Source organism: Camelus ferus, chromosome 34, assembly GCF_009834535.1.
Source record: "Camelus ferus isolate YT-003-E chromosome 34, BCGSAC_Cfer_1.0, whole genome shotgun sequence".
In the NCBI taxonomy this organism is placed as follows: Eukaryota; Metazoa; Chordata; class Mammalia; order Artiodactyla; family Camelidae; genus Camelus; species Camelus ferus.
In genome coordinates, this window is record NC_045729.1 from 4843462 (window position 1) to 4987348 (window position 143887).

Sequence of the window (143887 nt, forward strand, 5' to 3'; positions counted from 1 at the left end):
TCAATTTCTGGTGTCCAGCACAATGCTTCAGTCATACATGAACATACATATACTCATTTTCATTTTCTTTTTCACCATAAGTTATCACAAGATATTGAGTATAGTTCCCTGTGCTATACAGTACAAACTTGTTGTTTATTGAATTTTGCGAGAATCCTGAATTTTGAAGCAAGAGACACTCTGCCAGAGCTCAGTAGGTGTTCTGTGTGATTCGGTGGGTTTGTAGATGTGATTCTTGGTGTATTTGTGGGAGAGGGTGAGCTGTGAGTCTTTCTACTCTGCCATCTTGGCTCAACCTCCCTATTTACTTTTGATCTATATGTGTCTTTGTATTTAATGTGGGCTTCTTACAGGCAATTATATTGTTGGGTCTTGTTTTTTGATCCACTATGACAGATCCTTGAACAGAAACTTTTATGTGTGTTTCTGATTAAATTCATATGTATATAACATTTAATATTGTGCCTATCCACTTAAAATCAAATTTATTGTTTTATAAGTTGTATATTAGTATTCACATATGCAAGTATACAATTCGATAGCTTTAAATAGATGTATACATCATGTAACAACCTCCTCATCCAAGATGTAAACTATTTCCATCTTCTCAGAAAATTCCCTTGTCCTTCCTCACAATCTCCTCTTCCCTCCTCATGACTCCCCTACAATCACTGATGTGATTTTTATCACCATAGATTAATTTTGCCAGTTGAGATTTATTCATGTTGTTGTGTACATCAGTGTGTTCCTTTCTATTAAGATTCCATTTTATGAATACACCCCAATATATTTACTCTTTTTACTGTTAGCTGGTAATTTGGGTTGTTTTCCAAGCTTTACAAATAAAGCTGCGATGATTATTTCAATACAAGTCTTTTTATAGACATATGCCTTGTTTCTCTAGAGTTAATACCTAGGAGTGGAATTTCTGGGTAGTTTGATTAGATTATGTTTAAATAAAAATCTGCCAAACTGTTTTCCAAGTTGCTGTACCATTTTGCACTCCCACCGCCAAGATTTCCCGTTGTTCCACATTCTCACCAATAGTTGGAATCTTTTAATTTTAGCCATTCTAATGAATATGAGATATTACTGTGGTATTAATTTTCATTTCCCCAATGATTAATGATAACTATCTTTTCATATATTTATTGGCCATTTATAGATCTTTTTAAAAAAAGTATTGTATGTTTCAGGTGTACAACATTATAGTTAAACATCTGTACACACTGCAGAGTGATCGCCACCACAAGTCTAGTTACCACATCACCATCCATTGACCCTCTTCACCCATTTTGCCCACCCTTCAACCCCCCATCCCCTTTGGTAACCACCAATTTGTTTCCTGTATCTATGAGTTTCCTTTTGTTTGTTGGTTGGTTTTGTTTAGTTTTTTTTTTATTCCATATGTGAGTGAAATCGTATGATATTTGTCTTTCTCCATCTGACTTATTTCACTTAGCCTAATACACTCAAGGTCCATTCATGTTGTCACAAATGACAGGATTTCAGCCTTTTGATGGCTGAGTAGCATTCCACTGTACATACATATACCAATCTTCTTTATCCTTTCATCCATTGGTGGACGCTTAAGTAGTTCCCGTATCTTAACTGTTATAAATAATGCTGCAGTGGATATAAGGGTGCATACATCTTTTCAAATTAGTGTTTCTGTGTTCTTCAGATAAATACACAGAGGTGGAATAGCTGGGTCATATGGAAGTTCTATTCTTAATTTTTTGAGGGATCTGCACACTATTTTCCATAGTGGCTACACAAGTTTACAATCCCACCAACAGTATACCAGGGTTCCCTTTCCTCCACATCCTTTCCAACATTTGTTATTCTCTGTCTTTTTAATAATAACCATTCTAACAGGTGTGAGGTGATATCTCACTGTGGTTTTGATTTGCATTTGCCTGATGACTAGTGATGTGGAATACCTTTTCTTGTGCCTGTTGGCCATCTGTATGTTGTCTTTGGAAAAGTGTCTATTCAGCTCCTCTGCTCACTTTTTAATAAGGTTGTTTGGTTTTTTTGTAGTTTAGCTGTGTGAGTTCTTTATATATTTTGGATATTATTACCTCTTTGGATATATGATTTGCAAATGTCTTCTCCCACTCAGTGGGTTGCCTTTTTGTTCTGATGGTTTCCTTCACTATGCAGAAGGTTTTTAGTTTGGTGTAATCCCATTATTTTTGCTTTTTTATTCATTGACTTTGGGATGAGATCCACAAAATATTGCTAAAACCAATGTTATGAGGTTACCGCTTCTGTTTTGGGGTAAGAATTTTATGATTTCAGGTCTTACTTTCAAGTCTTTAATCAATTTTTATTTAATTTTTGTGTATGGTGTAAGATAGTGGTCTAGTTTCATTCTTTACCCATGGTTGTCTAGAGTTTCCAGCACCATTTATTGAAGAGATTGTCCTTTCTCCAGTGTATTGTTCTTTGCTCCTTTGTAGTAGATTAATTGTCCATATACATATGGGTTTATTTCTGGGCTCTCAGTTCTGTTCCATTGATGTATGTGTCTGTTTTTGTGCTAGTACCATATTGTTGCGATTACTATAGCTTTGTGGTATAATTTGAAATCAAGGCGTATGATACCTCAAGATTTGTTCTTTCTTAAGATTATTTTGGCTGTTTGGGGTCTTTTGTGGTACCATACAAGTTTTAGAATTATTTGTTCTAGTTCTATGAAAAATACTGTTGGAATTTTGAGAAGGAGTTCATTGAATCTGTAGGTTGCTTTGGATAGTATGCCATTTTAACAATATTAATTCTTCCAATCCATGAACATTGACTATCTTTGCAATTTTTTTGTATATTCCATTTCTTTCATCAGTGTCTTGAAGTTTTCAGTGTACAAGCCTTTCACCTCCTTGGTGAAATTGTAGGTGGGATTCTTTCTGAAGGTACATTATTAATGTCTAGAAACAACACAGATCTTTATATATTGGTTTTGTACCCTGTGACTTTCCTGAATTCATTTACTTCTGATTGTGGATCATGGCAGCTGGGGTGTGAGTTGGGGTGTGGGTTTTTCCCTTGGCATGATCATATCTCTGTGTCTCTGTTTCTCCTAGCCACTTCACTGATGTCCTTTTACCCTTTGTTGTTTTCATTCAGTTTTCAGGACTTTTTCAGAGGGAAAAAGTCTAGATTTGTGTTCATAGGAGGAGCTGAGTTCAGGAGCTTCCTACGCTGACATCTGTAGCTCTCTCTTACAGATCTTCTTTTGTGATCTCTCTGGTCATGTTTCAGTCATATTTATTTGTGCTACTTCTTACTATTGAGTTGCAAGAGCTTTTAATATATTCTGATTTAAGTTATTTTCCAGATACATGTATTGAAAATATTTTTCTCAGTTTGAAAAGCAGAAGGTTTTAACTTTATAAAGTCTAATTTATTGTATTTTTTATTTTACAGATAGTAAAATTAACATTTGGTATGAAATTAGGAAAAAGTGTCCATTTGTTTTTAATGCTCTAAATAATCAAAGGTTTACCTTGTTGTATAGGATAATGGGCAAAGGACAAGGCAAGCAAGCAGAGTTTTCTTTCAAAAGCTTAACTACAAAGCAATTTATCTTAATCCAAGAAGTCTGAAGTTTGATAAAAGGATCCAAGGTACTAATTAATCATTTTCCAAAACAAAAGACAGCAAAATAATATTCATGTGCTTTATATGTGTTACCATGCATGTACACATGCAACATGGGTGTTGCACAGTCTTGAGAAGGACTCCCTTGCTTTCTTATTTAGCTTTTAATCCCCTGCCTATTGACTCCCTCAAAGGAAGGAATTTAAAATCTCTGCTGCTCCTGGAGTCTGTTCCCTTGTGACGGATTATAAAGTAACTACAGGTTTTGTTTATATTTATTTGAAAATACAATTGAATGACAGTTCTGAAAATAATGTAGAAATGAGTAGAAAAGTCGTCTTCTATCTCTTTTATTTGAGACAAAAGCATGGTACTGCATAGACAAATTAAGGACAGAATGTAAGGGATGCCACAAGTTCCGTTGGCTGTACACATCATCAATTTGCTGCAGAAGTTGAAAATTCCCCATTAGTAAGTGGACAGGACACTTCCCTTGGGTTTGAATTCAGCTTTCTTTGACTTTCAGCAAATAAATGACTTTTTATTTTATTTATTTTATTTTTTATTTATTTTAAAATATTTTTTCTTTTTATTTATTTACTTGGAGGGGGAGGTAATTAGGATTTATTTATTCATTCATTCATTTAAATGGACGTACTAGGGATTGAACCCAGGACCTCATGCATGGTAGGCAAGTGCTTTACCACTGAGCTGTACCCTCCCCCTAAATGACCGTTTCTGAGACTCTGTTTTTCCCTTTTTAAAATAGAGATGCTGCTCTTCATGGTGGTTATAATCATTAAATGATATAACTCATGTGGAACTGTCTAAGACAAGGCCCTGTGCTGTCTAGCAGAGAGGACTCTCAGTAGAGTATGTTTAATCTGAATGAGTCGCATATTCAAGGTTGCTGTTTAAACCAGGATCCTATTAAGCTACCACAGGCCATTAGCACCTTATTTCAAGGTAGCTTTGCAGACCTGCCTGTTTCCTAGCAATGACCCTACGGCAATGCACTACCAGACAGTAACTTTTTAAAATATATTTTTCAATTAAAAAATTTATTTATTATTCAGGAAATAATACACCTAATAATCTACTGGAGATCTCCTGATTGTTCCAGAGAGAGCAATGTATTATCAAATCTGCTAATTTTCTTTTTTTAAACAACTTTATTGTGGTATATTTCCTGTACGGTAAACTACACATACTTCAAATGTAGAATTTGATGAATTTTGATAGATGTATACCCCAATGAAACCACTACTACAATCAAGATAGCTAACATTTCCATCACTCCCCGAGGTGCAGTTTTCAAATTCCCAATTTATCCCTTCCCACCCTTTTTACCCCCTGGTAACCATAAGTTTGTTCTCCATGTCTGTGAGTCTGTTTCTGTCTTGTAGATAAGTTCACCTGTGCCCTTTATTTTAGATTCCACGTATAAGTGATATCATACGGCATTTTCCTTTCTCTTTCTGGCTTGCTTCACTTAGAATGATGATCTGCAGGTCCATCCAATGTTGCTACAAATGGCATTATTTTATTATAGTATTCCATTGTATATATATATACCACATCTTCAGCCAATCATCTGGGTTTTTTTTTTAACATTTTTTATTAATTTATAATCATTTTGCAATGTTGTGTCAAATTCCAGTGTAGAGCACAATTTTTCAGTTATACATGAACATATATATATTCATTGTCACATTTTTTTCTCTGTGAGCTACCATAAGTTCTTGTATATATTTCCCTGTGCTATACAGTATAATCTTGTTTATCTATTCTACAATTTTGAAATCCCAGTCTATCTCTTCCCACTCCCCACCCCCTTGGCAACCACAAGTTTGTATTCTATGTCTGTGAGTCTATTTCTGTTTTGTATTTATGCTTTTTTTTTAGATTCCACATATGAGCGATCTCATATGGTATTTTTCTTTCTCTTTCTGGCTTACTTCACTTAGAATGACATTCTCCAGGAGCATCCATATTGCTGCAAATGGTGTTATGTTGTCAGTTTTTATGGCTGAGTAGTATTCCATTGTATAAATATACCACATCTTCTTTATCCATTCATATGTTGATGGACATTTAGGCTGTTTCCATGTCTTGGCTATTGTAAATAATGCTGCTGTGAACATTGGGGTGCAGGTGTCATCCTAGCCAATCATCTGTTGATGGACATTTGGGTTGTTTCCATGTGTTGGATGATTCTTTTTTTTTTTAATTATTGAAGTAGAGTCAGTTACAATGTGTAAATTTCTGATGTACAGCACTGTGTCCCAGTCATGCATGTACATACAAATATTTGTTTTTATATTCTTTTTCATTAAAGGTTATTACAAAATATTGAGTATAGTTCCCTGTGCTGTACAGAAGAAACAGTCACCTTTGAGCAGAGAAAAAGTCATAGCCAAGACTGAGGAAGAAAATATCGAAGACATAAGGTATTACCCAGAGTGGTTTTCATCTCTTGTGTGGGGTTTCACCTTTTGACTGAGGTTTCACACTAGGGCAGCCAGAGTGGATTATGTTGGCCCGGTGCCCTGGGAGGGAGGAAAGGAAGCCATGAGAGGCAAATTATATAGAAAGAAGCAGAATGCAAGATCACCAGGCCAGTGTTTTCTTATTTCACATTTAGCCCTTATCTTACATAATTTACTGTTCCAACAGATTTTCTTCAGATCACAATGGACCTAGCATTCTGTTGGATACTATAGATAATTCAAAAGCCAGTGCCATGTTCTCCAAAAAGGAAGCCATACAGATACAAAATAGTGATTCAGGGCCAAAACCATTGGTACAGACTGTGATGGTTAATTTTCTATGTCAACTTGGCTAGACCATGGAATACCCATATATATTTGACCAAACATTATTCTGGGTGTTTCTATGAGGGTGTTTTGGATGAGATTAACATTTCAGTGGGTGGTTTGAGTAAAGCAGATTGCCCTTCCTGATGTGAATGGACCTTGTCCAACCCATTGAAGGCCTGAATAAAACAAAAAGACTGACCCTCCCCCAGATAAGAAAGAATTCTTCCGGCCTGAGGACCTTCAAATAGGAACGTCAACTTTTCTCCTATCTTCTGACTCTAGCTGAAATGCTGGCTCTTCCTGGATCTGCAATCGTCTGGCTGTCAAACTGGAACTAAACCCACGGCTCTCCTGGGTGTCCAGCTTACTGACTCATCCTGCCCTTCTTTGGACTTGCCAGCCTTTATAATCGCATAAACCAGTTTCTTATATAAGATGCATGCTATTCATACATCCTATTGGCTCTGTTTCTTTGGAGAACCCTAGCTTAAGACAGACCACAAACGTCTTAGGAATTCTAAATGAGGTGCTAGCTGCCAACGGAGGCTTTTTCAAAACAAGCGTTGGAGATGTGGCAGTGCGATAGGTCCATCCACATGGAACCCCTTTCAGGACTCAGAAGTACGGGCTGCTGAAGGGGAAGGCATTCCATCTGCAGAACACAAAGGGACAGGGGTTCCCTGGGTCTTTAGGCCTTGAATAAGTCGCAGTTCTAGTGTTACCCCATGGCAGACAAAAAGGCCTTCTTTGCTCTAATGAATTAATTTCTGTAAAAGGAGTTGGGTAAGCTTGGTATCTATTGTTATGCTCCATTCTGAGCTCTCTAGATATTATGTAGTTTCTTAAACTTAAAAAATAACAGAGTATAATATTGTCCCATTATAAGATAAATATTTACTTACGCTAAGGTCTTTCTCCATGGCCATGGTATAAGCGCACGGGCTTGGGGCAGCTGGAGGTAAGCCAGAGAGGGGATAAATAGGTTAGACATGATTTCAGCAGCAAAGGCTTAGCTGAATTCAGAATTGCATCTCTCCCATGACACTGGCCTAGTGCTCTTAAACAACATTTATGAGTTTGTCTTCTTAAGACCAATTTATTTTCCAAGAAGCTCATCCATCTCTCAAACCAACTGATTTTTGATAACTACTTGCCATCAGTTTCCTAAATATATTAAAAATTTTAAGTTGGACATGGCTTAGACAGAGCCTGGACCCCCTGTTTTGCAGGGATGGCTGGTAAATAGCAAGGGAACCATGGTCATCAGCTCCTTAAATGCCCGTCTAGAAGTATCAAGGTAGGGCTTGTAGTGGAGTCATCAGGGGATGAGAACATAGGCCTGTGTCATAGCTGCCTTGTGCCAGGGGCCATCTGTGATTCACCTTCCACCAGCAATGATCTCCTTACTACCAGACAGCAGCCAGAATTTCTGCCTGTGTTCTAGGACCACTTCTAGACTGGCTTCTCCAGAAGGAGATACTGAGACAGAGTTTGGGGTCAAGATATGTATTAAGGATGGACACTTCCAAAGGAAGGATGGAGTAGCAGGATTAGGTAGAGAGGGTTGGATGTGGCAAGGAGTCCGAGAGCGAGGGTTGCTCATTGATCATCCCACAAGGTGGGAAGAAATGGCTGGGACTTTTTTGTTTTTGCTTTCTTCAGTCACAGCTGTGGGCCACTCTTATAAGGATGTGAGGTCAGGCAAGGGAACTCTCTGCAGCTGAGGTAGACCCTGAAGGAGCTGGTCACATTGCCCATAACTGGGCAGAAAGTCATTCCTTCAAGGGGAATATGGACAATTTCCAAGTCTATCACAAAGCCCGAGCCAAGGCAGATACCACAGGGAGTTTTAGATGATAGATAGATAGATAATAGATAGATAGATAGGTAGGAAGGTAGGTAGATAGATAGATAGATGATATAGAGATACATGTATTCACACACATACACAGAGGAGAGAGGGTGAAGAAGGAAGAAGGGGAAGAATTATGAAACAGCATTAACACTTTCTATAAATTAAGAAGGCAAATTAATTTGTGAAGATCAAGAATGATGTGGCTGGAGATTCGAAGAAGATGGAGTACTTGGAAATACTGACTGGGAGGAATGTTTTAAGTCTTCTGACAGAATTTTAAAATTGCCCCGCATATCAGGTGAAGTTTATAGTGTAAATTTGCAAGAGACAAATCCCATAAGACTTTCAGTCTTTATTCCATGGTCTCAGATTGTCAAGGGCAGGTCCAGAGAGTACAGTGGATGCAGATTAGGGGTTTGGGGTTGGTGTGATGGCAAAATGCCACACGGGTAGGGGGTCTAGGATGATGGGGGCAATGTTATAATAGTTGACTATGGAGCCGCCCAAGCTGAATGAAGCATCAAAAAAAGTTAGACAGGCTTCCATGTGCTGGTGTTGGAGAAAGAATGATAAGTAGTTGGAGCTAATAGAGGATTTTTACTTCTTATGACTGAATGGAAGGAAGACCAGATGAGGACGTTGCAGTAGAAAGATGAAATGACCAATTTGAGATCTTGGTTGGGAAATCTCCTACGAAGAGACTCAGGGTATAGCTACGCAGGTAGGAAGCTGGTACAGACTGGAGATGAAGGCCTGTAAAGTCATATAAGGCAGGTGAATGTGAGGTCCATGATTTGTCATCATCCTTGTCATTCAGAAGTTTTTAGTGAAGGCTGGAATAATCAGAATTGAATTTTAGGTGCTACACAAAGCAAGGTAATAAATGCTGTGTCTGGCCGCTAGGAATTTATCTTCTGAAACCCCTGAAAGGAGGTGAAAACCAATTTCCTCATTCCTGGAGAAAAGTCCTCACAAGCTTTTTCCAAATTGAGAGGAACCAGAAGAATGTTTTGGTGGCAAGTATTAGGTCTAAGATGCTAAAATATGTTGAAATCTACTTGGGTGGACTGAGGGTCAGAATACATTTTTAAAAAACAGACATTGAATGGCTTCTTCTTTCACTTTCTGCCACACTGTCTGCTGGGCGAGGAAAATGACTCATTAATACATTTAGCGCCAGAGGCCTGACTCATTCAGAAATCTCTCAACCACCACCTCACCCAGTCTTACTAGACTTCAGCTGATGATATTCTCCAGCTTGGGCTGTCAGAATCATGCCTCACACGTGGGTAATGGGTTTTATAGCTTGTCCCAGAAGTAGGCTAGTAGGATGAATTCCCATTTCAGTGATGTGGGAGCTAAGTGAATCACCTTAGGCTAGACACTGAAGAGAGGCTGAAACTGTACTTCTGTTTCTCACCACCAGAATTAGCAAAGTGTCCGCGGTGAAACACTGACTTCTAGAGCAGATGCTCCAGGTGATGGTTTGAGGTCTAAACCCAACGACCATCCAGAAGTAACTGCTACCACATTTGAAGAAGTGATAGCACATCTCCTAACTGAGCAAGTTGAAGGCAGGGGCAATTTCTCATCCGACTTTATATTTCCTGTGCCTCACCCAGAGTTTGGTAATCAGTATTAAAAAAAAAAAATAAATACGTTGAATGAATGAATGAAATATCTTGAATGTCAATTTTGTGATTCCTGTCTCTCATGAGAGGAATAGAGTATGTGCTTTATATACATTTTGTGGTTCTCAGCAGTGACTTGTCCTCAAACGCAAGTATCAGAGATAAAGGGATTCATTGCATTACAGAATTTTCAGTCTCCTTGGTCTCACCCTTTTGATCAGTGTTTGATGCTAATATACAAGTAGTTCCTGAGGCAGCGATACAAAAGGAACACAATGTGACTCCAAACAGACCTCCAGCTTTTGGGGCTTGGGGTCTCCAAAGTCCTACATTTTTGTGTTTAGCATCTGAACCTTGGAAGCTTCAATTACATCTTCTGTGCTCTTGAGGTAGAGAATGTCGGTGAGACTCAGGAAGCTTCAGTTACATCTTCTGTGCCCTTGAGTCGGTGAGACTCAGAGATGTCAAATCCAATCTATAAATATTTATTGACGCATGTATAAGAAAGTCATTTGGGGGAGATTAAAAAATGGAAGATACAGGCTTTGTCTCAAGGTATTTGCAATCTACCTGGGGAGAAAAGATATAAAAAGTGTGAAAAAGGTGACACTAAAAGGGATAAGTAGCAACTCAAGATAATGAACATTTGTCACAAGTCAACCCGTGACTAAGCATTCATCTCTCCTTCTTGCTTCTTACCAGAAGCTCAGCACTATTTAAGTGTCCACGCCTCCCGGGCACCAGGGGAAGAGGACCAGGTCTAGGTCCTAATTAGTAAAGGAAATCGACACATGACATTCCCTGTGCTACTCTTATAGGTCTAGCACTAGGCGTGTGACCAATGCCAGCTCCAGATGACTGAGGGAAACTGATAGCCACTGCTTGGGGAGAGGGTCCCCACTCTCTGCCACTAGATGTGAGCAAGGAGTGTAGCCTTAGCTGCTTTTGGAAGCCATCTCATGACCACAGAGAAACCAGACATGGGATGGCAGGAGGGAGAAAATCTGGATCTCCAATGCTGCATTTGAGTCTATGAATCAACCTGGGAGTGTCTCCTAACTCAAGGCTTCCTGCTACATGAGATAATAAATTTTCTTATTGCTTAAGCTGGCTTGGTGGGGGGTTTGTTTCCAAAAGGATCTCAAGGAGACAATGACCAATTGCCAGCTGTGTGGGCAGATAATAATTACTGTGAGAGTTCAGAGTGGGGAGAGTTCACATCAGGCCAGAGTGGTCAGGACAGCATTCAGAGAAACAGAGCCTTTAAAAATGAATAGAATTTGTACAGAAGGAGAGGCCAGAGAAAGATATTCCAGGCAAAAATCGGGAGATGAAAAGAACTGGAGGAACAATGAAGGAATAGAGGGTGCAAAGTGAGAAAGGAAGGGTCAGATCGGATTTTAGAAGACCTTGAAGATCAAGTTAAAGTACTCTGATATTTAGGTACCAAGGCTGTCATAAAGATTTTTGAACAAGCAAATTATCTGTCCCTGCCTAAGCATTTGAAGCCAGGTCCACCCACTGCAACATAATACTCCTGCTGGCCCATAAAAACAGTTTCCAACATTAATGGGTGTTTTAAGCAAATGGTCCACCCCACACCACTGCCCCTTCACCTTGACTTGCCTACACTTTGGTCTCGTGTCTCTGGCTCCACACTCGGGGCTCTGAGATTCTGCCTCTCATTCCCTGTCTTTGGCTTCTGCAGATTTGTCTCTCATCCTACTTACCCCACCCTTTAGTCCTATTTCTTCTCACTTGTGAACTCTGGGGTGATGTGCCTTCTGTGTTCTTGTGGGATGTTTACATCCTTACCAGCCAATCTCCATCCCAGGTACTCAGGAGAAAAAAAGAGGGAGGAATATTCAAGTAGAAATGGTAGTGCAGAAGTGAGCCAAACATGGTTGTGCCGTGGTTGGAACCAAGGTTGTTTTAAGGGCAGTCACATAAGGAGTTAATATATACGCTATACAAAGAGTTCTCAGAAGTTGACAAGAAAAACACCAACGACCCAGTAGAAAAATAAGTAAATGGCTAGCTAACATGAATTTGAGTTCCTTAAAATTATGGGAATGCAAATTAAAGGAAAAAATGCAATATTACTTTACTAATCCCTATTACTTTGGCAAAAGTGAAAAAGCTCTCTTGTTGGGCACGTGGGGAGAAGGGCACCAACGCATTACTGGAGGTGGCGTGAAGACTTTGCAGCGTTATTTGGTGAGAGCCAAATGGCAGCGTCTCTGAAAATTAAGCATACACATAGCCTTCAATCCAGCAATCCGCTCCTGTTTTAATCTCATCGAAATAAAAACAGCAAGACAAAAGACATAATAGCACATACATATTGCCACACCATTTGTATGAGGGGAAAATCTGGGGAAAAAGAGAATAGGTATTGAAGAGGGACTGAGTGAATCATAGAATGGTGGGCAGCCTTCATGGTCAACGTGTGCTCTCCCAGTGGACCTGGATGGAATCACATGAGGAGTAATAATGGCTCAGGTTTATCGAGTGCTTACTGAATGCTGGGCACAGTTCTAAATGCTTCACCAGTTTGAATTCATTGATCCACATAATAATCCTATGAGCTAGGCATTATTATAGAGAAGTTGAGTAACTTGTCCAAAGATGCACAGCTGGAAAGTGGCAGAGCTGAGATTTGAACCCTTAGGGGTGCAGAGCTGCTGAAATGACTGTAGCAGGGATAAGAGGAGGGGAAATGCAATTTTAAAAAGGAAAAGAAGTGCATCAGACTTGACTTTTGAACAAATATCAGGCATGACATAATAGCATTTATACGTTATAAAACCACATAGTCGTGTGTATAAAGAAACTTGACTTTCTTAAAATGAAAAGTCATGGAATCTTAGGGCTGGAAGGGAATAAAAAAAGTCACGTAACACAGTCACCCATCTGAGGCTTGAAGTACTTCCATGATACCTGTGCTCAGTAGTTGGCAAACATACCAGGATGAGAAACTTAATATATTCATCAGATAGCCCTTATTTTATGTGAATCTCTGATTTTTATCAATTAGTCCTCGTCCTGTCACTTTGTCGTCAAACAGAATAAGCCTGTTTTCTCTGTCACAAGAGAGCCCATCAAATGTTAAGCAAGACATCATATTGCCTCTAAATATTCCCTTTTTTGAGTGCTTAGTTTCTTCGCTGAGCCTTCACCATAGTTTTGAGTTTCCATTAAATTGGTCATTGCTTTAGGAATACAATCTGGTTTGTCTGTATCTCTTTTCATGGTACTCACAGTGGGGCACATTACCATAGGCATGGCTGGTGCACATGGTGACCATTTAAGATTCCGACCCCATATTGATGCAAACTGAGATCGTGTTTTTGTGATGACCAAACCACGTTGTTGGTTCTAAATGAGTTTACTGTCAGCTAAAACCACTGTCTTCGTCACTGCAAAGCTCTCTCACACACGCTTTACTTCTCAGAAGCAAGTGACATGGTGGAATGATCTTTGTAGAGAGACTGACCTGGCTTGAATCTTGGTTCTCTCATATCCTATGAGACTTCAAGAAAGTCAATTACCTTATCAAACCTCAGTTTCCTCAACAGTAAGGTTAGTATAAGAAGTCCACTACAGAGCTACTTAAGGACTAGCAAGAAGGTGTATCGATGCTACTCCATATAAACACACAATTAAAAAATAGCTTTTTCTCTTTTTACCAATTTATTGCCATTGATAGATTTAGCTCCCTGTGACGACACCTGGAGGCCATTTGGGATTGGGATTCCTTTATGCTAACACTTCACCCCTGCTTCCTGTCAGTTGGCACCAGATACATCTTCTGATTAATCTTCATCATTTGGGTAAGGTCAGCAACGATTTAGTTTTCCATCTGATTATCCTTTTTGCTGGTATTCCTTTGGCTATTTTGCAGAGAAAGAAAGTAGCTTTTTCCTTGAAGTCAGAACCTTTACGTATTGCCAATATTATTTTATATTTTTTCACCATTCTACAAAAATCACCAATATTGAATTCAGTGATCTCGTGAACCAGGAGCATTGGGCTCATTTAGAGAAGTTGAGTGAACCAGCTCCACTTTCTCTCGAAATTCCCATCAATTTCGCTTTGGCCAAGACATCCTTCCTTGTTAAAGTAGAATCTTCCCTGTCTCTCCCTCCACTTGCTGATTGATGATTCTGTCAGCAGAGTAAGACAAGAATTTGTCAGATGCTCTACTTTTAGCCAAATGAGACTCCCTGAAGGTGCCCTCCTGGTTAGAGCAGGCTTCTAAGCTGTGTTGAGATCTGGGTCAGGAAAGTCTCCTCTCTGCCAGCTGGCCCCATGTATGTGCTCCTTCTTAAAACCACCCAGATGCCTGTCTGGTGTTCTCATCCTCAAATCTACACATTGCTACACTTCCACACAGGTGCACAGCTTCCTGACATGCAGCTAAGCGGCTTCTTCTCCTACAGGGTTAGATTTTTTTTAAATCGTTCGAGCCTAGAGAAGTTTCACTATTCATCGTCCCCTTTCGTGTCCCCTCCTCCCTCCTTAGCTTAAATTCCATCATTAAAATAACTCACAAGCATCTCAGATGTCTTCCTCTTTTTTTTTTTTTCCCCTTCATCGTACTCACTTGGTTAAACTCTGGTCCTGAGTTCACCCTATACTGTGCCGACATCCTTAAGTCTTAACATTGCTGAGAAAGAAAAAAATAATCACAGAACCAAGCTGAGTAGTCTCACTTTAAATTAATGACCACAAACCTCAGATGGGCACACAGCACTGCCTGGCACCGCCACATCATTTCTCTAGTAGTAGATTTGTCATTCTCCTGGTTTTCATACACCCCTTCACTCCTCAAATACCCAACATCCACTCCTCCTCTCGCCCGCTGACCTTCTACGTACGAATGCCCTTTTTGTTAATTTGTATTTGTTACAGCCTCTGCCTTGAATATTCCTCCCCGTGGCCGCTTAACTTCATGGTTTACTCCTTCATTTTATTCGTGTCTTTGTTCAGGTCTTCCCTAAACAACTTGGCTTGAAACTTTCCAGGTAGGGTTTTCCGTCAGGACCATTGCAAAAGTGGTTCCCTCTGCTTGGACCATTCTGTCTCCATTTCTTCACATTGTGGATCCAGCTCATAATTCAGGACTTTATTCGAATAGCATGCCCTCAGAGATGTCTACGCCGACCACCTCCCCATCAAGGTTGCCTGCCCACCTCACTACAGCTCCACTGGCAGTCTCTCCGTCTTACCACTTTTTTTTTTTCATAGTACAAATCACTGTATGAAATGTTTGTATTAGTTGAATGACCATCCTGTTTACATTTAGTCTTTCTCCCTCCCATGTTTTAGTTAAGCTCCATCACTGAAGGGCTCTTGTCTCCTTCATTCAGTGCTTTATCCTCAGCACCCCAATAAAAAAGGCATTCAATTCACATTTTTTTGACTAGATGATTAAGTCAATAAGAAACTCCACCTGATCCTTGAATCCCAGTCCACCCATCTTTATTAATATGTATGGAAATGAATCCCAAAGATGTATTTGTGGTCCAGCCATAGGCCTTCTAAAAAGCTGCCCTCCACTCATCACCTCCTAAGCATATGCACTAGTCAGTCTGAATAACCCTTGGCAACCTGGAGAGAATCCAGCCTACTTCTTGACCCCAGTCACTGCAACCCCCTCTGGGATCAAATTCACCAACTGTTTCTGCCTCTCTACCTCCTGCCTCTTGCCCTATTCTGCACCTAAGATGTACCTTGCTTTGAAGTTTCCTCAGGCCTTGGTGACAGCAGACAAGCCACCTGCATCATCAGCTCCAGCCCCACCCCTGTGAATTCCCCATGCTCTGTCCACTGATACAGAAGGCTCTCCCCATCACACCTGTGACTTCGCCATGCCTCTTCCCTATCTCGTCTTTCGTGTTTCTACCTGCCACCCTCCATGGTAACTGTTTTTCGGGGTTTATCTGACTGTTTTTCTCCTTTCCCCACTATATTGAGTTAAAAAGATTCTGGTTCTGTCAGTTTAGCCTCTAGGCAGACACATTTTTTTCTGTGCCTGTGAAATGTGAACCACCCATGGACAAGAACCCAGGATTCCAGTATCTTAAGCCAATGGGCCCCAAATCCAAATCCAGCTCATCAACACTCTCTGGACAGGGAATCATTGATCTTTTAGCTCTTTCCCTTTCATCTCAAATCCATACTCTTAGCAGAATTAACTGATAAAAACAGCACCTGTGTCCCAAGTAATTTTTTGTTGTTGTTCAAGAGTTGGTATTCTCTAAAGACTCTTTCCTGAGAGCTTCTGATTTTCTCTGTGTTCAGACTCAAATACTGCTTCTCTGTTTTCTCTTGGCAGCAGCCAGGTATCCTGTGGACAGGTCTGGGCTTTGAGCATCTCTTTACAATCATTTCTGTAACACGGGCCAACAATTTCTGTCTCCATACTTTCATATATCTCAGAGATCTTTCTATAAGGCATTCGAGAACTATTCATGCTTTAAGACGTAGTTCCTTATAGAGCTGAAATCCCAGAGCAGGAGATCTGCAGGAGAGGGAGAATGAGCAGGTGAACACACACACACACACACACAAACACACACACAGGAAATTGCACCCAGTTCCTAGGCAAGAATTATGATGCCCAGGGATGATCTGAAAAGTTTTAAAACATCCAAATGAAAATGGAAGTATCAATGAGGTCAGCTCATACTCGTCTGCCTTTTATCGCATGCCATAAACTTTGCAGAATAATCTGCCTCTGAATCAAACATTTTTTTGGAACGACCGTCACATTTAAGTTATAGATAAAATCTTAAACAGTAATAATTACTGGAAGAATAGAACATCCAGCTCTTTTCCAAATTGATTAGTCAGTTTATTTTCTGTTAGTCAGTTTTTCATGAAATTATGTATGCAGCTAATGTTTCACTCTATAAAGCTATAGCATAAAGTGTTTGAAGAAACAAGTAGTTTAAAGTATCCTCCACCAAAAGAACAGACTCCAGCAGCATCTTGGGGTTTAAAACCAGACCTAGATTCAAATGTCAGGGCCATCAGTTATTAGTCTGTAGCACTCAGCTCTCTGGACTTTCCTACACTCATATGTAAAAATGGAAGTGAAGACTCCTTTCTGTTGTTCTAAGGACCTACTGACATAATCTATAAGAAAATACACCAGCGCAGTACTTGACACATGATTACTCAATAAATGTTTGTTTATTCTTCTTCTTACCAGATGCCAGCCCAAACTCTGAGGTTTTAGACCCTATACAAATATTAAACACTCATAGCTGTGTCCCTTAAAAAAGGAGGAAGAAATAGCTTTGTTCCACCTCCCTAAGAGGTCAGTGGCTAGAATATTCCTTCTGTACCTACTCAATTGCATTTAGAAAAGAAAAAGAAATCTCGAGCTTTGCTGCCAATGGATGTTCAATGTTAAAATGCAGGGAGTGTCGCGGTATCAATGTTTCAGCCCAGTGGGAATTTCAGTTCAGACTTCAAACCAGAAAAACCTTAACCCTATCCAAAAAAGTGTGTACATAGAAGAGGAGCAATGGAAGAAGATGAATCAAAACTCGATGAGAACAAAATAATCAGGTACCCTGGCTTTGTCTGTTTAGAGATGAAGGCCTGGACTTTCATGTCAAATCTCACCCGGTGTCCTCAAATTCTCTGTAGACAATTTTGCTTAAATTAATGTAGAGTAAAATGTAAAACTATGGTTTCTCGTTTTAAATTATGGGCTCAGTCATTCTCAGCAAAACCTTTGGTAGAAACCTCAGGAAGAACAAAAGCGTGGCCACGGCCAGTGTGTCTCCAGTCTCCCCTCCTGTCCCCACGGCCGACCTCACGCCCCGTCACTCATTCCCACTGACCTTGGATGTGGTCTCAGAATGGCAGCCAAGGCTGTGGAGTCCAGAGCAAGTGAAGGCAGGTGAGCAGCGCTGGTGACAAGTCTCCTGTCACTCTAGGTGTGTGGCTTGCCCCACTGGTCATGGGTGGAGTTGCCTTCACAAAGGTGAGGTGAACACGCTTTATCAGATGATCCCAATCTGTATTTGCTACTGATTGGCCCCAAAGAACTTGCTTCTTTGCTTTTACTCATTTGGCTTGGACCTTTGACCTTAACTCCTTGGAGATCTCTGCCTTTGGTCCTGCTCTCCTGAATGCCAGACCTGCCCCTGCACGGCGCACAGCTCCACGTCCTCCCTGGCCCCAGACCTCTCTCCAGATGCTCACTTTGGTGCTGCTTTTGCTCACTGAACATGGGTCTCGGGACGTCCCCGGCAACCCACTCCTTTTTGCTACTCCCACCGAGCAGAGCCTGCTGTGGCCTTCGTGGGCAGCCCCTCTCCGCTGTCCTCACCTGGTCTGATCAACCCCATTCTGGGAAGCTGCTCTGTGGGGCCCAGCCTGGCCTGCCCTGGCCTGGTCCAGCCTTGGCACTGGAGGTGGGGGTTGGGGGGTGGTTCACAACCCACATCGTTCCTCAAGGGACAGCCTGTACCTGAGTCAGCCCACGCCAAAGAGGCGGCCTCCTCTTCCTTTTCTGGATTTGTGGTTTACTCGTTATTCCTCAAGCCTACCACGGTTGCCTTGGCAGCAACACACCCTGGGGCCTGCTGGGAAAATTCCACACTCCGATTTGGCACCTGCTCCTGGTGGCAGACAGGCCTGAGCTGCTGGGGAGGAACACAGGCATGATGAATTAGATATTGAACCGATCGGGGCAACAGTGGAGGCCCTTTCCATGGAAGTGGCCTGCAAAGCAGCCTTAGGGAAATGGCTTCTTTGCTTTCTTCTGTTAGCAATAAATCCCTGTGCCCCAGGACGGCCCCAGCTTGGCAAGTTGACACCCAGATGATTTCTGATGGCCTACGTGCCGACCGCAAGGCAAGCTCGAGCACTGCCAACTCAGCCCCCACAGAGAATCCCTTCTCTGGGGATGAGAGGTGCTGGTCCAAACCCCAGCGAGCTGGAATGTGTCCACCCCTACCCCTTGCAAGCAGCCACAGGGAGCAGCGGTCAGCCGAAGCAGAGGGGCAGAGGGGTGGCCCGCCTGTGCGGGAAATGTTAAGTCTCCTCGCTGAAATCTGAGACCGTGAAGGGAAATTTGGCCACGGAAGAGCTGTGGTTCCAAAACTGATAAAAATGTTCCAGAATCTTGCTCTGTCATATGCTTGATTGCACCGGTCCTCAGGATGACAAATGAGCCTCCATCTTCACTGGAGCTGGGGGAAGGATCATAGACCGTTCTTTGACTTCTGTTTTATTCCGTCCATTCCAGATAGCTACTTCCCAAAGGAGGAGTGGAGAAGAAGAGACATAAATAACACCCCATGGACTGTCTCATTTGCTCTGGAAAATCCCCTAAAAGGTTAACGTTGCGTCTCATGCTTCTGGGCATGTGTGGGTCACATGCTGGGAGCTGAGAAGCAGCTCCAGACTCCTGCTGCGGTAATGCCCATCCAGGCGGATGGGGAAGGATCCCAGGCAGCACATATAAGCTTTGGTAAACCAGTGTTGACTTCGGGGCTTTGTCCCCGACTAGGAATCACATGAGGAGAGAATTCTCAATTTCCTTCCCTGGAGAAGGTTGGAGCAAGACAGGGAAGGGCAGGGCGATTATAATGCTTTCTAAATGTCAGGAAGCGAGAAAACCCCTCAGACAATGTGGAGATGGAAGTGACTGCCCCCAGAGGATGCCGGAAGCCTCCGGATTCCCAAGGGAAAGGGGCACCTCAATTCCTGCTTGGCACATGGCAAGTTTCCAGTGCAAAGTATACTGACCAAGGCATTTTGTGGCAAGGAGAAAGGAGAGAAGGAAATAGATCAAATCCCACTGGAGACTGTCTTGTGGGAAAAAGCCAAATAGCTGAGTTACTCTATTTCCCTGTTGTCAGGAGCCTGAGCCTTGCACAGCTTCATAGGCAGTAAGATGCCAGAGGACCTGGCCAGAGTTGCTTTTCTGTTGGGGGAGAAAGTGGTTAGGTCCTGCTAGAAAGTGTGGGATTCCTCTGGTGAGGATGTCAGCAGAGAAGGTATAGCACGCATCCCAAAAGAGTCAGAGGTGTAGGATGCCTGTGGAAGTGAGGCGGGGAATGCAGCTGGAGCAGTTTGAAGGCAAATATGGCTGTAAATGCAGCTGCCCTAATGGAGAAACGGACCACAGCCTCTGAGGGCAAGAAAAACAAGAAGATGCGATGAGTCTGGCACTGGGATGGCCTGTGCTGTGAGAGCCCACACCGCCCCCTTCCCCTGCCACCTCCCAGCGCCATTTGGTTCTCATGCACCAGCAGAGGCTCTTGGATCCATATGAAATCTGCTCCCACTGGTGCTGGAGGTGGGCTGTGCGCCCAGATGCCCTATGAATCACCTGCAGCAGGAGGAGATCATCACTCTCCCATCTGCTGTCCCTGCTCTCAGCCTCCTAATAGAGCTGGCAGCTGGGCCTGGGCCCGGGACCTCAGCCTTCTCCTGCCCTCCTGCCCCACCCACTGGAAGTGGCGGGCTTCCCATTGCTAACCTTGCTGCTCTCTGGCTGTGCAGGGTTGGACCACTGTAACTGCCCAAGGCCCCTGGCAAATGCGATTGTGTGTGAATGACGTTAGAATGGTTCTCTCGGAGTCAGGAAGTAAACAGTCTGTCTGGGGACTCCAGGAGCAGCCCCTCTGGGATCAGGAGCGCCACATCTGCAGTCCTGGGGCAGGTGGCGAGGATGCAGCCCAGGCATGGCCATCTGAATGAGCCTGTTTTTGTCCTTCTGTTTGTTGGTTTGCTTTAGGCCATTTGGGAGGGGCAGGCCGAGGCAAATTCCTGTTGTGCTTTTGCATCTATTAACATTCTTCAACCTGACCACATTTATTTAGGGAGGCAGGGACCTCCAGGGGGTCTTCTGGCCTGGTCTCCCGCTTCAGGGAGGGCTATGCCATGAAATCAAGATAGAAGAGGAATGATTTTTAGCAGCAAAAATTTGTCCTCCTCCCACCTCCAGCATCTGCCAGATGCCCTGAAAATTTCGCAGATGAAAGTTTCTCTCCTACCAATAATATGTACTCAAACTAAATACAATTTACAGTGAAGGCTTGAATTGATTTCTTAAAAAAAAAAGTTATTGATTGCTTAGTATATACCAGTCACCAATGAAACTGAGGCTTAGAGAGATTTATTAAGTTCCCTGTAGACGTAGCTAACACAAAGGAGGATCAGGGTTGGAACCCACATCTTCTCAACTCCCAGTCCAGTGCTCTTACCAAAACACCATAAGGAAGGGAAGGAAATAAAAGTCTCATCTTGAACATCTTAATTATGGAATTTCTTTTAAATAATATCGTTTCAAAGAAATGTATTTCTGACTTTGCAAAAAAATATCTTTGCCAGTAAAATTCACGAAAGAGATGCAGCGTATGTAATCAGTGCTCCTAAAACTTAAGCAAGCAACAGCTTCACAAACGAGGGAGCCTGGTCCTTCTGGTACTGTGCTTAGTTAAATCCTTTCTCCTGGCCCGTGGAATCTTAATGAGTATGAAGTCAGATGAGTGGGATCCCACGTAAGGGAGCTCGCGGCCTCTCCTATGGGGAGGTAGGCTCACTCTGTGGCCACGTGATCCGCTGACACGCTTTCTCCCAGAGTCAGGAAGCACTTGCAATTTCCCTGGCTGCAGCTTTTGAGAGATGAGATCAATGGCTCTTTCCCGACTGGTCCTTCTCAGCACGCCTCCTGCCTCAGAGCTGGCAAATGTGGGGAAGGAGGGCTGGTACTCCCCCGTCCCTCACCCGTGACTGTCACAGCTAATCTGGCCCGGCTCTCCTTCCCACTGACCTTTGGGGCAACTCAGAACCCTTCTCAACACAGCACTCAAGACAGCAGCTGTCTACAGAGAGAAGTGACACGTGAACTGACACCCAATGGCCGGCATGGGCTTCCCAGCACCTGTTGACTCAGAGCGGTACCGGAAGCTGCCACTGTTGTCTTCAGTTTGCTCTTTGCTCTCATTTGAGTGTGGGCGGGTCACACACTTACTGAGGGTACACTGAGATGTGTCGATGAAATGTCGTTTCATCCTGTTCAGGAGCTGCTTGCTGGACTACGGGGAAGGGTTCCATACTTTAGACCAGTGCAGCTCAGACTTGCATGTGCATACGTACGAGTGAACCTTCTTGGGATCTGCTTAAAATTCAGATTCTGGTTCATGAAGTCTGGAGAGGGTCCTGAGTTCTACATTTCTAATGAACTCACAGCTGAAGCTCTTGATTTAGGGTCCACAATTTGAATAGTAAGACTTTTAGACACTACAGTAAGCTTAGACCGGTGTTAAAATTGTTATGTCAATTTCTGGTGTACAGCACAGTGCTTCAGTCATATAGGAACGTACATATATTCTTTTTTCATAACCTTCACCATAGGTTACTATAAGATATTGAATATAGTTCCCTGTGCTATGCAGTATAAACTTGTTGTTTATCTATTTTATGTATATTAGTTAGTATCTGCAAATCTAGAACTCCCAGTTTAGCCCTTCCCACCCCCTTCCCCTGCTGGTAATGGTAAGTTTGTTTTCTATGTCTGTGAGTCTGTTTCTGTTTTGTGAATAAGTCCATTTGTCTTTTTATTTTTATTTTTTTTAGATTCCACATATGAGTGATATCATACGGTATTTTTCTTTCTCTTTCTGGCTTACTTCACTTAGAATGACAATCTCCAGGTCCATCCATGTTGCTGCAAATGACATTATTTTATTTATTTTTTATGCCTGAGTAGTATTCCATTGTATAAATATGCCACAACTTCTTTATCCAGTCATCTGTCAGTGGACATTTAGGTTGTTTCCATGTCTTGGGTATTGTAAGTAGTGCCGCTATGAACATTAGGCTGCAGGTGTCTTTTTGAATTAAGGTTCCCTCTGGATATTTGCCCAGAAGTGGGATTGCTGGGTCATAGGGTAAGTCTTAAATAGGGTCCCTGTATAACTCTTCAGTCTGTCTTATGTTAAATGCTTAGTCCTTCAGAGTTCTGCCTCCTCCCCTGGCTTCTCTCAGGGAGAGGGTCTGGGTATATGAGGGAGAGGTATGTCTTCAGTGACCTTATGGTGGGATGGGAAGATGGTATCTTAGGATCCACATGGAATCCTTTGGATCATCCCAGTCTCTATTATGAAGTGGCTGATCTCAGGACTCTGCAGATTGGTGACCACCAAGGTTTAACTAATCTCTTCTCTGGACCAGGTTGTGTTCAAGTTCTCAGAAACCAGTCTGATAAACTGGTCTTGTGAAGATATTGTGAATGGCAGAGACTTCCTGTGCTGGCTTGGAGAATCTATGAGCATCTAGAGAATTGTAAGCAAGCTAGCAGACTAAAGGTTGGGATGCAGGGTTTTCAATGCCTCTCAAATCACAGGTGGCTACTTAGGGATAAGACCACATGAAAATGCTCAATATCTCCAAGCCTTGGTTTCTTTTTTGGTAAATCATACCCATACCGTAGGGTTTCTGCCCGACACAAACTGTACTTTGCAGTGTCTTCCCACAGCTGCAAGGAAGCATAGTGAATCTGTTTCTGGTTTCGCCTCAATTCAAGTGAAACTTGAATTCTTCTGAGGTAAGGGGACAGATGTTACCATCGAGCATGCCTGAGGATCCTAAATCTCGAATTTTGAGAGTTGCAGAGCTAGGGCGAAACTTGACGGTAAATGACTTTCTACTAAGGTATAGTCATCCACACATCCATCTGTGTGGCCAGAAACATTTGTTAAGCAATTGAATGTGACACGCCCAGAGCAATGCACTAGATGTGAGCCAACCTCTTGAGGTAACTGAAGGTGTGAAGTTCGAGGCCATAATTCAAAGACACAAATTCCCAGTTGCCTTAATTTAAAAAAGGAATGGAGCGTAATTTCATTCCCACATAAGACCTGCTTCAAAACGGTCTTGACTTCAGTCTTACAGAAAGCCACTCTAAGTAACACTCTGAAGAGTCCCTGACATTTTCTCTGGATGCTACAAACCAGAGGCTCTGAGAATGCTCCACAGATTGCTGATGAGAGCGCCCCATTTACTTGCAAATTCACTTGACTATCAAAAGTGAAGTGAGGACAGGAGCCAAAGTCTTGTAAATAGAAAGGGGTCATTATTGCATGGATGGAACCCAGTGGCTCAAACCTTTCTACCAAACTAATGAATTCTCCCTGATCCGTTTCTAGCTTGTTTCACATTTTGGAAAGAAGGAGCAGACAGATTGGATGACTTGCCCAAGGCCACAGAATGTGCCACCACTGGGGTTTGGAATAAGACATATCGTTCCTGGCTCTCAGGACCTTCCCCTGACAGCCCTACCTCTTTCTGGCTTCAGGGATACTGGGGTTGCTATGAAGACAAAAAAAAAAAAAAAACAACCAAAAAACGAATTTGAAAGAGTCATGCAGCTGAATTATTTTTATAGCCCTATTGTATGTGACATCTGCCCCTTGTGAATTTGCTCAGAGATGAAGAAAGCTAAGGATTTCATTATTCAGACAGCAAAGAAGGCCTGGTCGCCAGTCCTGGAATTGGCGGGAGGGGTGCCAGTCCTCAAGTCTTTGAAAAGGGAATGCTGAGGGGCCTCGCCTGCAGCCCTGTCTTGGCTTGAGCCAACCGGGTCGAAGGCAGGCGACTTAGCCCTCTGTTCCAGAGCAGGAAATTAACTCGTGGTGTCAACAGTCCCAGTATTAGAGGTGTGGGCGACACACTGTGAACGAGCAAGTGTGCCTCACCCCTGGTACCCCTGCCTCTCCCAAAATGCCGACCCAGATCAAAATGAAAATGAGTTGTCTTGCCAGCACCTTCATAACCCACTCAAACGGGAAGGCAGTCCGAAGCCTCACATCCCTCAGCTGGCTGTTGCTGTCTCCCCGCCCTTGGGATCCAAGGCGCCTGGGTGGATTCTGTCCCAGTCGATACTTGGCTGGATCCGGGACGGAAGGACTGTCCCGCAGATGCCACGCTGCTCTTCATCCCGCTGCGTGTCGCTCAGGGTTTGGAGCTCCCACTGTGAGCCCAGCCTGAGGGATGGCCGCTCCCTGGCACCTCGGTGAACCATGCTGGACATCCCAGTGCCTGTCAAGTGCCCACTGGCCCCTGTGCATCCGGCCTGTGACTCCCCTGGCTGATGTCAGCCTCTGCAGCTGCATGGCTTCCCTTCACCCACGCCTTCATCTCAGCATTCTCCTCCTCCCCATCAGTATAAGCTTTGGCAAGTTTAGAACAGTGCCCACTCCCACTGCGGCAAGGTGGGCATGGAGCGAGGGGTGGGACTGAGCGGCAGGAATTGTAAGAGGAGGCCAGGGGTGGGCAGAGTGTGTTGAATAGGTTCCCCTCCCAGGGCTGCAGAGCAGCTGCCTGGAGAAATGGCCTTGGTTCCCCGGCAAACATAACATGCACAGAATCGCCCTTAGATCTGGCACCCAGGCCCCTGCCCTGTGCCCTGGGCTCCAGAGGTCCCTGCTCTGCCGCTTACCTGGCTGAGTAAGAGCCCATAGGTCTGAGGGGACACGCTCAGCCTGCACACACACTGTCCCTTCTGACCACTCTCCAGGGCCCCGGAATTTCTTCCAACAGCCTAGGCCCATCTTCAGGACCTGCCGGTGAGGGGGGGGGGGGCTGCTTTCCCCCGGGTTCATCTCTGCCTAGTGGGCGATGGGTGCCGTGTGTGGAGGTGGGTGATGGAGGGTGGGGGCTGTACACGAGTGGGCTGGGGTCTGCACACAGGTGCCTGAGGCCCCTCCCGATGCGGCTCTCGTCCCTCTGTGTGTCTTCCTGCCCCAGGACCTGTGCAGGCCAGGGTGTAAGAAACCGCCAAATATTCCCTTCTGGAATAATTTTCTACTCCCCGTGTGCTAGGTCGGCTCGTTAGTCTTCGTGGGTTCTACCAGCTGCATGCTAATGGCATCTTAATTTATATTTTTCCTCTGCTGAACTCTAGAATATCTGCTCGATACGTCAGATGACTCAAACTTAACGTGGTTAAAACAGATTTCTCTACTTCTTTCCCCGGATTATTGTGCTCCTGTATCCAGTCTTTTTCATCTTGGTAAATGGTGTCACTGTTCCCCAAACTGCTCCAACCTGGGAGCATCCTTATGGGACCTCTCACCACGTCCCCCACATCAGATCCATCAGCACATTCTGTTGGTTCGACCTCAGATCTCTTTCTTCTTTCCCTTTCTGCTGCCACCCCTTTGGCTCAAGCCACCGTCACCTCTTGTCTATTACTGAAGTAACTTCCTGACTGGTTTCTGTGCTCCCAGTCTTGTGACAAGAGCGCTCTGCTGATCACGCCTGTCCCACCTGACCCCTGTGTCAGGTGGAAAGGGCTTCTCACGCCCTGCAGATGTGGCCCTTGCCTGCCCCTCCATCCTGGTCTCATGCGTCCCTCCTTCTCTTTCACTGTCCACTCAGGCTGGTCCCTCAGTCCCTGCAGCACCCTGGGCTCTCCCACACCGTGTGGGACCGGCAGCATCTCCTGAGGTCTCAGCTTAAACGTCACCTCCTCAGAGAGCCGTCGCTGAGCAATCCAGCTAAGGGCGGTGCCGATACCCCGCCCCCTTATTGATTCTTCTTCTCGGCCTCTTATTTGTTCCGGGCATATAACTTATTATATTGAAAACTATTATTTTAAGTGATATGTTTTCTAATCTGTCTATCCTGCTAGACTCTAAGCGCTTTAAAGGCAGGGCCATGTCTGTCTAGTTCATAATTCGGTCCCCTGTGACCCAGGCAGGGCAGGTACAGAGTCAGCGCTGAGGGGACATGTGTCGTACATATGGTGAAGGTGGGGCCAGGATGGGCGGGTGTGGCAGACCCGTAGTAAGGACAGTGTCTTCTAGGTCCCTCAGGGACTCAGGCCGAGTCATTTTTCCACACTCCAAAGGTCAACCGCTGATGGCTAAAGTTCCCTTTTCTCCTGATCACTCATGCTGGTTTCTAGATCCTCTGTACGTATTCTCAAGGGCCCCCTCTTAATCTGTTTCTATAGAAAGAGTTTAAGGCCCTGGCTAAAGCTTAAGCTGAGAAATTCCACTGGGCCTCAGCTATCGAGAAAAGTCGGTCCCCACCCCGAGAGTGACAGGTCACAGCTTTGCTCATGGGGCAGCCCCGTCCTCAGAGAGCCTGGCGGGGCTGCTCGAGCATGGAGGTCACAGAAAGCTTCTGTGTTCGGGGTGGGTTTTCTTCGCTTTGTTGTCTTGTGTGCTCGGTGGCTTGCTCCTAACTGGCGGCCAATCACCACACTGCCAGATGATGTGAAAGATTTACCGGAATTTCGTTTTCAAATAAACCACAGGCTTGGATGAGCTAATGTTGTTCCACATAAAAAAGCCACAAAACTGGACAAATTAGGGTTGTTTCAAGAAAAGAAACTTGTCCAAGCCATCCGCTCTGCTCTTCTTGGAGGGTTCTGATAGCTGCCTTAAGACACGGGGGGCTGGGGTCATTCCCGTGTGAGGCCACCACACCAAAGGAGGGCTGAGTGGCACGCCCCGCCTTCTAACGCTGACTCTGCAGAATAACTTGGCAGTGCCGTGGAGAATTGCATTCTCCCATGGAGCTGGATTGTTTCTGTCAAGTTCATCTCAGTTACACCAAGAGCTCAAGAATGGCGACGGCCTCCCCAGCCTGACGGCCATGGTTCACAGACCGGCTGTGAGCTTTCCTGGACAGCAGGGCACCTCGTGGCTGCTCAGCAGGGTCGTGCTCAGATGATTTCTACACCACATCTGCAGGGGGTGTCCCAGGTATCTCCCCCCACCCCACCAGCAGCAATGGCAAGACAGCCTGGTGGATGATGCTTCTAAAATCAGAAGCCTAGATTCCAACCCCAGAGGCACTGCTTACAGCAGTGGGGCCATGGGCAGCTTGCAAGCCTCTTCTGGACACTGTTTTCTGATCCTTTAGAGAACAATAATAATATTAAAACAACAGGGTCCTGTGAAGCATCAAATTGAGCTAAAAGTCCTCTGTGCCGTGCCTGACACTTAGTGAGAGCCCCCCCAAGTGTGGGAGCTGCATGGGGGGGTGATGATGGTGTCAGTTATGTGGCCGCCCCCCCATCCTACTGCACTCAGCGCAAGTCTCAGAGGACATGCGTCATCTGCTTCCTGTGGTCAAAATACCTTGAAGGAGATCAAGCCAAGAAAGCAATCAATAGAACTCAACCGAAAGAGCCCTTCTTAAAGAATCTGGAAAATCGCCTTGTCTGTTAACCTCTCTTTTCTCGACCAAAACATCAGGTCCCTTATGACCTTCATGTTAAGTTAGAATTCTCCGAATCTGCCCCCTCTTGGAAATTTTATATCATAAATATACGTAGAAATACTCTAAAGAGGTGTCTGTGATCTGGGGCTTGGGACTCCAGTATTTCATGACATGGGATAAGGAAATCTGGAGCTTGTTTGAGCAGGGATTGAGGTTCATGAACTTGATCATAACAATCAAAATAGCTACCATGTATTGAGTACTTTCCAAGCTAGAACACTTTATATCCTTTACTCTATTGAACCCTCACTATAAATTTACCATATTTTCCCATTTTATAGATGAAAAGGCTAAAGAACAATTGTACTGGTTTATAAAAGCCAGCCCTGCTTGACCATAAGGCTTGCTTGGGCCGCCCTACCTCGCTAACACGTTCTGGGGTGGAAGTCACTGGAGATGAACAGTGTAATCATGATAATAATGGTAACAATAATAGATACAAACCACTGTGTACAGAATAAACATCAGGACCCTATTGTGTAGCACAGGAAGTGGTATTCAATAACTCAGAATAACCCATAATGGAAAAGAATATGTATGTACAACTGAATCACTATGCTATACAGCACAAACTAACACATTGTAAATCAACTATGCATATTTAAAAACCAAAGAGGGGAGGGTATAGCCCAGTGGTAGAGTGCATGCCTAGCATGCATGAGGTCCTGAGTTCAATCCCCAGTACCTCCATTAAAAAAATAAAATAAACCTAATTAAACTACTACCTCCCCCCCAAATGCAGAGTAAACCATTTGAAATGCCTTGTAAGTGTTGCCTCAGACCCACCACCACCCTATGAGGGGCAGGCTCTGGTGGTCTCCATTTCACAGATGAGGGAACCCAGCAGACGAGCCAATGGCGCGTTAAAGCCACTAAGCTGGTGGTCGGTAGCAGAGCTGGGATGCAAACCCAGGCAGGTTGACCCTGACCTCTGGGCCACACGCCTTCTCACAGGCAAGGGCTCGCAGACTCCTGAAGCTTTGTGCGCTGAGAAAACATTCCCTGCTTCATTCATCAAGCAAGACACCCTGAAATTCTTGCGGGGCCCCAGCAGCGTGAGGTAGACCCACCGACTCTAAGAGAGCCCTGTATAAGCACACAGATTCGGGCTGTGACTTGCAACAAAGCCTGGGGCTTCTTGCTGGGCGTGCTGAAAGAACATCTCAGGGGATGGGGAGCGGGACTTCTGAGAAGTCATTTTCCGATGGGAAAAGTTCACAAAAGTTTGACTGGATTTCTTAGAAACATGAAGACAGACAAATAATTTCTGGCTCATTTTCCTACAGGGCTTAATTTTGTTTCCTCGGGGCTTTGTTTGATTTAATTCAGAATGTGATAAACAATAGAATAACTTAATTTCTTTTTTTTTTCTTTCTTTCTGGCTGAAACCGAAGCCTTTAACTTCTCCGTTGATATCCACAGGGCCCTCTTCCTACAGCTGAGCTTTGTTGCATTTCTTAGGGGTAAAATAAGGTTTGGAGAAGGCTCTGTCTTCCCTCTGACAGCACTGGACTCCGGCTGGGGTCTGGAAGAGGCTGCAATGCGCTTCAGATAGAAAAGTCCCTGTCAGGTCAGCCACAGGCCTAAATAAACAGTGACTCTCCTCACAGGGTGCCCAGCCGAGCTTCAAATGCCCCCCGAAGCCCCCTTTAGCAGCTCCCCATGTGAGCCTGGGGGGCCCGCGTTTCAGGGCCCTCTGCGATGTTTTCCCTTCCAGGGCCAGCCCCGCCGGCCACTGACTCACCGCTTCTCTGCTTTTTACTAGAAGTTCCGGATGAAGCAATGCAAGGCAGAAATTCACTGTTGCTACTCCCTAAATCTGACCATGACTCATTATTCAGCAAACACCAAATGGTTCCACATCCTCCTCCCGGGAAGGAGGCATGGGCCCCATTACATAAGCAGCAGCCCACAGCTGCTCTTGGGTGATTGAAAGTGAAGCCCTTCTGACTGGAAGCCTGGCTGCGGGGGACGTGACTCTTTCCTCACCCCGCGATACCAATCTTTATGAGGGGAGACACCCTCTCCGGGAGAGGGCCCCCAAAGCCAGGGTGTGTGCTGCAGGGGTTTTGTTTTTTTGCACAGTAGGCCCTGATGTTTGGAATAGCCTGTATTTTCTGCCTCGTTAAAACCCGGCCCTTCCGCAGCGTCTCTGATCTTATCTCTGGACAAGCTGGAGCTGTGCTTTTGTGAGGCAGGATCTGCCCGGCACACGGAGCAGAGGAGGAATCGTGGCGAGGGGAGTGTGGGGTTTCCGTGCCCAGGGACCCACCCAAGAAGGACCACCCAAGAACCATCATCTTAGGGAGAGGATTCTCGAGGGCGGTTTGCGCGTAATAAACTCAGCACCTTGATCACAGGAAATTAATGAGTTGAATGGCGAAGCTCTGAGTGCGGGGGACAGTTGTTTTTCTGGTTCAGGGAGAGGAGAAGTGACTTTAAACTGCTCTTCGAAAGACACAGAGGGGTAAGGCGAGAGCTTCTCTGGGCTCAGGAATCCTGTCTTCCTTCCCAGCCTGCGTTACCAATGACTTTTGAGGAGCGGTAGGAAGCAAAATCAATTCCGAACATCCATTTCTGGAACCTGCTTCACACAGGGAAGGCCTGCCTGCAAACACCACAGGACCCACCAGCCGATGAAGGGAAGGCTGTCTTTTGGATCCCCGAGGGGCTGGGGATGTGTGTATACCTGGCTTCTTGGGTGAGACCACAGTTCTGCTAAACTGGGCCTCGCTGTCTGCTTGCGCTGAGCTGGGAAGGGCCTGCAGGGGAGGAATGGTGGGTGAGGGAAGACAGCGGCCTGCAGCCTGGCAATGCTGCCGTCCTCGAGAGACATGTTCCAGGAAACATCCCCCAGCACAGAGAGAAGTGAGATTCTGGAGGAGACTGGCCCAAGGAGCTCAGAGAGGCCAGGAAAGCTGGAGCATTTGGAAAGAGACAGAGAGCGAATGGCACTGTGGGGTTATCTAAGTGTGGTGTGCGGCCACGAGTAGGGGGCTGCCTCCAGGTTCCTTGCCTTCCCGGAAGTCACAGACGTGGTGTGATAGGCTCAGCTGTGTGTCCCTCACCCCACCGCCCACCTCCAAAGTCACGCTGCAGTCCTAACCCCATCAGGATCACAGAATGTGACTATACTTTAGACGGGGCCTTTAAAGGGATAATAAAGTTAAACTGAAGTCGTAAGGCGGGCCCTACTCCAGTCTGACTGGTCTCCTTTAAGAAGAGAAGATCAGGGCACAGGCATGGGCAGAAGGGAGACCAGGTGAAGACACAGGAAGACATGGCCACTCTCAAGCCGAGGAGAAATGCCTTGAAGACGTTTACCCTGTCAACACCCTCACCTCGGACTTCCAGCCTCCAGAACAGCAAGATGCTGAATTCCGTGGTTCCAGCCTCCGGCCTGTGGAGCTTTACTGTGGCGGCCCTGGCGGGCTGACACACACGGTGACCCTGCAGTCCCCCTACGTTTGGACACCTGGGATTTTCTCTGCCGCTCCAAGCCTGTCCGTTTTACAGGAAGTTCTCGGAAGACAAGCTAAGGTAGGGGAGAGGACTTCCTCCCCTTCATTACAGTCCTGAGTATGAGTGGAGCTGTGGAGATGGGGTTCCTGAGCAATTTGAGAAAAACTACAAAGGCTCATAAGCCCCAGTGTGGAGAAATGGAGGAGTCTCCCCCAGGAAGGAAGTGTGCTTCCTGGGCCTTCTTCTCTAGGATGTTCAGCACTGTCTGAACAGGGCGTGCTCAACCCAGGGGGCGTGCTCCACGGGCCCCACTTTGCACCCCCCTGTTCCCAGGGCCCGGCCAGGCCCTCAGCAGCCCCTTCTCAGTTAAGAAACTGCCCAAGGGATGGTTTATCCATATACCTTGAGTCTATCAGGGGAAACTCATCTTGGGCTTTGGCTGCGAGGGTCTTAGTGGACCACCAGGAAGGAAGCCTGCCTGACACTCGGTGTTAGCTGGTTGGCTGTTAGCTCTGCTGAAGCTTGGTTCTGTGTTCCCTCTCTTGGGAGGCAGAGGTCGGGCACCGACAGTAACAGGATAATATGTCGGAAGTATTAATGCCTGGGTCCTCCACCCTTACCACCACCGCCATCTCAGTGACGCCAGTTTAAGTCTTTTCTAGCCTTCCCTAAATCTGATATTTTAACTAAATAGTCTGGTTTTGCCTTCTTCCTTCCTTCCCTTATTCCTTTTTTAAAAAGGATTTTTAAAAAAAAATTTAATTAAATGCTTGTTGGCTCCCAGCAAAGCTAACCTCAACAGTTCGTGCCCCTGGAGCAGCCAGGAAAGGCTGCATTGTAGCTGCCTTTCGAAGCTGCACAGATCCCTTCCTCCTACCCGCCGCCTACGTGAGGATGAGGACAATAGGGCACTGTGGGCCAGCGTTCAGGACAGTCCTCAGAGCCACTTCCCCTAATGCGGCTCTTCCCGCAGGGCTGGCAGGTGTGGGTGGGGCCCGAGAGAAGCTTCAGGCCTCATCATTTTATCTCAGATCAGATTTAGAGAAGCATTAAGAGGAGGACCAGTGTCTCTGCATGGGCTGCCATTCAGAGATGAAGCTTATTTTTGAGGAAAAATTCAACCCCGAACCCACAGGTAATAGCTAAATCCTGCCAGAAATGCCTCATAGACTTGCAGCTTCCAGCACAGCCCTGAGAACGCAGCCGTCTCCCACGCACGGACGGCGGGCCTGGCCCTCTGCCGAGGACTTCAGTTGCAAAGCTGGAAACTCCCTGACTTAAAACAATGTCTGGGTGTTTTCTGCTTCACAGGAGCTCTGAAGGAGGGTGAAAAGTTGAATACATTTGTTGTCTAATTTAACTTCTCCTATCCTGCGTAACTACATGCTTCATCTGCCTTCACCGTCACGCCTGTTATAAATGTACCTGCCATAAAAGGCAGGCGGTAAACAGACTTAGTGAGCTCCACGAAAGGATTGCTTCGTGTTTGTTGTCCCGGGTGTAATAGCGGCTTGGGTATTGTATACAAGCCCCCTCCAGAAAAATACTATGTAATCCCTGCTCTCTAGGAGTTGATAAACCAAGGAGTCCAGGTGGAAGGCTAATTAACCCTTCAGATACATATTTCTTTTTTTTTAATTGAAGTATAGTCAATTACAACGTGTCAGTTTCTGGTGTACAGCACAGTGTCCCAGTCATGCATATACATACATATATCCATTTTTATATTTTTTCCATTAAAGGTTATTGCAAGATATTGAACATAGTTCCCTCTACTATACAGAAGAAATTTTTAAAAATATATCTATTGTTATATATAGTGGCTAACATTTGTAAATCTCACACTCCCAAATTTATCCCCTCCCACCCCCTTTCCCCGGTAACCATAAGATTGTTTACTAAGTCTGTGAGTCTGTTTCTGTTTTGTAGATGATTTCATAGTGTCTTTTTTTTTTTTTTTAGCTTCCACATATGAGTGATATCATAAGGTATTTTTCTTTCTCTTTTTGGCTTATTGCACTTAGAATGACGATCTCTGGGTCCATCCATGTTGCTGCAAATAGCATTATTTTGTTCTTTTGTATGGCTGAGTAGTATTCCATTGTATAAATATACCACAACTTCTTTATCCAGTCATCAGATACATATTTCTAATACCCATTTCCTTTTCCTTCTCCTCCTCCTCCTTCTTCTTCTTTCCCCTATCCTTTCACTCCCCCACCACCCCACGCTTCATCCATTCTGTGCCCTTTCCTTCTCCAGGTCCTCCTTTACTGGGCTAGAGGTTAAGAGAACAACAGTTCTTTCATTGCTCTCAGGGCCAAGGGTAAAAGGAAGTGACTTGGAGTTGTCTTCCCTTCTCAGCCCAACTCCTCTTTGCTGAAATTAGCTTTGAGGAGGAGTGGAATAGGAAGGGAAAAGAAGTAGATGTGGGAACACCTCATTGGAAAGTATTTGCTGGCAGGGAAGAATACAGGTGAATACGTAAATGGCAAATCACAGAATTCCAGAGAAGGAAGAGGACTTTGACTGCTGAAAAACATATTCCCTCCCTTTACGGGTAAGGAAAATGAGAAGGTTGGTGACCCAGCTAAGGAAAGAAGGTCACCATCAAAGGGTCTAAGACTCAGGCCTTCTTATTTCTAAATCAATGCTCCTCCCATAGGCAGGTTTCTTCCCAGACGCCAAACACACACACGTGATTGGGAAGGTGATCTGTGGGCCTAATCCTACCCAAACTTCACCTCTGCCTGCAAGTTCTCTCTCATCCCATTGCATTAAGGGAAGCTGCCCTGGGATGCCACTTTAAGCTCTTAGCTGTCAGTTATGTCTCCGTGTCAATGAGTAATGTGAGAATGGTGGTTTGGAGAGAACACGGAGTTAGGACCACGCGTCCCGACTTGCCTCCCGTGATCTGGGTAGAAAACTCTAGATCAGTGCTATGCAATGGAGTTATAACATGAGCCATGAAGGAGAGCCACTTGTGTAATTTTGAATTTTCTAGGAGTCATATTAAAAAAAATGAAATGAAACAGGTGAGATTCATTTTAGTAAAAATCTTATGGGACCTAGTCTATCTAAACTACCATTTTAGAGTACCATCAATTTAAAAAAAATGTATCAATGAGATACTTAATATCCTTTTGTTTTGGTACCAAGTCTTTGACATTTTGTGTGTGTTTTGCACTTATAGCTGACTTCAGTTTATTTTTTTAAATTTTTTATTGATTTATAATCATTTTAAAATGTTGTGTCAAATTCCAGTGTTCAGCACAATTTTTCAGTCATACATGGACATATACACACTCATTGTCACATTTTTTTTCTCTGTGAGCTACCATAAGATTTTGTGTATATTTCCCTGTGCTATACAGTATAATCTTGTTTATTCTACAATTATGAAATCCCAGTCTATCCCTTCCCACCCTCCACCCCCCTGGCAACCACAAGTCTGTATTCTATGTCTACGAGTCTATTTCTGTCCTGTATTTACGCTTTGTTTTTGTGTATGTGTTTGTTTGTTTTTGTTTTTGTTTTTAAGATTCCACATATGAGCAATCTCATATGGTATTTTTCTTTCTCTTTCTGGCTTACTTCACTTAGAATGACATTCTCCAGGAGCATCCATGTTGCTGCAAATGGCGTTTAGCCGACTTCAGTTTAGACGAGCCATTTCAAATGCTCCATGGCCGTGTGTTCCTAGTGGCTACCATGTTGGACAGAGCAGATCTGGACCTGTCTTCTCATCTGTGAAATGAGAGGTTAAGACCCTTGGGGATTTCCAAACTTCTCTCCTTCGAGTCCTAGGAATTTTTTAGAGGTGCCTCAAAAAGTGAGAGAAAGAAAGAGTGTGTGTGATGGATTTGGGAGGGCTGGCAATGTCTCTCTTTGGATCATCTACTTCCACTTCATGTCAAATACTTCCAGCATTAACTGTTTTAAATTTTGGACTTTGGTATGAGGTTTTGTTGGGAGTAAAGTTTCCACAGCTAAAGGAAGATGCTAAAAGCCCTTGAAGAGCAAAACCTGTGTTACACTGAGGATCCCAGCCTAGCTTCTGGAGGAATGGAAAAGGAGCAAATAATCACCTGCCAGGAAGGAAAAGGGCCAGGTGACCAGCAGGGGAGTGGCCCCACACTCCAACTGGTGTAAAAGATATGTGACCCATGAAATGTCTGTGGCCTGTGAACCGGTGTGTCAGGCACAGACTGACTCCCTCCTACCTGCTCAGGTTAATGGATAACAGTTTGAGTTATCGGCTGGGGGTTTGTCTGGTAGGGCTGTCCTGGGCCCCTAGCCTTTTCCCGAAGCCAGGGAGTCTGGAGTCTGGGCTGATTGATACACAAAGGTCACAGAGGACAGGCTTTCTGTGGAACCCAGAACCTTGGCTCTCTTGCTTTCCAAGCATCCCAGCTTGAGGACACTCTGCCCCTGGGGGCTGCCTTATGTGGCTCCAAGGATTTTTCCTGCTCTCCTCATTTGAAACTGTAATATATAAAAAAAAAACATATATAGCAGCAAAACAGCTGCAGGATTCAAACGTCTATATCAGCAAAGGATGCAGTGTTTGAGGACATCATTAGCTCCAGCTTCAAGCCCAGCAGCCAGCACACCCACTCACTTCCCAGGGCCGAGCCAGTCTGAGATGGAGCGCACGGCCACAGTCCTTTGAAACCCAACTGCTCAGGAAGTTCACACGTTTCTGTTACATTATTATTCTTCATTTAATGAGTTATTAAGTAGCCCCACTGAATTCATTTAGACATACGGTCCCCACCCTTCCGGAACTTCTTAAATATTACGGGAAAATGAGTATGTCCTTCTCATCAGTTGGGTAAAAATTCCCAGAATCTTAGGCAAGCTAGAGATGAAAAAAAAAATATATATATATATATAGCGGTCTGTGACATGTTTATATTACCAAGGAAACAATTAAAAACATAGTCTGAAAAGGCTACTTCCTGAAAAATTTTTAAATAGAACTACCATATGATCTGGCCATCCCGCTTCTGAGTGTTTATCCAAAGAAAATGAAAATACTAATTCAAAAAGATATCCACACCCCATGTTCACTGCAGCATTATTTTCAATAGCCAAGATGTGGAAACCACATAAGTGTCCACTGATAGTTGAATAGATTAAAAAATGTGAGACGCACACACACACACACACACACACACACACACACACACACACACACACACACAGTGGAACATTATTCAGCCATAGAAAAGAAAGAAATTCTGCCATTTGTGACAACATGGATGATGGACCTTGAGATATTATACTAAATGTAATAGGTCAGACAAAGAAAGATAGATACTGCATGATCTCCCTTATATGTGGTATCTTAAAAAAAAAAAATCATAGGTTCAAAGAATGGTTTGGTGGTTGCCAGAGGTGGGTTGTGGGAGGTGAGCAAAATGAATGTGGTCAAAAGATATAAACTTCCAGTTGTGAAATAAGTAAGTCCTGGGGATGTGAGGGGCAGCCTGGTGACCATGGTCAATAACACTGTGTGGTATATTTGGAAGCTGCTCAGAGAGTAGATCCTAGAGGTTCTCATGACAAGAAAGCAATTTTTTAACTTTGTGTGGTGATGGATGTTAACTAGACACATTGTAATCATCATTTTGCAATAGATGCATATATTGAATCATGTCACACACCTGAAACTAACGTTGTATGTCAATTACAGCTCAAGTTTTTAGAAAGTGAGACCTAGTGAGATCCAGCCCTTTAAAAAAGAACACTTGTAATAAAGATGTTTCTAAAGAAAATGTTAAAACGTAGCCTGAACATTCCTCACTTTGCAGCTCTTCTCCATCAACGTGCCTCTCTTCAGTGATACCGAATTGAGTGGAAACAGACATCCTCTAGACATTTCTTCAGGTACAAGGGAAGATACCACCTAGGCATCTAGCAACGTACAAACGGTAAGAGTAGCCATTCATGTGCCAGATACATACTGGGTTGCATGTGTATTCTGACAGGCTGCTTCATTTAATTTTACGACAGCCATCAGTAGCCCATGATTTATGAAAGGAAGACTGTCTCAGTGAGAATCAGACACTCCCCCTATATCACAGAGTCTGGGTGTGGCACAGCGGGGATTCTATGTCAGGCTTACAGGGTATGCCAGAGCCTTGTGTCTTGTGGACAGCATTTTTTTGCCACCTGATAAGCGACCCAAACTGCATTTTTTAAAAAGACAAGTCCATAGAAATGTATTGGCCATAATTGTACAGAAGAAAACAACTAAGTGTGTTCCGGCTCAGTGTTTATTAATTTGGGACGGGATATTAAGTAAATGACATGTACTTAAGGAGGCCCCCACAATTGTTAAGTGTTATTATTGGCCTGGAACAACTCCTCACCTCCTGTAGGAGGCCCCCTTTCTTTCTTTCTAAGAACAAATATCTTTCCTTACCCCACTCCTCGATTCCTGCCAAAAGGGTTTGGACTTCTGTCATGTTTCTGGGGGAAAAAATGGGGCAAGTGGGTTGATGAACTATTTTTCTAACACGTGGATTCAATTCTGTTAAATCTTGAAATGCTTTCAAATGAATTACAATCAGTTCTACAGTAACAACTTAGTTTTCTTGAAAAACATAAAATAAAATGAAGTGAAATTTAGATTTCCCAGGGAAAAGAGAGTAAAATCAACATGACCTGAGGGATCTCACTCCCAGGGGTCTGACAGCTCAGACGCCATCTGATACAAATGTGTTACACCAGAAAGCCAGCTGAACAGCATTTGGGCTTCCAAGTATCTGCCTTTTAACGAAGTCCTCTTGAAAATCAAACTTTTCTAGATCCAAATAATGGGATGGTAATGATGGACTGACCTGTGGTTGAGCTAACATTTTGGATGATGGTCCTCATTTTCTTAGATGTCCGTTTCACAGCTTTGTTCTCCTCAGAACTCCAATACTCCTTCTCATCTTCTCTTTCAGCTCCTGACTTTTTTTCTTATTTCACTGAGAAAAGAAGCAATCAGAAGAGAGTGTCCACAAATGTCAGCCACATCTCCCCACCTAATGGCATCTATCACCATATATCCCGCCTTCCCTCCATTTACTAAGGATGAATTGTCTCTGTTTCTGTCAAGTCCAAGCCCTGTACTGTATCATTCTCTCTCATCAGCTCACTAACATCATTTAATCTCCTCTCTCTTATATTAGCTTTCATCCCTTTTCTCCTGGACCATTTCCATCAGCATACAAATAAGCTGTAAATTCCACTCATCTTTAAAAGAAAACAACAAGCAAAAAGCAAAAACAAACAAACAAAACCCTCTCTTGACCTTATCTCTTTTCTGACTGTCTCCATATTTCTCTATTCCTTTTTATAGAAAATGCCTCAAGAGAGTTCTCTTTACTCATTGTTGTCTATCCTGTTCCTCCTGTTTTCTTTTGACCCCAACTTTCATCTCTACCACTCAGTGAAATAGCTCTTTTCAAAGTGAACAGGAAATAAATGCTCAGCTCTCTCCTACTGGACCCATCTGTAGCATTTGACACAGCTGGACGTCCTCTCCTCCTTCGGTTTCTTCACTTGGCTTCCAGGATGCCAAGCTCTTTGGCCTCTCCTCTGCCTTTGATAGTTTATCCTTACGCCCTCAATAATACCAAATGGCCCCAAGCTTGTTCCTTGGTCCTCTTCTCTTCGGAATCTCTACTCTCCTAGAGATCTCATCCAGCTTCATGGTTGTAAATACCATGTTTACCCTGAGTGTGTATCTCCAGAGCAGATCAAGTCTCCTTAACTCCAATCTTGCATAACCAGCCACCCGCTTGGCATCTTCACACAGTTATTTGAGTCTTCTCAACCGTAATGTATCAACTTGAACCTGCTCTTCACATAGTCTTCCCTTTCTCAGTAAGTGACAGCTTATTCTCCCAGCATCTCAGAGCCAAACCCTTGAAGGCAAGAAAAGGAGGATGAAAACAGTACCTATCTCATAGGCATATTGCAAAGATTAAATGAGTCAATATTTGCCAAGAACTTGGAACAGTGCCTGGCATGTGATTACTGCTACATAAACTTCTGTTAAACAATTAAAACAAATCATCATCTCTGCCTCTTCTCTTTTTCTCACACCTGCTATCAAATCATCAGCTGATCATGCTGGTTCTTCCTTAGGAGTATGTTTGAAATGTGGTCTGGTCCCACCTCTCCCATTGCTCACACCCTGTCTAAGCCACATCACCCCTTGCCTGGATTATTGCAATAGTGTCCTAACTGGTCTCCCAGCTGCTGCCTCTGCCCTACTAGAGTCAATCTCAACACAGCCACCAGAATAATCCCTTTAAAACAGAAGTCAGACATGCCACTTCTTTGCTCAAAATCCTTCAGTGGTTCCTGTTTCACTCAGGGTAAAATCAAAGGCCTTAAAGATGCCCTGCAAGGACCATCATGCCCTACAAGCCACACCACCTCTGCCTCTCTGAACTCATCTCCACCATGCATGCCCTTCCACCCTGTTCTACACCCACGCACGTGCCCTTCCTGCTCTTACATGAATATGCCAAGAGTCCTCCTGCTTACAGTCCTTTGTTTACTGGGTTTTCTCTCTGCCTGGGTTGCTTTTCAGCTGCATGACCCCTTCCCTCGTTTTCTTCAGATGCACTAAATGTCATCTTGTCGGAAAAGCATTGACCGTCCAATCCCCATGCGATGGTGACCGCCGCCTCTACCACCCCCATTTTCCCCTTTCCTGCCTTTCAAGGCTTTCCAAAGCCCTTACAGACCAGACATCAGCAATTGTTTGTTTAGTGATTATCTCTCCCTCAACTGCACGTCCAATGTGGGCAGGAACTTTGTTTTGTATACTGCTGCTCCAATACCTAGAACAGTGGGTGTGGCATAGAGCAGTTGCTCAATAAATGTTGGTTGAAGAATGAATGAATGAAAGGTTCATTACTAGTGCAGCTTCCCATTTGTCCCTTATAAGACTGGCTTCTGTGTGCACACAGCCCCAGGAACCCGTATTTTGGAAAAATTCTAAAACATGAGAAACTTCATGTGCAACTTCTGCTGAGGAAAAGAAAGAAATTTATTCTATGAATGTGAGTTAAAGTTGTCTGATCGTATCTGATAAGCGCCCTCTCCAGCTTGCGACTGCCCCGCTAACCAATGGCCTCTTTACATTATGTTCTCCCTCTAAGTACTCTGAGGTCTTTTGATTGGCAATGAAACTACAAGTGCCAAAAGTACCACCTAGTGGATGAAGGGCATGGCGTGGGCAAGGGCTCAGAGAGGAGAAATGGGTACAAAAAGCTGCTCTGAGGGAAACAGAGTAGATAAAACAGAGTAAGTTGTAGTAAGAACTTGTAGCCAGGCTACAGGGTGTATATAGTTCCTGGAACATGGTTAATTTTTTGAAGCTCGATTGTATAAACTACTAAAAATTGACTAAGCAACCTTAATGAGCTGTGCGCTGGAGAGAACGTAATAAAGATACACTTCTTACTTATAGTAGCTTCCACTGATAAGAAACCTTAGGCATTTAAAAAAAATTTGTATAATAGCTACACTGAGGGATAATTTGTATGTAATAAAAATACAGAATTAAATAATTGCAGTAAATTTAGAGGATTGAGAACACATCACAACATCCACAGGCCAGAGGAATTCCTTTCTAGTCTTTGTGTGTTGAGAGTCTTTAATCATGAATGAATATGACGTTTTGTCAAATGCCTTTTCTGTATCTATTGAGATGATCATGTGATGTTTGCCCTTCACATTTTAGGTTGATTTTTAGATCTTGAACCAACTTTGCACTCTTGGGATGAGTCCTGCCGTGTTTTCATTTTATATGTTGCTGAATTCAATTTGCTAAAATGGTCTTAATTATTGTTGTGTCTCTGTCTATAAAGGTTATTGGTCTGTAGTTCTTCTCTTGCAATGTCTTTGTTTGACTTTGATATCATGGTAATGCTGGCTTTATAAAATAAGTGTGGAAGTGTTCCCTCTTTTACTTTCTGGATGACTTTGTGAAGGATTGCTATTACTTCTGTAAATATTAGATAGAATTCACCAGTGAAACTTTCTAGGCCTGAGCTTGTCTTTGTGGCAAGATTTTAAATCACTAAATCAACTTCTTTATTTGTTATAGACCTATTTCAATTTTCTATTTCTTCCTGAGTCAGTTTTGGTAACTTGTGACTTTCTGGGAATTTGTCCATTTCCCCTAATTTGTTGAGGTTATTGACATACAGTTACTCATAAAATTCTCCTTTAATACTTTTAATTTCTGTAGAGTTGGTAGTGACGTCCTCCATTTCATTCCTGATTTTCTAATCTGTGTCTTCTTTCTTTATTTCGGGCAGTCTAGCTAAAGGTCTGTCAATTTTCCTGAATATTTTTTTTAAAAACCCCAACTTTTGGTTCCATTGACCCTCTCTGTTGCTTTTCTGTTTTCTGTTTAATTGATTTCTGCTCTAAGATTTATTGTTTACATTCTTCTATTAACTTCTGTTTGCTTTTCTTTTTCTAGTTTCTTAAAGTGAAAGCTTTGGTAATTGATTTGAAGCCTTTCTTCTTTTCTGCTATAAGTGTTTAAAATGATAAATTTCCCTCTAAGCACTACCTTAGCTACATCTCTTAAATCTAATATGTTATTTTTATTTTTTAATATTTTAATTAAATATATTAATATCCTTATATATTTATATTTTTAATTTTTTATTTGTTAAAATGTCTTCTAATTTTCATTATGATTTCTTCTTTGAACCATGAGTTACTTAGAAATATGTTGTTTAATTTCCCAGTATTTGGGAATTTTCCAGATTTTTTTCTGTTGTTGATTTCTAATTATGTTGTGATTGGAGAATATTCTCTGTATGATCTTAAAATTCTTTTAAACTTACTGAGACTTGTTTTAGGTCCCAGCATATGGCTGATCCTGATCTAACCATATGTGCTTGAAAAAACATGCATTCTGCAGCTGTTGGGTAGAATGTCTCTGTATGTCAGTTGGGTTGAATTGATTGATAGTGTTGTCAAGTCTTCTATATTCTTGCTGATTTTTTTCACCTAGTATTTCTATCAATTCTTGAGAATAAGGTATTGAAATCTCCAACTATAACTGAGTTGTCTGATCTCTTTCAGTTCTGTAAGATTTTATTTCATGAAATTTCGGGCTCTATTGTTAAGTGCATTTACATTCACAAGTATTATATCTTCCTATGTAACGACATAGAAGTCTGGCTGTTTTCCGTTTTTAAGATTACATTGTTATAACTTCCTAGCTATTGCTTCAACTCCTCAGAAGTTGAATAGGGTAAATAATATCTATCATGTTCAATTGCTGTAACAATTAATAGGAAAAATGGAAAAAAATTAGCACAGTGATAGGCTAATAGTAGATATTCAATAAATGTGAAGTCCCTTCTCATTTCCCCTTCTCTTTATGTTATGGGATCTGGGTACAAAGTTGGTTTTGAAAACAAAGAGCAACTTCTGGTGTCATTTTTGTTTCTAGTAAATATTGTTGTACTCCATAGGAAAGTGGCATAAAGGGCATCAGGCAAACTGCTAGCTGTGAGCATGGCTTTATTTTTTATCACTATAAGCTGTTGGAAGGCAAGCAGTATATCACTTCACTAGTTTCTGCACACTATGGCTCTCAATAAATATGAAACCAATCCACCATACTTTCTTGGACAACTCATAAATTTTTAAATCTTGCTAGGGATATCTCTCTTTAGGTGATAAGACTAAGAAACAGAATGGGGAGTGTTTTCAATACAACTTAAGAACATCAAAAATTAAAATTAATTAGCAAGTTACCCTTATTGTGGAAGGAAGTGTTTCTAATGGGAAAAAATAAAGGTTTGGGGGGAGTGAGGGCTTCTGGATGCTGGCAATGCGTTTTCTTTTTTTCTGTGTTTGTTATCTGTACAATCATTTTATTATTATTGGTTAAACTGAACATTTACATTTTATGTGCTTTTTATTATGTGTTTTATACTCCAGAACTTAAAAGCTAAAAATAAATAATTTGCTTCAAATGGGTTAATTAAGTGCTGAGAGGGAGATTAGCTGCAGTCCTTGGCTAATAATGATTATAGCTCCCATTTAGTAAGAGTTAGTATTAACAGGTACCATGAACAGAGCTTTGTACTCACATGCTTATTTTAATCTTCCATGTACAGAATTATCAGCCATGTACTATTATCATCATTCTGAAGATGAGGACACTGGGTCTCTGAAAATTCATCACTTGCCTGTACACTCACGAAGAGGAAATGGGAGAGGTAGGATTAAAATTCAAGAGTGTCTGATTTCAACACTGGGCCTCTTTCTTATGGGATTGAAATTTTTTGGAGGCTGTCTAGAATTCTACCTACTGTAGTTAGGAATCAGATCATATGATCCAAAGCTGATGGCAAGGCTGGGGTAGGGTACAGCTCACGTGGTGGAGCACATGCACAAGGTCCTGGGTTCAATCCCCAGTATCTCCTCTAAAAATAAACAGATAAACCCAATTACCTTCTCCTAAAAAAACCCAAAGTTGATGGTCAAGAGATAGATATTTAACCATTATTATTTAAAATGAAGATTAAATGAATAAAAGTTAAGACATATAATAATGCATAACTGTAGAATGGCAAAAAAAAAAGAAATTAATAATATAACTAGCAAATGTTGGGAAGAAGGAGATAAAGAGAGCTAAATTCATAGTTCTAAGCTCTGACTGCAGCAGAATCACCAGAATATCTTCAGAGATAAGTGATGCTGAGGTCCCATTCAAGACCAATTAAATCAGAATGTCTAGGCGTGGGGATTAGTTATAGACACAGTTTTAAAGCTTCTCAGGCGATTGTAATGTGCAACCAGGTACAAAACCGCTGAGCTAAGTCTTTATCTTTCTTTCTTAATGGAGAGTTAGTAGGGTTTTCTGCTTTTCCTTAAGGTTGATAAAAGAAAATAATAGAGGTAATAACCATGTTTATCAGAGTCACGGAGACAGTTATCAGAAGCAATGAAGTCAGAAAGGGTTAATGCGGCTGCCTCTGAAGAGAGGGTAAGGGCCATGAAGACTGGGGAAGCAGAATTAGCTTGAGTTTATAGTGTTTTCACCAAGTGAAGCATCGATGCTTTCTGTATGGTTAGTACTAAAACTTTACCAGCCAATATGACCTGGATATTATCCATTTGAAAGAAGTCGTGTGTGTGAAACAGTGAAATAAGTCCTGTGCATTACTCCTCTGATGTAGAAATCAGATCACTTTCAATGCTAGTCATTTAAAAAAAACAAAAAACTCCCGCCCCCTCACGGCTACTTTTACTCCTTTTAAGATGTCACTGGGTATTTACTCAGAATGGCTTTTTGTGTTGGTTTCCTACGGCTGCTGTAGCAAATTACCATCAACTGGGTAGCTTAAAACACTTGAGATTTGTCCTCTCACAATTTGGGAGTTCAAGTCCCAGGTGCTCCCGGCAGAGGCTCCGGGGAAGAACGCGTCTGCTTAGAGTGGGTGTCGGCAGTCCTTAGCTTGTGGCCACATCCCTCCAACCCCTGCTCAGTGCTCACACTGTCGTCTCCTCTGTGCCAAACCTCCCTCTCCTCTTGCTAATATGAATACATGTGATTATGTCTAGAGCCCACCAGGATAATCCAGGATAATCTCCCCATCTCAAGATCCTTAACTCAAACACATCTGCAAAGTCCTTTTTTTTTTTTTTTGCCATTTAAGGTAACATTCATAGGATCCAGAGATTAGGACATGGATATCTATGAGGGGACAATGTCAAGTCTCCCAAACTTCTGTTCTTCAGATGTTCAGTCATTGAGCTAATTTCCAATGTCTATTCAAATGAGGGAACTATCTCTGAGGGACCAAAAATAAAATTTAAAAATCTAATTTACTTAGGGCTCAGGAATCACTGTGAAAGTAAAATATATGATGGCAGAAAGTGTCCACATTTTTCAGAGTTAAGTATTTTGCTTAATTATTTGCTTTTCCTACTATTTTATGTACACTTTTCCTATTATTTAAGATTTGAACTTTTTTTGCTCTTTTCAAATATTGTCTTTCTTTATGTCATTGAATTGGCAGAGAATAAATATGATAAACTGAATAAAAATATACCTAGAAGTAATTCATGTTTTCATTTATTCCTTATTAATAGCTACTCTGCTAAGTTCATCATGGTTTTCTTCAAACATTAAATTTATTTTTTAAAAAGGTATGTGTTTGACTTTGGTACACATTTGCTTTAGACAACAAGAAATTCGGTGGTATGCAGTGTCTGTTTACTCATAGTCTGAAAAATGCCTCTAATCACCAGGTGTTTAAAACTCCATCCTTTTACAAGAATAGTATTATGTGATTTTAATCATATTAGAAATAATCACATTTCATAATAAAAAAAATCTCCCTGTTCTGTCAGGTTTTCCTTTCTTTTCCTTAAAATTCTTGAAAGAAAGGAAGGAAGGATGGAAGGGAGAAAGGAGGAAAGAAAAGAAGGGAGGAAAGAAAAAAAAGTGACATAGAGAAAGAATATTTGAAGGAGTTTCACAGGTCAATATCCCAAAACATTTACTTGTTCAAGTCCTTTCATCGACTGGGTCTTCCAGGTTGGTGCCAATGTCCTGGAACAAAGAGAAACCATTGTGGTTTAAAAAGTGAGTAAAACTGTCTTGTCTGGATCTAAGAGGGAGGCCCAGTACTTGGTGCAAATATGGATAAATCACATCACTTGTAAATTACTGGTTATTGGTTTCTTAAACCAAGTCGTGCCTTCTCTTAATGGACAAGCAAGCCCTGGGGACTTAGTGAGAAAGCCATCTAGCTTTCTCTTCCCTGTTGTGTCCCTGTTCTAGCCATAACAAAATATCTTAAGAGTTGTCTTTGAAAGATTAACATCCCCCGCGACTGGTGTGTGGATGGTGCTGTTCCATTTCAGGTATTAATTTTATAAAAGGGCTTCAAGGAAATCTTTGCCTTATTTTCCAACCTAGCCTTTCCTCTTGCATTTCTGAGAAAGTGTTTAGCCTTCTAAATAGCTAATCTAAAGTAACATCCAATTATAAAAACATAAAACATCTGCATAACTCAAACTCAATGTCTACCCTAACTAGGCATCTTCCCTACGTGTGTGAACATATGTGTACATGATATGTGGGAATGGGAAACAGAAGAGTAAACCTCCTGTCGCTGCACTGCTTACAAACACTCCAGTAGCTCCCAAACTCTTTTCCCTGGGCTACAAGCCCCTCTGGGATCTGGTTCCGACTTTCCTCCCCATTCCCATCGGTAGCAGCCTTCCCCTCCAACAGTCTAATCAGGCTTCCTTCATCTTCTTTCTCTCTCTCTCTGATTGCCCAGCCTCTTTTCCGGGCATAAGTCCTTGCTGTTCCTTCTGCCCTGAATGCTTTTCCCCCCAGGTCATTGCCTGGCTCATTCCTCCTCATTACTGAGGTCCCAGATCAAATTGCATGTCCTGAAAGAGGTCTTCCCTTTTTATCTCAGTGCTATCCTGCCCCTTCACCGTCTCCTGTAAGACTCTGTTCTTCACTGTACTTACTGCCATCTAAAATATTCTATTTATTTGCTTATATTTTCATTGTCTGTTTCTCCCACATGAATGTAAGCTTTGTTGATCTCTATACATCCAGCTCTGAGAATGATAACTGACACAAAGTATGTATTCAACAGACATACTGAATTGGAGTATTGAATCTTTTACATTTTCCTTTTCCTCTTGCCCCTGTTTTTTATCCCGTGACCAAGAGGCACAGGTGTTTTGGAGAAGCTCAGAGCATTCAAAGACCTATGGATCCAGTTATAATAAAAGGTACCGCAGAAGATCAGGGAAGGGCTTGGAGTGCTAAGATCTTGAATACTTGGGGATTTGGTGATGAGAGCTCATGTCTGCCTTTCTACCCACCACATTCCCATCCCTCCACCCCAATCTCAGCTAGCCTAACGCAGCCAAGAAACGTCTTCCTGATCATCTCTTCCCCAAAAGACACTTGGGGTATGGAATACTCAAAGAATTGAATGATCCAGGTGCTATTTGCCATTCCTAGGAGGTGAGCTCTGGGGCAGCATGAATAAGCAAGCTGGAAAGATGGCACACACTCCTACAGCCACGTGACAAGCTCCCTGCCCTGTTCCCAGCCCGCAGGGGGCTGCTTTGCTGAGTCACTCTGGGTGGGGGGAAGGCTGGGCACAGGAGCCAGCTGTGGAGACAGCCTCCTTCTGGAGCTGTGTTTTTCTTGTCTCAGAGGAGGAGAGCTGAAATGGAAACTTCTAGCTAAATAAAATTGGGAGGTGGGAAGCAGGGCTTGTGGTGGTCCTGTCTTTCTGCCCCAGGCTGAATTAGTTTCATTATTGCTCAGTTTGAGTTAGGTTAAAAGCAGACAGATTGTCTATTCAGCCTTTTTTCCCCCTCCTTTCAGAAGGTATCCCAAAGCCTAGAAATTGATATAATTTAAAGTTAATGAAAAGAAAGTTCAGCAGCTGCACCGTATTTCATTCCATTCTTTCCTTCTCCTGGGTCAGGCCTCTCCCAGCTCCCAGCCTTCTGTTGTGTTGCCAAGGGTACCGCACGGAGCGGGGGAGCCAGGCTTCCCCGTGGCCAATTTCACATTAGTCACTTACTCGTCAGGAGATAAGTGGGAGCTGGGTCCTTTTTTCTTTTCAAACTGAGCAGGTGAAGAATGTTTCTAACTGTTTTGGCGGCATTGACCAATGATGGTGCTTGTTTTAGCTACCGACTCCAAAGTCTAATGTTTTTCTAGCTTTAAATTGCGTATTTGATGTCTCTGTCAAATGCAGTGGGGTGGGATAACCCTGATTGCTTTGGAAGGAGTTTTCACAATTCGCCAGCTTCTCTTGTCATTGCATGCATTGTGCGTTTGCATGGGTGGTTGTACACAAGACAGATGGAAAATCAGACGCAGTAGAAGGTTCTGCAGCACAGTTTTGTTACCATCGTGGGGGATTCCTGGATCACTGTTCTTCCTAGCATAAAATGGCCCTCAGAATCTGCTGGTGTCAGTCCAATGAATGCCACTGGAAATATTCTTCACATGCCCTCCATACTTTCTTTGTGTTATGTGATACTTCCTGAGGGGCTCACCACAACCCCACTAAAGGCAAAAGAACCGACCCAATACTGGAAAGATTGATGATTTGATGAAGGAGAGACATGTCTCATTAATTGCACACCAAACATTTTCAGGCATCTAGAACGGTGGCTATGAGATCCTGACGCTCTGTAGAAGCACCAGCATGTAGCTGCCCAGAGGACAAGTCCAGCTGAGAAAGTGACATCACGGAAGGCACTGAAAGTGACCGGGAAGAAACAGCCAATGCTTACGGGCAAGGAGCATTCGGAGCAGTCTAAAACCAACCCCATGTCTGAAGACTTGAGGTTGGTGGGGCTGTCGTTCCCTGTGTCAGATCTGGTGCCACACTGAGAAAACTGGGTGCGTATTAGTTACAGAGAGCCTTGGTATATAAACCGGAGACCAGCCTTTAATCTAAAAGTTTGAAGCGGTTCTGAACTTTCTTACTTTCCAGGTTGTTTTTTTAAAATAGATGGGAGTTTTGGACAGTAGTTTAAAGGAGAGAAAACACAAATAATAGGTATATGGGGAAATAGTTACACGAAAACTATTAAAATACCAGAAAAAAATAATAAGACTTGGTGCTGATGAAGTTGCAAAAATATGGCTCACTGGTATTGCTGGGGGCAGCACATATGTGTATCATATTGTTTCTTCCCCAAACCATTGTCAGTATGTATCAGGGACTTTAAAAATATGGTTTTCAGGGGCTTGGGGAGAGGGAGGGAGGGAGGGAGGAATGAATAGATGGAGCACAAGGGATTTTTAGGGCAATGAAATTATTCTGTGTGACACTATAGTGGTGGCTACATGTCATCATGCGTTTGTCAAAGCCCATAGAATGTACAACATCAAGAATGAACCCTAATGTAAACTATGGACTTTGGTTGATAATTTTGTGCCCATGTTGGTTCATCGATTGTACCAAACATGCCACACTGATGAGGGCTGTTGCGGGTAGGGGAGTATATATGTGTGGGTGGGGAGGGCCATGTGAGAACTCTGTATTTTCTGCTCTATTCTGTTGTGAACCTGAAACTGCTTTAAAAGAATAAAGTCTATTAAAAAATAAAAAATAAAAAAATTGCAATTTAAAAAAAATTGATACTTTGACCCAGAAATCCCATTTCTAGAAATACATCCTAAGAATTTAACTTGCAAGTGTGAAAACAATACCTCATACAAAGATGTTCTTGGCACTGTTATTTATAATAATGGGGAAATTCTGAATGTCCAACAATAAGAAACGGTTAAGGAAACTGTTGTATGCCCCTTGGGGAGAACATCCTGTGAGTTTAAAATGACAGCCATGGAGCACGTCTCAACACAGCGAGCAGCTGATGGTCTAATGCTGGGTAAAAATAAAGCAGAACAACAACAACAAAATTTAAAGTCTTCCAGAAAGTTCTCTAAGAAAGCACGTCTTAGAAACTGCTCTCGATTTTGAATGTTAATTGTAGGCAAGTATGCCTTGATGGTTAAAGCTGGGTTTATGGTTAGGAGAAAGGGTTCCTCCTTGTCCAGTCAAGCCATAACCATTGTTTTCCTTGAGCACTGGATCAAGAATAATAAAACAGTTCCCCTCCTCTCCCATCTTTGGCAGATATTTTCAGCTTCAAAGATGGGCTGAGAAACAGGGTTGATAATAGGTAACGATAATGATAAGCATAGACTGAGCCCTTAGGATGTTCCAGGTGGTGTTTCCAGCACATTACATGAGATACGAACTCATGTAATCTTCACAACGACCCTGTGAGGTAGGTGCTCTTAATACTCCCAGTTTATGGAGGAAGGAACTTAGGTACAGGGTCGTTAAGGAATCTGCACAAGTGTCTATAGCTGGAAAATGGTTGCAAAACCTAGACTTGGACCCTTAGCAATCTGACTGGCTCTGGATTCTGTGTTTTTAACCAAGGCAGATGGAAGCTCCCTTGAGGATCACATAACACCACCGAGTGCACATCCTCAGAGGGACTGCTCTGGTCTGCCCCTCCATGTCCCCAGTCCCACCTAGAGCTACTCCTCTTCAAGGTGGCTCTTGGGTCCCCCTGAATCACCCTTCCCTTTCCTCTGCCCACCTGTGGTCACTGAGGTTGGGAGCAGATGAGTAATTTTTATTTTATTTTATTTTTATTATTTTATTTTCTTCTAAAGAATGTGTAGAAGAAATAATATATAATAAATAATAAACATATAATATATCCTGGGATATATTAGCAAAATGAACGTGGGGTTTTCACCCTGTCCCAGAAAAAGCAAGACCTTGTTTAGCCTCCTTGAGAATATTGATTGACGGTTTCCAATTTGTTGGAGTCAAGAGTGTGGGTAATTGCAGGTCCCAAGCAAACAGTAAAATATTTCAGTTCATATGGCAAAGAGTAAAGAAAAAAAGGAAAGAAGAAATGCCAAATATTTGTGCTAAAAAGAAACAAAGAGAGTGAGAGATTGAGCAGAGTAACTGGGAGCAAGTCATTTACTCTTGCTCGGCATCAATCTGCTCTTCTCTAAAAGGTTTCCTTCCAGCTCCAAAGCAAAGATTTTAAGATAGGAAGTCAATGCTAAGGAGAAACATTTGGGAGTAAACTAAAGAAACTGTAGAACATTTTCTTTTCGCTTTTCACATTTTTTCCTTATTGCAATCAAACAAATGTAATACATAACTTATACTGGAAATAGCGAGACTCCTTATGTAGAACTTGAGAGCACACAAACATTTCTCCTTTTTGATTTCTGTTCAAGGCCCTGATGGCACTTGGAGAAAAATGCACAGACGTAGAGTGTGGATGAGAGTATTAATCTGAGGGTCAAAGAAGAGAAATACTACTTTTAAAAAACATTTTAAAATCTGATAATTTCATTTAAAAAAAAAACCCACCTGAAGCTTAATTCCTTTTGCAAAAAGGCACACGAACCTTCAGTAAATCCTAGGTTTCCATAGAACACAGTGTACAAAATCCTTGGGCTTCTCTTTAAGCCCCTCATGTGTTTACTCACTCTGACCTTCCAACTCTCCTTAATCCAGAGCTGCTTTTGTGTTGTAGGAGGAAAGAGTACAGAACTCTGCAGGCAGGTATCCTACCCCCACCCCCAGCCCTCACCACCGCGGTGAGGAAAGCAGGAAGGAAAGCAGTGGAAGAGAGTAAACTCGGCTTGGGGTCCAGGGCGGTATTGGCTACGTGGCTTTCTACTCCTGTCGAAGTAATGAGTGTGGCTTGGAGTGTCTGCTGGTGGTCAGACCAGTCCCCATTACATTTCTTCTAAAGGCAGAGGAGGTGCCTCCCCCAACAGGAGAGTTTGCTCATGTCTGTATTTAATGTCGATTTTTAATTCACAGGCATGCTGTGAATCTAAATCTCATCTATCTTAGCTCTTCAGAGGACCCAAGGTGACAGTTTATAGGACTCTGCATTTAGGTTTGGACCCAGGAGGCTTGCGTTTTAAGCCTGCTTCTGGCACTAGCCCACGGGGCCTCTGGAGCAGGCAATGTGGCCTGGTAAGAACACATTAGAAAAGGTCTTCTGCGGATTTTTACCTCCTGGATTCTAGGACTGATGTTGGCTATCTAGACATGGATCCATAAAACTCAAAGATCCTACTTTGCTGTGAGCCATCTTATTGGCCGAGGTCCTGTTTCTGCATGAACCCGAGTCACTGGTGGTGGGCTGGGCGCAGAGCGGATGGATGGGTAGGGAGAAAACAATCCTGCCAGGCAAACTGGAAGAAAGAAGTCACATGTATCTGTGCAAACACCTAATTTACTAAACCCACCAGAGTCTCCATCCAGAGATGGTGGATTGCCTTTTCCAGTGTGTACTGCCTGTTTTTGGAGGCTGTGATTTTTCATACTCCCTGAAAGGCTACATGATGTATTTCTTATAACCTGGAGTCACCTGTCCCTACGGGAGTAGGGGAGTGGCCCACGGGGTGGCTCTGGGTTCTAAAAGTCTTACTCTGACCCTGGTATGTCATCCCCCAGGTCAGTAAGCCTCAGGCCTCCCAGGGGCCAGGACTTTAAAGCCTTGATCCAGTTTGCCCACGGAGTCGAGGTCATGGTTGGGGAATAAACACGAAAACATCATCTGAATTGCATCTCTGATGTTTGCAAGGGGCAGGGGGATTACTGTTTTGTACTTAGGCTCCAGAAGATGGAAACTACTAATGTGTGTGTTTCTGCGCCATGCTTTGCTATAGAAACTACAGGTGCTACCACTGTTTGCCTGGTTTCCTGTTGCATCCCTGATTTCAGCTTGTTATAGTTTATACTCATCATCGCCATCATCATCATCATCTTCAAACAGTTACATAGCATTGCCCACAGGCACTGCTCTAAATCTATTACAGATAATCATTTATTCATTTGTTCACTCTTCACAAAAACCCTATTATTCCTTCAAATAAAGAAATGGAGGCAGAGAGGTGCAGAGAGGTAAATGGCCTGCCCAGGGCCACACTCTGGAACTCAAATCCAGGCAGGCTAGCTCTAGAACCATGTTCTTAATGACCATAACATTTGTCCTCTCAGATACATATGAACACTGAATTCAAAGGGTCCTTAAAATAACATTCTGGGATTCCCCAAGCCTAGTTAAACAGGTCAGTGCTTTTCCATGCCTGTACTTAAAATATGTAGTCTATTCTTAAGGTTTTTTTTCCATTAAATTTTATTTTTATTGTTACCTTGAAGTAATAATTTGATATTTCAAATCTACGCCTATCTACTGTCCCTTAATTTCCCTACTTTTGATTCTGTCTCCAAAATTCCCTGAGGCAGGAGTATTTTTAAAGATAGAAGAGGTCACAAGACAAAAAGGGACAGTGACACCATTAGAAGTCTGTTGGTTTGGTAAAGTCCCATGATTTCCAGTGGGAAGAATTTTTTTTCTTGCAACTTTTGGGTAGGATTTGAATGAAACCATTCTAGAAAAAGAGCTGTGTACTATTTTATTAGTAATCTTCAGATAAGATTATTAAATATTCTGGAGGGCTAGGGGTTCTACAGTTTCCCTTGATAATCTCTTCCATATCTTACACATTCATAGTTAGGAATTTCATTCTGATATGTATTGTAAATCCCTCTTATGTAGCAAGTTAGCATTCAAAAGGAAGATGGATTTGTAATGAGCTATATTGAGCTATATTGAGCTGCCTTTGAGTCATTCTTGCAGTAAAAGTAGTTCCCATCCATTTCTGGATGCAGGTTGTATTCAGATAAAATGGAAACTACCCAATTTTCTCACCCGAGGTAGACTTGAACTCCACTTTGTCTCCTGGAAATAAGAAATGATAAGAAACAAATTTACTGTATTATTTCAAGGTTGATGGGATTTTCAAATTACATGCCCTAAAATTTTTCCCTGTAATATAGGTGTGTAGCTCTCACTTCTCATGGGAGTTTGGGTTTGAAATCCTGGTAGAAGTCATGCTTCTTAAGCCAGAATGGAAGCCCCCTTCTACTCTCAGCTTTTTCTAACTCAGTGAGCCGAATATGATGAGACTCAAAGCCACCTTTGCACACAAGACTGAGCAGAGCAAAATTTCTCACGTGCTTAGTTTGATGTCTGCTGTCCACAGATCCACGCATTGAACTCTGTGGACTGGTGCCTGGTACAGAGGCATTGAGGACATGGCAGGGGCCGCTGAGTGCAGGGAGGTGGCCCCTCACCTCATCTCTCCAGCCTTCACAAGACAGTTGGAGACGGCTGCACTCCATCAAGTTCAGGAGGGACCCTTTCTGAAAGCTTTGCTGAGGGCTCACATGTTACCGAGCAGGGACAGAAATGTGCCTCCACCTGAAACTGATCACATAGCTGGTCCCAGGTGAGAAAATGTCAGCCGCAGGAAGAAATGAGTAAGCGCTTTGAGGGTTCCCTGAAAGACGGTGAGGTCCACGGGGGAGAGAGAGCAGGCCAGAGCGGGCTGTCCCTCTCTGTCTCTCCTGCTCCTCTCCCCAGGGCTGCTGTGGCAGCAGAACCAGATGGAAATGTCACCTAATGCAGAGTTTTATCTGTCCTGGTCTACACCTCTGCCTTATCCAGTGAGAGCTCCTTGGCTACACCATGCAGAGGTTCTTTTTATTTTTAGTTGAATCTTAAGAGGCATATATTTTTTCTAGAGGTGCCAGCTTAAAGTAATTACTAGAATTCCCAACAAGGCTAATCAGAGATTCACAGAAAATAAAGATGGAGGAGAAGACCTCACCCAGTGGGTTTCTGTCATTCTGCTCAGAAGGCTCTTGCAGTCCAGGGCAGTTACCACGGTTCTTGGCATTGCAGACTATGAATAGGAAATAACATTAACAAATCCCTGCCCGGTGAGATAAGAGAAACTGATTTCATTGCCTAGGTCTCTCTCCTCTGGTGACCAGACACCTTCCATTTTTATCAGCCGTTTATCAAAATCCGATTAGTAAAAGAATCACCAGATCAGAATTGTTTATGCCTGTCTCTCCATCTTGAATTACAAATGACTTTCTCGTTGAGCAAAATACTGTGACCTATAGATGAACCAGGCTTTGTATTTCCTGCACCTTGTCCTGAAATGACGATTCCCCGAAGACCACAGTCGTTAAGTCTCGGTGTTGATCATTGATCTATGATAGGTAGGTGAGGCTCGCTCCACGAGGGCTGTAGGTACGTGGGGAGTAGATTTTATCTTCGCGATAAGTCGTAAGTCACTAATGGGTTATTCTGAGCTCTCCCAAGTGGAAGACAATGGAGCATTTAGTAGGTTGTGCGGTTACGTAAGACATCTCTTTCCAAACAAAGAGGAGGCAGGACACCCAGCCAAGGGCTGCGCGCAGGAGGCTGTGTGGTCTGGTGGTTCCAGGGAGGGACGCGGGGCCAGGGCTTCCTGGGTTCAGCTACCAGCCGAGACTCTGACTCAGGGGGAGCGGAGCCAAGTCTCTTGGCTCGAGGCAGAGAGACTGTAAAACCCAAGAGAGAAAACCGCAGGTCTGTGCTCAAGGACTCTGGGGGGAAAGCACATTTTGGAAATTAAAAAAAAAAAAAATCACCCTATTCAGTTACAATTTGGGCGTTTTTCAACAAGAAATGAGCATTTTTTTCCCTGCTTTTTGCCTGACACGTCCTCTCCCGGCAGCCGTGTGAAGCCACGCCAGGCTCCGAGGGTGTTCTGTGTGGGATGAGCAGAGGAGCCCGGGGGTCCGAGCAAAGTCGGTCAACCTCGGTTAGTTGTCACAAGAGATGCTCAGGGAGCCAGGCACTGGGGGCCCCCGGTTCTGCATGGACTGTCCCCTCTGCTCCCTCCCTCTGCCCTCCACAGTAAAAAGCCCCCCGAGACGGCGGGCGGCGGAGGCGCTGCCCGCAGACGGCTGCACACCGCCCCGCGAGGACGCTGAGCGCGCGTTCGCTCGGCTGGAACCGGCTGCCCGGTGCCTCCGCAGACGGCCGGAGCCGGGCCCGGGGGAAATGCTCTCCAAGGCCCGCCGGCTCTGAAACTGCTTCCTCCCCCCAGAGACGGGGGTGGCTGCCTACACGGTTGGGCTTGAAGGCCAGCGGGGCATGTCTCCCCTCCTTGGCATCCTGCCTCATTTCTCTGGACCTGAGAAGTTTCCTGATATTTAGGAATATCCTATGAAAATGAAAGCCATGTTTATAGGGATCTCTGCGTTTCAGGCCTTCACCCCCAGCGCTGGAGCTGACAACCCCTTAGCGGAGTCTCGTAGACATGGGCCAGGGAGGAAGGAGGGGCAGGTTTTGCTGTGGAATGAGGTGTGGGGGGAGCAGTCTCTTCTCTGGTAGACAGTCCAGGAAGGAGGTGGCCTTCTTGGTCATTGGACCCAGAGCTGCCTGAGACAACTTTAAACTCTGGCCACGGGGGTTGTGAGGGAGGTACCAGGATGGTCGCTCTTACTCCAACCCAAGCTTGGCCAAATGGAATCCAGGTGTTCACTTGTGGGCCCCTCGTCCAGCCCCAAATACACTCAGGACATCCCTCCTCCCTCCATTTGTCCAAAGACACGTTCCCAGCCACTTAAATAGCCAAGCTCCCTGTCCCATGTTCTAAAGTTCTCTGCATTAAAATAAATAAGCTTGCTCTCGCTCTCTTTTCAACTGTAGAACCATCCTTTGGTCATTTTTGTTGCAATCTAGAAAGAAATTTAATAAAAAATTGGAAGTCTACTTTTGGCCATAAAGCTATCTGAGGGAACACTGCCTATTTTTGTAAGAATATGTGAATTCTATCCTGAGTGAAAGAGAAGGAAAAGTAATCGACTAGGGAGGCTAGTGACAACTTTAATCCCATAATTTTTCAGACTCTGGGTCCTCTGCTTCTGATGATTCGCTCTGGCTGGCACACCACCTTCATACCCTCCTGGGTAACCACTCTACTACACACTTGCTTAGGAGGACCAGTTGGGGGTGAGTCTCATGAGATTACAGTCAATTTCTCTGATCACAAGTGCCACTGGTTCCTGTGATCCTTGAGAGTCATCCTCTGGCTGACTACCATCACACCTGGTTGGAAAAATAACACATGGAGTTTCTGGGGAGAAGGGTTTGGATAGAAAGTCAAATAGTAAACAGAGCATCTCACCCAGAGAGGTGTACCCAAAGTGTCCACGTTCAGAAACCCCAAACTGCCTGCTAGTGTCTCATTGTTCAGCCCCTCCTCAGATACCATCCAAGCCTCCTCCACAATTCTTGTGGCAGCATCCTGGGGACCCCTGCCTCCTTCTCCAGCAGACTTCCATGCAGAAGGGGAGGAACCAGCACAGGTCCCACAAATGAATCTCCAGGACTCCTCATCCCCTGCCCAGTTAGAGGATCCTGTTAAACAAAAGGCTTCATATCTCAGTTGAAATCTTGTATTTGGATTATTGCCCCCAAGAACAACAGATGGGTATATATCCCACATCCCTTTGATTAAAGGATCTTTCTGATGACCTTTCCAAATAAAGAAGACATCTGAGAAGGATCCGTGCTTTGGAAGGGATCAATAACAGAGAAATATTTGTTGGAAAGAAATGGATGAATGAATTATTATCTTCAAGATGGTATCACCACACATTAATTTTATTTTCATTCGCTTACAATCTGAATTAGCCCTTTATAAAGACTAATTTATAAAAGATGAATCTGTAAAATGAAAAAATAACATAGCAATGTGTCATGAACTATAAAGATAGACTCTATCAAGGAGAAAAAGTAGATTTCTGGCTGAATATTTCTAATAATTAAATTTGCCACAAATTTAAAAGTTCATATGAATGTTTCCCATCCAGCCTGGAGAATGCAGCCCCAGCTGGTGTTTTCTGACTGTATTCTAAATCTTTTTAGGATTCTAAATGAGAATCAGTGACCCACAGAGTCGAGCTTGTTAAAGGTGTTTGATAATTGTTTTTTAAATAAATGGGGGACTGTGCATTACAACCTAACATGTACCAAAGCTCCATAAAGTTTCACTTTTAAAAGTTAGCATTAAACGTGCTTCTGTTACATTAAATTCAAAGAGATATGAAAATCAGGAGAAATGTCTCAGCTTCTAGTTCTGCCTGAGAGAAGGTGGCCACATTCAAGATACGTAAACCAACAAATAGGACGCCAGCCAACACATGGTTCCATGCACATCAGTAAGGGTTGGTGCGCTCTTATTTTAAAAGCAGTTCTGTTTGAAGTCCATTTGATAATGTTTCTGGTTTATAAAAAGGATGTCTTAGAAGGGGATAGAAAATCAGAGCCACTTTTCTAGCTGGATGTGGGGACAGGAGCCTGCAGCAATGAGAAGGCTCTGCAGAACTCAGTGAAGAGAGGAAGAGACTGAGTGTTCACTGAGCCCCCTCCTCCAGGAGCCACTTTGCTAAGTGCTGTTTCACTTAACCTTTCCCATGATGCTATGAGGCAAGAATGTTTCTCTCCTCTTTACAAATGAGGAAACTAGAGACTAAATGGTGTGTCCCAAGTCACTCAGCCAGGAAGCGGCTGTCAGATTTCCAACCGTAGGACCTGCAGCCTTAACACCAAGGGCAGGAAGTCCAGCTCGACATGTGTGTCCTAAATCATTAACCCTTTCCTTTGGCTTTCTACAAGCTTTTCTAACTAAATTATAGAAGAGGAACCACTGCATTTTATAGTATGATCAACTATTTAAGTTGCCACAGACTTGGTAAGAAGGAACCCTTGTTTTCAGATTTGAAATGGAATAGGCTGGCTGCTCTTCTATATAATTAAATGTTGAATATGACTGAGCATGTAACACTTAATACGTAGCCCATTCTCCAGGCCAAATGTTACTTGACATTAATAGATATAAATGAGGATCAGCATCCCAAGTATCTTCTGCAAAATTTTTTTTTACCAGCTCAGGCTCCCTTTGCCTGGGTAGCATTTGCAACCGTGCCTTCCACGATGGGTGCAGTGTACCAAGATAGTGACAGTTCCTGGACCAAAGGAGTCAAAGTGCATACTAGACCTCGTCTACTCCAAAACCAGATTTTTGAAGTAAACACTCAGCTGAGCGATTGTATGTAGACCACTTCATGTGCAATGTGTCATCACTCTAAAACACATCAACACACGGTGTTTTCAGAGATTATGAAAATTTTATTAACAAAGAAATTCTGCATCATCCGCATTCCCCTGAAAAACAACCACCTCAGACGGGTAGAAAACACTTTTTTTATTCACTATACCCTCAAAGCCAGCAGAATGAAACCACAACACCAAAGCATAGACCAATATTTTGGATCGGGATGATCGTTTGAGATAATTAAATACTAGAAAATTAGATCGTTTGAGATAATAAAATACTAGAAAATTAGATAATAAAATCAGTCAAGGTATTCATTTCCCAGGCTGAGGCTTTATCCAAACAAATGATTCCACTGTGAGTCAATATACGTGGCCATCAGCTCTTTGTAACACTACCCTGAATATACACGGCATACATCTAAACTCATGATGGATCTCCTTGAGAACAGTAAGACCTGAGGGCCAGCATGATTTACAGAAATGTACGGCTACAGAGCAATAGTTCAGCGACAATCACTAGAACATGTAAAAGGTGTGCTTCATGATAGGATGTGATTGGTTTCTCAGGGCAACTTTTTAGTTCATTTCTGATTATCATTAAGTGATCTACTGCTGTCCCTCATAATCTCCCTTGGATACTCTCCATCCCAACCTTTACTGAAAAAAAAAAATCTGTAAACGCATTCCAGATACGCTGCGTATGCAAGATACGAAGTACGAGAATATTAACAGATTCTGATGTCCTGGACACAAATAGAAAACACACATATATTGGGTCCTCGCTGTCCGAACGCACTGACGTCTGCAGCCGGAAAGCCCTCAGAAGAGATCCTACGGAGGTTTAACTCAAGGAGGGAAAAGAGTTAGGCCTGTTACTTGACTACGGTTTCCAGGGCCTGGTGTAGCTCTATTTTTAGGAATGGCTCCAAGGAGCTGCCTACACAAATTTGGATGGAGCGAGGCAGGCACAGATGGTGGTCACGTGAGGGCGCAGACGGATCGGGTGGGCTCCCTTACACAGTCTGCACATTTAGGCTGCTGTGTTCCTCCTATTTCAAGTGCTGCCAAGTCCCGGCTGTTATCCTCCTTTTTTTTTCCCAAAGTCTTGATTCATTTAATTCTCCTGAAGGTGGTGGGAGAGGAGGATGATTGCGCAAACCTTCCTGTTTTATGGTTTAGATGAGACAGTCACCATCTTGGCGCCTTGTCAGATTTCAAATGTAACATTTTGCTAAAGTGTAAAGCTGTGTATCTGTTCCTTTTCTGTTGCTGTCACTGTAACTTCAATATTTGCAAAACACAACCCCAAAATACTTCAGATCCAGCCCAAAGCAGTTTGTTATTCAAGCGACACAATTCTCACACGTATCAATACACAGTGAGTTTGCAGCACGGAAACCTTGACTTCTTTTCCTTTTTGATTTTATTTTTTGTTCCTTCTTTCACTTACGATTTTTTTCTTTCTTTAGGGATTTAAGAATTATTCGATCACACAATAGCAAAATCCCCGCTATATATGCATTATATATATATATATATATATATATATATATATATATATATATATATCTCCTGATTATTATCAAGCTTATCACCACACCAGCTCTTAATGGCTGCATTATTTAGAAAAAGGAAGCATGTAAGCTAGAGTTATTCTGCCATTTGAGCTACCCTGTGAATCGCCTGTGAAGCATAGAGCACCTTAATGTTGTGTGGAATTTAATATTCTGATACAAAAAAATTGTAGCGTTTGCTATAAAAAGTTAAGGTATTCAAGGTGTGCTTGCAGGAGCGCCTGATTCATAGTAATTAGCATTAAAGCTCTAGTTTCTCACTCTTTAAAGAGCCAGAAGATTCTCACTCTTTTTTTTTTTTTGGTAGGAAACTGTCAAAATCAAGATGGATTCAATTATTGAGATTTTTTAAATTTTATTTTATTTTTATGTATTTATTTTTAAAAACTTTTGGTGGGGGGAGGTAATTTGATTTATTTTTATTTATTTATTTATTTTAATGGAGGGACTGGGGATTGAACCCAGGACCTAGTGCATGCTAAGCACACACTCTACCACTGAGTTATACCCTCCCCCCGAGATTTTTTCTTTTAACAGAGACCAAAGTATTTTTTCAGGAGTCTTGGTGTTGAGTTGATGTAATTTGTGTGTGATCAAATCTCTGCTCCAGAATCTGATCCACTAAGTCCCCGAATGTGCATTCTTGGCCTGAGCTAGTGTATAGGAAGGCCATATTTAAAGCAAGCCAATACATAAAAAGGTTTTAACATCTGTTAATCAAGTGTTTTATCTGGAGGGCATAAAAAAATTTACAATCCTCCAACTAACTTATTTAACATTTCCCTTTTTATCTGGATATTTATATTGTGTAATAATTGACACTATCATCACAACTGATGGAATTATTCATCTATCTTAAGGCAAACAAGGAAAGGATTTTCTTTTAGAGTAGAGTTTAATGATTAGTAAACATATGTCAATATGCAATGTGGAGAAGCAAATTAAGCTCAATTATTGTCTTGAATTTCTGCTCTCAGCAGAGCATACTGATAAAAGTTTTTAGTAACATTTATGCTACATGAATTTGCATTCTGAGCTCCTTCCTTAAAAGACTGATATTGTTCCAAATTTAATGATAACAATAATTAGAAAAAAGTCTTCCCATCACAGGGTACTTGTGCTGTTTTAAGTCACAGTGACTGAAAAAACCAAACAAAAAACTACCCTCCAAGTCAATGGTCAAATGTTCAAATGAGGACTTCAAAACACTGGTTTAAGTCTCTAGTTGACTGTGCATACAAATAAGTAATAGAATTCCATATCAGATACAGTTTCATGAATGGGACACATCAACACTAACCAATCTTCCTCCAAAGTACTTAGCTGCCAAGAGAGATACTTCACAACATATCACAAAAGTGCCATTTGTATAAACATTTCCCATGATGAATGCTCTTGGTTTTGTTTAAGTGAGTATTTTTAACCTGAGCTATTAATAAAAAAAAAATTTTTTTTTCTCCCTTGTAAAGCTTGGCTTTCAGAAGAAAGGATCTTTAAGCCTCCTCTCTTGTGAGAGTAATTTCTACTAATACCCCCGGTGCTATGGAAATGCAGCCAGGGCTCATTAAATAGACTTCTGAGCATAATTATAATTAACAATTAGCTAGAAATTAGTTTTAACGACTTGTTTTAGATGACAGAATAGAAGCATAATGTAATTATTTTTAAACCTTCTACATCATTAGAAGTACAACGACTACCAACTTTCAATTATTGAGAGGCAGACAATCATCCAAAGCATTTAGTAAGTTACAGATTCAAAGCAAGGGTGTGGAGAAGAGGCCGCGCCCCAGTCCAGGTGTTTATAATTATTTAGCCTTTTGCAAAGTCTCTTTCTTTTCTACTCTGCTCTTTTAAGCTGTTTCATGCCCTGAAATCATCCTACCAGGGGAAAAAAGAGAGTCATCCTGGCAGTTCAGCTCTTCCCCTGCCCCCTGTCTTTCTCAGAGTTGTAGGGACGATCATGGCGGGAGGTGGGAGGCCTGGAGGAAGATGCTACAAAATTCAGCAAGTGGGCCTGAAACTGTCCAAGTCAAACTGGACTAACAGGGAAGAAGATTATATAAATGATAGATAAAATGAGTATTAGGAATCCACTCCAGACTCTAACAATAGATCTACATCATTCTTTTCCTGTTCTGTGTTCTTTTAATACTCCCAAGTCAACTTGGAGCTAAAGAATTTTTTAAAAATACTATGGAAACTTAAGGAACTGTTCTTTCATTTCCTGAAAAATATAAAAATATTCATTTAGAACAGTGATTATTTTTCATTGTCAAAAGCTAATTTTTTTCTTCCTTTCTTATCTCTTTTTTTTCTTAAAAAAAAAAAATCTCAGCTAGTCAGTGTGCTCTTCTCTCTCCCACCTTTGAGCAAGAATGTTAGACCTTTTGCTGCTGACTTTCAGAGGGTGTCGGGGAACATATCCTGACACCCACGTAAAAGACCTGGTATCTGTGTTTCCACATCACAAAGCAGGCTAACAAGCACACAAGGCCGCAGACCAAGTTCATAATCATCTGGATGAGCAAGAACAGTTTGAAAGTGCCGGTGATGCTGGCACAGTCGGTCACATCCCGGTACACGAAGGTCCTGCTGAGGGGCTCGGAGGAGGGCAGTTTGCACTGGCAGGAGTCGAGCGCGGTCCCGCAGGTAAACTGTGTGAGCTGTGCATAGTGGTGGGCGGCAAACGCCACAGCCAGCACGCAGACCACCAGGCCAAAGGCGCTCAGCACAAAGTAGAGCAGCTGCAAGAGAGCAAAGAAAACCATTCCGGTTACAGAGAGCACTGCATGACTCTTGACAGAGCTAATGAAGGGAAGCTGTTCCCTCTCAGGAAGTTCCCCAAGGGAGGGGCTGTCTCTCCTCTAAAACCTGGTACCCAAGACGGGGAAATGGCTTGTTAAGCATTGTGAGTGAGGAGCGAGCTCTGATCGTAGTCTCATTTGTCGTACAGATGTCGGGTGTTTTCGTGAATCAAGCCAACAATATTAGCTTGATTTGAGGATGTTCGTGTATGGATATAGCAGGAAGCTTAGATGCATCCCAAACATGAGCGCCATCCCTGAAAGCCATGCTGGGCTTGTTTTGACCTTAACCACTGCTGGTGTAAAGACTGAACCAAGGTTGGGGAGGTCGGGTATAGCTCAGTGGTAGAGCGCATGGTTAGCTTGCACAAGGTCTTGGGTTCAATCCTCAGTACTTCCACTGGGGAAAAAAAAAGACTGAAATGAGACTCGGAAGCAAAGGACAAGTTTCTTCAATGTAAACACTGTGTTGCTCAAAATTGGCAATGATTGGTCAACTAGCAATATGGGTTAATAAAAAAAGACTATGTTCGATGCAGTGGTTGCCGAAGTGTGTCCAGGAATGCCAGGATCGCCAGCGAGAGGTAGCTGGGAGAACAAAAAAATTTATGGCTCCGGAAGGCAGGCATCTTGATGCCAGATTCATCACCTGCAAATCTCATCCCAGGTTCCCCTATAACCATGTAGTTCTAGAGAATAAAAATAAACTGCAAATGGTCCCTCAACCACCAAGATTCTGAACACTGTTGGCCTATGTGTTAGCCTCAGAATGGAAAAGTCTGGTTAAAGTTCTAACTCTGCTACTAGGGAACCATGGAATCCCTGAACAGCTCAGACATTTATCCTACATCTGAGACATTTTGATCAAAAATTGTGAGTGCGTGTTGACATGGCCACAATTTAAACCATTTTACAGATTTTAAGAAATTGTCCTGCGATTGGACTTCTCTGCTGGAAACCTTTCTCTTAATGGTCCAGCCTTCTGAGGGCCAGATGAGGAACGCAGTCCCCAGCTGCTGGGGCTAGTGTCCCGGGCCCAGTTCTTAGTGCCAGATTTACATTCCCACAGTCCAGAGTTGCTGGTAGAGCAGTTCTGGTGAACGTGAACTCCTCCAAGGAAGATAAGTCCCTTCCAGGTTCAGGTTAAAGTTGCTCTGAAAAGATTACGCCCTCCCACCACCTCCAACTAAAAGCAACTCAAAATAAAAACATAAATACAAGATTATAAAATATGTGTGTCTAAGTCCTCCAGATGAGTGATCTTCTGCACAGGGACAATTTCAAGTGTTTTCAAGTTTTCAATACTTAAAAATTTAGTTTTGCTTTCTTGAGTGGGGTGTGTGTGTGTGCGTGTTGGTGCGCTGAGCAAGTGTCTGGTTTGCTTGGAAGCTTAACTGAGGGCACCACAGGGACAGAGAGGAACTGGTTAAAGCCGTTTTGTCCTAACAGGGCTGCACAAGCAGGGGATGCATGGATTCTTTGGACCTTCTCATCAAAGATATCTTAAACACACATACTCCTTTTCACTTTAAAATCATTTGAAGGATTGTCACATATAGCCCACGTTTCTCCATCTGTGAAACAGTCTATTGAAACATCTTCTATCTCAAGGACATAACAAGGGTAACTTACAGCCAACATATTTTGTCTCTCTTGGAGGAAGGGAACCAGAAAAACACAAAGTGACCCCATTTTAAAATTTAAAATGGAAACATTTGATTTGTGACATTGAATGCATCACCTGCCAGTCCCCAAAATTTTCAGTGGCCATATTTTCTGCAAAAAAAAAAAAAAAAAAAATGTAGTTCTGAGGCTAAAAAGTATGGATTTATTCTGTGGGGCTATTAGAGCAGAATGTTTGAAATATTCTGGGTTGTTTTAAAATATTCAGGCCTGATGAGTGATTTTAAGCTCTTAATGCCAAGGGCCAAATTAAGTTGTGTGGGGTGCGTTGTGCGTGTCTGCCCACTGCAGCTGCATTTCCATTGTGAGTGGCAAGGAACTGGGAACTATTTGCTTCTGATAACATAGATATATCAGTGACTCTACCAGCAGGGAAGGCCCAAATTAAAGGGATAATTTCCCACCTGAGAGTCCTCTGCTTCGTAGAATGGCCCCAGTTGGAGTTTTCTCTACACATTTTACTGCCATCAATGGATGAGACTGACAAAGTCTTGTCATAACCCTCCTACCTCCAACACACACACACACACACATACACACACACACACACACACACACACACACACACACACACACACACACACACACACCCCTCCTTAGACAGAGAATTTCTATAACATTCACTGTGGCACTGTCTTGAAACAATGACAATGATCCTTCATTCTCAATCTGTAAATAATTCAAACAGTTGCAAAAAATATTCTCTTATAATCATCACAACAATCCATTTGCTGAAATGTGAGTTGTGTCTGTTTTTAAAAGATAACCTTTTGGCTCAGAAGATTTGCCTAAGACATTTAATAAGTGCACAGCCGTGCGTGGGGTGATGGTAACAGGCACCAGCTGGAGAGTCAGGCCACCTGAGTTGGGATCCTGGTTCTTTCCTCCTTAACTACAAACCTTGGGCAAATTAATCAGTCCCATGCGTACCTCTGTTTTTTCACCTGGCACCTACGTCACAGGATTATTAGAAGGATCAAAAGAGCTGTTACACGTAAAAGGCTTAGAACGGTGGCTGGTAAACAGTAGCACTATTTAAGTGTTGTGAAATAGATAAATTAGGAGAGGTGGACAGAGCTGCCAGGTCTCTGGACTGTTGTCAGGACACCAACTCTGCTTTGTCTTGTTCCATCTCATGTGGGAGGAAGAGTGCACACTTGACTTGTAGAAAGGACGTCAATGTTTACGCAAACAGAGATTGCCCCGTTTGCATCGAGCATCTTAAATGCGCTAGAAGCCTCGAGAGCACCAAGAAGAGCCATGCCCCTCCGCTCCTTTAAATCTGAACACATGTTCGTCGGTGCATGTCTCCCACGTCGGGATTCTGCTTCTCCCACGGCTTGAAAGCATCAGGCCAAGTAAACAAGAGTGAGCCGCAGAATCGAGTTTCTTATCCGTTTCAAGACGTGAATGTAACTTGATCCGCCAAAGCCTGCGGGCTACGTCTGACGCGCTGGAGAATTTTTTTTTTTCCTTTTAACTCATCTGACAGCAGCAAGATTCTGGGTTAGAATCTGTAATTTAAAATCAAGTGGCTTGTTTTACCTACACGGCACTAAGTAAACTGTCAATGGAAGTGTTTACGATGACCTTGGGAAAGCGAGCAAATAGACCCCGAGAGCTGCGGGGCTTGGGACGCGTGCGTCTCGCCCGTGTCAGCCCAGCCCCAGCGGCCGGCGGAGGCGCGGCGCCCCCGGCGCTTATGTAACCGCGGCGCCCAGGCGCGCCCCGCGCTCGCGCCTCTAATTGGTACCCGGCTGCCGCTTCCAACGCGGGGTGACTCCGGGAGGAAGGAGGCTCGGCCTCGATTTAATTACCTCCCTGGTGTCAGGCAGGGTAAGGCCCCCCTGCTGCCCGCTGCAGGAGGAGGCGGTGGCGGCAGCCCCGGGGGGCCTCCGGGAGCGGGCACCGGGCAGTTGCGCCTTCCGAGCCCTCGGGGCGGGGAGGTGGGGGGATGTGTCCCGGAGTGTTTCCGCAAGCACATGAACCGGACACGTTTCTGCAAATCACCAAGGTGAGCCCCGAGAGAACAGGGCCACGAGAATAGGAAGGAGGCCCGATCTGTGGCCAAATGGCACGCGGAGCCCAGGAGCAGAGCCCAGGGAGAAAGATGGACAGCCCCGGGGCTTACAGGGCCTGCCAAAGGGCTGGACAAGGCTGCGCTAGCTTGGGAAGAAAAGACAAGCCCCCACGGCTATTGTCTGAGAGAAAATGGAACTCGTGTGTGTGTGTGTGTGTGTGTGTGTGTGTGTGTGTGTGTGTGTCCGCGCACGCTAGCGCAGGCTGCAGTGAGACACTGTCATCACCCCCGGATTGCTGGTCCTGGCTCTCCGGGCGTTCAGCAGAAGGAAATAAATTCTCCAACAAGGCTTGGGCCAGAGTATCAACACATGAGCACTAAAATGCGATTATGTTGGTGAGAAACACCACATGAAGATGCATTGCATTCCCTCCTTCCTACCCTAAATGATGTGAGAAGCACAAGGGAAGTCCGCTGTGACCTGTTGTGCCGTTGGAAACCCTGGAGATTGACTGAAGCTCATTTTCCACCTGAAGATAATACAGCGGGCACCTTAGAGAGCTGGCAGGAAGCATCACTAAAGGTCACATCCAGGGGAAGAGAAAGTGCCTCTATATTTGTCAATGTCTGTCACAGGTGGGGAAAAAAGACAGCTAATGAGATCTTCCTGGTGGGGAATTCTCACCCTGACTGACATTGGCAGTGACTTTTTATTTTATTTTTTAATTTTTTTTTTCTGGCCTTGCTCCTGATTTTAAGTGCAGACATTGAGATGGCTGTGGAGGCCTCTGTGAAGATAATGCTGTTGCCTCTGGTGTTTCCTGGGATCATGGCGGGGGCGGGGGGGGGGGGGCGAGGGCGAGGAGGGTGATAAGGACATTTCACATAAACTGATGAACCGACTCCAGAGCTCTTTTTACCTGGTGAATGAAGTTCCCGTAATAAAACAGGACAATTCTTACTAGGATTTCTGCCTTTTAAAAAAATCATCACTAAGCCTTCCTGTTGAGTCAACCCTCTACAAAAACAAAAAACCAAAAAAAAAGTAAACATGGACTGATGTCTGCTCCATCTGGCCTTCTTTTAAGGAACACCCTCAGACAGAAAAAGTGCAATTTCCAAGTAGGGGCATATTCACCAAAATTCTAACTCTATCAATTTTTTTTAAAATGTCGTCCATTAACTTTTTAAATTAGAAAAGTTACATCTAACTATTGGAGAACATCTCAAAACTGAAGGAAAAAGCTAGAAAATGTAGCTATAATCCCACTATTCACAGATAATTTTTTTTCTATGCACATAAGAGCCATTTTTTAAAAAAATTTCTGTAGGATCAGACCAAACATTTTGTGTAGGCAGGGTTTTTAGCTAGTTAAAATAATTTGAATTTTTTTCACTAATTATTCTTTTACAACATGATTTAAATACATATATATGGATCAGCACCTTGCTTTTTTATATCAGCTGTTTTTATGTCAATATACTAGAATATACTAACATCTTATTTTCTGCATCTTTGTAATTTCCAAATGATACAGTTAACTTACTCTTATGCTTTATGCTTTCTTGTTTTAGTGAACAAAGGCATATCCAGTTTTTAATGTGTTTTCTTGCAGAAGAAAAGTAAACAATGTGAGTAGACAAAAAAAAAACCAACAACAACAACAACAAAAAAAAACAAACCAACACTACAGAAAGCTTTTTGTTCTCTGCTACAGGAGTTGAAAGAAAATGTAGGAATTTGATTTCTGCTAGTTCTGATTGCTGAGTGGGGTGTTTATCTCCCTAAACTCAGAAAGGGTGTGTCTATGTCTCCCTTCAGAGCACATTCTACTGGGCAGTGAAAATGCTGTGTACTTGAATTGGCTCCAACCAAACACACTGTCTCTAACAGTAAAAAAGACATTCACAGGAAAGACACACACTTGCTAAACCATGCTTATCCTGACCTCCCTCCTTTGCCCTCAGACTCTTGGCACGGATCATTTGGATGCACCCAATGTACTTTTTCTGTTTCAGTGATCCCACCTACAAGGGGAAATACACTTAGACTGCTTCACTATTAAAACATTCTAAACAAAATTCCAAGATAGGGAAGTGGGCACTGATATAGACACCGTTTCCCTGGCCAAGTGTTCTGTTGAACTGATGAATTTTCAATATTCCTTTTAAGGGCATTGGAGGACAGACATCATATGCTCCATGCCAACCCAGTTCATGGAAATGAAGACTGTTAAAAAACAGAAATCAGCATTACCTTTGGGATCTGGATGAATGCCCTCCTCAAACCTTTTTTTTTTTTTTTTGGCCTGCCTACAAATGCAATTTCTAGAATAATCAGATCTACCACTCCTTAAAAAGCTCTCCTTTATTTTGTACTTGTGTTTCTCTCTATGCGTCGATAGAAGAGAAAGAAAAATGACAACTTACTTTCATGGCAAACTGGATACATGTCCGTTCGTCAACTTGATACGAGACACAAAGCATAAACAAACCCAGATAGGCCACTAGGCAGACCTGCAATGGAGAACAGGGACGAAGAGATGTTATCAGGGCAAGTTGTGCATTCTAATGACATCAATCTCTCTGTCTTTCACCAGTAACATCCTTCTTATCGGGGTGTTCATTTCATTTGCTTATCTTTATGTGCTATTTTTTCTCAGCTTGTGGAATAGAGTTTTAAAAATAGGCAAATCAATTTATTTCAGTGTAGCCAGCATTTATTAAGTCCTTTTGACGTGCCAGGTGCTATACGAGGTCCTTCAGTGCATACAATGCTGAACAGAATTTCCTCAACCTCCGTAAGTGCAGTCCAGTCCAGGCCAAGATAAGTGCCCACACTGTTCTAAGGCAGGGCATTAATGTCAAATGCTATTCAGAGAAGTGGAAAAAAATAACATGGAGTTGGGCGATTAAAAAAGCCTTCACTAAAGAGGTGGATTTGAAATGGTCCTTGAAAGAGATGATGGTAATAATGATGACTAACTGTTACTGAGTGCTTACTTTGTCCTGGGGCTTTTCTAAGGGCTTTGTATGGATTTCCTCGTGTTATCAGCACAAAATGCTATGAAGTAGGTGCAGTTATGATCCTCATAAATGAGGAAACGGAAGCACGAAGCTAGTAAGTGATGGGACCAGCACTGAACCAGGTAGCTTGGGGGAATCAGCACGGAGGCAGGAGGGCACAAATTGTGGGGAAAGAATAACAAACACGTACCCCACAGTTGAAATAACAAAATATGGAGCCAGAAAGGTAGGCTGAAGATCTGGGGATGTGGTACTGGTTTAGGAAGTAGTGGGGGCTCCCTTGAAAATTTTTGAGCAGGGGAATGGCATGATTCAAGACATGTTTCAGGAAAATGAGCAGCGGTGGCGGGTGGGTTGCCAGTGAGAACATCAGAATCTTATTTGGCTGAGCTAAACAAGGTTAATCTCTCAGGTAGGCCAGAGCTCAGATGGTGGCAGGCAAAATCCGAGAAGGAGGTGAGAGGAAATGTGTAGTAAAAGTTAAATCTCTACACCTTGGCTCTTGCATGATGGACAGGAGGCCACTGGAGTGGGAAAAACAGGAAGCCATCTATCTCCAAGTTCTTGGGTATCAGTGATGGAAAGAGAAGGGGTACACCTGGCTGAAAGAATTCTAGGGGGCGTGGCAACTTTGAGAGAAACCATAATTGATTCGGTTTTCTTTTTAGTGCACAGAAGTTTCTTAAACTGTGATTTAGTGTTTCTAATCAAAGCATATCTATTCACACTCTCAACTTTGGAAACCTTAAAATGTTGCTCAGTCCTACTTTAGGATGGAAAACATAAGCTACAGAATTGCATTCTTAGATCAGCACAATTTTCCTCAAGACAGATGGTGGGAGAGTAACTGAGAATCACCCAGTAAGTCATTAGATGGCTGATTTCATGATATTCACAACTCCTACCCTCCCGGCCGTGAAGCCAAAAGCCAAAGCCTTCTTTGAGTACAGGCTGTTTGCAGGGTTTTCCACCATTAGGACTGGCTGATGGTTTAACAGCACAGGTGACATTCCCAGTGGAGACACAGCGTTAAACTATGTGAGCACAGCGTGGGCTGGAGAAGTCTGGGTGGAAAACCAGGCAGCTAGGACCCAGAGAGGCAGCTTTTCAGCAGAGGACCGGCAGATGTGGAGGTCATGATACTGAAATTGTGTAGCCCTCAGCGTGGCCATATTTCCAAGTCAGAGATGAAGTTCTTTTTCAAAGCCCTTAAAAAATATTTCTAATTGAGGTGTAAGGTTGATACGGTCTGTTTTTTCCCATTAAGAATCTCCAGAACTGAAACAATGGAAGACATACTTTCTTCTTTTGTGTATTGGCAACAAACCAGATGGGGGCTTCTAAGCCTGTTTCTGTGGGGACTGTGAGATCCCTAAGCGCGTGCCTGGGCCCCCTTGTTAGCATCTGTCTGCAGGTGCACGGGGTCAGGCCCTCTCGCCCACATAGCTGTCTTTGTCCCTAGAGGCTGCTGGGAGGTTGTAATTGCCAAGACTTCCCTCCTTGTCTTTATGAGAGACACATTCCAGCAATCAGGCTTAACTGAGCAGCAGCTTAAAAATCTGACTCTGCCTTCCTTGGACAAATTGTTCTACTTCAATCGTATCTATTTCTTTGTAGCCTTAATTTAGCCTGAGTTCCAGCAAGAAGTTGCACAGGAACACATGCCCTCATTCTAGAGCACTTCACTTAGTCCATCAACAGAACTTCTTTTGAGGCCGGACTCTTTTTACAGCCCTGGCAATTGAGAGGTGGAAAAACCATCTCAGCCTTCAGGGAGCTCTCAGTCCCGTGGGGAAAGAGAGGAGAGTGAAGTCACAATACCAGATAAGGACTAGGACCAGGTCCGCTGCTAACCGGAAAGCAACTTGGGGAACCTTCCTGGAGGAAGATGGATTTTGAAAGGTAAGCAGAAATTAAGTAGACGGACGTGAGGAAGAGTAGAGAGACTCTTAGTACGTATAAAAGCTGGAGAAATGCAGGGTAAACATTTGAGGACTCCCACAGCTCTGGTGCAGAGGATGGGAGATGAGAAAGGAAAAGATGAACTCGCATTGATGGAGAGGAAGTAGGTCACAAAGGACTTTTATTTCACTCTCGGACATTGGAAGCAGGGGAACGGTGTGATCAACTTTGCTTTTTAGAATGGCCTTTCTGGCTGTGAAGAATAGACTGGGAAGGGAAGACCAGCTCAGAGGCTATTCTCCATCTGTGGAGAAGTGATGAGTAGTACCTGAGTTCAGGTAGCAGTCGAGATAGAGAGGAGGTGTGTTTGAGCGATGTGACGGATGCAGAATCCAAAGTCTCTGAGAACTGATCAGCTGTGAGGACTGAAGGAGGGGGAGGGGTCTGCAAGGTGCTCGGATACCTGGCTTGAGCTGCCAGGTGGATGGAGTTCACGTTTAATAAGACACAAAATACAAGAGGAAAAGCAGAATGGGGATGGAAACTGATGATGCCCCCATGAACTCAAAGCTCACCTGCATGAGCATAGAACTCAGGAAAGGGGTCTGAGCTGAAGATAAGCCCTTGTTAGTCATATGTGAAGCAATCCAAACCATTAGAAACACGGGATCACCCAGAGACAGTCCAGGAAAAACAGAAAAGGGCCAAGGAAACCCAGTTCTGAGGAATCTTTGAATATTTTGAACCGAAAGTATATTAAATACACTTCTTTTAACTCTGGTTGTACATTATGATACATCTAAATATTATGAAACCAATCTGATCTTTCCTTTGGATTTTTGAAAGTTTCATTTCTGGGTCCTAGTGCAGGATATTTGCTATAAAGCTTGGATCAATCCAACATATTTCAATTTTTTGGCCTTCTCATAGGACTCAATAGCTTCTGGGGAGGGTGCGGTGAGGGGGGTCTTCACTTTCTTACTTACAGCTTTGCATATTAGAACAATACTTCTTTATCAGAGAGTTCATTGGTGTTTCAAAATGTAAGCACCTTATAGAAGAGGAGTATTTATTGAATACATAAAACTGATGACTTAATGGCCACGAGGAGGAAACCAGATTTCTCATGCCAGACTAAGGGTCTTATTTCCGGAGTGCGCACGATGAGGGTGCGGCAGCAAGACGGGATGTTCTGGCTTCCGAGGGCAGGGAAAGGGGAGCTCTTGTTAATGAGAAGTGATCCTTGCCAGGCCTCTCTGGAACAACATTCCTGGATTCCGGGCCAGGGCTTCCATTAGGTATGGTGAGGTGAAGCCCACGGAACAGGAAAAAGGTAGTTATATAAGATTTTCAAGAAAGCACTCATTGGACCAGATACCCAGGCCTGGGGCAGACAGGTGGTGGCACTGAGCACAAAAGCAGACGATAACTGGGGGGTCCTGGGAAAACTTGCACTAAAAGGGCAGCTAACCTTTAAGAGCTTGTTATGATTAAGTTCACATCTGGATGGATAATTACGGTGATAGGAAAAGCCTGAAATTATATTTTGAATGAAGAAAAAAAGAAAAAAAAAGCCCACCATCATTGTGAACCTATTTTTTTGGATGCATATTTCTACAATCTGTTTAGCATACAGAGGAAAGAGAAGTCCTGAATTCCACATCCTGTCGCTGCTAGTCTTTGCTCAGAGTGAAGACCGCAGTCTCTCCTGTGAGTTAGAACGTTAAGCGGAGTTGGAATGTTCTCTGAATGTTAAATCCATTTCTAGATGTACGTGTCCTGGGTCTTGTCACACGTTGTCTTTGTGTTACTCGGCCTGCTGTATCTCCAGCAGTACCTTTTGAGGGTTGGCGTTAGAAAGAAAAAGTGACTGCTGGACCCGGGTCTTGGAGGTTTACCTCCGTATCATTTTTTCCTTTTCATTTTTTGGCACAGCTGGGAGGTATCACCCTGAAAGAATTTACTTCCCTCCGTGCCGTATTTCTATGCTGGTCTTGTGACATTCACACAACCTCCAGTTTATTTGTTTTCTTCTTTTTGTTGTTGACGGAGCTGCTTGACAGGGCTGGCTGGGGAATTCAACCTTCCACTGTCAAATGCCTTTCAAGATTTCTCTCCTCCTCCCATCCCCCGCCCTGCTTTCATCTGTGAACCTGCAATGTGACTCTATTTCTGTAAGTTGATCAGCTTGCTCCTTTGGATTTCAAGAGCTTTAATTCGGTCAGTACAGTCACAGGATGAACTCCTCTCACATTTGCTCAGCCAACTGATCAACCAAGAGATGAGGCAGAAATGTACACATTCCTCTGGATACTTCTTAAGAGAATTTCTATGGATTTTCACCTATTTCATAGAATTTAAGGTCGAGTATTAGAAATCATTTTCAACTAATGATAGATATATTGCAATCTGTCAAATGAATGCAGTCTCCCTCAGGAGAATTGCTGATTAATACCTCATGTACCAGAGATCTCAATAACATACAAAAGAACATTTCATGAGAATCTATTAAAGGATGTTTATTGGATCAAGATTTCAGAAGGATGGGATAGAATACTTTAGCGTAACGGAAGCACTTTTCCTCGATTCTCACTGCCTGTGGTAAGACAAAGTCTAGGCCGGCAGCTCCGAGTTACTCGGAGGTCTTGGTGAAAACGCCCCTGTCCCCAGAATTTCAGATCCAGTAGGTCTGGGGGTGGAGATCAAGGATTTGCTTTTCTAAGAAACGAGAGCAGACTTTGGGACCCACTAGTCTAAGTGAAAAACATAGTTTTCTAATTGCTGATGCCTGGTATGGGGTTTATCTGAATGGTTAGGGGCTAGAAGTGATACACTGACTAGTGGAGTTCCCTATGGAAGAAATGTTTATTCTAAGTAATAATGAGATGGACCAACAACAAGAGTTTCTCCGTAAATAAATTGTCATGACTAGTAGAGGAGTTCCTCAACAAAATTCCTTAAAATCGGAGGGGAAAACCCTTTGTCATCATCACTACTTAAATAGGACCTCATTCTAGAGCCCGTGGCCTCGATGTGTGTGGTTGATGATTTGGGAGCATCCCTAAGTTATCCATTAATGTGATGTGGCTCTCTGCTACCGTTGACAAGCATTGCCCACTCCACTCCACGCCAAAGCAAAGCAATTATCCAAAATTGGACCGTTTGTGCAGTGATGTGCTGGGAAATGTTTAACCACCAGCTGCAGGGTGGAGCACTTGCTAACGTCCGTGGTGTAAATATTTCTACCAGTGCTGATTTCAAACCGCCATTGTGAAGTCACTGAGCCCAGAGCTGGGAAGAGATGTGCGCAATCAGCTTTCAGGAGCCCATCAGAGGTACCCTGCACAACCCCCACCCCTCCTGCACTGTCCGCCTCCTCGGAGTTCCATCTCTTACTTTGCAAACATCTGGTTATCCAGTAGGATTAGTTTGCAATGCAAGAGTAAAGTTTGGCACGTTACTCTTTATGAGTTGTTTGGAATCCCAGAAACCATCCTACAGAATCAGTATAAAGGTACAGGAGAGAGAACCAGGGAGAAATCCTAGTACTCATTTCCCAGTTTGTGAAATGGAGTAAGAATTGAGACAATGTAATCTTTGAGATCTTGCTATTCACAGCCACCCCAGTGTAGGTACCACTCCCCAGCTGAGTTTAGCTCAGAGCCTTTATCGAGGTAGGCACGGGGAGTCTGAAGAATAAGAGGTGGTCTTTGTGCTTTAGAAATTTACAACTTGACCCCCACTTTGCAGAGAAACTGAGGCACATGAAAATTAATTACCACGGTTAATGCCATTTGACCAGTCTCGGCCAGGTGTAAAAACAGCAGCCTATGGCAGCTTATTCAAAGCCCTGTTTCCTGATCACTCATCAAAACCTGTCCCGCTTTCTATAATATAAGGACCCTTGGATCAACTGTGATTTGTTTTCCTGCTGTGTCTTATATTTTAAAGACAACAAAATGTTTACTATTCATCAGATATAACTTATATATGGTAGAATGATAAAGTTTATCCCCTCCCCACATCTATTATTATTATTCATTATTATTTTAAATTGCATTTTAGGGTAAAAGCAAGATAAAAGAACTAAAAAATACTCTAGTCAGATGAGGTAAGAAAGGTAAAAATAACCCTCAAAACACACGACACATTCAAGTAACAATTCTTTCAACAAGTGGTAACTGCTTCTTTAGTCTTGTTAAAACCAAGTCTAGAACTCTAAGTATAATTAAAAAGACATCTGCTTAGGGGAAAACCTATGAGCTTTCCAGTCTGGATCTTGGCTCTGTTACTTTACTAGTTAAATGATCTTGGACAAAGTTATTTAATTCTTCTTAGCCTCAGCTTCCTTATTTGTGAAATGGAAGCAATAATGCCTTCTTTTGATCATTAATTTAAGGATTAATGATAGTGTAAGTAAGATGCTTAGGATAACGTCTTAACAAATAGCTGGAGAATAACTGGTGATGGTTACTCCCATAATTATTATTGCATTTAGAGTCACTCATACGTGTATCAGAGTAGGTCAAAGTCAGAGTATATTTCAGGGCTCATAAATGTATTACCAACTTAACCAGGTTTGGAACTGATAACACATGTACTGTCTTGTTTACAAATATCACATAGTCTCCTTTTTTATTGGCACCAATGGCTATTTGGTGTGATCTTTATATTTATGTAAGAAAGCTAATTATCAAGTCTAGGTGGTTTGACACTTTAATGCTAATATTGATCATCTGCTGTATGTGCCAGACTTTAAACTAGGCACCCTGTGTAAATTATCCTCTTTGGTCTTCATAGAAGTCCTTGAGGTAGTCACTGTTATTAGCCCATTTTACGGATGATGAAACTAAAGCTCAGAAAGGTTTTATGCTCAAGGTCACAAAGCAAATATAGAGCTCATAGCTGTACCTGTCAGAGTACAGAGCCTGGCTCTTAACCAGGACACGTCCTGTCTGCCTCTCTGGAAGAATTTTAACAGCCCTTAAGTGAAGTGAGAACTGCAGAAATTTGAAGAACATTCTATTATCTGCTCCTCTCCTGTGTGGGATGGCAGGAAGCCCTGCTCCAGAGGCATCGTGTGAAGATCAGTCTTTGAGATCCAGACACTGTCCAAGGTAGGGGAAGGGGACACAGCCTTTGAGACTGCATCTCATCATGTGTGAAATAGAGAAAATAAAAATAATACTTCCTTTATACTTTGTTTTAAGGATCATAATTAATGTGCCTGGAATTACAGTAAATATTAATTTTTTCCATTTAATAGGACCTCAATTGTGCCAGTACAACTCACTCTGAAATTTGAGCTGAAATGAAATATATATATCTATGTATCTATATGTCACATCTTAGAAATAATCTCATTCAGTTCATTTAGCAAGTTTTCATTGTGTATCTACCATATGCCAGATATTCTTTGAGGTTCTGGAGATACTGCAGTGAACAGAAGAGACAAAAACTGCTACCATGATAGAGCCAGTGCCTTAAAGTGGAGAGGCAGACCATACACGAATAAGTAAGCAGAAATACAATGTGCCAGTTGTTGAGAAGAGCTATGGAGAAAAGAGCTTTTTTTCTCACACATATGACATATAGTAGTTAGCAAAATACAATGTATCCTTAAAGTGATATGCTCTCCCTAAAAAATGAATTGGTAAAGCCCAGCAACCTCTTAAAAAGAGATGGTAGACTCAAGGTGGTTGCTTGCTGAGTCTGTTACTCCAACAACATGGATTCACTATAAATTACCTAAGACCTCACAGGTTCTATAAACGGGAACACACACATGCCCCCAGAGAAGGGGCAACAGCGGATAACTATGTAAAGTTTTACAGCAAAACCGGCTGCATCCAGAGGACAGAGACTGGGGCGGTGTTTCTTAGCTCTGGATCTGACAGCCCTGGGATCAAATCCCACCTCCACCACTTCCTAGCTTTTGACCTTGGACAAGTTAACCTCTTTGAGCCTCAGTTTCATCACCTGTGGGATAACCACAGTGCCGACCTCATGCATTGCCGTGGGGATTACATAAGACAGTGAACGTAAAAGACTGATTATAGTACCAGCACATGGGAAGCGGTCAGTGTGTATCTGTCCAATAAATAAATAAACCCATTCACTGAGTGATCTGGGCTACTTTTGCTTTGGGAGCAAGGACCCACTTTTCAAAAATCTTTCTAATGTTGACATAAATAGTTTGCAGACACATAAGAGTTATGAAACTTTTTTTCTGCTTCTTTTCCTTTCTGCTACAAACCTATTTATTATCCGCTGTTTGGGAAATGCCAGTCTTGGTAACTACGCTGCGTATGTTTCTCTGATTACACCAGTATAGTTTTGCAAAGATAAGCATTTAATTTCTGAAGGAAAAAAACAGCCGTTCAGCTAAAAATATTTCTGTCCATAACAGATCCAAAATTAATATTACTTTTTTTTAAAAGGTGAAATTGTTTCAGCCAAACTTAGTGCTCAGATATTAATAGGAAATGCCAAAAATGGTACAGGCATGTAAATGAAAAGATTCAAAATCAACCAGACTTTATGGCAGAATTGAACATCAAGATGAGGGAATAACACATTTAAGGTCAATTAATCTACAATAAAGGAGGCAAGAATATACAATGGAGAAAAGACAGCCTCTTCAATAAGTGGTGCTGGGAAAACTGGGCAGCTACTTGTGAATGAAAGTTAGCACATTCTCTAACACCATCACATACAAAACAAACTCAAAATGGATTAAAGATCTACATGTAAGACCAGATACTATAAAAATCCTAGAGGAAAGCATAGAACACTGTTTGACATAAATCGTAGCAATATTTTTTGGATCTGTCTCCTAAGGCAAAGGAAATAATAGCAAAAATAAACAAATGGTACCAAATTAAACTTAAAAGCTTTTGCACAGCAAAGGAAACCAGTGACAAAACAAAGACAACTTAACTTGCTGAATGGGTGAAAATATTTGCAAGTGATATGACCAATAAGGGGTTGATATCCAAAATATACAAAGAGCTCATACAAGTTAACATCAAAAACACCAAACAACCATATCAAAAACTAGGCAGAAGACCTGAAGAGACATTTTTCCAGAGAGGAAATGGTGGATGGGCAACAGGCACATGAAAAGATGTTCAACATCTCTAGTCATAAGGGAAATGCAAACCAAACCCACAGTGAGATATCACCTCTCACCTGCCAGAATGGCTGTCACCAAAAAGAACACACTTAACAAGTGTCGGCAAGGATGTGGAGAAAAGGGAACCCTCCTACACTGTCTGTGGGAATGTAAATTGGTGCAGTCACTATGGAAAACAGTATGGAGGTTTCTCAAAAAACTACCATATGACCCAGCAATTTCACTCCTGAGTATCTATCTGAAAAAAATTAAAACACTAATTCAAAAAGATGCATGCACTCCAATGTTCACTGCAGCATTATTTACCACTGTTAAGATACGGAAGCGAACAAAGTGTCCATCAGCAAATGAATGGACACATGTATGGATGGACTTGGAGGGTATTATGCTAAGTGAAATAAGTCAGCCAGAGAAAGACAAATACTATATGATAATTGCTTCTGTGTGGAATCTAAAAAATACAACAAACTACTGAATGTAACAAAAAAGCAGCAGACACAGATAGAGAAAACAAACTATTGGTTATCAGTGGGGAGGGGCAGTAGAGGGGTACGGGATTAAGAAGTACAAACCATTACGTATAAAATAAGCTACAAGGATATATTGTAAGGGATCTAGCCTTTTTATTATATTATATTTTATTACAATTTTATAATAACTATAAATGGAGTATAATCTTTAAAAATTATGACTCACTATATTGTACACCAACTATACTTCAATAAAAAAATTCCAACCAGAAAAAAAAAAAAAAGATGAGGGGGTAAGCGGTGACAATCTGTCTCCAAACACTACAAATATACTGCACACGCATTAAAACCTAGAACACTAATTATAACTTTGAAGAAATGTTTGGTTTTTATTAAACTAAGCTCAGAATAGCAGCTTCTCTTCCACCACAAATAAAACTATAGCTAGCAACAACTTTTTATAGCAAGTAAGTTTTGCCAAGGAAGGTTTAATTTGGGCCCATCATATATTAGGAAGTTGCCTTTCCTTTCCCCGTAGGAATCTCCAACCCCAGAGCTTCATTGTTTTACACTTTTTATTTTTATTTTTCCATTGGAGTAAAAGTTGCCAGTGAAGAGCTGTGGTGCAGAATACTTGTTCATCTAAGGATTAAGTTCTGCTGGCCCAGGAAGAGTTTGGGTTACAACACACATCCCCATCTGTGCATGTCTACGTATTTCTTGGAGGCAATGAATTGTAATCTTCAGTTTGCGAGTAAGGTTATTTTTAAAAGAAGCTGGTAGAGAGCCAGGTCAAAATTTCCCAGCAAAAAGGTAATTCTAGACGATGAATTCTAGCACAGAAAATTATTTCTCTGCAGAGTCTAAAGAGAAAAGACACTTGCTTAACCACACCTAAGTTTAGCTCATCTATAACATCCACTCAATCTTTTTTCCCCCTTTATTATTATAATTATCCTTTTGCCTGAGGAGTTGGTGCCTGACAGATTTATCTCTGAATGACTGTAACTGTAGGGACTTTTCAGGGATGAGTATGCAGTCATTCCGATTAAACCAAATTATTTATATGCTAATTAATTAAACTGAAAAACAAAAGCAGGCCAAGTGTCACCTAAAACGTTCCTAACTCCAGATCTCTTTGGAAAAGAAATTGTAGAAATAAAATTTCTAAGAATTGATGAGGCCATTCTTCAGGAAATTATTGCTCATGCCTTTGCCAACAATGAGAGTGGATTCACCTGCTGTTTTGTGATAAGAAGTCTGATTGGTTGGTCAGGAAGTACGGGGTGTTAAGAAGCCCTTACGTATCAAACTGAAGTCCTTCGTGTAGTTAAGATACATCCTTTCTAATTCCAAGTGGTGGTTTTTAGCATGACTTGAAACTATCCAACAACCCTAATTTTATATCCATATATATCTTTATATTGATATTAATATAGCTATATATCTTCATATATAATTTATCTTTATATAGAGATTATATATGTATAATTCATGATATACAGACAGATTTTATATATATATATAGAGAGAGAGACTTAAAACAATTTTGAACCCATGTTGTATAGTAATTTTCACTGCTATGTAGTTTAGCCAGATCTGTTGTACAAACACAGAAAGAGGCGGAAGGAAAACGGGCTTGTTAAGTGACTGCCCTGTTTCTCAGCACACATTGTGCATTGCAGATGTTCGTTTATATCTCTCATGTTACTTTATAAGATATTAGAAAACCATCCCGATGGAACTGATGAAAAAAGAGTTGGAACTTGTGAGCAGCAGCTGGATGAAGGGAGCACGAATCCCCCAAATCCTATGGATATAGTGTACTTTCCTTGATGTTCCTGCCAAAGTGAGGCTGGAAAGCTAAGGAAATCAGCAGGAGATGTGCCAGCACAAAGCTGCTACAATTCCTAAGTTTCAACAACCTTGCTTGAAAATGATGGCAAATAGCTCATTTTTTTTAAACCAGTGAATCTCACAAGTGAGTGTTTCATCAAATCGCTTACAGAAAACTGAGACAAAAATCTGACAACTACCCTAGTGCATGACTTATCATGCAGACATTCAAGTAGAATCCCTTTTGTCTGGGTCTTATTTTAATATTACAACACAGATTTGTGTATCTATGTTAAGATTCCTATTTTACAGGAACTGTTGGGAATTTTGCAATTACAGACTCAGAAGATTGAATCAGGACAAACAACAGAATGGTGGACAATAAAATTGGTTGTGGATAAAAACTGAGCTTAACAGTCACAGGACAAGAATTGTGCCTTTGACCCAAAATGTCCTTTTCCTTCTTTGTCATCCTGGCGTATATAGTACTCTTCCTTCAACCACTCTGAATCCAGTAATGTTCATTCTTCAAACCCTGATCAAAGTTCTTCTCTATCCAGAAAAGTTATCCTTTTTGCATTACCCACTTTGTATACATGAGCTTGTTTATTCCCCCAAACAACTCAATATGTTAAAAAAGAATTACCTCGTTTTACAGAAAAGTGTGACTTGAGAGGTTAAGACTCTTGCAAGTTGATTGAAAGATTTTTTTAAAAGCATCAAGAGGTCTCATTTTTGCATAGCATTAAGGACTAAATTATATGAAACCCTTCTTCCAATAAAATACTTCCAATTGTTCTGAGCTTCTACAGGCTAAGAGATGGAACTAAGACCAAAAGAATTAACCCACTAGCACTGAAATCCATCAAGAAAATTGTTCTGTCATCAAGGTGATGGAGTAGGGGTAAAGATTTTGAGGGCTTTTCTACTCCTTACACAGTCCTGGAATCTATGAAGGTAAGAAAGTAGAAAGTAACATAAAAGTGATCTTAGGAAAAAAAATCCTATTTTTTCAATAAATTGTAAGAGGGAGAGAGAGGGAGAAAGGGAGGGAGAGAGAATAGAAAGGAGAGAGAAAAGGTTAATCTTTGAGTAAAAGAGATGTAAGACATACAGGAGCCACCTGCAGTACGCGGATCTTCTTGGGATCCTGATTTTGCAAACTGTGAGGAAATACTCATGAGTGAATCATGAATATTTGAACCCTGATTTGATCCTATTAAGAAACTGTTAACTTGTTAGGTGTGATTGCTATTTTGATTATTTTTCAGTCTTCCCCTTTTGACTTATACAGGGAGATATTTATGGATGAAATGACAGAATTTACTTCAAAATAACTCAGTGTGTGGTGTGTGGGTGTGGAGGGAGTACAGGAATATACCAGTGAAGCAGCATTGATCATCACTTAATAATTACTGAAGCTAGATGACAAAAACATGGTCATTCATTATACTATTTCATCCACTTTTCAGTATGCTTGATACTGTCCCTAATAAATAGGTAAAGAGAAAAAAAAGGTGGCTCTTGGATCATGATCAAGGGGACACTTGGCAAGACAAACTGTCTGGAAGGGTTACCCCCTCAAATGGCCCACACTGAATTATCACATATAAAGCCTCGAAAAAAATCAACTCACAAACTAATTATAGCAAACATATGAAGAACTGAGTCACTAGCGAAGGCCAGCAATTGCACGCATCTATGCGTGTGTGCGTGTACACACACATCCTCCCTCTCTCATGTGAATTTCAAATAGCAGCACTAACATGTAGCGCCTATAAAAAAATTCAATATATAACTATACTATTTGTTCACAAAATGATTTTATATTATGTATGTGATTTGTAACTATTTTTACATAACCATCTACTGTGAATATATCTGAATAAATAAATAAACATTAAAAAGTACATTCTAAATAAACAGATGTGAAAGAAGGAATAGGAAACACAAAGAAAGAACAGGGCACTTTAAAAAAAATACAAGGAATATATTTTAAAAAACCCATCAATAACAACAAAATAGGAATTCTAGAAATGAAAAATAAAAGCATTGGAATTAAAAACTCAATGGACAAGTAACAGGCAGATTAAACCCAACTGAAAAGGAGAATAGTGAACTAGAAGATAGGGCTGAGGAAATTACCCAAAATACAGCACAGAGAGATACACGGAGATGAAACATAACAGAGAGGCTGAGAAATAAGGAAGATAAAACAAGAATGTCCAAACATTCATCTGATAGTAGTTCCAGGAGATGGGACTAAAGAGTTGAGGGAGACAATATTTGGAAAGAATAAATAATGGCTGAATTTTTTTCAGAATTGATGAAAGACACAAAAATGTTAGATTCAGGGAACATAATAAGTCCCCAGTAAGATAAATGATAAGAGAATCCACATATAGGCATATTGTAGCTACACCACAGAGCACCGAAAACAAAGAGAAAGTCAGAAAGGCAACCAGAGGAAAGGAGCATGGTATCTATAAAGGAACAAAAATGAGGTATCTACCAAACTGCTCAACAGCAATAACTAAAGTCAGAACACAATGCAATGAGAGATATATTTTAATGGGAGAAGACAGCTATTAACCTCAACTAGAGAAATAGTTTATAACCATTAACTTGTATGTAGTTATTAAGCAGACTAAAGATGTTAAATGAAAATGGGAAGAAAACAAGGAGAAATAAACTCACATGATGTTGGGAAAGCTGAACACACATCACAGTAACCTTCAGATCAAGCTGAAAAACATTAGTAAGAATGTAGAAAATTAAACAGCACAATTTAAAAGCTTGTTTTTCTCAGTTGAATACGGAACCCCAAACTTCAAAAAGAAAGAATCCACTTTTTTTTTTCCCAGCAGAAATGGAATGTTTATAAAAAACAGCCACACACTAGGGCACAAAGTAAGTCTCATATAATAGCAAAGAATTGATAGTGTGAAAAGCATGTGAACTAAGCACAAAAGCAACTAAGCTGAAATCAATAATTAAAAGACAATCAGAAAAGGCATTGGAGAAGACCCAAATAAATGGTGAACTAGTCTCTGCTCGCATAGAAAGTAAAAACTGAATGAAAATACCAAAAATATTTTTCTTGGAACTCAAGAAAGCAGTTCTAAAATAAATATGGAAGAAAATATGGCTAAGACTCAGCAAGATGATTTTGAAGAAGAAGAAGATGCGGGTGGGGAGGAGGAGGGTGGGCTGCTTACGCTGTCATCTTGACAATGAGACACATCGCGGTGCTGTTTTAATTTGGACAACGTGGTATCAGCACAGTGATAGACAAAGAAAACAACGGAATTGAAGAGAATCACAGACGCAATCCTCAAGTCTAATATGGAAACTTGATAGATGAGATAAATGGAAATAGCAGATCAGTGTGAAACGGGCTGATTATTTATGTGCTTGGTCAATTAACATTCTAAAAATAAAATATGGACACTACGTCATGTCCCTATGCAAAAAGACCACGTAAAGATACAAACACAAAAGCAAACTCGCAACATTTTCAGACAACAATACAGAAAAATATCTCTTTGACCTTGGAATTGGGAGAAATTTCTTTAAAGTATATCAAAGCACATACCATAAAAAGATTAATATATGCAAATACATTAAAATCAAATCTTTTTCACAACGAAGCCACCATAAACAAAAGTAAAAGACTTGGTATGAACAAGGAGAAGACATCTGCAGTACCTAAAACCACAAAGCTTAAGTGACAAAGATAACAAATCTTATAAATCGATAAAGAAGAGAGAAACAATCCATAGAAAGTATTTGTTGAATAAATAAAGGATAGAAAACGAAATAAAGTGGTCAATAAACATATCTGTTCAGCTCCAGTAGTAATCAGAAAAACATGAAATAAAATAAGGTGTCACTGCACACAAAGAAGATAGGAGAAAATTAAAACTGTCTGCTATTCAGCTATAAAGAAAGAATGAAATTTTCCCATTAGCAGCAACATGCATGGACTTGGAGGGCATTATGCTAAATGAAATAAGTCAGACAGAGAAAGGCAAATACTCTATGATATCACTTACATATGGAATCTAAAAAATACAACAAACTAGTGAATATAACAAAAAAGAAGTAGACTCACAGATACAGAGAACAAAGTAGTGGTGACCAGCTGAGGGGATGCAAGACGGGCTGGAGGCGTGGGAAGTACCAACGACTGGCTATAAGACAAGCTTGAGGATGGACTGCACAACACGGGGAATACAGCCAATATTTTGCAATAACTATAAATGCAAAGTAACCTTTCAAACTGTATACACAATTTTTTTTAATTAAAAAAATTTTTTTAATTAAACTTGTCTGACAGTAACAAAAGTTGGCAAGCATGTAGACTGATGGGAACTCTGACTTACTGGGAGTATAAATTAGTACAACTTTGGGTTTGTGGCACCGATGCCTCTATCTTAAGGCCCAATCATTCAATTCCTAAGAACATTCCTTAAGAAACTTTGAAATACATGCATAGAGAGCCATGGAACAGAATGTCCATTGTATCACTGTAATTGCAAGGAAAAAATAAATCTTTTGAAAACAACCTAAATTTCCATCAACAAGAGAATAAATAAGTAAATTGTTGTGTATTTCTATCGTGAAATATAGTACAGCAAAAATGAATGAATGGTATCCAGGAATTATTATAAATAAATCTCAAAACCAATACTGGACAAAAATGATATTATGCTACCGTTTGCATAAAATTTAATACATAGAAAACAATATCAATTATTGGATATATCCATATTAAAAAGTATGAAAACAAGACTAAGCATGAAAAACACCGAATTCAGGAGAGCAGGTACCTCTGGAGAAGGAGGGTGAGGCAGGAGAGTGTGATTAAGAAAGGAAACAGGCAACTTCAATGTATTGCAGTGTTTTCTTTCTTTAAAAAAAAACAAACAGTTATGACACTATATTAAAACTTGATGAACCTGGGTATACGTAGAAAATTGTTTTATTATTCTGTGTGTGCTATTATATACTTAGAAATTTTCATAATGAAGATCATAGGATTGTATAAAATTTTCCATATTTGTTGAAACCCACACAAAAATAAAAATCATAACCAAATTTTTTGGAAAACAGTACAGCCAGGATTCTACCCACACTGTTTGCTCCAAAGCGGGAGCCCCTCCTCCTACAATTTCAGGCCCCCTCTCCTGGCCTTTATTGACCCTCCCCAGACGGAGTTAATCACACCTTCCCCTGTGCCACGTTCCTGAGGGCGCCACATTAGCCCCTGGTTTTTCAAACAGCACTGTGGTTGGTTGAATGTGCGTGTCCTCTCCCAGACACAGCCCCTGTGGGCCATGCACTGGGCACATGGACAGACAAAGGGGGAACGGCCAGATGAGAAAGGTTTCTGTGTTACCAGTAAGTCCCTCTCTCTTCCATAGGCTTCTGTTCTGTTGCTTCCCAACCCCCTGACTCACCCTTGCGGTGACTTAGCAGAAACTAATCACCAATAGATTCTCTAAATACCTACTTTTGCAAAATAATCCATTTGCAAGGAATATAAGAGAAACAAAATTGCGTCCTAGCCTTTCTCAAGAATCCACACAAAGTGGCTACGTGTTTGTGGGAAAAATAAATAAACTATGGTTCATTTGCTTCACTCTGGGATTTTTCAAGTCCTCAGAAGCGAAAGGCATCCTGTAAATGTGGATTTAGCCTACTCCGGAGGTGTGGGTATAGGCCGGATTTTATCGTCCAGGCATAATCAAGCAGGTCCTCAAAATAGGTCCCACTTTATAAATGACTGCGTGGATAATCCTACATGACTACCCCTGGGTCCATATATCTGAAACAGTCCAATAAATAAAAAAAATTGATGAAATGAGACAGCATATAAAATTATACAGTAAAATATAAATTCAATTATAGAACATTGTAACAGGAGCATAAATGAGAGAACCATCCTGTTCAATCTTGAAAAATATTATCAAGTGGCTTTTCTAATTAAGAGCATTTTTTAACCAATAAATAAATAAAACCATTAAAACAGGATATAATGGGACTTAAGTAATATATGGTAACATTACTTCTTTGAAAAGGGTTTTGTCCTTTCCATCATGAGGAGGTCAGTGTCCCCAGACAGCCTGCAGCCTCTCCCGCGCTTCTCCTCTTCCCTTCCATGGCAACATGGGTTAGCCAGACACTGAGCTTTTTGTGATGTGTGTGTGAGGATGCGGAAGAGGGGAGCGAGGCTTCAGGGAGGTCTCCAGGTGGAAAAATCTGTGACGCACTAGATTCGAGGGCTGAATGAGAATTATTTATTGAGGGCTCTCTAACACAATAGTTACGGCCACCCTGTGTTCAGATTTTTAATTATATTGGGTCTCGGAGCCCTTAACTGAGATCGAAACCCATTCAGAGGCATCCCAAACTACTTGTTCATGAAAAGATTAAGCGACAAAGCTAACCTGTGTGGGCTCGATCCTTCTGTTTCAGGATCGCAGCAGAATTCAGAGTAGCCGAGCATGAGAGACAGGCATAAACTTACTGAGCGTGTAAGCTGTACCTGAAAACGGTCAGATTCTGTCTTCCATCCCTACGCAGTCATGGATAAGGTATTTTGCGTTGATTGTACAGCGCTCACCTAGTGGAGACCTAGTCCGCCCTCTCCTGCCTGGGCTGCTGCCCCCCTTCCCCGGAGGCAGGGACGGTGTCCTGTGCTCTTCTCCCTAACTGAGCGGCACCCTCCTCCCCCCAACAGAAATGATGATGGCTCAAATGCTGTTCCCTTAGCTTAGAAAAGGCCTCCTTCAGAGCTTTCCTGGCACAGCTAAATGGCACAGCTAATGGCCTGATATGTGTGCCACACCTGCTACTTGAGAAGGAAGCTGGTAAGTGGTATTTTTTCCCCTGGTAATAAAGTGAAAATTCTCTCCCTAGTCAGGGTCTAGTTAACACATTAGCAATTCCCCCTCTTTTCTTGTCACCTGTCATTATCTTCCACACGAGAGAGAGGCCGTGATAACAACCTATCTCAAAGCAGTGAATGCAGAATCAGACGCTTTGAAAATAACAGTGGAGTTGGATGCCCCTAAGCTTCCTGGAGGTCTCTCCCAGCCCCCTGGCGCTCCGAGCCAGCAGGGGAGCTGCTCATCTCTGCAACAGAAGCCGGCCCAACAGAATCTCTTCAGCAGAACGTAAGGATGCTTATCTGTGAAACCATTTGCTTTCTAAAGTCCAGTGATTGACCGGCCTTTTGCCAGAGTGCAGGAAACACAGCCCTGAAGCACACCCCTGGCTGCATTAGGCACAGGATGTGGCTCTCACAATCTCAGATCTGAGAGCATCAACTTTAAATATGCTCAAAAGTCAAACCAGAGATATTACAGGCAGCCTCTGGAACCACAGCCATGCCTTTTTTTGTTGTCGTTCCTCATTTTGGACTGGGACTGGACCAAGCGTTGAAAGGCGGCATACTGGACAGTTTTAGGCAGTCTTCTCTTGTCTTTCCCTCTGGGATGGTTTGGGTTTGTGCAGTACTCGTTAAAGTAAAGCAGAGCCCAGTTCAGGATTTTTAAGCTGGGAGAACAGAATCGGATGAGAAGCCCTTGATGGCGAACCAAAGAGGGGGTGGGGGATCTCCACCAGGAGCTGCACCCTCCTGCTGGAGGCTGTGACAGCCTGAGGCCCCAGGTGGGACCACGACCAGGGTTTTAATCTGAACCACTCCACAGAACAAAGAGTGTTAATCTAATTTTCAGAATCATCACCCAAAATAAAAACATCAGCTGCATATTATAAAAAAGACCTGAGAGGTGGCTTCCCTTGAGTTCTAGGAAGACCAAGCCTGAGATCACTGCCCCCAGAGGCCAGAGGGCTCATCGAATTGCTGAAAACCTGAGCATCCCTCACTGGCACAGCTTAGCCACCCACCCTCCCCTCCGTGCCTGGAAGCCAAGGTGTCATTTAGTTAGATCTTGACAGCGACTCACTCCAGGAGCAGTAAAGAAAGGCGGAGATTTACTAAACGGTAGGTGCTAAGCCTTAAAGAGCTAAGACAACAAATGAAATGCCTAAGCTACCCTTAGAATATTCACTTAGAATATTCACTGACGGAATCTACTTTATTTTTACTGAAATCTGACAAGAGAGGCCATCTGCAAATGTATGGGAAACAGCCTCCTCCATACGTTTCACCACCAACAGCAACGGGAGCCACGCCACCCCGCTGGGCTGCCAAGGGTCGCTTTACTGGCTCAGAACCCTCATCAGAAATGTTCAGACGCCTCGCTATTCCATGAAAGCCAGAGGGCCACAAGCTGAGAAACATACTCAAGAATCACCACGGTGGTTGTACAAATTGATACCCCTCACTTGAAGGGGCTATGGAGTGAATACTGTAACCCTCCCGCCCCACCCCGCCCTGGAAATTCATATGTTTAAGCCTTAATCCTCAATGTGGCTGTATTTGGAGACAGAGCTTTTAGGAGGTTAAATGAGGTTATAAGGGTGAAGATTTCCTCTTCGAAGAAGAGGAAGAGAGAGATTTCTTCCTCTCTCCGTGCACATGCACCAGGGAAGCACCACAGTAGCACACAGAGAGAAAGCACCCGTCTGCAGGCCAGGAAGGGAGCCCTCCCCAGAACCCCACCATGCTGGAGCAGACTAAGACAGAAAGAAAAATGTATCTTGGTTATTGCCTTAGGTGTAAGTGTACACATAGGATTTTTAAAATCAACAGGTTGATCGAGTGAGCTGCCTTGCTGAGGCATCTGACAGTTACTCCTGGCAAGTTTTATCCCAGTGCACTGAGATCTGAAGCAGCATACAGATCATCTGAAAGAGGACGTGCCTCTGAAATAGGCTTTTATATGGTTTATGCTACAACTACTGTTCCCAACGTCGATTTTTTCAAAAGAAGTTCGCCTTCAGCTTACGAACTCACTGTAATAAACCTAGACTTGAACATTCACAGCGAGGACTAACTAGAGGCTTAAATATGACATTGTGAGGTCCCATCCAGCTCTGGGTTTTGATGGGCTCCTTTGAGCCGCATTGCTCTAGTTTGCCAGGATCTGGGCCCTAAAAGTGAACTGTACTTTGCAGTGAAATGGTATCTGATTGCAGTTTAATAACTAGATTGCATTCCTATCCCACAACAACGCAGAAATATGCATACCCAACCCTTCACAGACCCTCGTGTGTATCCTTTAAGGTTGATGCCAACCCTTTAGGGTACAAACAGGCAAGGACCCAGTTAAAGAACAGCCTGAACAGAAATGCCTTGGCCAAGGCTAACAGCAAGAAAAAAGCATCCATGTCCTCAGACCAAGTTGAAAGTAGACATCAGACTGGCAATCTCTGAAGCCATTAGGCCAAATGTTAAGTAACCTATGCTGCTGCGTCCTTTGTGGAAGGTAAGGTTGGTCATGTCAACATACAGCATTCAGCCACATCTCCTAATTTATTCCAATTAGGGGAATGCAAAATAAGTCAAGTGACCTCTTCCTATTTTTTTTTAAAATCCTGTAGTCATTTTATAACGTGAAATAAAATATCTCAACAATGCTAAGTTAACACGCTCTGAATATTTTTGGAACTCAAGAGCCCAAAATGGAGTAATAACATGCTCCTTGTCACTGCCTCTTAATTCTTTTAAACATTATCAATAAACTTAAATTGTTCTGTATTGGAAAAATACAAACTATATGTCATTTCTCGAACCCTGGTTTAAAAATGGGTGTGTACAGGTTCAGACAGAAGCTCTAATGATGGCAAGGTCAGAGTAGAGTTCAGCTCAACACTTACTGGATACTATTACGTGTTGGGGATACATAAAGGCCATAAAGACGCAAAATCTACTTAAAGAGAATTAATGGCTTTACTTTTAATTTGACTGTCCCTGAATTCTATGCACTACTATTTCTAACATAAAAAATAAACCCAAATGATGATCGTCATATCAAAACTTTCTAGAGATGGACTTTCTAAATTGAATATATCCACTCTACAGGACTGAGAGCTATGAGAACCTGTCCCTTCTCCTCCTTATTTTAAAAAGAGAAAGAGAAAGATGATTCAGGGCTGACGTCCTCACTGTATGAGCGCTCCCTCGGCCTTTGCACATTTGGCTTAGCATAAAGAAGCAGAAGTGAAAATACAATCTCCTAACGAGTCTGAGCACCTAAAATTCCACCTTAACGTTACTTATTCTTTATTAGGTATTCCTAAAATTGTCTCAAGGAGCATGTCGCCCAATTCTTGACCCTTTAACATTCACACACTTACTAAAATTAATTTTTGCCAAGTCAATACAATTACATTCCAGTTTTATACTTTCTACGAGAAAGCCACGAACCTATGAGCTAATTCTCCCATTATTTATTATACATATTGAGCGGAGACTGAGTTAGGCCACGCAATTACCACTCCTCAGCCCCTAACAATCCTGTGATAGTTGCTAGAATAAAAATTATTTCCCAGTAGTACCAGAGATGCTCTATTAAGTTTTGGGGGCATTATTAGAAAAATAATGTACTACCATGCAATGTCTTCCTAAAAATATAATTCCAGTTAAATTCTCAAGTGTCAATATACCTATATAGAACACTGACACCATTTTTTGCTTCTTGGTTTGTTTTAGGGTCTTTCCAAAGCCCCAATGCCAGATCTGTCTCTCTCGCAGTTTCTCTTCATAACTATGATCAAATCACTTAGCCAAATCATCATGTCTTAGTTTCTCCACTTATAAATTACAGACAATAACAATATCTGTTCCTTACTTGCTATATGTCATACATCTACCTATGAATTTCAGGATAGATTCTGGTTTTGAAATAAATAACCACTCAATTTTCCCTTTCATTAAGCCAAGAGTGAAAATAGGTTTTAAAAATCTGAATACACCTGCATTTTGAATTCCTTAGAGTAAGTTAACGTATGAAAACTCATTGAAATTCCTGACAGGACTCTTAATCATTACAGATGCACACAGTAAGTTTTATGTGTGACATTAAGGAAAGGAAATATTCTTCCCTGTAAGCCCTTTCCTTAAACTTTCTAATGTGATTAATGTGGTGCACATCTCAGGAATTTACTTCCAGCTACATGGGGTCTGGGAGCAATGGAGCGAGAGTGAGGAAAACGAAAAACCACAATCAGGCAAATAAATCCCCACTTTTCCTGGGAATACTCCCTGCAAGGGCCAAGGGACTCACAGATACTAAACATCCCCACTGCGGATGAGGACCAAGAGTTTGCTCTTAAATTGACTTCAGAGTAGAGATGCCAAAGCAAATAAATCACCGTAAGTGAAATCCTCTGAAAGGTAAATGGACTTTAAAAATATTTGTGTAGGTTAAATTTTCTAATCGGAAGTATTCATTACTGTCAGATGTGATAAGGGCACTTGTCCATCAGGGCCTCTGGGGAGGTCCTCCTCGTATATGATGCGTTAGTTTCAGACTAGATGCCCACGCGGCAGACATCCCCAACAAATGCTACCAAATGAAGAAGAATCAGCCAAAGTTTGAACATGCGATGCGTTGCCTAAACCAAAACTGTATTCTTTTGAGTAAGAAGCAAGCAAAGGCCCCAAAGTTCTTAGATTCCTTCAATCCATACACATTTTTCACCAATAAGAATTCTGGAATGATAAGCAAACTTGAATGTCTACTCAAGCCATTGACAGAATAAAATGTAGAGTAAATCTCTATTTCCTAGGATCCCTTGCCCTTAGCCAAGTTCATCCTCAAAGACCCTGTTTCACTTTGTATTGTCCTTGTGGAGTGACTTGAAACACTCAAGTCATGTATTAAGAATTTTGAGGGCAAAATGGCACTTTTGCAGGTTACGTGGTCTCCATAGTGGCTCCATTCTATTTTTTTTTTTTTTAACAGAATCTTTGTAATTGAAGTAAAAAGTAACCAGACATCTCTCTGACGGAGAGAGAGGGGAGTCAGAGGAGTCAGATTTCTGGGTAGGTAAGAAATAACCTGGTTATTTTTCTAAAATTCCACTGACATAAATCTCTGATCAGAGACCACCAGTGGCTTTTTCTATAACTAGAAGTTCACTGAATATTCATCAGCTCACCTGGGTATTGGTAAACAAGAAGTTACCTAAGTGAATTTATCCATATTCCTAGATTCTACCATGGGGAGACAGTGAAGGCTACGTCCCAATGTAATGGGACAGCCACCCTTGTAAACGAAGTGAGTACCACATGGTCAAAGGCAACCAGTACAAAGAGAAATAGAAGAGGGGAGCAGGTCAAGCTTTTGATGGGGTAGATAGCTCAAGTGTGGGGGACCTGCATGAACTCAGCTAAATTCCGGAAGCACTGACTTGGCCTCAGCCCCAGGGACTGACCTGTACTGCTTTGGCCTCACAGGTCTACTAAACGGGGCAAACGTTCCTGTAATTCTCTGGGGGAATATATACCAGACCAGAATCACTCCATGTCCCTAGGGAAGAGGACCCTAAGGAGGCCATCTTCCCCAAGTTAACTTTTAGAAACCTCCAGGGGGATTCAGAAAGTACTGGACTCATCTGATACCGCTAAGACTGCTAATAGTAACATGGCCGAGAACAGAGAAAGGTGAGATGCCGAGGTGATGTCGCCTTCAGGGTTCAAACTGGTCTGGGAAATGGAGCAAACCCAAAATGATGGTTCTGCAAGAGATAAAACAGAGCCACTTGTTTCAAGGAATGCCACTACCAGTGACCGCTCCACTCATCGCTAATAAAAAGTGGGAAATCACCGAATGCTTGCTGTGAGCCAGCACAGTTCTAAGCATTAGAACGTGTAGTCATTTATTTAATCCTCAGGACAACCCTCAAAGGCAGGAGATATTATTACCATTTGATTTTATCAGTAAAGAAATAGAAGCCTAGAGAAGTTAAGTAATCTGCCCAAAGTTATTTGGTGAATAACGGTCTAGCCGGGGCTCCACACCAGGTGCAGTGTTTACGCTTCTGTACTTCACCACCCTGCCTCCCTGTCCTCTCCCTTCCCTGAAAGCTTGGAAGAGTGCCCCGGGACCCACCACAGACAGCGGAACGGGACAACAAGCTCGGTGTCTGTGGGAGACAGCGACACGTAGCCTGCAGCTCTGGCCCGGCTGGGGCTCAGCTTTCCTTGCATGGCTCCCCTAGGACCCCTGTCTCGGGCCATCTCCACTAACTGCTCTGCTCTACACATGCGCTGTTGAAAGAAAAGATGACAGATCTCATCAGTACAGGATTCACTAACAGCAAATTTCAAGTGGATCCCAGATTATAACCTAGAACACTGGGGTGGGGGACAGAACTGGCTGAAAATAATGTTCTGTGTACCACACCCAGGGAGCTTTGAGGGCAATTAGGAGCACATGATGCTCCTACAAGAATCTCATGAAATTTCAGAGTTGCACCATTTGTATTCATTCATGCCTTAAACATTAAGACAAAAATTTTTCCCATCTAATATGCTTTTCTGGTCCTGGACTTTTTAAAGTTGAAATTAAAAAAGGATGGGAAACATATTTGCAAATGATATTTGGAACCATTACAAGAGAAGTTTCATTCTTTTCTCCTCTGAATTCGCCTAGCCTCAAAGACCAGACATTTTTTTCCTCTGAGTATGTTGACAGTCACTGAAGTGACAAAAATACCCAGTATATCTTAGTGAACAGCTATTTTTAAAATCACTTGATTTAGAAAACTCCAATCATGATAATTTCATGGGAATTCTTAGTACACAAATTAAAAGTTTTAAATTACTCTGCAAGAATTTGTGAGTTCAAATACTCTTAATGAGAAAATACCTGCATCTATGCATATTTAATCAGGTGTTTTTAACATCTGTCCCTGAGACAAAATTATTCTGAGGGTTGTTTTATGGGATATAGTTCCTGTGGTCAGAATAGCAGGAATGATGCAACATGAGACGAGGAGCCAGATCTGTCCATTCTGGTCTCATCTGACTCTCACTGTTCACCTCTGGGCCTTGAGAATGTCATTTAACTTCTCTTAGCCTGTGTCCTCACGTCCTCAGATGAGTAACAGTTCCCACCTCAAAGTGTCGTTTCATGGAGCAAATGAAGTAATGCACATGAAAGAGATTTTAGTAAGCCCCAGGCACTATAATATAATATTAAAATTATAAACTAAATGTGGTAGCAGGGTGGCTCAATGAGGAAAAGGCAGGTGTAGTCTGGTGCAGTAAGGAATCAGCTGGGTTGATTTGCCAACTTTGCCAACCCATGGCCCTCGGCAAGTCTGCCCTTGGTTCTCTCATGTGAGAAACGGAAGGATGGTAACTCTCCCATAAGGCTGATGTGGGGATCGGAAGCAGTGTGTGTAAGACCTCTAGTGGGACAGGCCCACAGTAGGTGCTCAATAAGTGGCACCCATTTCATATCAGAGAATCCATTTAATTAAGCCAAGTAGGCAGCCGAGAGGTGTTCTGCCTAGAACAGTACGTCCACTAGCAGAGTCCCAAATAGACTTCTGCCACGGCCAGCGCCCTAGCGCGTTAGACTCCAGTGGATTAAGGCTGTGCTTGCTGGATTCGCCTTTCCTGCCTTCGACCGCTCTTTAATAAAACTTACTAATGGAACCTCGGATTAAAAAAATAAACTCAGTACTACCCAGTGTGGCCACTCCCAAGTACAGGCCTTTTTCCCAACCTGATTTTCTAGGATGAACTTATTCACTTTTTGCTACTTCCGTAGGCACAAGGGTGGGGTCCGCGGGCGAGGAGAAGGAAAAAGCCCAAGTGAATCTGCTCTTGTCATCGAGGATGGTCAATGTGACAAAATAAGCAGTCTGGGCCTCGCCTCCCCAGCTCCAGCGCGCTAGGGCCAGGCCTGTCAGAGGCGTTCGGAGCGACAAGCAGAACAAGGGCACGCGCCCCGCCGCGCCCGGCCGGCCGGCCGGGCAGACCCAGTGCGGCGCGGGCATCGGACACCGGACACCGAGCGGAGCGCGGGTTAGAGGCGTGGAGCCGGGGAAGGGCGCATGCAGGTGGGTTAGTGGTAACTCGACCATGCGGCGTGGCATTCCTGTCCGGCAAACGCGCTCAGGCAAAACAGACTCGATGCTTACAATGATCCCAGCCCAAAATGGAGTGTCTCTGACTAGCAGGGAGGAGCTGATGCCGGCCATGAGAAAGCCCACCACGGTCACGGCGATGCCCAGGGCCAGCTGCAGCAGCGCGAGCAGCAGCGGGAACCGGCAGCCGCAGCACTTCCGGGCCTCCTCCTCCCCGCACTCCTTGGGGGCCCCTGCGCCCCTCTTCGGCCCCATGTCGTCGGGCCCCGCGGCGTCGGCGGCCGGCGGCCCCCCCTGGCTCCGCGCGCCGCGGCCGGGCCGCTCCCTGCCCATGGCGGCTGCGGGGGCGTCGGCGAGCGCGGCGCGGGGCGGGCCGCCCGGCTCTTCGAGTTACGGAGGCTGAACAAATATGGAAAACATTTGGAGCCGGCCCGCCGCCGAGCCCGCGGGGGCCTCGGGGAGCCCGCCGCGGAGGGGGAGTCGAGGGGGGTCGCCAACTGCCAACGCGCGGGGCGGGGCGCAGCGCCCGCGGGGCCCCGGGCGGGGTTTGCCCGGCGCCTCCTAAACCCCGAGCACTTTAGACAGGCTGCGCGCGCGGGGGGGGGTGGGGGGTGTAATGTGCGCGCGCGCGGGTGTGTGTGTGTGTGTGTGTGTGTGTGTGTGTGTGTGTGTGTGTGTGTGTGCATCTGCCTGTCTGTCTGCCTGTGTGTGGTGTCTGTTTTCCTCACAATTCTTCGATTTTGTTTTTGTTTTCTGAGAGGTGCAATGTAAGGTGATGAATGTTTAAATCATTTAAGTTTAATTAATAGACAATTTAATCCAACATAGGCATTGCTAGGCTCCAAGCTGTGAAGTCGCTTCCAGAAGTCAAATTGTTCTGATTTTCCAACAAAGGCGTGGGCTCCTCTGTTTCTTTTTAAGTTCTGCAATCCAGCTGACAAATCAAGGCATTTTTCCCATTGAGGTATTTGGTTTTGAAATAACTGTTTATAGAGATGCTGGGCTAAATGCGAACTCTCTTACGTGTATTTGTTTTTAAAACGCTTTGAATCGTTTATAGAGAGTCCCCAGCCAGTGTTCGCTAATCTCCACAAGGTGCCTGGGGGGATTATTATACACCTGAGACATGGAGAATTTAACTGAGTCCACATTTGAGTTATTTTCAAAGCACCTACGGTGTGCTAGGAAATAAGGATGCTGGGGGAGGGTATAGCTCCGTGGTAGAGTGCCTGCTTAGCATGCATGAGGTCCTGGGTTCAATCCCCAGTACCTCCATTAAAATAAATAAATATAAACAAATAAATCTAATTCCCCCCAAATTAACAAAGTTATAATTTTTTAATAAAAAGAAGAGAAAAGAAGGATGCTCAAGGTAGATTTGGTCCCTGCCCAAAGTCACTGAATAAATCAATAAAATCAATTCCCACTTACCTCTCCTCAGTAGCACTCAGAGCAAATTTCAGTGAAACCACTAAGAAATGACCCCATCACTTTGGAGTATTTATATCTACTTTAGTATGGTCATTTTTACATTCAGAAAGCTGTATTAAAAAATAAATGATGTTGTCAAAATGCTAAGGTAAAGCCTGCTCTTAGATTGTTTGCTATTAGCTAGTTTGAGGAAACTCTGACTCCCTGCTTTGTCTCCACAGAATTAGGAATCAGTCGTCGTTGGCGCTCCTGGAAAACTGCCAAGTCCCTCCAGAGGTACCTGTGAAGGCATAAAATATATTCTTACTTATTTTATGAACTTAAGTGTTTTCTTTATATCTTACTTCTGGATCAGTGAGAAAAATATGGTCCATGGAACAAATGCAGTAGCTTAAAAAGCAGAAACCAAGCCACACACCCCAGAATTCCACCTAGAAGCAGTAGAAGCCACTCTCACTCTCACAAGAGGAGCAGAGGGGGTGAGGGAAGGTCGTTGTCAGCTTTGGGGCCATTAAACTATTAGAATTTCTAGCGAGAACGGACAAAAAATGCCTGGTGTTACACAAGGCACCCACGTGACGAGTGCCTGACTGAGAACAACCCGAATAACAAAACAGAACAATACTTCGTTTTTCCATGTAAACCTAGAAAATATTCTTAGGAAACTAATGGACTACATGGAATTAATTATTTGTTCTTATGAATAACACAGCTACCAGTTACTGAGTATCTATCCATTCTGTTACAAGCACATGCTAGATGCTTTACATCCTTGGCTGTTAACTCCCTTCAACCACCTTATTATAATTATCATTTCTACTTTTAAAGATGAAAAATTGAGTATCAAAATTAAGTAACCAGATTTTTAAGCTGTTTATCTAGTTAGGGATGAGAGAGGGGAACCAAGTGTGAACTCTTGTGGATTACCTGTTTTATTAATTACTTTCAGTAGATAAACAAGCGAGTGGACTGTTTAAATCATTTGTGATTTTAAACAATTTAATGAGCATAGGCAGTATTTCATCACAGAGTCAGCTATTAGCCTTGAACCTAAGAGTACCTGAGTACTTTACAAAAAAAATATCTTGAGCCACCACCATAATATATACGGGAGTTGATTGAGACCGTTATTTCTATTACTAATTTGTAACTAGATACAAACGCTATTTGCTGACCACACTGCTGGGCTGTCAGTTAGTTAAGGATAAAATATTCTTAGCCTTTCCCTCAATGCCTTATATTAGATGTAAGTTAGAGTGGGTAAACAAAATAATGAGATATTCCTGTAGGTTTGTCTTTTAAGTTTCAGGATCAGTGTGGCTTACAATTTTGTGCATAAATTTTTCTAATAAAGGCTTACTTTTAATTGCCTAGCGGAGACAAGTTACAAATGAAATCAGTAGCAGTGAACAACTGCCCAGATAAATTGTAATCCTTTGAGTCTGATTACAAATGCCGACTTCAATTTTCAACTTCCAGCGAAGAAGGGCAGTAGCCAGGGGAGCCTTGCACCTGCTCGGATTCCCAATTGCACGCTTGAATCTGCCTCTGAAGGGGCCTGGCCTCTGGCAATACCACAAGGTGATAGTGCTGAGAACGGTCTTTTCACTTCATTGATGTGGGGAAGTAGAAACAAAGAGGGTGAGAGAAGTTGTCAAAAGGTTAGTGATAAAGAGAAATCAAAGGGTCTTTAAGGACAACAACCAAAAAAGCTCTTCGTTTAATATATCCTTTCCATGGAAAAAAAAAATCACCATTTCCAGCTCATCACATAGTTTAACAGAAATGAACAGGATTTTTTAGTATTCATAAATTATAATGTCTCCATTTTATAGGTTAAGCAATGACCTCTTCAGATATTTATATTATCAAGAAAGGCAGAGTAGAAAAAAACGTTTTCAGATACTCCACCAGCTGCTCCCAAAACTCAACACTGACAGACATGATAAATTAGAAATTGCAGGAGAGTAGTTAATATATGGTTTGAGACTATTCCGATAATAATAAAATTAAGCATAGTACTTTTTATGTTTGCTGTATCTCAAATTCAGAATTGTTTGGATGTATTTAGTTCAAAAGTGGGAAGATGATAACTCTCTTTAAAACCAGTGTCATTAACAAGATGTCCTTAGGAAATACAACTAGAAATAATTTCTAAACCAATGTATTTCTGAACACATGGTCTTAGGTTCACTAAGAACAAGAAGATTTCATAGGAAAAATTATTAGTGTCAAGGTCTCTGTCAAATCTCTTTAACATGTAATTAAATATATTTAACTGTTCGATTAGATGTGATTTAAAGAAGTATCAAATACTCTACAGAAAACAGTTGAGAACTCACTTGTGAGATGCAACACACTGGCATGTATGCCTTACTGGCCTCCACATCTAAAATGACCCCAGGGACATTGCCGATCTGTACGTTTGTGTGTGTGTGTGTGTGTGTGTGTGTGTACAAGGGATATTGCCGATCTGTGCTATTGTGTGTGTGTGTATGTTTGTGTATGTACAACGAGTAAAAGAGAATCTCTAATTTCTTTCTATTTTCTTCATTTCTATGTCATTAATTCTAAGTCTGTCTTGTGGCTCAATTTTTTTTCTCAAAAGAATTGACCCATGTATGATTTTTGTACAGCAGTTTGTGTTTTCAAGTTAAACGTCATATGTGCAGTGTACTCTTTATGGTCAACAAAGACTTATAACTTTCTCATTCTATAAAAAGTCTGTAGAGATGATAATTATCAATCCTTTCCTAATGCAGTCTGCCCCTTTATATGATGTTATTTATAATATCAAATTTTCCTGCATGTAATTTTGTACATGTATTTTTGTCTATATAATTTTCATGTATACTGCATGTGATAAGGTAGAAATAACTAAATTTATGATAACTAAGAAATACAGGGAGAAGAATGGATAAACAGTGTAGTGTGTGCAGACAGTGGAATACTAGTGGAATGCTAATAAGAAGGCTAAATCATTGATACAGGCATGAATCTCACTAACATTTGCTGAGTGAAAGAAACTAGACACAAAAGAAAACATACTGCATAATTCTGTTGATATAAAAATAAAAAAGGCAAAATCTATGATCATTGAATTTAAAAAGTGATTGTGGAGTTGGGATGAGAGAATTGGCCAGGAAAGGAACAGGAGGGGACTCTCTGGGATGATGGAAGTCTTCCATAGCTTGGTTTGGGTGGTGGTTACGTGGGTGTAAATGATGGTGAAAACTCACTGAACAACACTTGAGGTCGGTGCATGTTATTACATGTAATGATATCTCAATTTTTGAAACGTAATAAAAAGAGAAATAGAGGAAACCACTGTATCTCCGTCAGTTTCTGACAATGGAAAAAGTAAAGAGTTTTTTTAATCTAAATTATCTTGCTAAACTCTCTTCATTTCTCTCCTGCCATAACGGTTCCTCTGTATTAATTATCTATTGCTGTATAAAAAAATCACCCAAAACTTAGTGGTTTGGAACCACAGTAGTTCTTTATTATTTCTTGGTTTCTGTGAGTCAAATACTCAAATAGGGTACAGTGGGGATCATTTGTTTCTTAACATTTTCTGAGGTCTTAGCTGAAGACTTGAAGACTGGGCCTGGAATCATCTGAATTTTTGCCTGGGGCAGGAAAATTTGCTTTCAAGGTGTCTCACTCCTCTGGCTGGCGAGCTGGCTGCTTCCCATGTGGCCTCTCCGCGGGGCTGGTTGAGTGTCCTTAAAACATGGTGGCTGACTTCAACAAGAATGAACGATTAAGAGACTGAGAGAACAGGATAAAACTTGTCCTTTTTATGATGCAGCCCCAGAGGTCACCTAGCAACACTTGAGCCACATTCTCTTCTTTAGAAGCAAGTCAGCTCACATTCAAGGGGAAAAGAATTAAGAAGCCATCTATTCAAAGATGGAGTACTACAGAATCAAGGAGTATCAAAAACGTGTTTTAAAACCAACACATTTAGGTATCACCACATCGGGCTATGATTGATACACAAAAAAAATTGCACAAATTTAATGTATATCTCTTGATGAGTTCGACTTTTTACTTCACAGAGAAATGGCATTTATGCTACACATTCCATGGCTTCACCAAAGAATCCCAAGCCTAGCTAAGGAGCCCAGACTTCTTTCCTTAGCTCTAGATCTGCAAATGTAAATACCAACTCACAGCTCCACTGAATATCCCAGATGTAGCTCCGATTGACCCTGTCCTTGAACTCCACTGAGAAATCAAGTAAGATAAACACAAAGTGTCCACAGACCTGAGCGGCAAGCTGGTCACTGGTTGCCTTTGCCAAGAGCAAGCCCACACAGAGTTTCAAGATTACGGTGAGTTTAAGAGTGAGTGGGAGGTGATGAAGGGGGGTGGGGGCAGGTATCTATGGAAAAGCTTAGCTGTGAAGGGAAAGAAAGGGGAAAGAGGTAGCTAAAGGGATGATATAAAGTTGAGGAAAAGTCTGCTGCTCTTTTTTTGGACAGCTAATCAGGTAAGTTTCTTAAGGTGGGAGAATTAGTCAGAAGGGAAGTCCCTTCACAGGCTGAGATAAGAGGAAAGAACGTAAGACTAGATAAAACACAGTTAAGTTGGCAGGTGTGGGAGGAAGCCAGTTGAGAGAATTCATATCTTCTGGCCTCTTTTAGGATATGTATACAATGAACATAATACCAACATTCTTCTAAATGATGCAGATTTTAGATACATAGCCATTCTCTTTCTGTAGCCTGTCCCACGGCACATTTTCTTGTTATAGCTCCTAAGTATAGGCAAGTTTTAATGAAACTACTTCATTTTCTGAAAAATTTCTCTAAAAGAACAAAAGCATAGTTTTCTATAAATTACAATAACAATGATGTCTGGCATGTATTTTCATAGGTTACAAAGTATTTTATAGGTTACAAAGTACTCAGATTATTACTCTTTAAATCTAACCAAAACCCTATGAAGTCAGTTTCTTCAGTGGTTAAGTGACTTGCTCAAGGCTACATCTTTTCTTCTTGCTGTAAATCCAGTACTATTTCCATTTATATTTTAGCTGAATGACTTGGATTTTTTTAAGCTTTATTGAGATGTGATTGCTAGACAAAATAGTTGCACAGATTTAAAGTGTATATCTCAATTAGTGGGAGTTTTATTGCGTAGAGAAATGGCATTAATACCCTTCACATGTAGGCAGTCATGCATGATGAGGGCAAACGTGTGTTAACACATGTTAACCGTGTGTGTCTGGTGCTACGCTCCCGATTCCTGAGTGTGGGTTTTTCCCCACACCACCAAGCAATTCTCCAACACCAGCTGGGTGACCTACAATTCAACTCAATTCTGACACTGTCTACCCAGAGACAGCATCAGATTCTACAGGTTAAGGGCTCATTCCCCCAAGACTGCCCCCAGATCAGACGTTAATCACTAGTCTGGGGTGTAATCTGTGCTGCTGACCAGCTGGTTATAAATCAGAGGTCTCTACCACCCGCTCCTTGGGGTTGGTTAATTTCCTAGAGCAGCTCACAGAACTCAGGAAACTAGTTTATTCACTAGATCGCCGGTTTATTACAAAGGATATGAAAGGATACGAATCAACAGCCAGATGAAGAGATACATAGGGCGAGGTCCCAAACAAAGGAGCTTCTGTCCCCGTGGAGCTGGGGCCCGGCGTGGTGATACGTGGAAGCATTCTGGTTCACCAGCTTGGAAGCTCTCTGAAGCTAGTCTTTTGGGGAGGTTTTATAGAGGCTTCATTACATAGGCATGACTGATTAAATCAACGGCCTTTGGTGACTGGTTCGACCTCCGGCACTCCCCTTCCCGTCCCTGGGGTGGGGGTCTGGGGGGTGGGAATGAAAGTTCTGACCCGCTAATCACAAGGATGTTTCTCCTGGCAACCAGCCCACATCCTTAGGTGTGTTCCAAAAGTCATCTCATTAGCAAAACAGATGACACCTTTGTCACTCTCATCACTGAGGAATTTCCAAGTATTTTAGGAGCTCTGTGCCAAAAAAGGGGATGAAGACCAAATATATATCTCTTGTTATAAATCACAGTATCACAAAAGCATACAATGCTTTGTGCACAGATATCCCTACCAAGTCCCAGGGCAGTGAGAACACATGCTGTGTAGAGGCTGGACCATAAGCACCATGAGGGCAGACATCTTGCCTTTTTAATTAATCGTTTCCACAGTACCCAGCACAGTGCAAAGAACACTGTATGGTTTTAATAAATATTTATAGATCCTAAATAGGCATACAGTTTACAAACAAGATTCATCTGGGTTCAGGTGTTTCTGATATAAACAAACACATCTTTAAAATCCTTAAATTGCATATTTTGTCTATTTTTCTTATAAGAGTTGTCTTTCGGAATAACTCAGCTGAGACACTTTGGATGAATTATAATCAGGTTTTCTAAATAATAACATTAAAAACATCATAAAGTTATTTTCAATATCCTATGTGTTATAAGCAAACTACAATTTTCACGTCAACCACTAATCTTCCTCTTAAGACTAACTGAGTTGCCGTCTGACTCTACGCCAGATTAACATCTTTTTTCATTTTTATAATATGCAAGTTTCTTGCATGTTATAGACTTACAGCTCCCTGCATTTGGTTCCATATCCAGTCATCACCCCCTTTAAAGACATCTTTGACCCTAAGACAAATCTTTGTAGGCTGTGTTTTTTTTCCCTCCTACCATTTTTCTAGGAATTCTCACTCATTTTTATACGGCAATGAGTGCAAACTCTGGACTCGGACTGCCGGAGCTCCAGTCCCAGCTCTAATTCTTACCAGCTGTGTGGACAAGTTCCTTCACCTCCAGTCTCGATTTCCTCTCTGTGAAATGTGAATATTAAAAGCACTGAGCTCAGAAGGTGACTGTGAAGTATAAACACAATCCTTCTTGCAAACACAGAGAACACCTTGCAGCATGGACAAGGAATCAGCACCCGTTAGCTCTTACCCGAGCTCTGCCCTCTTTTCTGACTCACTTTCTCTTCCTCTGCACTCTCCTCCGCAGTGTCTCTTTGGTGATTCCTTTCTCATTGCTTCTCCTCCTCTCCCCACAGAAAGTATAACCCTCCTTGTCCTCTTATACTCACTGCCCAGCTGGCTCTGAAGTTTCTCAGCTTCTGAATCACTGCTTTGCTGCACAATGTAATTTCACCTAATTTTACTTTTCCTTACGACCACCCTCTGCACTTGCACCCAACTCTGTAATTGGGATTTTTCCAGAATGACCCCTAGAGAAAGATAAGTCACCCCCTTTCTTCTAGTATTTTCTCCTTCCTTACAATGCCCCCACCTGACTTTCGGCCCCCACCCACTGCTTCAGGGGAATGCCCAGACTCAAATGCTGTCTGCTACCCACCCCAGCCAACCATAAAAGGACTGCCATCTTGTTTATAATCTTTTGCTGTGCACTGGTGAAACTTACATCAGAAAGGAGTAGGAAATCCACACCTGATGGCCCCAGTTGATTTCAGATTGTTTCACAGAAATGACTGAATTGCTGGTGCTTCAGAAACAATGTTTTGATAATCTAACATTAAGCTGGATTAGTGAGATCTTGACAGAAAAAAAAAAAAGGTTCACATTTCTCAAATGTTACATTCCCTAAAATATCACATCTGGTGAAGCAGCTGTCATTGATTTTGGCCTAAAACCCCTCTTTGTGTTGGGGAATGATCCCTTACTCTTCCCCAGCTGCTGCCCAGTGGCCAGTGGCCTGGCCACACATAGTATCCCTGCCCCCATCTGTGTTTAAGGGCCCTGCACATGAAGGACTTATTCAAAGCAGGATGAATTAGAACTCCTCCACTAGGCATGGGGTCAGGATGCTTGGGAAGGGTCCTCGGTTCCTTTTGGAAGGAAGGCTACAGTGGTGGGGGTTCTTTCCCACAACTTGGAAGGAGTTTTTCAATGACAGGTGAGAACAAGGCCACTGAGCAAAGAGAAACAGAGTCTAGAAGAGCCAGAAAGATAGGGGGGGTGGGGGTGGCGGGGAGTAGAGAGAGATCAGATGACATTATTTGAGCCTCAGAAAAACAACTGTGCATAAAACAGCTCATCGATGCTTGAACATCCCAAGACAGGAGGTTATCTTGCTCCCACTGCACCATCATTCTTGGCATACACGAGGGGCTCAATCGGTATTTGCTGAATGGCTTAATAAATAAGCCAGCCAGTAGATACTCCCTTTGTTTAAGTGAGTTATTTCTGTCCCTTGAAACTGAAGGTACCCTGACAAATGCACCCACCCAGGTGAATCTCAGCACTCCCCCTGAGCACCCTCCTCTCTGTGATCACAGACCCGCGGTCACGTAAGAAAATCACAGAGAAGTGACAAGTCAGTAGTGAGTTCATTTCCCAAAAGATAGGAATGTTAAGATAACAGCGTTGGGGGGTTTTTCTGGCCAAATTGTACAAGAAGATTTGAGCCATTGTAGGGCAGGACAGATATGTTATAAGGTAATTTTGCAATGCAGCATATGAGGAAATGCCAAGTGCAATTTCATAACCTACGCCACCTTCAGCTTAGGTACATATGTATGAGCACCACGCCCAACTAGCTAATTATACCTGGAGCTTTGTTTTCTCCTTACTAGCCTAAATCATAAAATTAAGTAGTAGGTTAACAGATATTTGTTTACACTGGTTTTAAGCCAGAGATGCAGGTCAGAATCACCAGTAGTGTATTTAAAACTTTCTGTTTTTGTTTTTAATGTTTGACTTAGTTATATTTTGGGTGGCGCCTCGGCAGTTAGTACATTTGGGAAGTACCCTCGTGATTAAGTCCCACCCTGAAAACCTGCCCAGGACACACCCCAAGCTGAGCTCAACACTCCTGCCACCCACTAAGGGAGCAGGACACACTCCTTTTTCAAAGACCAATGGTAACTTTCTCATTTTATTTCTTCTTAGTACCTCTTTGTCAGTAGCGAGCTGCCTGTCTAACATTCTTGAGTTCATCCAATAAACATTCCCGGAGAGCCTCATATGGCCAGGGAACCGAGTAGGCACTGACGATAAAAAAGGCGACAGGGCAGGATGCTGCTCTCAGGGAGCTCACGGTCAGCTGGAGGGAGAAAGTCACCTAAACAGAGAAGCGTAATAAAGTTGAGGTGGGAAGCTCCATGAAAAAGAGGGCAGGACCCCTAGGCAGGGCCACTACCCTCCTGCCAGCACCATTCAGTTCCCCAGCCCAGCAGCATTATTTTGCTTTTTAAACTCTAAAACAGCTTACTTCTAGGAAAGCAGAACTTACCTCTAAGATTCTATTGGTTCCCTGAGCTAACTCCTGATTGGTCCATCTGTTGTGCTTTATTTGCATGGAGCTCACTCCTGAGTGGTCCATTTCCTTCACTCCTGATTGGTCCATTTCTACAAAGCTTGTTCCTCATTAGTCACCTTTGTTATACCTTATTTGCATATGATTTTATAAACTGTTGCAAAGTCTAGACTGGCAGCCTATAAAAGCCTGTGTAAGCCTCCAGACGGGTTTCAGAGCTTGGAGTGTTAACTCCTCTGGGCCTGCTGGCGTAATAAACCTGAGTTCTCCAACCCTCCGAGTGCTGCTTGGTCTCTCGCCCAGATCCAGGTTGCTGTCACGACTGAGCTGTGACACCAAGCTGTAACACACTTTTCTGCAACAGAGTGTTCCATGTGTGAGGGCAGGGTTGTGTGCAAGGTACAGCAAGGTGCGGAGGCAAACAGACTCTACTCCAGAGCCTCATGATCTAAGGCACACAGCCTGTGTACCAGGGAAACATGTGGCACAGCAGTGTGATTATTCATACTATGTGGATTTCTGTCTATGAGGTGACTCTGGAAGTTGTCAGATCGGACCTACAGTTTTAGATTTACAGCACCATCCCACCCAGCCAACAGGTCCTCCCCTAAGCCTAGTACTTGGAGTCAACCCTTCTTATCTCTACTTTTTTGTTTCTCCGCCCCAGGGTAGTAAAGGTATAATCAGACCAGGACCAGATGAGAGGGGCTGACTAAGCCTCAATATCCAGCCATACCCAGCAGCTGGCCCCTAGGAGAACAGCCCTCTCTAAGCTCCTGAATACTAAGAACCAAGGTCTTACTGGAGTTCATGAACCCCATGCCTGTCAATCATTTGCAACTTTCTTCAACACCTGCTTTTTACTTAGACATGTTTTTTATCCCTAAGCAATCTGCAGTAAACATTTAACACATCATGCAAATTTGGCGACAGGGCATTTTTTTTTTTCAATATCATGTATTATTATTTGTTCTGTTCCTAAAAGCCTAAACAATCTGTATTTTAAATTCGAATAATTTAATCCTCTCATACATCCTGTTTAGAGGGAGTAGGAGAAACAACACAAAAGAAGAACAGGGAGGAAATGTGAAATGCTTACTGAAGGAAGTTGCTTGAGGTTTAATAAGAATGAAACTAGCACCTAGTGAAAACTCATCAAGATGCTAAAAGCTGTTGCTTGGGGGCAGTGGGACATGGGTGATATTTTTTTCTTCCTATTTGTCTGTTGTCCTCTAACGGGCACTTGACATTATGATGTAACCAAAACAAAACACGAAACAAAATAAAACATACACCCACCCAAAACCCTTAGTTTTCAAGAGAAATTCACCTCAGAAGAGATTGGGTCTTAGATTTATTTTATAGTCACCTAAACAACAAAAAGAGAATTAGGTACATAAATGGATGCTCAATTTAAAAAACATCATACTTGGTAGACAGAGAAGTTTCTCTCTGGACCAAATCTTCATATATGAATTGAATTTAGTTTCAATAGTAAGATGATGCTAAGATAATATTTTTAAAAGAAAGTTTTGTGAAAAGAAGAGATAGGTATAATACACTAAGAGAAAGGTAAAAATTCCTGAAAGTATGAGGGCTTACAATCAGCCAGTGGTTCTTATCTCTGGCTGTGTATCAGAATCACCCACAAATGTTCTTTTTAAATTCCTGGAACTCAGACCTTCCTGGAGAGATTCTAATTCAGGAAGTGGGTTGGGATACAGCATCTGAACTTTTCAAAGGCTCCACAGCTAATCTTGATGTGTAGCTAGGTTTGTAAACCATTATCCTGAATGAAATGAATCGATCAGTCCAGGTACCAGCTAATGCATCTGAAATGACCCTGCTCCTTCACCCTTGCCAATTAAAGGAAGTTAAACTTTTACTTAGCAAAGTGATAGCTGCCCAAACATTTGGAACTTTTCTTCAAGAAATTTCTTGAGAAGTGATTTAAGAGCTTCCCAAGATAATCATCCTTATTACTTACTGCTTGTATAAACCTAGCCTGCTAACTTTATTTTATTAGATATTGATTACCAACATAGGACAGAAATTTAAAGTCAGAGGCAATCACCTTATCCCTCCACTCCAGTTACCTGCTCCCCATGGTGGATGCTCAGTTAGCTTCTATTGAATGAATGAATGAATGTGTGAGTGAGTGAATAAATGATGCTGCTTCCTCATTTTTTACAAATGAGCCTCGGATTAGTTGTGCCACTTGCCTGCAGACTCACTACAAGTTGATGGCAGTGTTGGGGCCCAAAATCAGGTGAGCCCATTCTCAGGACTCGATCCCTCCCAACCTGCCACAGGCTTTACTCACATCCAAACAACTGTTGACTGTTCCAAAAGGTAAATCCATCCTTCGAGAATGCTATTAGCTTCCACACAGAGCATTAAAAAATAATATACCACACTGTTTTCCACAGTGGCTGCACAAAAGTACATTCCCACCAGCAGTGTAGGAGGGTTCCCTTTTCTCCACAGCCTCTCCAGCATTTGTCATTTGTGGACTTTTGAGTGATGGCCATTCTGACTGCTGTGAGGTGATACCTCTCTGTAGTTTTGATTTGCATTTCTCTGATAATTAGCAATACTGAGCATTTTTTCATGTGCCTGTTGGCATTTGTATGTCTTCATTGGAGAACTGCTTGTTTTGGGCTTCCACCTGTTTTTGGATTGGGTTGATTGTTTTTTTGTTATTAAGTTGTATGAGCTGTTTATATATTCTGGAAATCAAGCCCTTGTCAGTCTCATCTTTTGCAAATATTCTCTCCCATTCTGTAGGCTGCCTTTTTGTTTTGCTTATGGTTTCCTCTGCTGTGCAAAAGCTTATAAGTTTAATTAGGTCCCATTTGTTTATTTTTTCTTTTATTTCTGTTGCCTGGGTAACTGCCCTAGGAGAACATTGCTGAGATTTACATCAGATAATGTTTTGCCTATGTTTTCTTCTAAGAGGTTTATAGTGTCTTGTCTTATGCTTAAGTCCTTAAGCCATTTTGAGTTTATTTTTGTGTATGATGTGAATGTAGTCTGGTGCAGCCATTATGGAAAACAGTATGGAGATTCCTTAAAAGACTCAAAATAGAATTACCATATGATCCAGCAACCCCATTCCTGGGCATATATCCAGAGGGAACCTTAACTCAAAAAGATACATGCACCCCAATGTTCATAGCAGCACTATTTACAATAGCCAAGACATGGAAACAACCCATATGTCCATTGACAGATGACTAGATAAAGAAGCTGTGGTATATTTATACAATGGAATACTACTCAGCCATAAAAATAATGAAATAATGCATTTGCAGCAACATGGATGGGCCTGGAGATTGTCATTCTAAGTGAAGTAAGCCAGAAAGAGAAAAAAAAATACCATATGATATCACTTATATATGGAATCTAAAAAAAAAAAAAGACGAACTTATTTACAAAACAGAAACAGACTCACAGACATAGAAAACAAACATATGGTTACCAGAGGGGAAGGGGGTGGGAAGGGATAAATTGGGAGTTAAAGATTTGCAGATACTAACTAATATATATAAAATAGATACACAACAAGTTCATACTATAGAGCACAGGGAACTATATTCAATATCTTGTAGTAACCTATAATAAAAAAAGAATATGAAAAGAAATATATGTATGTATATGTCTGACTGAAACATTATGCCATACACCAGAAACTGACACAACACTGTAAACTGACTATACTTCAATTAAAAAATGGAAAAAAAAAATAAAGCACAGCAAGGCACTGCTGCATAATTCAAGCAAATAATTTTTTTTAAAAAAAGAAGAAGATGGCACAGGATTTGGATAAACAAAGCAGTGGATAAAATGAAAGTTTCCCCAACTATACTGAGATAAAGGGGAGGAAATGAATATTAAACTCTTAGAAAGGAAAAAGATTTTCCCAGGGATCACAGTTTTTACTGATATGACCAAAGTGATAAAGAAAATAGGTCCTCTTTAAGCAAAAGTAAAAGTTGTATGAGATTCTGGGCAGTATAAGAGAATCGTTCTGTTTTCTCTTAAGCCTGCTTCTTGCCCTCCACCAGGATCTTCCCGGGATCACAGCCACACCAGCACGGGTTATGGTGGGGACGTCAGTGCGTAGATCTGAATGGGCTGGCAGACAATAGGGGTTTTTTCCCTCTTGGAAATGTTTAATTCTTCCCTTCCAGAGCTACAAATTCTGCTGCATCTCTCTCCACTTTCCCTCTCTCTGTATGCTCTATGCATGCAAACGATACTCGATAGAATGTTTAGCTGGGAGCTGAGCTCAGCTTTTGTTGAGCCCCTCACTTTGTACGAGATGCTGTATGATTCAGGAGATGACAAAAAGACAAAAATCTGACTTCCCCTCCATTCCTCTCAAAATACCTCAAGCACCTTTCAAGTTTTTGTGTATCTTAATGTTTCTTTCACCCCAGAATCTCTCTCTGAACTAAAAAGTGCTGAGTTATTAAGCCTTGAACTTTAAAGTTAAATTTTAGATTGCAGGAAAATACGCTGTTTACCCAGAAAACCCAGGGGACAGTTAACCTGGGAGGAATCGAATTTCTTACATTTAGGGGTGCAGTTGATATTCTGCAGCACGAGATTATGTACATCATGTCTGATGGTGGGGCTTTCTGAGGTGGTGTGGGAGGTGAAGTAGAAAGTCCCTTCCCTTGGCATTGCCTCTGATGAGGTTCTGCAAGCACTTTAGTGTCTAAAGGTGTCAGGACACTCTGTTCGTTGTGTCAAGAAAAGAAGTCTCGCCGCTATATGCACGATCGTGTGAATGAATATTCAGCACCTCCGACTCAGACTCATGGCTAATGATCCAGATTCTGAATTTTCCAGGGCCAATTGTACAGCCTCCTTTTTGTGTGCTGCCTTTCTTTTTTAGCAGTTTCATTATTTGTTCACACTTCCAGGAGAAGAAGTGAAGAAAGAGGATGAAACATAAATTCTCCAACTTTTTCCAGCGACACCCTTAGCCTTGCCAAGTCCTCTGGTTCCAAGAGGCCTTGTGGGAGCGCACAGTGCACCCCAAGGGGGGAGCAATCCTCTGCTGCGCCAACAAAAATGTAACACGGGGCACGCTTCCTCACATCAGGACCCAATGAGTCTTCTTTATACGAAAAGACAGCATCCTAAGTAAATATTTCACTATGGCACTGCAAAAAAGAAAGCAAGCCTGGCCAAGCCCCACATCCAACCATCTGGGTTTCAATTACCCAAGTGCTGAGCTGGAGCAGGGTGACTGCAGCCGTGTGCGCATGTGTGAGGGAGGCAGGGACCTATGAGGGCACACAGCTGGAAACGGAACTGGCTCTGTTGCCTCCTTCAGCAGGTAGCCTTAGCCTCAAGGCATGAAATCTAGTCTTGAAAATACGCCCATGTAGAGCTTTTATTTATGGGGATGGTTTGAGGAACACAGAGCTCACAAGCAAAACTGTGAAGTAGAGGGGACTTCTCTTGACAGCGGCCCAACTTGCTTCTGAATCTTCCTGTGTCCTGATGGTACCGTGGCCCCTGCCCCTTCCTCCCATGTCGTAGTGGTGGCTCCTGTCCCCAGCAAAACAGGAGAAGGCAATCCGTCCATATGAGTGAGATCCATCCACACGTGACACGCTTAATCTCTCCACCCTTTCCACTGCCCTCAGTATAAAAGTGCAAACCTCTTAGCATGACTCTCCTGCTGGCGGCCCCCTACCCCTTCTCCTCTCTGTCCCATCCCCAGCCACACTAGGGTCTTTTCCTTCTGCAAGCACTGCCCCCTGCTTGCTGCTGGACCTCTGAACACTCTGTTCTCCATGCCCGGAACACTGTTCACCCCTCTCCCCAAGCCATGTCCCAGGAAGCCGGCCTTGACCTTGGTCAGTTCTGTCCCTCAAGCCCTTTCCTAGAGCACCCATGCTGCTCCTTTGAAAGTCCCCATGTCACAGTGAGTTCTTCACCTGATGCCAGCTGTAAGCCTGTGACTCTCTGAGCTCTGACATGTTCGCTGCTGCATCCCCAGCACAGAGCCTGGCCCACAGCAGGTGCCAGGTGTGATAAGTGACTGACTGAATTCCTTAATCTAGTCCAGATATTCACACCAATACCATATCTTTAAAGACTAACGTCTTTAGACTCCTGGAGGCTTTCAGAGTTTTACCCCAAACCAGCTGCTACTATTAGGAGAGCAGACCAGGGACCCTGCTTGCTGAGATGACCCTGGAAGATCTGTGACCTCAGGGGCACATCTGAGCATCTTGTGTCTGAGCAGCTGAGATGTTCGCCCACTCTCCTCCTTCTTCCTCTTCTCTGCCCTAACCCCGCCTGTATTTCAGTCTCTGAAATGTTAGCTGAGGAATTCAGAATTCATTCCTGCTGTGCCCATTGATTGATGTCCTTCCCCACACCGCCCACTTAAGCTTGGTTTCACCCCGTATCTGGGTAGTTATTATCCAATTGGCCATGCTCAGCTCTTCTAAATTTGTCCCATTCTATACTGCAGATTTGCATTCTTATAATGATTGCTAGCACTTACATAGCACTTAACGTATACCAAGCACACATTTGCACGTGTGCGCGCGCGCGCGCACACACACACACACTCTCTTAATCCTTATGACAACACTATTAGAAAGGTACTATTAGTCTTTCCACTCTACAGATGAGGAAGCAAGAGGCACAGAGAGGTAAAGTTCCTTGCCCAAAGTCACCAGCTAGAGCCAGGATTTCAACCCACGTGGTTTAGCTCCACATGCTAAGCACTCCAAGCTCTTAACGACTAAACTTTACTATTTCTCGTGTATTAGGAATTCCTGTTGCTGCCCTGGCCACATCATTGTCGGTCAGGGTTCCCACTCTTAGTGACTACTGAGCGCCCCAAAGCATGTGACTTTGCATGTTGTGGCCTCAAATAATTGAATGACTGCTAAACAGCTGACACAGGAGATTTGATCCATTGGCCAGCAGTGCACTGAGACTTGGGACCCTGTTCAAAAGATAATACGGACTGATCAGATTCCTCTCTTGAAAGCCTGGAATTGGGAAATGAGCAGCTAGTCCTGTCCTCAGCAGATGGCAGAAATGACCAGTCCTGACACGCATGGTACATGGAGAATCGGAGGGTGCCGTGCTGGGTCTCGTGCACTTACTAAAGCAGAGGGCATGCAGTCAGAATCAGACATGAGAGAAACTATGCCGTACTTAAGACCGGGAGAGACTGACTCCAGTTCCCGGTTTTTCTGGGATTTCTGCTCCTCATAACCAAAGGATTTATGGTTAGAACCCACTGCCTCAAGACTTCTGGTCCCCAGGGACCCTTGATTAATCCTTCCCAGTGAGCCCAAGAAGAGAAGAAAACAAGGAGCTCTTTGACGGGAGGAGAAGCAACAGGTGGTGCTGAGTGGATTCAAGTCACGACATGTGATCCCTGGGAGGCTTCCATCACCTTCACAGCCCCTCCCCCAGGATGCTCCTGACCCAGTAGTCAAGGGGCAGCATGACTGCTTGAGGCTGAGCATCTCCAAGGACCAGGGATGCAAACAAAGCTTTATCTGAGTGTTCAGAGTGAGGTAGCAACCAACCCCGTATGCCAGGGTTTCATGTGCCTAGGCTGGAATAGCAAGCCACTTTAAATTATTATTTTACTTTAAAAATTGTTTATATTTAATAATAATAATTTAAATAATTAAATGAACAATGATTTAAATAATAAAAATTTAAATTCTTTATATTATTTTAAACATTTTTTTATAGTGAAATTCTGGTATTCAGTAATTCCAACGATTCACTGAGAGACAGAAAGGAATAATACTAATATGAAAATGGCATTAAAATAATGCTTTATGTTTCACAAAGGCCTTCTGCTTAAGTCACCTCATTGGATCCTTGCCACAACCCTACATCCAATCGGCTTTGCTCATTTTATATTTTGAACTTCCTTTGATCCTATCTCCCTCTGTTCTTGTATTTTTACTCCCTTAAGAATAAAATTCAATGTGCAGAGCCTTGCAAAGTTACACTAAGGATGTGATTTTATTGTTAAGCTAAGTATAAAGCTATGGCCAAGATTTGAGCAGGAAAGTAATGTGTTTAGATTTGTGTTTTGAAAGCATCACCTGGCTAGAATGTGGACAGTGGACTATGGAGGGAAAGGATGGAGGTAGGGACATTAGGAGGGAGGCTGCTGTAAGTGTGTGACAGAGAGATGATGGTGGCTTGGACAAGGTCCTAGGACTGGGGATGAGGGAGGAAAGAGAATAGTGCACGAGTATGTGACCTAAGCAACGTGGGGGTGGTGTTTCCACGATAGAGGATTAAGTGGCTTCCAAAGAATGTCCAGATTATGCTGCTTCAACTATTTTTGAAAGAGTATCTACTTTTACTCTGCACAAGCACCAATAATATAAGAATAAGAGTGATAAAGAAGATTTTTGATAAAGAAGTCACTCGTTAGAGCTGTCCAGGGATGCTCAGCTTCCGGTGCCTGCAGAAAGGGTGTGACGAGTCTAGGGTGCTGACTTTAAAATATACTGCTTGAATATCTTTATCCAGAGTTTGTCTCAATTCCAGGATTAAATCTAGCAGAACGTTTATACCACCATAAGAATAGGGAGTCTTGGAAAAGGGATAGAGCCATCATTCATACTCTCCCTTTTATTTATTACTGAATGTGAGCCATATAGCCCAATATTCCATGGCCAATCTAATGATTATGAGTCTTCTATGTAGAAAAAGTGGGGAAGACAGAGAGACCGAATAAATTATTTAATTGGAACAATTCAGGTTAAAATATCTAAATGAAAACCGGGAGAAAGAGACAGGGAGCTAAAAGAATACCAACATCTTAAATTTTTGTAATTTAAGAAACTCAAAATATATTTTTATATTCAGACTGTAATTCACTTTAAATGACATAAAAAGATAGCGTTTGTAATTTTTTTTTAGTTTTAAGAAATAAGGTCTGTAAATTATATAGGATTATATTGCCCATAATAACTAACAGTTCAAGTAAGCTGCCTCATTGAAATATAAGTTTGAAAGGCTAAGACATCACCCCGGACTTTCTGTACAACTCAACTGGATGTGATTGTCTAGATGTAATTGCAATCATTGTTTTAAAAAATGGAAGTTCCCATAAAGACTGAAAAACAAAATTATCTAGATGGTAGGAAAACTAAAAGACAAGCTATTAACTGGGAGAAAATATTTGCAAATAACATACTGATGAAAGACTTATGCCCAGGATAAATTTTTTAAAACTCTCAAATTCCATAATGAAAAACAAATAATCCACTAAAAAATGGGCAAAAGATTTGGATAGACACTTCCCAAGAGAAGATATATGGATGGCAAATAAGCACCAGAAGTGATATACAATATCATTAGTCATTAGGGAAATGCAGATTAAAACCACAAGAGCAATCACTACATGCTCCTTAGAATGGCTACATTGTAAAGACTGGGCATTCCAAGTATTGACAGTAATGTGGAGGAACTGGAACTCACACACTGCTGGTAGGCACGCAAGATAATACAAGCACTACAGAAAAGAGTTTAATAGTTTCTTAAAAAGTTAAATATACGCTTGCCACGTGACCCAGCCCAAGAGACACGAAGCCTAAGTCCACGTGAAGATGTGTACACAGATGTGCACAGCAGCTTTGGTTGCAATAGCTCTAATGTGAAAACAACCACATGGCAGAATCTAAAATAATTATTCCGAGAGAAAATGCCAGGCAGAAAAAGGACATATGGTGCTATGAAATCCTAGAAAATTCAGGCTTATCTAATCAGTGACTGCAAGCTGATCAGTGGTTTCATGGAGATGGTAGGGGGATGGGGAGGGCCAGGAGGGATGGGTTACAAAAACTCTGGAGGGTGAGGGATGTGTTCATTATCTTGATTGTGGTGACGATTGTATGGGTATATATATATATATGTCAAAATGTATTAAGTTACACATTTTAAATTTTGCCGTTTGTTATATGTTCATCATACCTCAAAAAAGCTGTTAAAAAAAAAAAAACACATGTGGTCAGTATCTGTGGTCTAAGTGGAGCCTGAAGAACAATCAATGTTTAACCAAGATAGTATTTAAAGATCAGGTGTGTAAATTAGTGATGATGCCCTGCCAGTGTGAGTTTGACCTTCAAGCGTCTAACCTTTTTTGTGGCTACGGTGAGGAAGTTTCCTGATTTATTTTTCCTTCATCTTCACTGGGTTGTAAACAAGGTGTATTTATTTTCTTGGTGACCAGTGAAACCCTGGCCATTTCCTCACTAAGATGTTGTTAACCATGAGAGCTCTGCCTTCCACGTCTTGGATTGTCCCACTGAAAGAAATTTATAAACTTAGGACAGAAATCACATGTACCCCATATTTCATTTGCGCTTTTGAGATGGTTGAAAACATGTTTTTCTTTGTCTATACCAGTTTTATGATATTAAATAAATCATTTCTTCATTCATCCTTGAAGACATCATTTAAGTTTACTCATTCACATACATGAGCCACAGTCAACGTAATAACAGAAAGAAAGAAGAAAAATGATCAGGGTAATATACTTTGATGTACTGGGATTTAACTTCCAAATGTCTTGAAACATAAAATTTGAAGATATAATGGCCAGTCCACCAATCCTTAAAATAGCTTTTTAAGAGAAATACTGTGGGTTTCTGATATAATGATTGAGCATATGTATTTGCCTATCCTCTTTCCCAAAACACTATTGAAATGGCCATAAAGAAGTAAAACAGGAAGAAGAAAAGAATAAATTTATAAGAGTAAAGAGAAAAGGGAAGAAGTCATCAGCATACAAACGAGATCGATAAATATCTGGACACTGGGAAGAGGAAAAGAGCATGTTGGCAGAAGAAGCATTCTTGATGATCTCTAGAAAGAAGGGTTCCAGAGTCAGGGTTCTGGGGAAAAAAAAAAAAAACGTAGGAAGGCTCTGAATCTGCAGGAATAGAAAGCATAGGTCAGAGGTGGAACTGAAAAGTTAGAACTTAATGAAAAATCTCTTTAAAGACCAGCTGCCCCCATGATCCCTGTCTCCACCTCTGCTCTTCAGTGCAGAACAGCACCCTCACACGCCACCCTGACAACTATCCCCGTGCTCTTTCTTGAAGAAATGAAAGAAACTGAGAACCCTAGGATGGTGGGTCATGCCCCAGAGTAAAGTTTCCCCAGTTCTGGAGACTGGAAGTCACCAGAAGCCTGCCAGTCATGATATTCTGTCCTTTTGTCTACGTATGAACAGGCAACCAAGGATCACAGAATATGTAAATAAAATCAACTGCACAGAACAGAAGGATCAAAATGAACAGCCCTCAAAAGGAACAGAGAAAATTGGGGAAACAGATCTAGTTAACATTTTTAACCAGTATCCTCAGGCTACCAATGAAGATGTGGCATCCATAAAATAAGAATTGGAAGCTATCAAAACAGCAGATTGGAACAAAGGTCAGATGATTCAGAGAAAGAGAGACTGAGAGATCTCTGCAAAGGAAGTAGACTCTTTGTAACTAGTGATTAAAAATCAGGATATTTTGGAGTTTACGCTGAAAACACATTTGCTGCTTAGGCTGGAAACCTTCTCCAAACCTTCAGCTGTTCATTGACAGTTCAATCAACAAGTAGACGTGATATAGGAAAAATAACTTGATACAGGATAAAAATGAAGACTATCAGCTTTGACAAGTGAAGTGTACACTGTCAGAAACAGGGAAGCAGAAGAGAAAGATAAAGATGGAAGGAAGGCTAAGAAAGTTGTACCCTCATCTTTCATAGGGTAGAGTCAAGAGACTGAAAAGGTAGTGTAGTAAAAAAAAAATGGAAAAAGAAGTGGTGGGGCATCAGGTAGAGGTCTAATGACCTTATTCATTATTTTAAATGATATATTAGCATCTAAGTAGGGACAATACACTGAGCTATATCCCCATCTTTCACAGCAGGGACCTTTTAGAATGGCCTGAAATTGCTAATCACAGTAGAGGAGTACGCCTGTTACTTAGAGCTGTAACGGAATGTCCTCCTGGAACAGCAAAGGATGCGGGTGGATGTGGAGTGGGGGTGATGGGCTAAAGACAAGGAGATTTTTTTCCCACAAAAAAACCTTCTGGAGTATTTGGATTTTTTTTTTTTTACCACGGTCTTGAACTACTCTCACACGTGTTTTTAAAATTCTAAAGTGAATGTATATACTTTGCACTGAAATAAGCAGGATCCATTGCCCATCAAATGTTAGGAGAGCCTCTCATGACTTGGGCAATTCCACATTCTTCATCTCATTTGATCTATACCTTGGGAGCAAGTAGGTGCTGCTTCCCTCTTGCATCAGGGAGAAATCAAGACTTGGGGTGTTTGGATGGCTCCCCACCACCCCGTGCACAGAGCGGCAGATGTGAAGCCTGAGCTGGAGTCGTCTGACGCCAGCTTCAGTATTCTTTCCTCTGTTCTAGCGGTCCTCAAAAGTTTGGTTTTGGCAGTGAGTTCGGCGGTCCCGCGGATCTGTCTCTTGCTTCAACAGTGTTTGGACGGAACAGACCCAGGGACGCCCCTTGCTCCAGCCTCCGACCACCCTTCAACCTTTTTTCCAGTTGCATCCTTCAGAACCAGCCACTGTGCTATCTTCAGCCTCTGGGACCAGCCAGCACCGTTTTGTGAGCTTAACTCCTTACTACCGATCTACCATGAGCTCCCAGGTTTGTCAAAATTATCCCAGCGAGGTTGAGGCCTCTGTCAACCACCTGGTCAACATGCATCTGCAGGCCTCCTACACCTGCCTCTCTCTGGGCTTCTATTTCGATCTATTTCGACCCTGACGATGTGGCTCTGGAGGGCGTTGGCCACTTTTTCTGCGTATTGGCTGAGGAGAAGCGCGAGGGCACAGAAAGTCTCTTGAAAATGCAAAACCAGCGCGGTGGTCACGCCCTCTTCCAGGACGTGCAGAAGCCATCTCAAGATAAGTGGGGTAAAACCCAGGACGCTATGGAAGCTGCTATTGTCCTGGAGAAGAACCTGAACCAGGCCCTTCTGGAACTGCATGCCCTGGGTTCTGCCCCTGCAGACCCACATCTCTGTCACTTCCTGGAGAGCCACTTCCTGGATGAGGAGGTGAAACTCATCAAGAAGATGGGCGGCCACCTGAGTCACCTCCACAGGCTCTCTGGTCCCCAGGCTGGGCTGGGCGAGTATCTCTTCGAAAGGCTCACCCTCAATCACGACTAGGAGCCTTTGCAACCCAGCAGCCTTTACGGAGCCCCTGTGGTGTCAGGGCTTCTGCCTGAAGCCTCTCTGCAGTCACCAGGCAGCTTTTTAACCATCCTGGAGCCCTCTCCCAAGCCTTGGACCAAATGGAAACAATAAAGCTTTTTGCAACAACAACAAAAAGTTTGGTTTGGTTTCCGTGTTCCTTTATACTCTTAAAAATTATTCAGAAGCCCAAAGACATTTTATGTGGCTCACACCTATTGATATTTACTGCATTAAACTGAGATCTTTTAAAATATTTATTCATTAATCCATTTAAAAACAAAATTAAAAACATAAATATTTTAATAAATGTAACTATAATTTCCAAAACAATAGTGAAAACAGGGGCATGTGTTTTAAATATTTGCAAATGCCTGGATTGATGGAAGGCAGCTGGGTTCTCTGAAGCGCTCTGCACTCTTTGTGTTGTGACAGTGCACAACAGTAACCTGTGGGAGGACGACACTGCACACAGAGAACTATATCTTAGTATAACTAAGAAAGTAGTTTTGACTTTATAAACCCTCTGGAACGTCTTCAGGGCCCTCCAGAGGATTCCAGATTCTACTCTGGATTCCACTTTTTTAGGAAGCTTTCCATGGTCTCCCCAGGAAGCATTCAATCACCTTTAATGCCCTTCCCACAGTAGATTCCTTGAACCTCAAGCTAGCCCTAATTTTACCATCTGTATTATAGTTACTGACAAATCCATGTCCTCTACTAAGGTGTGAACTGATCGGTGGTCCAGCCCCCCACCTAGCGCCTAATGCGGTGGTATGTAGCCAGGAAATGCTCCATCACTATGGGATAAAGACTTAAACGAAGCCCAGCAACGCAGCCCGATGCCACGGAAGTATGAGCTACAGCGCTCAGACGGAGAAGTGCGGAAACAAACCAGAAAACAGCGGCATTGTTAAGAGAAGCTAGCAAGTTAAGTGAGTGGGTTTGATTCTCATCCCCGCCACTTACTAGCTGTCTGACTTTGGAGCAAGAGAATTAATCTCTCTCCGTCTCAGTTTCCTCATCTATAAAATAAGGATAAAAATAACACCAACTTGTAGAATTGCCGAAATGATGAAACACGATAATTTATATAAAGTAATTCTCTTTATAATGCTTGACCAATGAGGAGCACTTTCACATTTATTATTACTTCCGCTACTGAATGGGCAAAGCCGTCACTCTCCCGATCGCCACCCTCTGACTAATAAAAGGGGAGCTACAAACAGGGGGGCAAATGCCTAACTCGGAGGAGGGGCACTTACTCAATAGCTATTCGTCCAATGAATTTCAAAATATAAAATACCAGATTCTGAGTTGAAGCAAGTTTCCTCTAGCTTACTTGGAATTAGCAAATCGTAGACCACAGAGGAAAATTAAAGTAATGACTATAAATGATTAGAGAACAAGGAGTGAAGCATACAATTCAGGGGCGTTTGTATAGATCTTTAGTGCTTTGTCACCCTGAAAGGATTTCAATAGGGGTAATCAATCCACTTGTTTGGCTCTTAGTAAATCCATGAAGACTCTTAAATTAGCTCTGTATTCTGAAGTCTGCTTTAATGTCACTGGAGGAAGAGGGTCTGATAATGACTTAGGACAGTTCTTACTTAGAACAATTGGAAATAACGCCACACATTTTGAAGACAAGTTTCTTAGTTCAGCTTTATCCTGTATTATTGAGTTACATTGAGAATAATTTACTGCAGTCAATCCTCGTTTAACTCCTAGTTTTAACGATGTATAGTAGCACTGAATATTCAGTCACATGGAATACACTCAGATGTACCAAAAAAAAAATTTTAAAACACGCAGTCTCTCTATTTCGTTATAACTTTTCAGATTTCTTAAGTCCTCACATTGTAAGGGAACTGGAGAGTGTGGGGGTGGCCAGTAGGTACCTATTTCGTTTAATCTGCAGATGTTAATCCTATCCAATCATTTGTACTATCTCTTCAGATAACTCAGCTTCTGTTTAGATGACGTCAGATAAGTGCTCAGCCACTCAGAAGTCCCCTCCCTCCTCTGTTCTTCTCTTTGGAAGCTTCTGGGTATAGGAAAGGGGGCGGAGAATTTGCATCTTGATAGAAGCTTAGGGGAGCTGCAAGGGGCACTGCTCCCTGGGGACTGCTGAGGTGTGTCAAATGGTCTGGCTTTTGCAGGTGAAAACTTAGTTCCCAGCACTGGAATCTGTGGCTCAAGTCCTCTGCCTCTACGTCTCGACACTCTTTAGCCTCTGCTCTCTGTACCTAAGCCTCTGCGGGTCTGCAGGCTCTTTCTGCACCACTGGGACCCTTCATTCAGGGTCCCCTTTAAGGTCACATATGTGAGCAGGAGGAACCACTGGCTCATCTCTTGAACCACACTGTCCTCTACCACGATGCCACCTCCTTCGCACCATCTGGGATGTGAATCAAGCCAAAGGCTGGAACTTTCTCTGGGAGCCACAGCCTCAGAAAAGTAAGACATTAGTGCAAACGACCTTCAGCTTCCACATACCTATCTGGGTGCCTCTAAAACCTACTCACTCAGCTTTCAACCTCCTGTGGGAGATAGGAGTGAGAATTTGATATCTGACCTCCTAAACTTCTCGCCTTCCTTCTCTTGGACCAGAAGGGGCAGGATTCAGCCTTTCTGCTTCCTCTGTATCATGTCCTCTTCTCCTTAGTCAGTGGTCCTTGAAGCTTAACCATCTTAGGGGGAAGGGCTGTCTTCACTACACGATGGGAGAAACTCTATGATTGGAAGTAGCTGGGTTTAGTCTTGATCGTTAAATTTAGAAAACTCCTTCTGGGCAAAATCTGGCTTAAATGACTATTGTCTTTTCAGAAACTCCTATCTGAATGTCAGAGACTAAAATACTAACCCATCCTAGCCCTTTGTATTCCTTCTATAACATTCCTAAATTCCTCTCGAGGCAAATGGATGCTTCAGGAACAATAAGGGAAAATATATTAGAAAACCTAATCAACAGATTTCAAAAATATCCCCCATTATGAGTGACTGTCATTACTCCAAATTCAGGCAACATTATCGGGCAGCAGTGATTTGCATATTAACTGAGAGCCTAACAACTGCTTTTGAAAGGCTGAAACAAAGAGCAAAAATTTTTAGTAGAAAGCAGAATCAACTTTGGGAGTTTCAAAACTAAAGTAATGCTTGGTGAACATCGGAAGACTTGTTAAACGTTCCCCTAGAATCCCCCAATTCCAGCCAGCTAACTAGACGCTCGATATTGAATGACCCACCATTATCTTGAGTTATTTTCTCTAAAACTAGGCTCAGAATCTTTCTAGAAAAAAAATCTAGCTTTTTTTATCTTTTAATCTTGTTAATGGCATCACGTTTCTCGCAGCCTGACAATCATCTTCAGCCAGTTCATTCAAACCACATTTGCTACACAAATGGCGGGTACTGTGTTAATCACTGTGGCTTGTCTGGGGCAAAAAGCTCTGCCCTCAGGGAAACTTCTATATAATGTCCCACATCTAAAAACAATCACTAAGTCATACATATTTTTTTCCTTTGAAATGTGTCTCATGTTTCCTCTTACTCCTCTTTACTACGGTCACCGTCTCCTCATGTCTGAATCACAGCCACTGTTCTTTGAGTTCCACCCCTCCACACCACCCTTCTCCTGATGCCCGGAACTCAACACCAGCTTCCCACAGTTCTTAACCTCAGTGTTGTTGGTGCTCAGTAAACACTTATTAGATTTAATTCAGCTTTCCAAATCCCACATAGATGTCTCTGACCAGCATGAGAACTGTCTCCAGAGGTAAGGAGAGAGGGCCGTCTGTAATGCACCGTTCTTTCATTCATACGGAGTGGCCATCAGTGGTCGTCCACCACTCCCCCGGCATCGTCCCACCACTGCCACTGCGGTCTCAGAATACTAGGTCAGGCGAGTCCCTCTTTGGGTCATTCTGGCATTTTCTGAACTTCTTTTTTTAACTTTTTAAAAAAAGTTTCTATGGATGCCATACATGCATAATAATTTCTTAGTCAGTCACAAGTGTAATCCTATAAATATGTTTTCCTTGCTATTAATTTCATCCTTATGGTCTCTCTTTTTTGTTGTTGGTGGAGGTACTGACTGACCCCAGGACCTCATGCACGCTAGGCATGCTCTTTACCACCGAGCTATACCCACCTCCCCCGCCTTATTGTCTCAAAATACTGAAAAAGCAACCTAAGGAATAATACTATTATTTTTAAGACTGCAATGTAATGTAATTGCAGATCATTTTCCTGATGAGGGGAGAAGGGAAGGAGCAGGGTGTTTGGTATCCAGGCTTCAGAACCACTTCCACTTCAGAGAAACTCCCCCTTCACCTCTGGTCCACGTGAGTTCTTAGGTCACTGTGAAGAACACAGAACACCACTAAATTGCCTCGGAGGAGAACTTACAGTTGGCCCAGATGATACAGCTGTTGGTGAATGAGCGTATTTATCTTTTTTGAATAGATAGAGAATCTTTCATGCCTACTGCCTCCTTGGCTTGGTGAGGGTAGAAAGCAGGGAAGATTTTAAAGGAAAGCCCGCTCTTTACTTTTATAGAGAGAGATGTAGTAAATGAGGCGACAAAGACAGAAATTGCTGGAGCAGAACAAGCCGCAGACCCCAATGTCAGGGGTCCTCTGTGAACCCCACCAGGCAGTTTCAGTCTTGCAGAGAGCTGTTCATTGTCCTTCTGTGCACTCTGGTGCTTTTTCCAATCTTTTTTGATAAGGTTTTTAAATATATAAGTAACATAATCATACAGAAAAACGTCAAAATAGAGATGAGAAAAAAAAATCAACAAAATCTATCACTTTTACCCAGTTACTACAAATGCTTTCTGTTTTTTTTTTTTTTCTCTTAGGTATACACATCAATAATATTCTAGCCTCCAATAAATGTTTGTTGGATAACTGAATTAATTGAATGATTAAAGGCTATAATCATACAGTTATACAAGTTTGTGCTCTGATCTTTTTTCCACTTTAATTAACATAACTTTTATTTTTCAATTTTGTTAGTCATTGCTTTCTTTTTTCATGGTTTTGAAAAGTTCCATTGAGTGGCTATGACGCAATTTACTTAATAATTCCTATATACTTGGGGAACATTTACATTTTCCCCCAATTTTTCTATTACAGACAACACCGTGATGACAAGAGTACCCCACATTTTGGGGGCCACTTCTTCTGGATAAATTCATCATTTCAAGAGTAGGGAAACTTCTTGTCATAAACCAGACAGTGAATTTGCTTGGCTTTGCTGGCCACATGGTCTCTGTCTCACTGTGTCTCAGCTACTCAGCTCTGCTGGTGTCACGCAAAAGCAGTCATAAACAACACAGAAATGAATGAGCATGCCTGTGTTCAAATAAAACTTTATACGTGTGCGATGAAATTTGAATTTATTTAATTTTCAGTGGGTCATGAAATGTTATTCTTTTTTTATTTTGTTTCAACCATGTAAAAACTATATAAACCATTCTTGGTCCACAAGCTGTACAAAAATAGGCAGCTGGCTGGATATGGCCAGCTGGCCTATAGTTTGCTCTAGAATCTAGGGATTCCTGAGCCAAAGGATACACCATCAGCCAGATCCTTGCTGGCAATCTTGATGGCTACCTTCAACTATATTTCTTGGTTGTTAAATTTCCAAGGTTAGGTATTTAAATAGTCAACGTTTTCATCGTGGACCACATAATTATTAAGAGACTATGCAAAAGAGCTACCCTTGCAGTTTGCTCCCCTAGCCAGCAACCATTTTCTGGAAATTGACTTAGAGTGACAAGACTGTCCGAGAGAGCATGTGGCCCGACCTTCCGCAGCAGTGGTCCGACGCAAGAGAAGCTCTAGTTAAAAGGTGTCCGGAAGGAGCACTCCAGGATTTCATCATCTAGCCTTCATCTTCTCGATTCAAACACATTTCATTCTTATTCTTCAGTTGAGCCTAAGAACACCTGGCCAGCTGCCACCTTCAAACACAAAGACAATTATTAACTTAATCCTGCTGCATTTCTTTCTGAATCCTGAATTGATAGTGGAGAACTAGAACTCTTTCCTTCTGTGGATTGTGAAACTGAGGTATAAAAGTACCTTTTCTCTGACTGGATGGTGACTCAGAGAAAAGAAAAACCACATTCCCTGCCTCTAGGGCTAACTGTCATGATCATAAATTAATATTTATTAAGCACCTACTGCTTACATTCCACTGTGTGAGGCAAACGACAATTAGCCCCATTCATTACTGTGCATTTTTTTTTTTAGCTTTTCCAATTTATTAAATTGTATCCTGGATGATTAGATTGCTTCAGGCCAGAAGTACAAAATTGAAAATATTCAATTTGCACACATATAACAAAGCAGTGGCAGTTAAAACGTGGCACATTAAAACATCAGCTTTACAGTTACTAGTCTCAAAATCCAGAAGGAGCAGATTTACAAGATGTTCTGAAGGCCAGAGGACGCAGTTAGACCAAGACAGACAGTGAACTCTTTATAAAGAGGAAGCCCTTTTCCCCAGCTCTCTACTGATGGAATAAGACACCAAGATTTGTGGTGTCTTATCTCCCAGAGCTTTTCTAAGTTATTTCTTAATTTTAAGAGATGAAGAAAGTACACCTCTTATTCTTATTCCAACGAGAAGTTAAGAGTCTTTCAAATAAAAATACTCATTCAAGAACTCTTCTTTATATACCTCCCCCCAATTTGCTAAGTATTTTTTAATGGGATGTTTGTATAGACCAGACAATAAACTATCTACAAAGAAAACAGACACTTCTCTTTATGGAAATGTTGCAAAAGTTAAGGCTAAAATTACTCATGGCTGAGGATCACTAATAGGTAGGGTGGCATTTCACAGAAATCAGTTTGAAGAGGAGTGTTAGGAAGAGATTTGCTTATCTGTATCTTTACAAGAAGGAGGAGGAGGAAAGGGGGAGGGGGAGGAGAAGAAGGAGAAGAAGAAAAAGAAATCAAACAATAAATATGTGACTTAGTAAATATGTGGTTCTAAATCATATTGGACTGCTAATAAATACTACAGAGAAAAGAGGTAAATTCAAAACAGCTTTGATCAGACTTTTTCATTATCAAAATGATGAAACTTAATAGGGACACTTAATAGGATGAAATCTAATAGGAACAAATATAAAGAATATGCCTATGGGGCGGGGGGGAGCAGAGGGAGTCAAACAAGAATACAAATGCAATATGGGAAAGAACTGGTTAGGTCTTGATACAATAGAAAAGAACTTGGGCTCAAGTTGGGCTCAGTTCATTTAACAATGAACTGAATTAATAGTAGAGGGTCTTTGGGAGATGAGCCAATATGAATCTAGGTTATTTTGATGTTTGCCATCATGTCACACGTTCAGATATGTAAAAATCATTCTGTGTTAAACCCAAACAGCGTGATTCCAAAACAATGCCTAAGAGCTACCTGGAGAGTCTTCAAAACAAAAACTCCAGCACCCAACATTGCAAATATGACATAGCAAGTTCTTGAGAAGGATCTCAAGAATATGTATTTTAAACAAGCTTGAAAGATGGTTCAAATGCAGGCTGATCTTTGGACAATGCTTTGAGGCACACTGCTCTAGAGGATGATCAATTCTTTTTTCGCCTCTCTAGCTGCAGTCCAGGTATCCACCCTCGGCATGTGGTGCTGCTACGACTTTCAGTGGACCAAGCTTTGTATAGACCTGAGAATTAAGAGTAACTACATTCATGCAGGTGATCCACTTCTTTCTTTTATTTCTTTTAAAATATAACTCTTTATTAAAACAACTGCTCAAATGATGTACACTATGATCTGACTATTTCTCTGTCCTCTAAGATTTTTGAAAGCAGGTATGATTTTTGTTCACCCTGGTGGCCTTAGTGCTTGGCACACTGGAGTTCAATTATATTTTTGGTTGGCTATTAGGCACAATGGTATTGATTTATTAATGGTTTAAGATGTAATATATGACATATAACTTATATCTGTACTTAAATATAAATCTCTGAATAACAGCGGTTCCCACTTATAGTCAAGCTTTATCATTACAAATAGAAAACTTTTCCTCACTTCATTCTTGTGCTCCGCATTCACCCAATTCTACCTGCTCTGGCTGAGAACTTCAGAGCCATTGCAGACTACCTTACCAACTGAATACAACTTATCACAGAAAAGGTATTGACTGACTTCCTAAGAACAGCACTGTGTCTCACTCCCCTCCCTGCACTTAATCTCCATCCCTTCAGAGCTAAACCTGCCCTCTCTCAAGAGAAACTGCTTTCCTTGCCCTGCCAAACTAGCAGACAGGCTTGGCCACACCTGGCACTTCCCCACAGCCCTGCCCTGCCAAAGCCGGCAGGCAAACAGTGCATGTAGGGGACACCCTTTGAACACCTGGCCCTGGTGGCCAGGTGGACTTGCATTTCTGGGCCCCACAGGACTGAAAAAATTAGAGAGGCGATCTCTGGCAGGCTGTCATCTCCAGGGCACTACAAAGACAGCAGAGTGAAACACAAACCCAGTCAGTGTTCCCGAGATCATTCCTTCGAGACAGAAGAGGTAACTGTTTCACCTAATACACAGAAACAAACACAGAGTCAAGCAAAATGAAGTAACAGAGGAATATGATCCATAGGAAAGAACAAGACAAAATCCCAGGGAATGAAGAAGAAATTCAGGGCTTAAGTTAAAGCATGAGAGCCACAAGTTTACCAGCAGGAGGAACTTGGCTGCAACAGTCAGCTGAGAAGAGCAAACTCATTGGTAACTGGATTTGTCACTTGCCTAAAAGCAAGGAACTGGCTGAGAGATTCTCTTGAATTCTTATCCAACTGGATAAATGATAAAAAGAAAGCACAGCTACATGGGTGATTATGGGAATGATTTTTCTCAGGTTAAAACAAAAAAGGAGCATTTGATATCACTGCATGCAAGATAACCAAATGAGACGGCAACAGGTGCCCCAAAACAAATGGGGGTGATGCCTAAAAGGGCTGGCCAGTGACATGCTACACAGAAGGATGACAATGGTTTGGATAAACTAATGTGCACAACAAACACTCATTTGTTATTCATTCATTCAACAGTATGTACTGGGTGCCTACTGCATGCCAAAAATTGTTCTAGGCATTTGAACAACATATAGATCCCTGTGTAGTTTACATGCTATTAGAGAGAAACTAAAAACAAGCAATAAATGTAATACATAAGTAAATCACGAAGTATAGTAAGACAAGAAAGAAAAGAAAAACTAGAGCAGGTTAAGGGGGATTGTTACAGAACAAAACTTGGGTCCGCTCACCCATGCACAGTAAAGCCAATCTACTGACACCTGGTTGTGAAGGAGGAAAGTGCAGCGTTTATTGCAGGGCGCCAGGCAAGGAGTTCAGGGCAGCTGGTGCTCAAGACACCGGAACTCCCCGGGGATGGGTTTCAGCAAAGCATTTTTAAAGGCCAGGTGAGGGAGGGGGAGTCCCAGGGTATGTGATCAGCTCGTGCACAATTCTGGCTGGCTGATGGCGAGGTAACAGGGTGATGTCACAGGGGTTAATGTTATCAATCTTTAGGTGCCAGTAGGTCTGGGAGGTACAGTGCTCATGGTTGTCACATAGTTAATTTTTTCCATTTGGTGGGGGTTTTAGCATCTATAAAACAACTCAGGAGATGTGCATCAGGTACTGTCATTGAAGTATTTCAGAGAGGAGCTAAAGCAGAGGATATAGGGGACAGGTCTGTCCAGGGAAGGCCCCATAAGGTCCTGCCGGGTTACAGGATCAGGAATGCAGGGATGCATGCTAAGTTGCAGAATTAGAGAGGGCAGGGCAGGCCTCACTGAGAACAAAGATTTGAACAAAGACTTGCAGAGGACAGGGAGTGAGCCTAGATGCTGCAGACCGCTCTGGGTTGAGGGAAGAGCTCATGCAAGGGCCCTGAGGCACAAAGCACTCGCTAGGCTCAAAGAACAGCATGGAGGCCACGTGGCTGGAACAGAGAGAGGAAAGGGAAACAGGGAGGACACTGGAGGCAAGAGGGGGTGAAAACAGATCATGAAGTGCTCTGTAGAGCTTGGTCAATACTTTGAATTTTACTGAGTGAAACAGGAGACACGACAAGGTTTTAAAGCTGAGGAGTGACAGGATATGGTTTTTATGTAAAAATGCTCACTCAGACTGCTGTGCTGGGAGTACGCTGAAGAAGGGACTTGCAGAAGCAGAGGGACCTTCCTGAGGCTCCTGCAGTAAGACTGCAGGTGACTGGCTCTGACCAAGGTGGTGGCAGTAGAGGTAAAAAGTGAGGGGGAACCAAGCCAGTTGGTAGCAGGTTATAAAGAAGGAAGAAAACTGGAGCTGCAATCTATGATTAGTATCTATAAAGGGAAAAGTCACACATTCCTTTTTACATCAAGGAGGCAAAATCAACCACCGTACGTTTATATTGTTTATACTAGATGCTGCTGTGTGCATAATTTCTCAAAATGACTGGCAGCATGTGATGTTAAGATGAACCTGTTCTGGACGCTCACTGTAGAAGAGCAGAGTAATTTCTCTCACAACCTAACACACCGATGTTATTTGTGTGTTTAAATTGCAGTGATTCCTTGGGTCTGCAAAGTAAACTGACTTCAAAATAAATTAGAAATAAAGATAAAAATAAATTTAAAAAAATGGGAGGGTGAGGACAGGAGGAAATGAAGACTATAAAACAAGTGTCCCTCTGTACCTGAGGGCATTTTTCTGTTTTCTTGATCTTGATCAAATACTGAATATCGTGGACTCTCCCAGACATACACGATGCTATTGGGTTCTGTCTTTCCCAGTGGAATTCCACCTGTCCTCTGCAGCCCTGGCCATCCACGCCAGAGCCTGCTTCAGCTGGGACAGATCTAGTTTCAGCCTCCCACCCCAGTATGACCATGGCTGAGTGGAACCAGCCTCCAGCCATTGGGCAGAATTGCCTTCCCTGGCCCCAAAGCGGGCCTCATGGCTGCTGTGCCCATGAGGAGTCTTAATTAAAGGCAGCAGAGCTAAGGGGAGTGTGGCCAAACCTACTTCCTGACAAGCTATCCTTGGTCCTGTTGGCTGAAATGGAAGATTCTCTGACCCCTGATATCCTCCCCTGGGCCTCTGAGTTTGACCACGCTATGGGCTATATTGGCAGAAGACAGTGGTCAACATCACGCCCATGGAATGAGAACGATCTTTCAACAGTGTTCAACTGTGACTCACAACACCTGGCTTTAAAGGGGCCACTCGGTGGCCGTGGGCAAATCAGAGTGTCCTAGAGATAAAAACTTGGTGCCACCCTAATGGTCTGCTTTGGGAGCAGCCCTTCCTGCTGGGGCTCCTCAGCTCTACTTGTTTAGGGACCATCCATCCAGCCTCCCTCAGCTGGGACTTTATCTGCCTCTTCTGGTTACAGAAAGAACTGCCAGGACTTGTAGAGACAGTGAGCACAGGCAGAGGGACTGCCTGCAGATCTGTGATGCAGGTCGTAAGAAGCTGAAGAGCTTGAAGGTGCTACAGCTGAGCAGGTAAACCTTCGCTGTCCTGTCCTGACCAGTTTGTTGCCTGGGGCTGTTAGATGCAGCCAGGAAGGTTGTGTGTCTCTTTACACAACCCAGGCAGGGCGGGTTCATACATGGCCACGTCCTGGGGAAGAGGTGGTCCAGAAGAGGAAGTAGGTAAAGACGTACTAATACAGAAGGATTAAAACAGAAAGGAAGGAAGGAAGACAGGGAGTGGGGAGAAGAAGAAGGAAGGAAAGGAGAAGGAGAGAGAGAGGAAGGGAAGGAGGGAAAGAAGGAAGACAGAAGACGAGAGAAGGAAAGAAAAGACGGAAGGGAGGGAGGGAGGAAATACAGAGATATGAGGAAGAGAATGAATGATAAATAGGGGTTGGCACTTAAGATTCCAGAGATCTTCTCTCATATCAAGCTACACTAATACCCCACTTGTTATATTTTGTTATATTCAAACATGTTTTCTACCTTCTAAAACAAAACTTATTCTCCATTTCTATTTGCCTTGGATTTGAGATTTTGAGCAAAGGGAAAAAAAAAAAAAGATAAAGTAAGTACCCCTCTAAGATGACTTTGCCACAGCTCAGAAGACAGATAATGAGATTCGTGTGCTTTTTTCTTGTAAAAATACACTGAATCTTGAATCAAATGTGTTAAAAGGAGAAATAAGCAAGCCCATCACCCATCCAGACTCAGGAAATAACTGATTTTTCATGAAGAGCCTGGAGATTGGTCAAGGCATTGATTTTTACCCCGTGATCTGGGGTGGCCATGCTGCCAGTGAGCCAGTCTTATCAATATGGGGGAATATTTCCTTTATCCAAATGGAATGAGGCAGGGGTGTACAATATAGCCATGAAGTGTCTAGAGAGACCCAACAGTGAACTTTAAAATCACCTTGACCATGATTTCTATCATCTTCTACTCATTCTAGTACAGAAACTGGGGCAGGAAAGGTGAGCATTCTCCCAGATTTCCTTCAGGAAGGAGCAAAATTAGTAATCTGAACAGCTCAAGAGTGTCAACATGGCATTGATGATTGCGAGTATACCCAGTATAAATTTTTTTTTGTGGGCCAAACATGAGTTGATTCTATTCTGAAAGAACCAGAGTTAATTTCAGTCCATTTCACTCAGACATGTGTAGTCTGAAACAAAGACTCCTGGGTCTGGGGGTGGCGGGAGGAGGGGGGCATATTTCCTAGCTGTCAGTTTCCTTCTATGAATGACACTTAGCTGGCCATCAAAGAATGCTTTCCGGAGGATCAGTATATTCTGAACAGCTGCAAATAAGAGGACCTGCAGTCAAATCCACAATCAGTTTGTGACGTCAGCATCCAACTTTGTTAATAATTAGCCAATATGAGGTTAAGGTTCTGTATGAATTTGCACCTGGATAACGCTACCCCAGCCAAACACAGCACGGAGGAGACTGAGCTGAATGTCATGTTCATCTGGAAAGCAAGGTTGTTTTTACTAAAAACCAGATAATTCTTTTAAAAGGGCTCCAATAATAATATAAAAATAAAAATATGAATAATATACAGGTTAGGGGCTGTCACAAAAGATGAAGATCTAAAATCAAAGGTAAATAAAAAAAGATCTTTCAAAAGTATACATGGGTTAAATCCAGCATCCAGCAAAAGACTAGGCTCTGGTCTGAATTTGTTGTTGTTCCTGGAGGAACAACCTGTATACTACAAACTAAAGAGCTTTGCTCAAAAACACTCCCCCATTATCTGGTATCCTTAATTAACCATTAGAAATTTATTTCTTTAAGCGGTAAATGGTTCAGTATTAAGCACACTAGATTTAGAGTCTGACACCTAGAGTCTAAAACTTAGGCACCATGGGCAAGTCCTCAAACTCTACGGGCCATGGTTTCCTTCTATGCAAAGTGGTGATAATAAAACCTCCCATACCAGCTCTGCCGGGTTGTTTTTCATCCTCAGCCACATCGCTCCCCATCCTATGCAGTAACCACACTTCCTGCCCACCACCTCTAGAGAGGGTGTCTTCCTGAGCTCCTCGCTCTGTTTATCCCTCTTTAAAATTATTGTTTTCTATGAAACATCTGTTGCAGTCAGCAGTATGTCAATTGTCTGGAATCTCTTGTCACAGTTTGGGGTTTCTCCAAATCACATGTTTAGCATCTCTGAACGTTTCATGTGACGTCCCGTGTTGGCCTTTCTGAGCCGCTGGCCTGCTTTGTTTGTCACTCAGAGCCTTGAAGAGAGACCCCTCTTTGGCCAAAGGAAAAACAGGTGGTGTGAGCCTAATTATCACCCTGTGGTCCTCCCTTTCTCATTTCCTTTTTTTGTCTTTCTAGTCATGCTTTATTTGCATTTTCGCCCCACCATTCGAAGGAGATGCCATTTCTGCTCTCTCACACCCAGCCTCAGCACTTCCTTTCCCAAGGCAGCTGTTCGAATGGAAATACTGTGGGCTTTCTAATGCTGCAGACAGCGGTTCTAATCCTGGCTCTGGTATTTACGAACTCAGTGATTACCGGTGACTTCTCTGCACTTCTAGCTCCTCATCTGTGTAAACGGAAATCACGTCTATTTCAAGAGCTCTTGGGTGATGAAGGGAGGTGATATGTGTGCACTTGAGCCTACAAGGTGATCAGTAAATATGAGTTTCCTTACAGCTTTATAGATATTTTCTTCCTTTTATTCTTTGCCGTGTCTTACTTTCATTCTAAGATTCTTTAACGCCAAACTTCTTTGTAGGGTCCTCACGTTCATCATCTCCGAGCCCGCTGGGCACGTGGCTGAATGGCTAAGCACCTGAGCTCTTGTCTCAGAGCACCTGGATGCAGAACTCAGATCTCCTGCCTCCCAGCTCTATCGCCACAAAGTCACCAATGTACCTGTGAAGTGGGGCTCACCAAAGGGCTCACAGGTCATTTTGATTCATTTTACAAGTAAAAAGCTTGCCATAGCGGCTTCGCGAGTAGTTAAGGACATAGTTGCTAACGTTAGCTCTAGTCTTTGTTCCCCGATTCATTATTAAATCCTGCTCTTTCCACTCGTCATGAATGATCTGCCTTCATGTTCCTCTAACCTCAAATTTCCTCTTTCAGATGAATTCTTCCCCTTTCTGCCCACACACACATTACAAGACCATTCAAGGGGCGTCAGTCCATCACTGCGCCATAAGATACTTTCTCAAATGTTAAGATTTTTTTTTTCCTTTGAGGTCTTAAAGTTGTATACTATAGCCATTTAGAGATAAAGCTGGGGTCATTTTTACATTGTTGAAGGCTTGCTTATCTCTCATTTTTTCTTCTGCCCCCAACTCAGTGCCATCTCCTTTTATTTTAGATACCTGCTCCTTTCCCCTTCATCTGTGGCCCTCTCTTCCGTGTTCACAATTATTTCTTCTTCAATTTTTCCCCACTTATCTTGTGATTCACCTCTCCCGGATCAATCTGGACCAGTAACTTTAACTCATGATTCACTCTCTATTATTTGACCTACCCAACATAAGAAGAAACAGATGTTACACAGTGGCCTGGCTTTATTTGATGAATACACTGGTCACTAGTTTAAAACTCAGCCAACTGCCAAGTTGTTCTAATTCAACACTTAGAACATGGTTTTGCTTTTTTTTCCCCTCTAAGAAGTAGATATTCAATGAAGAATAGAGGTTCTCCAGTAGCTTGATAGATACACAGATATCACTCCCAATAAAATTTTCTATCTATGAAAATAGATCTATTTCAGGATTTTGTCTGTTATTATACTGTCATGAGCAACCTTCTCAATACGTATCTACCATCAGGGTACCCCAGCCTCTAAGCTCAAACCCCACTTCTTCCTAACACAATTCTGGCCTGGGATCAGTTGTCATTCTGTGTTACTGAACCCGAGCTCTACTGTGCTCTAGACATACCCCTGCCCCTTAATCTGCTTGTTGATAATATGCAAACAAACAAACAAAAAGCCCTCTACAGCTTCCAGTAACTGAACTCACAGGAGGAACCACATTCTGGGCTAAAGGGTTTCCATACCCCATCACAGTTTATCCTCCTAGGTCCCATTTTTATCTCTATTTTACAGATTAGAAAACTTACAGAGTTTAATACACTATGAGGAAAGAATTACAGTGACTTCCATTTGACAAATTATAAAGCTGAGGCATAAAAAGGCTTAGTAATTTGGTTGAGTTCATGGGACAAAGACTGGTGACATGGGGAGTTGGGGGATAAAACAAGGAAGACTCTCCTAGGACATTACAGGACATCATACTAGTCAGAGTTCTCTGAAGAAACAGAATGAATATGGGAGATGATAGATAGATAGATAGATAGATAGATAGATAGATAGATAGATAGATAGGTTGATTATAAGGTATTACATGTGATTATGGAGGCTGAGAGCTCTCACCCTCTGCCATGTGCAAGCAGGAGACCCAGGGAAGCCAGTGGTATCATTCAAAGGTCTAAGAGCCTGATCCAGTCCAAGTCTGAAGCCTGAGGACCAGGAGCCAAGGATCAAGAGAAGATCCTTGTCCTGGCTCCAGCAGTCAGGCAAAGATCGAATTCCTCTGCCTGTTCATTCCACTCAGGCCCTCAAAGGATTGGAGGGTGACCACCCACACTGGGGAGGGCTATCTGCTTCACTCAGTCAACCACTTTCAAATGCTAATCACTTCCAGAAATACTCTCACAGACACACCCAGATATAATGTTTAACAGGATATCTGGACATCCTATGGTCCAGTCAAACTGACACATAAAGTTAACTATCACAAGTCCATCCCTTGCCAGCTCGGCAGCATACACATCTCCTTAGGCCATGCTTAACCTCCAAATGAATAAAGACAATAACAAAGTCATAATTCCACCTGACATGATCTATCTATGCTGGGCACCGCCTAAAACGTTCTAACCTCTTCCTCAGGAGAGGAGGTCAAGTCCTTGAGTGATGCTGGCTCTTCTCAATGTCTTGTAACTTAAATGCAATGATATAAAATTAACAATACTTAAATACTATGATATAAAATCAATGCATCTTATGTTACATGATAAGGGAATAAGAGAGGAAAGAAAACAAAGAAATCTGATACACACACATACACATATTCATAACTAAGGAGGAAATACTGATTGAGACCAGTCGTCATCTCTGTGACTGGCCACGGGGTATTTATAACTACCTTCTTTCACTGCCCACTCCAGACTCTCTCTGCCTTCATCAAGCACCAAAGTCAGCAGCCAGGTGCACTGCTCGAAGTTCTGCCTTGTAAGAGGATTTCGCTTCTTTGCTGTCCTTCAGGGATGCCTGAGAAAGGGGCTGCCATGCTGTCGCTGTGCACTTTGGGGTAGTTCTGTGTATCATTCAGAATCCTCTGTAAACCAGACTCGAGGCTTCTCTCTTCCTCTGTGAACTGATCTGAGGGAACACTCCCTGTGGCCGTAGGTACAGTCAGGGAGAGAGATGCCAGTGTGGCAGGAGTGGGGACCATTGGCATTGGGGTCACTTCTTCATGCAACTTAACTGTGTCTTCTGAGCCTGCTTGGACCTGATCAGATGCACTCAACTTCCGCTTGATGGTGGAGTGCCGCTGTGCCCGCCCAACTTGACAGCTTGGTGGGGCAGACAACACCCTGTTCGTGACGGGCAGCCCAGGCTGCGTGGTAACTCGATGGCCTGTGGTTAAGCATTCAGTCTCTACTGAGGCCAGCAGCAGGTCAACAACTATTTCTTAAAGGAAGAGTAATTATCTGCAAAGAGTGTCAGGGCTTGGCTCCAAAATCCTGAGGGCTGCACCATGATTCTGTCAACGGCTCCAAAATTCTAAGGGCTTCCACTATGATTCTTGTATAGGGGCTGCTAAATGCCCCAAACGGCATCCCTATCTGCCACTGACACTTCAAGGGCCATCGAGTCTATGAGATCTTACGGTCCAAGCATCAGAGAAGCTTGCACAGCAGCCTGGACCTGATGCAGAGTCTCCTGTTCAGGGTCCTTCCCAAAACATGCGGCTTTTCAGATCACTCAGTAAATGGGCCAGAGCAACACACTGGAATGGAACCTGTTACATCCAAAACCCAGAGAGGCACACAAGATGCTGTGCCCCTTGTTTGGTGGTAGGAGGGACCAGAGATTGTAGTTGCAGTCTGAAGACCAGAGAATTGGGAGCACCACAGACCAGACTGGTGTCTCAGCTCCAGGAGTGAGGCAGAGGGTGAATCCAACCTTCCTTGCCTTCCTCTTCTATTCAGGTGCTCGATGGATTGGATGATACCCACGCACACTGGGGAGGCCAATCTACTTTACTCAGTCTGCCAACTCAAATTCCAATCTCTTTGGGAAAACCTTCATAGATACATCCAGAAATAATGCTTAGCCAGATATCTGGGCATCCTATAGTCCAGTCAAATTGACACATAAGATTAACCATCACAGAGCTATTTCCCTGAAACCTAAGGAGACGGAGCCAGCCCTGGAATTTTGTGGAAGGAGAAGAGCATTCCCAGCAGAGGGAGTAAGTATCAAGGCCCTGTGATCACTACAGAGTAGGCACGTTTAAGAAAAAGAAAGGCCAGTGTGGCTGGAATGCAGGGCTGAAGTAGGACAGTGGGTGGGGTGAAGTTATAAGGGCGGCTGTAGCCAGATGGTGTAGCGCCTTATTGGGCATAATAAGAACTTGGGTTTTCTTCTAAGGACAATGGGGAAATATTAAAGAGTTGAAGATGGGAAGTGATACTGATATGATGTAATGCACATTTTAAAAATATGACCTTGGTGGGAATGTAGTTTGCTGCAGCCATTATGGAAAACAGTATGGAGATTCCTCAAAAGAATAAAAATAGACTTACCATATGATCCAGCAACCCCACTCCTGGGCATATATTCAGAGGGAACCTTAATTCTAAAAGATACATGCACCCCAATGTTCACAGTAGCACTATTTACAATAGACAAGACTCGGAAACAACCTAAATGTCCATCGACAGATGACTAGAAAAAGAAGCTGTGGTATATTTATACAATGGAATACTACTCAGCCATAAAAAAGAATAAAATAATGCTATTTGCAGCAACATGGATGGACCCAGAGAGTGTCATTCTAAGCGAAGTAAGCCAGGAAGAGAAAGAAAAATACCATATGATATCACTTACATGTGGAATCTAAAAAAAAAGGAAAAAAAAGACAAATGAACTTATTTACAAAACAGAAACAGACTCACAGACATAGAAAACAAACTTATGGTTACCAGGGTGGAAAGGGGGTGGGAAGGGACAACTTGGAAGTACGAGATTTGCAGATACTAACTAATACATATAAAATAGATAAACAACAAGTTTATACTGTGTAGCACAGGGAACTATAGTCAATATCCTGTAGTGACTTATGGTGAAGAAGAATATGAAAAAGAAAACATGTATGTTCCTATATGACTGAAGCATCTTGCTGTACACCAGAAATTGATACAACATTGTAAACTGACTATATTCAACAAAAATATTTAAAAAATAAAATAAAAATAAATTACAAAATATGACCCTGGGTCCTGTCTGGAGGATGGACTATAGATGCATTAGAAGTGGAGACAGAGAGAGCAGTCAGAAGGCTGTTGCAGGAACACAGGTGAGGCGTGATGGTGATGAGACGATGATGGAAGTAGGAAAGTGTGCAATTCAAGACATGTTCTAGAGGGGGAGTCACTGTGATCTGCTGTTGGATTGAAGGAGAGTGATAAAGGAATTAAAGACATCATTTACGATTTACTATGATTTTAGGCTGACATAGTGACACATGAGAGTCAACTGTTAAATTTTGAGGATTTCTGGAAGCCAGTTGTTAAACATAGCCATTATTAAAAATTAAATTATATAAATGTATAAATAAATAAATAAATTATATTACATTTTTAAAAAGGTAACAGACTAAAAATTCATCACTTCACACTTATTTTACATTTACTGGATGTTTACTGCTATCTAAGATCTTGAGGTCATTTATGGCTACGTTATCTGTTTGGTGAAAATAGTCCATAATGATGAGCTGTTGTTTCTACATTCAGCAACGTCACACTAGTAGCTTGAAATCAGCCACGGTCAGAGAATTTACATCATGGCAATTGCAAATGCTGTAATCAAGGTTTGACTTACTGTTTTGTTGATTGTCTAGACTTACGAAAATGATGGGGGAAATGTCAGTAACGCAGATTAGACTTAAAAGCGTGCTGTGTCTGTAGTCATTGAATTATGAACAGCCCAAAATATTGAGAAGACAGTCCTGCAGCATTCAGAAGTACTGTCTGAGGCACCACCTCTTCCCCTCCCTCTTCCTTTCAATCTAGACACTAAGCATGACCCAAAAGCAATAGTTAAATTGTTGCATTGGATGAGGAAAAAAAAATCTAGCTGTTTTGTTTTTTGTTTTCCTTTTCTACCAGGCAGGGGCACATAAGGAGCATTAGATCAGGTATAGATAAAAATTTTCAAAATACTTCTTTTCTGCACATCTGAGTGCAAGGTGTTGGTGAATTTGCAGCCACGCTCCAAGCAATCTGTAACAGGGCTGGGCCACAGGGACCCTTTAAGCATGTTGAAGTCTGGGGCTTGCCATGTCCAGGTAAGTTAGATGCTCTGTGTGAGCTAAACAACAGGGCCCGAGGGCAGGGAGCTTCGTCAATTCACTGCTGTAACCTGAGAGCTCTGAACAGTGCCCGATATACACTAAGCATTTAATAAATATGTGTTGAATTTTTAAAAATTGTGGAAGTGAAACTTTATAAGAAAAAAGTGCCTCCAAACAGAAATTTAGAGACTCAGTTGAGGATTTTAGGAAGCCGCCATGCTGGGGAACAGGACGAGAAAAATTAACGCAGTGTGTGAGACTATTTTTTCACTGTTGAGAAGAGATCTAAAGAGGGAAACAAGGCTGCTACTCATCTGAGTGTCTCAGAATGAACTGTATTCCCTTCACTTTCTCTTCTTGCTCTCTTCTAGCATCTCCAAAAGGCTTTAGTAATGTTTGGTGGCTTTACTTGGGTATTTTAACAAAAGCTGATGTCATGTTGGCATTACAGCACAATTGTTTTTCCAAAAAAACCTGTTCGAAAGACTAACAGGCACTTCAGAGTTCTCTGAGCGAAAGAACACTCATGGAGATTGTCAAAATACATACTGGCCCCATTATTTCCAAGTCCCACCTGAAAACCCTACCCAAATTTGTCTTTCCAGTGCCCAAAAAGCAATGAAGAAGAATTTCTGTATCTTAAAAAACTCTGGAAATGATTGTTACAGAAACTCATTTTTCAACCACTGTTCACACTGGCCGGTGAACAGCATTCTCAAATCCTCCAGCGAGTAGAGCCAAACAAGTGACTTCAGACTTTGAAATCCCAGGAGTGACTTTGGCCTGGCTCTGACTTTCCCAGGGGCAAAATTACTCTTATGCAGACTACATCACAAAGCCCAGTGGTGACACTCTCCCCAGGTTTTAAGAAGGGTCTGAAAAAACAAAAGCCTTATTACACCTCCTTCCAAAAGCCACTAGCATTCATGGCTCTGGGCTTCATGCTCGTTTATTACAAAGTATCCTCAGCTCGGAGGTCTTGAGGGTCTCCCTTAAGACTTTTTTTCAGTAGGCAAGTAGATTATAATGATTTAGATGACTCCCCAAATTAAAAATGTACAGGGATTTGCACACACACACAAAAATATGACTTTTCTCTTGACTTTTTTTTTTAAAGGACAATTGTAAACAAGCTCTTTTTGAAGCATATTTAAACTAAATGCATAGGACAAAGAAACAACTTAGTCGTTCCCGGGAAAAGAAAATCATTTACTTAAAACAAGATATTAAACCAGCTTTATAGTATCAGTAGTAAAACTAGAACTGGTTAATAGACTGAAGTGTGAGGGTGCCGTTTTGGGGAGAGTGTCACATAGACATTAACAAAAGCTTTCACTGAAATGTGTTGTTCGGTGTTAGAATTTTCAGCTGTGTGATGTTGGGACGGCACTGTGTGTGAAGTGTACGGTGTGTGAGTCGGGCAGGACCATCCCAGCATCCCCGTGCTGCTCCAAGTCAGACCCACTTTTCCCTCTCTCCAAAGTGCTTTCTTCCTTCGGGCTAATGCAAGCATGGCCTTGAGCCCTCCTGACACAATCAAGAAGGAGCTATAAACCATGGGTGCCCTAGGTTTAGACAGTATTCAGTCAGCCAGAATTGTCTTCAGGTTTGAGACAGTACACCATATAGCATAGTTATGTGCTCATGTTTCTTCCCACATTTGAGAAGAAGCGAGACAGTATTGACCTTGAGAATATATGGATCCCAGTACAGGAGGATTTAAATTCTAGGACCCCTCCTTACAAAGTTCAGGTGCGGCATGCATGGACCTGTGTGCGCGTGCGTGTGTGCTGGTACCCCTGTGCCCAGCACGATAAAAGGTTTGGTAATTGAGTCACAGGGTATCACATTATTTGCTTACAACATACGTCCCACATCGAATACTACGAACTTCCAAAGTACTATTATTGCTGTCTGCTGTTGTTGACAATAGCAAGAGGCAACATGTCCTGAGTACAAATGATGTACATTTACTGGCTTGTTCAATTCTCACAAGAAACTTATGAGCTATACATGTTATCAAGGAAAGAGAGATGAGGAAAATGAGGAAAAGAGAGGTTAACTCACTCACCCACAGTCAAAGCTAGAAAAAAATGAAGCTGGGCTTTGAGCTGGACATTTGGCTTCTCTGAAGCCTACTTTTTATGCTAAAATAAAATGAATGAAATATTGAAATCATTAGGAACAAAATTTGTTCTTTCTTTGATGATTTAAACACCCCTATTCTCACAGTGCCTCCAAATCACCAGTTTGTTCACTAGGCACCACACGTGGTCAATGTATAAAAAATAGGAAGCGTTAAGATTTCCAATCCTGAGAAATACAAATGAGTAAACTTACTGAATGCCTACAATTGCAGAAACACAAGCAAACAGACCTAGTACTTGTGAGGTGGAATTTATAAACTACATCACATCCATAGCCAATTTTAAAAATAGTTTTTAACACGCCAAGTAAGGGAGTAAGCCCCGTATGCATCAATTTATAGTAAGTGCTTCTCCACATAAGAGGAATGTTGCAGAAGGAAAAATCTACCATTACTATAAAATACAAGATAGCTTGATGTTTTCCTAATTGCAGACCTTGAAGAGGAATAATGCTTGATGGGGAACAAAGAAAATTTCTGATACTAAAAAAAAAACAAAAACAGGCATTTGCATGGGGCACCCAGTAACAATACAGATGCCAATGGTAAATTGCACTAAGGTTAGCCAATAATGATTGGGCAGACACAGCGTTTTGTCCACTGCGATTTCTGTAAAGTCTTCATTTATTTTCAGGACGTTTCAGAGCAGAAATGGCACCTAAGAGCACCTGAGAGAATCTCGTAAGATGAAGTAAGCTTTTCGAAAAAGAAAAACTCACCACCTTGCAGTCCTTCAAGCTCATGTTCTCACTTGACGTAGACATAGTTTTAGAAAACCATGCTTGAAACAAGGTAGAATTGAGGTAAAATATTGTAGAAGATGAGATGCCCAAATCATAAAACCTGAAGTGGAGGAACTAAAGCTTGTTTCAAGCCCTCAGTTTTCCACTTACATCGACTCTATAAAGCAGCATATCAAGTTGGTCTCTTTTTTTTTTAATCATCACACAAGTCCGCAG

The 143887-nt window shown here is 42.3% G+C and overlaps 2 protein-coding genes and 3 long non-coding RNA genes across 6 annotated transcripts; 3 read left to right on the forward strand and 2 right to left on the reverse strand.

The window, feature by feature from the left end:
• Positions 1–6017: 6017 nt before the first annotated feature.
• Positions 6018–18272, reverse strand: LOC116661297. The gene is made up of 3 exons (XR_004317157.1): positions 17771–18272; positions 7328–7377; positions 6018–6155 (listed from the first exon to the last, which is right to left on the reverse strand). It is a non-coding gene; the product is annotated as an uncharacterized LOC116661297 (long non-coding RNA).
• An 11850-nt stretch (positions 18273–30122) lies between these two features.
• Positions 30123–49432, forward strand: LOC106729590. Its single transcript, XR_001365999.2, has 4 exons — positions 30123–31721; positions 37460–37579; positions 43805–43906; positions 48846–49432. It is a non-coding gene; the product is annotated as an uncharacterized LOC106729590 (long non-coding RNA).
• A 9841-nt stretch (positions 49433–59273) lies between these two features.
• SSPN (sarcospan) lies at positions 59274–97175 on the reverse strand. 2 transcript variants are annotated; one of them, XM_032473258.1, is made up of 4 exons: positions 96749–97175; positions 84374–84421; positions 69737–69823; positions 59274–63543 (listed from the first exon to the last, which is right to left on the reverse strand). In XM_032473258.1, exons 1-4 carry the CDS (start codon positions 97025–97027, stop codon positions 63178–63180), a joined length of 780 nt encoding a protein of 259 aa, XP_032329149.1. In that variant the 5' UTR covers positions 97028–97175; the 3' UTR covers positions 59274–63177. The 2 variants fall into 2 exon arrangements, with proteins under 2 accessions (XP_032329149.1, XP_032329150.1); XM_032473259.1 differs by lacking the exon at positions 84374–84421 and having other exon boundaries at positions 96749–97163.
• On the forward strand, positions 95857–99215 carry LOC116661345. The gene is made up of 3 exons (XR_004317227.1): positions 95857–96667; positions 97523–97658; positions 98347–99215. It is a non-coding gene; the product is annotated as an uncharacterized LOC116661345 (long non-coding RNA).
• Positions 99216–119878: 20663 nt separating this feature from the next.
• LOC102510151 (ferritin light chain-like) lies at positions 119879–120758 on the forward strand. The gene is given in 2 exon segments (XM_032473260.1): positions 119879–120216; positions 120218–120758. Coding segments are annotated over 2 exon segments (537 nt in total). The 5' UTR covers positions 119879–120108; the 3' UTR covers positions 120647–120758.
• Positions 120759–143887: the final 23129 nt, after the last annotated feature.

Coding starts and splice junctions, on each gene's coding strand:
- SSPN (XM_032473258.1), bottom strand. CDS start 97,027: ATGGGCAGGGAGCGGCCCGGCCGCGGCGCGCGGAGCCAGGGGGGGCCG. Junction 84,422..96,748: donor CATTTTGGGCTGGGATCATT/GTAAGCATCGAG, acceptor AATGTTTTTCAG/CTTGATCTGAAGGTTACTGT. Junction 69,824..84,373: donor TTCAGCTTTCCCAACATCAT/GTGAGTTTATTT, acceptor TCTCCATTGCAG/GTCTGCCTAGTGGCCTATCT.